The 144,179-nt window shown below is 43.2% G+C and overlaps 4 protein-coding genes and 1 pseudogene across 7 annotated transcripts in view; 3 read left to right on the top strand and 2 right to left on the bottom strand.

Moving 5' to 3' along the window:
• LOC311102143 (uncharacterized protein) overlaps nucleotides 1–11,654 on the top strand; it is a 25,879-nt gene extending 14,225 nt beyond the window's left edge. Inside the window, exon 4 of the mRNA XM_084143376.1 lies at nucleotides 8,674–11,654. Within this exon, the coding sequence (XP_083999502.1) occupies nucleotides 8,674–10,702 (2,029 nt within the window). The 3' untranslated portion in view covers nucleotides 10,703–11,654. The remainder of the gene's footprint in view (nucleotides 1–8,673) is intronic.
• A 69,460-nt stretch (nucleotides 11,655–81,114) lies between these two features.
• Nucleotides 81,115–111,474, top strand: LOC311101625 (transcription elongation factor SPT5-like). 2 transcript variants are annotated; one of them, XM_084142751.1, is made up of 30 exons: nucleotides 81,147–81,235; nucleotides 81,635–81,750; nucleotides 82,202–82,361; nucleotides 82,491–82,556; nucleotides 83,574–83,585; nucleotides 85,165–85,234; nucleotides 85,339–85,404; nucleotides 85,517–85,582; nucleotides 85,689–85,719; nucleotides 85,817–85,885; nucleotides 86,056–86,307; nucleotides 86,428–86,517; nucleotides 86,610–86,680; nucleotides 86,770–86,875; nucleotides 86,996–87,089; nucleotides 87,206–87,342; nucleotides 99,325–99,480; nucleotides 99,608–99,754; nucleotides 101,043–101,189; nucleotides 102,181–102,306; nucleotides 102,451–102,535; nucleotides 102,719–102,829; nucleotides 103,356–103,458; nucleotides 103,562–103,689; nucleotides 103,800–103,905; nucleotides 104,281–104,439; nucleotides 104,585–104,753; nucleotides 110,449–110,652; nucleotides 110,919–111,014; nucleotides 111,154–111,474. In XM_084142751.1, exons 2-30 carry the CDS (start codon nucleotides 81,664–81,666, stop codon nucleotides 111,292–111,294), a joined length of 3,255 nt encoding a protein of 1,084 aa, XP_083998877.1. In that variant the 5' UTR covers nucleotides 81,147–81,235; nucleotides 81,635–81,663; the 3' UTR covers nucleotides 111,295–111,474. The 2 variants fall into 2 exon arrangements, with proteins under 2 accessions (XP_083998878.1, XP_083998877.1); XM_084142752.1 differs by lacking the exon at nucleotides 83,574–83,585 and having other exon boundaries at nucleotides 81,115–81,235; nucleotides 82,491–82,561.
• Nucleotides 111,475–114,937: 3,463 nt separating this feature from the next.
• Nucleotides 114,938–116,074, bottom strand: LOC311101510 (ribonuclease T2-like; annotated as a pseudogene). The gene is made up of 4 exons: nucleotides 116,007–116,074; nucleotides 115,836–115,884; nucleotides 115,337–115,417; nucleotides 114,938–115,064 (listed from the first exon to the last, which is right to left on the bottom strand). The product of its transcript is annotated as a ribonuclease T2-like (transcript).
• Nucleotides 116,075–119,698: 3,624 nt separating this feature from the next.
• LOC311102246 (cytochrome c oxidase subunit 7A2, mitochondrial-like) lies at nucleotides 119,699–122,863 on the top strand. The gene is made up of 4 exons (XM_084143510.1): nucleotides 119,699–119,779; nucleotides 121,987–122,073; nucleotides 122,504–122,588; nucleotides 122,702–122,863. Exons 1-4 carry the CDS (start codon nucleotides 119,765–119,767, stop codon nucleotides 122,755–122,757), a joined length of 243 nt encoding a protein of 80 aa, XP_083999636.1. The 5' UTR covers nucleotides 119,699–119,764; the 3' UTR covers nucleotides 122,758–122,863.
• A 282-nt stretch (nucleotides 122,864–123,145) lies between these two features.
• LOC311102244 (calcineurin B homologous protein 2-like) lies at nucleotides 123,146–126,583 on the bottom strand. 2 transcript variants are annotated; one of them, XM_084143508.1, is made up of 7 exons: nucleotides 126,304–126,583; nucleotides 125,655–125,727; nucleotides 125,443–125,523; nucleotides 125,042–125,166; nucleotides 124,873–124,934; nucleotides 124,355–124,477; nucleotides 123,146–124,079 (listed from the first exon to the last, which is right to left on the bottom strand). In XM_084143508.1, exons 1-7 carry the CDS (start codon nucleotides 126,305–126,307, stop codon nucleotides 124,026–124,028), a joined length of 522 nt encoding a protein of 173 aa, XP_083999634.1. In that variant the 5' UTR covers nucleotides 126,308–126,583; the 3' UTR covers nucleotides 123,146–124,025. The 2 variants fall into 2 exon arrangements, with proteins under 2 accessions (XP_083999634.1, XP_083999633.1); XM_084143507.1 differs by having other exon boundaries at nucleotides 126,320–126,583.
• Nucleotides 126,584–144,179: the final 17,596 nt, after the last annotated feature.

Genomic DNA, 144,179 nt, shown 5'->3' with positions numbered 1-144,179 from the left:
GGTATTACACAGGATTTCTGCCTACCTAAGTGGCCCTCTAAACGATACACTTCCTCGACACGTTTAGAGTGGTATCTGTAGGGCTTTGACCAATTTATTATCTGATCGTTCAAACAGATGGACAGCCGCCTGTGCCAAAGCAACCCAGACAAAGCGATCAGCAGGATGAATCAAATGAATTGAACAGACAGTTCAGACGAACAACAGAGTGACATCGACATGTATTCTTAAATCCAAAAGCTCCCAGTCTCTAATTTTCTGGTTCTTAAATTTGGAGACCTACTTGGTATTCTGCGGCTGAGGCCGGGCCCCGGATCGACCACACAAACTTTATACTATATAAGTAAGAACTTGGCTTACCTTTTTTAAAAGCGGCCGCTTTGTTTGTATGGTCCGTCCAAGCCGTTTCACAGCCGCATATGTCCACCGTCTCTGGTCCCTGTTTCCAACTCCTGGCAACGCTCGCCATTTATGTCGTAGAAATATTTGACTCAAAAGTAGTCAACTCAAAAATATCTCTCAAGAAACTGGAGCTTGTGAATCCAAAAATTAGGCTTTATTATTGCATAACAAAGCAGAGCTTGCTCCATGGAACAACTGGCTCTCCTTGGCTCAAAGATCTTCTTTTATACAAATACAAGTGCACAATCATGCTTACATAGCATATACAGTTACTCCCCTTAGGGCAAATGATTAACTTATTTTAGTGCCGCTCTACCCTTATCTTTCAACGTCCAGATGTCACATGTGGTTTACTCCAAAAGGCCATGGGCGCTTTTCCATATGAGGCCTCTTTCCCTTATCTCATTATATTGGTAGCGTGGCTCAGACACTTTCTTAAAAAATAATATACATACATTCATTAAAGCACGGTTACACACTTTTTTATTTTTTTGTATTTTTTTTATTTCACCTTTATTTAACCAGGTAAACCAGTTGAGAACAAGTTCTCATTTACAACTGCGACTTGGCCAAGATAAAGCAAAGCAGTGCGATAAAAAACAACAACACAGAGTTACATATGGGGTAAAACAAAACAAAACAAGTCAAAAATACAACAGAAATACATATAATATACAGTGTGCAAATTTAGCAAGTTATGGAGGTAAGGCAATAAAATAGGCTATAGTGCAAAATAATTACAATTAGTATTAACACTGGAATAATAGATGTGCAAGAGATGATGTGCAAATAGAGATACTGGGGTACAAATGAGCAAAATAAATAACAATATAGGGATGAGGTAGTTGGGCGGGCTAATTTCAGATGGGCTGTGTACAGGTGCAGTGATCGGTAAGGTGCTCTGACAACTGATGCTTAAAGTTAGTGAGGGAGATAAGTGTCTCCAGCTTCAGAGATTTTTGCAATTTGTTCCAGTCATTGGCAGCAGAGAACTGGAAGGAATTGCGGCCAAAGGAGGTGTTGGCTTTGGGGATGACCAGTGAGATATACCCGCTGGAGCGCAGACTACGGGTGGGTGTTGCTATGGTGAGCTAAGATAAGGCGGGGATTTGCCTAGCAGTGATTTATAGATGGCCTGGAGCCAGTGGGTTTGGCGACGAATATGTAGTGAGGACCAGCCAACAAGAGCGTACAGGTCACAATGGTGGGTAGTATATGGGGCTTTGGTGACAAAACGGATGGCACTGTGATAGACTACATCCAATTTGCTGAGTAGAGTGTTGGAGGCTATTTTGTAAATGACATCGCCGAAGTCAAGGATCGGTAGGATAGTCAGTTTTACGAGGGCATGTTTGGCAGCATGAGTGAAGGAGGCTTTGTTGCAAAATAGGAAGCCGATTCTAGATTTAACTTTGGATTGGAGATTCTTAATGTGAGTCTGGAAGGAGAGTTTACAGTCTAACCAGACACCTAGATATTTGTAGTTGTCCACATACTCTAGGTCAGACCCGTCGAGAGTAGTGATTCTAGTCGGGTGGGTGGGTGCAAACAGCGTTCGGTTGAAGAGCATGCATTTAGTTTTACTAGTGTTTAAGAGCAGCTGGAGGCTACTGAAGGAGTGTTGTATGGAATTGAAGCTCGTTTGGAGGTTTGTTAACACAGTGTCCAATGAAGGGCCAGATGTATACAAAATGGTGTCGTCTGCGTAGAGGTGGATCTGAGAGTCACCAGCAGCAAGAGCGATGTCATTGATATACACAGAGAAAAGAGTCGGCCCAAGAATTGAACCCTGTGGCACCCCCATAGAGACTGCCATAGGTCCAGACAACAGGCCCTCCGATTTGACACATTCAACTCTATCTGAGAAGTAGTTGGTGAACCAGGCGAGGCAGTCATTTGAGAAACCAAGGCTATTTAGTCTGCCAATAAGAATGCAGTGGTTGACAGAGTCGAAAGCCTTGGCCAGGTCAATGAAAACGGCTGCACAGTACTGTCTATTATCGATCGCGGTTATAATATCGTTTAGGACCTTGAGCGTGGCTGAAGTGCACCCATGACCAGCTCGGAAACCGGATTGCATAGCGGAGAAGGTACGGTGGGATTCGAAATGGTCGGTGATCTGTTTGTTGACTTGGCTTTCAAAAACTTTTGAAAGGCAGGGCAGGATGGATATGGGCCTGTAACAGTTTGGATCTAGAGTGTCACCCCCTTTGAAGAGGGGGATGACCGCGGCAGCTTTCCAATCTCTGGGGATCTCAGACGTTACGAAAGAGAGGTTGAACAGGCTAGTAATAGGGGTTGCGACAATTTCGGCGGCTAGTTTTAGAAAGAAAGGGTCCAGATTGTCTAGCCCAGATGATTTGTAGGGGTCCAGATTTTGCAGCTCTTTTAGAACATCAGCTGTCTGGATTTGTGTGAAGGAGAAGCGGGGGGGGGCATGGGCAAGTTGCAGCGGAGGGTGCAGAGCTGGTGGCCGGGGTAGTGGTAGCCAGGTGGAAAGCATGGCCAGCCGTAGCAAATGGCTTGTTGAAATTCTCGATTATTGTAGATTTATCGGTGGTGATAGTGTTTCCTAGCCTCAGTGCAGTGGGCAGCTGGGAGGAAGTGCTCTTATTTTCCATGGACTTTACAGTGTCCCAAAACTTTTTGGAGTTAGTGCTACAGGCTGCAAATTTCTGTTTGAAAAAGTTAGCCTTTGCTTTCCTAACTGCTTGTGTATATTGGTTCCTAACTTCCCTGAAAAGTTGCATATCGCGGGGGCTATTTGATGCTAATGCAGTACGCCACAGGATGTTTTTGTGCTGGTCAAGGGCAGTCAAGTCTGAAGAGAACCAGGGGCTATATCTGTTCTTAGTTCTGTATTTTTTGAATGGGGCATGTCTATTTAAGATTGAGAGGAAATTACTTTTAAAGAACAACCAGGCATCCTCTACTGACGGAATGAGATCTATATCCATCCAGGATACCTGGGCCAGGTCAATTAGGAAGGCCTGCTCGCTGAAGTGTTTTTGGGAGCGTTTGACAGTGATGAGGGGTGGTCGTTTGACCGCGGACCCGTTACGGACGCAGGCAATAAGGCAGTGATCGCTGAGATCCTGGTTGAAGACAGCGGAGGTGTATTTAGAGGGTAAGTTAGTCAGGATGATATCTATGAGGGTACCCATGTTTACGGATTTAGGGTTGTACCTGGTAGGTTCGTTAATAATTTGTGTGAGATTGAGGGCATCTAGTTTAGATTGTAGGATGGCCGGGGTGTTAAGCATATCCCAATTTAGGTCACCAAGCAGTACGAACTCTGAGGATAGATGGGGGGCAATCAATTCACATATGGTGTCCAGGGCACAGCTGGGGGCTGAGGGGGGTCTGTAGCAAGCGGCAACAGTGAGAGATTTATTTCTGGAAAGGTGGATTTTTAGAAGTAGAAGCTCAAACTGTTTGGGCACAGACCTGGATAGTATGATGGAGCTCTGCAGGCTATCTCTACAGTAGATTGCAACTTCACCCCCTTTGGCAGTTCTATCTAGACGGAAAATGTTATAGTTGGGGATGGAAATTTCAGAATTTTTGGTGGCCTTCCTAAGCCAGGATTCAGACACTGCTAGAACATCAGGGTTGGCGGAGTGTGCTAACGCAGTGAATAACTCAAACTTAGGAAGGAGGCTTCTGATATTTATGTGCAGAAAACCAAGACTTTTACGGTTACAGAAGTCAACAAATGATAGCTCCTGGGGAGTAGGAGTGATACTGGGGGCTGCAGGGCCTGGGTTAGCCTCTACATCACCAGAGGAACAGAGGAGGACTAGAATAAGGATACGACTAAAGGCTTTAAGAACTGGTCTTCTAGTGCGTTGGGTACATAGAATAAAGGGGGCAGTTCTCCGGGCGTTGTAGAAAAGATTCAGGGCATTATGTACAGAAAAGGATATGGAAGGATATGAGTACAGTTCAGGTAACCCTAAGCGTTGGGTAACAATGAAAGAGATAGCGTCATTGGAGGCATCGATTGAGCCGGTCTCGGCGTGTATGGGGGGTGGAACAAAGGAACTATTTGAGGCAGTTTGAGAGGGATTAGGGGTTCTACAGTCAAATTGTATAATAAGAACTAACCCAAACAGCAATAGGCAAGGCATAATTGACATGGGAGAGAGGCATAAAGCAGTCACAGGTGTTATTAGAGAGAGCTAAGACACAACTGGAAATAGCGATAACGTTTGGGCTAAGACTAAACAGAATAAACAGGACAGGGTACCGTGTAAAGGAACAGTCCAGCAGGCATCAGCTGTGCAGCTGAGTGATCATAAGGTCCAGTGCATTGATGCATTGATTATATTCCTTATTTAGGCATGCATCTGGATTATAAAATATCAATCATGTTTACTATATTTTACATTTGACATTTCCCAACATTTTGCCTTAATGATACATAAAATATTTCTATTGAAATTCCACAAATTAACTTTTAACAAGGCACACCTGTTAATTGAAATGCATTCCAGGTGACTTCCTCGTTAATCTGTTTGAGAGAATGCCAATAGTGTGCAAAGCTGTCATCAAGGCAAACGGTGGCTACTTTGAAGAATCTCAAATATAAAATATATTTTGATTTGTTTAACACTTTTTTTGGTTACTACATGATTCCATGTGTGTTATTTCATAGTTTTGATGTCTTCACTACTATTGTACAATGTAGAAAATAGTAAAAATAAAGAAAAACCCTGGATTACAGCTGTGAGTCTTTCTGGGTAAGTCTCTAAGAGCTTTGCACACCTGTATTGTACAATATTCGCTAATTATTCTTTTTTAAATTCTTCAAGCTCTGTCAAGTTGGTTGTTGATCATTGCTAGACAGCCATTTTCAAGTCTTGCCATAGATTTTTAAGCCGATTTAAGTCAAAACTGTAACTAGGCCACTCAGAAACATTTAATGTCGTCTTGGTAAGCAACACCAGTGTATATTTGGCCTTGTGTTTTAGGTTATTGTCCTGCTGAAAGGTGAATTTGTCTCCCAGTGTCTTTTGGAAAGCAGACTGAACTAGGTTTTCCTCTAGGACTTTGCCCGTGCTTAGCTCTATTCTGTTTATTTTCATCCTAAAAAAAAACTCCCTAGTGCTTGCCGATGACAAGCCTACCCATACCATGATGCAGCCACCACCATGCTTGAAAATGTGAAGACTGGTACTCAGCCATGTGTTGTGTTGGATTTGCCCCAAACTGACGCTTCGTATTCAGGACGTAAAGTCAATGTCTTTACCACATTTTTTGCAGTTTTACTTTAGTGCCTTAATGCAAACAGGATGCATGTTTTGGAATATGTTTTATTCTGTACAGGCTTCCTTCTTTTCACTCTGTCATTTAGGTTAGTATTGTGGAGTAACTACAATGTTGTTGATCCATCCACAGTTTTCTCCTATCACAGACATTAAACTCTGTAACTGTTTTAGAATCACCATTGGCCTCATGGTGAAATCCATGAGCAGTTTCTTTCTTCTCCGGCAACTGAGTTAGGTAGGACGCCTGTATCTTTGTAGTGCCTGGGTGTATTGATATACCATTCAAAGTGTAATTAATAGCTTCACCATGCTCAAAGGCATATTCAATGTCTGCTTTTTAAAAATCCAATCTACCAATAGGTGCCCTTCTTTGCGAGGCATTGGAAAACCTCCCTGGTCTTTGTGGTTGAATCTGTGTTTGAAATTCACTGCTCGACTGAGAGACCTTACAGATACAGTTGAAGTCGGAAGTTTACATACACCTTAGCTAAATACATTTAAACTCAGTTTTCACAATTCCTGACATTTAATCCTGGTTAAACGGCCCTGTCTTAGGTCAGTTAGGATCACCACTTTATTTTAAGAATGTGAAATGTCAGAATAATAGTAGAGAGAATTATTTATTTCAGCTTTTATTTCTTTCATCACATTCCCAGTGGGTCAGAATTTACATACACTCAATTAGTATTTGGTAGCATTGCCTTTAAATTGTTTAACTTGGGTCAAACGTTTCAGGTAGCCTTCCACAAGATTCCCACAAAAAGTTGGGTTAATTTTGGCCCGTTCCTCCTGACAGAGCTGGTGTAACTGAGTCAGGTTTGTAGGCCTCCTTGCTCGCACACGCTTTTTCAGTTCTGCCCACAAATGTTCTAAAGGATTGAGGTCAGGGCTTTGTGATGGCCACTCCAATACCTTGACTTTGTTGTCCTTAAGCCATTTTGCCACAACTTTGGAAGTATGCTTGGGATCATTGTACATTTGGAAGACCCATTTGCGACCAAGCTTTAACTTCCTGACTGATGTCTTGAGATGTTGCTTCAATATATCCACATAATTTTCCTTCCTCATGATGCCATCTATTTTGTGAAGTGCACCAGTCCCTCCTGCAGCAAAGCACCCCCACAGCATGATGCTGCCACCCCCGTGCTTCACGGTTGGGATGGTGTTCTTCGGCTTGCAAGCAACCCCCTTTTTCTTCCAAACATAACGATGGTCATTATTGCCAAACAGTTCTATTTTCGTTTCATTAGACCAGAGGACATTTCTCCAAAAAGTACGATCTTTGTCCCCATGTGCAGTTGCAAACCGTAGTCTGGCTTTTTTATCGTGGTTTTGGAGCAGTGGCTTCTTCCTTGCTGAGCGGCCTTTCAGGTTATGTCAATATAGGACTCGTTTTACTGTGGATATAGATAATGCTGTACCTGTTTCCTCCAGCATCTTGTTGTTCTGGGATTTATTTGCACTTTTCACACCAAAGTATGTTCATCTCTAGGAGACAGAATGCATCTCCTTCCTGAGCGGTATGACGTCTGTGTGGTGTTTATACTTGCGTACTATTGTTTGTACAGATGAACGTGGTACCTTCAGGCATTTGGAAATTGCTCCCAAGGATGAACCAGACTACAGTCTACAATTTTCTTTCTGAGGTCTTGGCTGATTTTTTTTTATTTTCCCATGATGTCAAGCAAAGAGGCACTGGGTTTGAAGGTAGGCCTTGAAATACATCCACAGGTACACCTCCAATTGACTCAAATTATGTCAATTAGCCTATCAGAAGCTTCTAAAGCCATGAAATCATTTTCTGGAATTTTCCAAGCTGTTTAAAGGCACCGTCAACTTAGTGTATGTAAACTTCTGACCCACTAGAATTGTGATACTGTGAAATAATCTGTCTGTAAACAATTACTTGTGTCATGCACAAAGTAGATGTCCTGACCGACTTGCCAAAACTATAGTTTGTTAACAAGAAATTTGTGGAGTGGTTGAAAAACGAGTTTTAATGACTCCAACCTAAGTGTATGTAAACTTCCGACTTCAACTGTAATTGAATGTGTCAGGTACAGAGATGAGGTAGTCATTAAAAAAATCATGTTAAACACTATTATTGCACACAGAGTCCATACAACGTATTATGTGACTTGTTAAGCACATTTGTACTCCTGAACTTATTTAGGCTTGCCATAACAAAGGGGTTGAATACTTACTAACTCAAGTAATTTCAGCATTAACTTTTTTATTAATTTGTAAAAATTTCTAAAAACATATTTCCACTTTGACATTATGGGGTATTGTGTGTAGGCCAGTGACACAAACTCTCAATTTAATCAATTTAAAATTCAGGCTGTAACACAACAAAATGTGAAAACACACATAAATCACTATGTGTTGGCATGATTGTCCACTGCTTTAGAGGTCATATCGAGTGGTAAAATGTTCCATCGTTCCTATTTGGCTGTATAATAATAAATACAAAAATGGTTTAGTTTTATTTTGTATTCATCGCAGCTAAGAGCTGAATTGCATATTCAAAAGTACAAACGTACTGTCAAAGTAGCTTATTTTCACAAGACTGAGCCATCGCAGCCTGCAGTCCTCTCCTCTCAATTCTGCTTCTCCTCTAACCAGTGTTGTGGTTGTGGCATTAATTTGTCCCTCCAGGATTTCGCAGGGATTTTTTTTGTGATACTTTGCATGGCAATATGCAGTGATTTAGTCGAATTTGTAGCGAAAATGAAGGAAGAAAGTTGGCTTGATTGAACCGTATTATGCAGTGATTGGTTGAAATTCCGAGCCCTCTTTTTGTACTGCGGTGATGGGTCAGTTTTATGTGATAATATTGTGATGATTTGGCTGTTTTATGCAGAAATAGTGCAGTGATTGGTCAAATTTGCAAGCCCTGTGTGAAATTGTTGATTTTGCTCAAAATGTTGCCATCGCAGAATCCTGGAGGGACTGATTAAACAAGTCCATTCATTTCCTCTTCTCTTTCCTTTGGTTATAGGCTACCACCTGCTCCACTGAGGTCCAGAGAGCCAGGCCAGGATCCATCACTCCCATCCATCCATGCCTCAGGATTGTCCCCCGTCAGACGGCCTTCCTCCCAGCCCTCACTGGAGAGATCAGCCACCCTGCCTCCAGGTATTGGCCATCCCATGGATGCCAAGCCCCCCTCCGCCTTCAGCCCCAGCAAAAGTCTCTGCCATCGCTCTCCCTCCCCCATCAGGGGACTCCCCTGCTCCTCTCCCACCCCTTCTGCCTTGACCAAGTCCCTGGCTGCATCCTGCATCAGCCAGTCCATCAGCCAGAGTCTGGCCAAGAAGAACGCTCGCCTCCAGGGCCAGGCCACCCCTCCCCCAGACAGTCCAGCCTCTCTAGCCCCCGCTCCCACTGCATCCCCACTCAGGATGAGGTCTCCCTCCCCCAAACTCACCTCTGGCCCCGGCGGCCCCCCTCTGAGTCCTGGCCATGCCCATGCTTCCTACTCCAGAGATGGCAGCGAGTGTCCCCCTTTTCCTCTCCGGTCTACTTCACTCCGCTCCAGCCCATGCCCATCCCCATCCCCAGCCCTGTCCCCCCCACCATACCGCAGCCAGCGCTCAGTCTCCCCAGTCAGCTTGCATCACACCACCTCTTCCTCTGCCTCTCCACAGCCCAGGCCTGCTGCCCTAGACCAGCCACGTCATATTGGTTTGAATGGAAACAGCAACAACAATAACAACAACAACAATAACACCACTAACGGAGGATGGGCCATGAATCACCGGATGCCACCGTTAGTGTGTGCCAATAGTATACCACACCCCCATGATTCTCTTTGGAGTGGTTCTACTCACACTCCCAACAGGGTGGCAAGGCCCTTCTCTGCCTCGGAGCCCAGCTCACGAGTGCAGTCCCCCTCTCCCTCCCCATCTCCATTCAGCAGGATCTGCTCCCCTCCCCCAGTCCAGAATCATACAGGCCCTCTGATGAACAAGCCCCCCAACCCTAGAAGCACCCGGACAGGAGGGGCTAGCCCCTTCAACCACCTGGGCCTCTCCCTGGAGCTCCCCAGGGCCTCCTCAGCCTGCTCCTCAGGCATCAACTCCCCTCGTATTACCTCCCCTCCGCCCATTGGGGTTCCTGCCAATGTGTGGGGAGTCGCCGCTCCTCAGCCGCGGAATGCCAAATTGGCATTTCCTTCCTCCTCCATAGCCTCAGCCACATGGAGAGATGGCTTCTCACCCTCCATGCAGAGAAGCTCCAGCACCACCTCCTCTCCCCCATCTGGTTTCTCCCCATGCTCTCCAACCCCTTCTCAGAACCTGCAGAGGACCAAGGGGAGCAGCCTGCCCTTCCTCAGCCTGGCTGACCGACCACCCAGCCCAGTCAGGAATGGGAGGAGGTCATGGGGGGAGAGCGGAGGGTGCAGGGCTGTGGGTGCAGAGCAGGAGTCTGGGCTGATGAGCCCCCGAGGGGGATCCTACTTCTACAGCGGCTCCTACAGTGGCTCCCCATCATGCCTTAGCCCCGGGGCCTTGTCCCCTGTCAGACTGGCCCCTGGGAAGAGCACCCACGGCGGGCAACACTTCACCAGCATTGCCTGGCCCGACGTACGAGAACTCCTGACCAAGTATGACAGTGGAGACAGCCCTGACCGGAGCGCTCCGACCTCCCCTGTCTGGCCTCAGGATGAGTGGGGTGACCCAGACCTTGGGGAGGACAGTTGCCGGAGCCGCCTGATCTGTGCAAATGTGCCTCGGGCCTCCCCAGCCCCAGACATGGGCGCACCCATCCAGTACCCTCACAGGAGTGAGCCAAAGCCAGAGGACACCTCCTCAACGCAGGCAGCCAGAAGGACTCTAAAGACTAGCTATGCTACCACTGTGAACCTGCAGATTGCTGGTAGTGGACGTATCACTTCCTTCAGCAACACCCAGGTGAGCCTGAGCCAGACCTTAGCCCCTGTGGTAGACAACAAGGGCAGACGGAGGGTCAGCATCAATGCCTGCAACCTTACCCTTCCCGTTCCCCAGAACTGCAAGAGGCTGTGAGGGGCTGCGACTGGGGGACCTCCTCCAAGGTGCCTTATGCCTCAGTGAAGGTCTAAATAGGCACTTTGCCCTGAAAAAGGGGTGTTCATAGGGATCCTATGAGATATAACTCCAGGTCATATGATAATGAATTACATTAGACTTAATTGGACAGTAGAGTGAATCACCTGTTCTTCCAGATGACAATCTGACAATGTCAGGGATTCTGCAACCAACTCCACATACCACCGTCCGGCCACCTATATCACTGTCCAACAGGACACCGACTGAACCCACAGACAAATTAGTTAGCCTTGAGTTAGCCTTTTATCAGTCGTTTTGTTCTTGTAAGGTTCTTTCAAAATAAATTCTGTTTATTCTGTTAAACAAAAAACAATGTATTTTTTACCAAACACCTGTGTTTATGCTTGTGGCTGGCATGGTGAAAATTGTCAATTATTTTCTTCTATTTATGAAGTAGTCTTATTTTGTCTGCATTTCTGGCACTTAATTTTATGTCTTTATTTTGCACAATGTCCTCAGCTGTGTGTGTAGTTAAGACGTGTCTGTGAAGTTAGCTTTTATTTCAGACCAAATCATGATGTTGATGTTTTTATGTATTCTAACCTATGTTTCTGTTGTAGTTTTATCAGTGGTTCATGTTGAAAAATAAATAAAAATAAGGGAAGATAAGGGCAACACATTTCAGGGAAAATAAAGTGCAAGAAAATGAATGCTGTGAGTCATTCACATGCATTTTTATTGTTGCACAACACAGTGTCTTCAGGCTACAATGTCCCATTTTGATAGCATAGGCTTAGCTACTTTTTTAAGTACCCTATTTATATATCAGATTTGAAATTGTGTGAGCTCCTGTGGTCAAAAGACTCAAAAAAACAACCACTGTGTCTATTACTTATGTGCATTTCAGTTATTTGTACTCCAGTAATAATACAAAAATTAAAGACCCTTTGATGTTGTCTGTCTCCTTTATAAATCCTCCAATTATACCTTATGATATGAATTTGTCAATATCCTGGAAAACAGCTATTAACACTGAATGACAATGTTTCCATACTTACCTACTTTTCAGAAGGAAAATAGTTCCCTGGACCTGGTCGAAGTGCATGCGTCAAGGTCGATCGGAAGGGGGTGAATGATTAAGAAGAATAGTGATGGAAGTTCGGCTCTTTTTACTGACTCGGATCTTATTCGAGTCGTTTAGTCAAAATAACGAATCTTTCGACTCATTTCGTTCATTTGAGTCAGTAATGCCCAGAGCACGCAGGATCACCATCAGCACATATCTTTCGCGAACTGCAGCACCTAAATGATTCGTTTTCGAGTTTGTTAATTAGAGGCTGTGTTGGCCGATGTTTTGGTTCTACAAAGCTGTGTCGACCATAACTTTCAATATAATTGTATTCATTCTTGCACCATGAGATCATCAGTTCTAAACCTGTCTTTTTATTCTCTATGGATGATCTATTTTGCCTGCGCGCATATATGACAGACAGTTGTTGGTCGGAGCACGTCTCCGGAGTCACCGGAGATGCCCGTATTAATCCTACTGTATAATTATTTGCGTCCAGCAGGTCAAACGAACGACTAAAACGAACGAGTCAATAAGAAAAATGAATCATGACTCTCGAGTCAGTAAAAAGCGTCCTTCAAAAAGAACAAATCGTTCGCGAACTGCACATCACTTATAAAGTACTGGGGTTGGGGTTGGGGTGGACTCACTAGGCTATGCTCAGAGCATAACTGAGCATGTACAATTTCAGGATTTTGTTGCAGTACAAGTAGTATAGATTTTAACTACACAATTTGAACTTCAGCTGTGGATTTTAAAGTGTCCTAGGTCGAGTCATCTGCTTCTTGACGGAATTACTTTTGTTTTCACTTTGTACCCTTCCTACGGTGCAAACTTCAGTAGTCTCTCAAGCTGATTTACCATGCCACAGTAAGTTATTGCTATATGTATGAACCAGTAGCCTACTGTAATAGAGAATAATGTTGTATTTCTTGAGAGTACCTATCCCAAATGCCACTGAAAAAACGGAACTATCTTCTTTGCATAAATCGCTCTGTGACTCAATTTTACAGTAGGCTAGGCTGTATGAGATTCTTATCATTTCCCATAAAGTAGAATTCATGAATCATGTGGTGTTTATTTAGTCTAATGTCTGCTACCCGTTGCACACTGCTTTCAGGTGAATGTTAAACGTGCAATAATGACCAATAAATGGCACACATTGCTTACATATCTATCCTATTGCATTCTATGCTGCGGGAGGATCTCAGAAAATCGATGTTCTTCATTACTGCAATTTAGGGCAGGTTTTCTTGATTTTAGGCTCAAAAGAAGTGCATCTTCCTCGCACATGGGATTGTTCACTTTTTTTGTGTTTGGAATTGCATGGTTAGGGTATAAGGGAGTAACTAGCACCCCTGTAATTCACATTAAGACCACAAGATGTCACCAAATTATTTCCCCAACACTTTCACTGGCTGCCACTGCTCTTGCTCAACAAAAACTTCTGGAGATATTTCAACAAAACGATTTGTGGTGAATTGATCTAATTTTTAGAACATTTGAAAAATATGTAGATATATTCCAATGAAGTTAGATCTATAATTATATACAACTAGGAAAGCCTTAAGATAAATAATCGACTTGTTTCGAGAGAAACATTTAGATAATTTTTGAGTAAAGTAGTAATATGTTGGATGAGTGTGTTGGGGGCACAGTAATTCTGCGCTCTGGCACATTCAGACGAGACTACTCTGAAATCGGAGTAGATAGCCAGACTGAATTTATGAACGCACCCAACATAAAAGCACGGGTCCAGCTATGCTCAGACACTTCTCTCCCAGTCCACAGGAGGCATAGAGCCACTTGATCCGTGAGGTGCAAGGGGAGATTTGGCAGGAGGAAACCTTAGGTCCCTTACTAATCATCAGCTTAGGTAAGTATCCTTTGGGCTGCAAAGCTCATTGGGCAAAAGTGTTCTAAATAAAAAGGAGGGCTTTTAACTCTTTTTATTATTAGATGGTTATTTGTTTATTTATTAATTTTGCTATTTGATTTAGAAACATATACACTGCTCAAAAAAATTAAGGGAACACTAAAATAACACATCCTAGATCTGAATGAATGAAATCCTCTTATTAAATACTTTTTTCTTTACATAGTTGAATGTGCTGACAACAAAATCATTAAAAAAGTATCAATGGAAATTAAATGTATCAACCCATGGAGGTCTGGATTTGGAGTCACCCTCAAAATTAAAGTGGAAAACCACACTACAGGCTGATCCAACTTTGATGTAATGTCCTTAAAACAAGTCAAAATGAGGCTCAGTAGTGTGTGTGGCCTCCACGTGCCTGTATGACCTCCCTACAACGCCTGGGCATGCTCCTGATGAGGTGGCGGATGGTCTCCTGAGGGATCTCCTCCCAGACCTGGACTAAAGCATCCGCCAACTCCTGGACAGTCTGTGGTGCAACGTGGCGTTGGTGGATGGAGCGAGACATGATGTCCCAGATGTGCTCAATTGGATTCAGGTCTGGGGAACAGGCGGGCCAGTCCATAGCATCAATACCTTCCTCTTGCAGGAACTGCTGACACACTCCAGCCACATGAGGTCTAGCATTGTCTTGCATTAGGAGGAACCCAGGGCCAACCGCACCAGCATATGATCTCACAAGGGGTCTGAGGATCTCATCTCGGTACCTAATGGCAGTCAGGCTACCTCTGGCGAGCATATGGAGGGCTGTGCGGCCCCCCCAAAAAATGCCACCCCACACCATGACTGACCCACCGCCAAACCGGTCATGCTGGAGGATGTTGCAGGCAGCAGAACGTTGTCCACGGCGTCTCCAGACTCTGTCACGTCTGTCACGTGCTCAGTGTGAACCTGCTTTCATCTGTGAAGAGCACAGGGCGCCAGTGGCGAATTTGCCAATCTTGGTGTTCTCTGGCAAATGCCAAACGTCCTGCACGGTGTTGGGATGTAAGCACAACCCCCACCTGTGGACGTCGGGCCCTCATACCACCCTCATGGAGTCTGTTTCTGACCGTTTGAGCAGACACATGCACATTTGTGGCCTGCTGGAAGTCATTTTGCAGGGCTCTGGCAGTGCTCCTCCAGCTCCTCCTTGCACAAAGGCGGAGGTAGCAGTCCTGCTGCTGGGTTGTTGCCCTCCTACGGCCTCCTCCACATCTCCTGATGTACTGGCCTGTCTCCTGGTAGCGCCTCCATGCTCTGGACACTACGCTGACAGACACAGCAAACCTTCTTGCCACAGCTCGCATTGATGTGCCATCCTGGATGAGCTGCACTACCTGAGCCACTTGTGTGGGTTGTAGACTCCGTCTCATGCTACCACTAGAGTGAAAGCACCGCCAGCATTTAAAAGTGACCAAAACATCAGCCAGGAAGCATAGGAACTGGGAAGTGGTCTGTGGTCACCACCTGCAAAACCAGTCTTATTGGGGGTGTCTTGCTAATTGCCTATAATTTCCACCTGTTGTCTATTCCATTTGCACAACAGCATGTGAAATTTATTGTCAATCAGTGTTGCTTCCTAAGTGGACAGTTTGATTTCACAGAAGTGTGATTGACTTGGAGTTACATTGTGTTGTTTAAGTGTTCCCTTTATTTTTTTGAGCAGTGTATATTTTTCTTTGCAACTTTGCGTAGAAGGTCAGCATCCCGGAGTTTCTTGGCAATTTCTCGCATGGAATAGCCTCCATTTCTCAGAACAAGAATAGACTGAAGAGTTTCAGAAGAAAGTTCTTTGTTTCTGGCCATTTTGAGCCTGTAATCGAACCCACAATTGCTGATGCTCCAGATACTCAACTAGTCTCAAGAAGGCCAGTTTTATTGCTTCTTTAATCAGCACAACAGTTTTCAGCTGTGCTAACATAATTGCAAAAGGGTTTTCTAATGATCAATTAGCCTTTTAAAATGATAAACTTGGATTAGCAAACACAACATGCCATTGGAACACAGGACTGATGGTTGCTGATAATGGGCCTCTGTATGCCTATGTAGATATTCCATTAAAAATCAGTTGTTTCCAGCTACAATAGCCATTTACAACATTAACAATGTCTACACTGTATTTCTGATCTATTTGATGTTATTTTAATGGTCCCCAAACTTTTGAATGGTAGTGTGTGTATACAGTGGGGAAAAAAAGTCAGCCACCAATTGTGCAAGTTCTCCCACTTAAAAAGATGAGAGAGGCCTGTAATTTTCATCATAGGTACACATCAACTATGACAGACAAATTGAGATTTTTTTTTCCAGAAAATCACATTGTAGGATTTTTAATGAATTTATTTGCAAATGATGGTGGAAAATAAGTATTTGGTCACCTACAAACAAGCAAGATTTCTGGCTCTCACAGACCTGTAACTTCTTCTTTAAGAGGCTCCTCTGTCCTCCACTCGTTACCTGTATTAATGGCACCTGTTTGAACTTGTTATCAGTATAAAAGACACCTGTCCACAACCTCAAACAGTCACACTCCAAACTCCACTATGGCCAAGACCAAAGAGCTGTCAAAGGACACCAGAAACAAAATTGTAGACCTGCACCAGGCTGGGAAGACTGAATCTGCAATAGGTAAGCAGCTTGGTTTGAAGAAATCAACTGTGGGAGCAATTATTAGGAAATGGAAGACATACAAGACCACTGATAATCTCCCTCGATCTGGGGCTCCACGCAAGATCTCACCCCGTGGGGTCAAAATGATCACAAGAACGGTGAGCAAAAATCCCAGAACCACACGGGGGGACCTAGTGAATGACCTGCAGAGAGCTGGGACCAAAGTAACAAAGCCTACCATCAGTAACACACTACGCCGCCAGGGACTCAAATCCTGCAGTGCCAGACGTGTCCCCCTGCTTAAGCCAGTACATGTCCAGGCCCGTCTGAAGTTTGCTAGAGTGCATTTGGATGATCCAGAAGAGGATTGGGAGAATGTCATATGGTCAGATGAAACCAAAATATAACTTTTTGGTAAAAACTCAACTTGTCGTGTTTGGAGGACAAAGAATGCTGAGTTGCATCCAAAGAACACCATACCTACTGTGAAGCATGGGGGTGGAAACATCATGCTTTGGGGCTGTTTTTCTGCAAAGGGACCAGGACGACTGATCCGTGTAAAGGAAATAATGAATGGGGCCATGTATTGTGAGATTTTGAGTGAAAACCTCCTTCCATCAGCAAGGGCATTGAAGATGAAACGTGGCTGGGTCTTTCAGCATGACAATGATCCCAAACACACCGCCCGGGCAACGAAGGAGTGGCTTCGTAAGAAGCATTTCAAGGTCCTGGAGTGGCCTAGCCAGTCTCCAGATCTCAACCCCATAGAAAATCTTTGGAGGGAGTTGAAAGTCCGTGTTGCCCAGCGACAGCCCCAAAACATCACTGCTCTAGAGGAGATCTGCATGGAGGAATGGTCCAAAATACCAGCAACAGTGTGTGAAAACCTTGTGAAGACTTACAGAAAACATTTGACCTGTGTCATTGCCAACAAAGGGTATATAACAAAGTATTGAGAAACTTTTGTTATTGACCAAATACTTATTTTCCACCATAATTTGCAAATAAATTCTTAAAAAATCCTACAATGTGATTTTCTGGAGAGAAGAAAATTCTCATTTTGTCTGTCATAGTTGACGTGTACCTATGATGAAAATTACAGGCCTCTCTCATCTTTTTAAGTGGGAGAACTTGCACAATTGGTGGCTGACTAAATACTTTTTCCCCCCACTGTAACTAAAATAACACTAACCAAGGTCTGGAAGTGCGACAGCTTCAAACGGGGGAAAGATTAGAACTGGGGATTTTAGCTTTTGTGCATAATTAGGGGAATGGACGGGTGGGACCTGATCCAATCCGTTTCAGACAGACAGAGGCTGTCTAGGTACGGCAAGCTGGGGCAAGCCAGCATAACCCACTGCTCACTTTACACTGCTGTAGACACAGGCAGCGGGGAATAATTAAACATTCTCCATGCATTAGCACTTTGACATATAGGCAGCATATTTCAAAAAATGGAATGTGTGGTGCATGGATGATGTAAGCTACAGCGATAAGACTGATTAATGCCTTTTCAAATTCAGATTCAGTACCATAGCCAGCAAGGGAAGAGGAGAGGAATTGTTGTTGAATTCCTGCTGCTGTAGTTTCTCTGAGGCAGATCAGAGCTCTGATGAGCAGAGGAAGGTCACAAGAAGCTGTGGACCCGTTGGCCCCTCTCACTGTGTGACATCCATTTTCCAATCATGTTGTTGTGTAGAGGAGGGGAGGGAGGGCTAGGGGGATCCACATAGTAACCACTGAGTGATTTTTACTTCAGAGAGAGAGCTGTAATTTCCACATGGCACTGTTTACGCACACATACCGGTATACTGTATGGCAAAGTACACAGAAATGGGCAAAGACATGCATGCAGATTTGCACAGGCACGCCAGCCAGCCAGCACACGCACGCACCCCCCCAAGCACACAATAATAATGATAAAACACAAAATTTGGGCCAGGTGTTTTGGGACACTTTTGAGGCATTGTGCTTTTACTGGTATTTCCAGCATTGTCCACTAGTGTTGCTAGGAAATCCTAGAAAATGTTATGTAATGGTTAAGGTGTTGGCTTGACAGTTACTGGACCTGGGTTCGAGTCCCGGTTGGGATTAACCCCAGAATTTGCTCCAATATACTTCCATTGTTGGTTTCATTGACTCTCCCCTTTAACTGCCCCAAATTGACCTATTTTTTTTGCGACAACTTCTGAGTCCATTGGAGAGGATCAGCTTGAGCAAATTGAGAAGTAGAATCACTGACCTACAAATAGTATTCCCTGCAAAATAATAGGTTATGTGCAATCCCCACACTGAACACACACGCACAACCATACATTGATTAACTGATTGTGTCAATTACAGAACATTTCCTAGGATTTCTTACCTGCAGCAACACTAGTGGACAATGCTGGAAATACCGGTAAAAGCACAGTGCCTCAAAAGGTGCCCCAAAACTCCTGGCCCTAATTATGAGATGTCAAACATTGTGTTTTATCATTATTGTATGTGTGCATGACATAATAGATTGAGGCTACTTTATATTATTTTCCTGATAAATCATGATACAACCCACTGCCAAAGAGGAAAGGGTGATTCAATTACAATTTCAACTACACAGAAGGAGCACTGATGGCAAGACACCAGAGGTTGTAGGTTTACAGAGAACTGGACTATGATACACAGATTCCTCTCTGCCTGCTTTTATAAAACATGTCTCCATACAAAGTTCACCAGGGCTGATAACATTCCAAGAGAATGTATACAAAGATTGCCAAAGATACAACTCTCATTACATCTCATGTATATCCTGTGCACCAGTGGAGGCTCCTCAGAGGTGGAAGGTGGAAGGGTGTGTCCTCCTCACTGAATTTCATAAAAATAAAAATAGTTTCACATTGAAAAAGTTATCCTTTTTAGATAAAACTATACTTAATACATTCACATCACCAAATAATTGATTAAAACACACTGTTTTGCAATGAAGGTCTATAGTAGCCTCAACAGCACTCTGTAGGGTAGCACCATGGTATAGCCAGAGGACAGCTAGCTTCCGTCCTCCTCTTGGTACATTGACTTCAATACAAAACCTAGGAGGCTCTTGGTTCTCACCCCCTTCCATAGACTTACACAGTAATTATGACAACTTCCGGAGGACGTCCTCCAACCTATCAGAGCTCTTGCAGCATAAACTGACATGTTGTCCATCCAATCAAAGGATCAGATAATTAATCTAGTACTGAAAGCATAAGCTACAGCTAGCTAGCACGGCAGTGCATACAATGTGGTGAGTAGTTGACAAAGAGAGAGAAAGACAATAGTTGAACAGTTTTCAACAAATTAATTTATTCAAAAATGAAGGAGAAGGAAGAGCGAGAGAGAGAGAGAGAGAAACTACCTGAGCCACTTGTGTGGGTTGTAGACTCCGTCTCATGCTACCACTAGAGTGAAAGCACCGCCAGCATTCAAAAGTGACCAAAACATCAGCCAGGAAGCATAGGAACTGAGAAGTGGTCTGTGGTCACCACCTGCAAAACCAGTCCTTTATTGGGGGTGTCTTGCTAATTGCCTATAATTTCTACCTGTTGTCTATTCCATTTGCACAACAGCATGTTACATTTATTGTCAATCAGTGTTGCTTCCTAAGTGGACAGTTTGATTTCACAGAAGTGTGATTGACTTGGAGTTACATTGTGTTGTTTAAGTGTTCCCTTAATTTTTTTGAGCAGTGTATATTTTTCTTTGCAACTTTGCCTAGAAGGTCAGCATCCCGGAGTTTCTTGGCAATTTCTCGCATGGAATAGCCTCCATTTCTCAGAACAAGAATAGACTGAAGAGTTTCAGAAGAAAGTTCTTTGTTTCTGGCCATTTTGAGCCTGTAATCGAACCCACAATTGCTGATGCTCCAGATACTCAACTAGTCTCAAGAAGGCCAGTTTTATTGATTATTTAATCAGCACAACAGTTTTCAGCTGTGCTAACATAATTGCAAAAGGGTTTTCTAATGATCAATTAGCCTTTTAAAATGATAAACTTGGATTAGCAAACACAACATGCCATTGGAACACAGGACTGATGGTTGCTGATAATGGGCCTCTGTATGCCTATGTAGATATCGCATTAAAAATCAGTTGTTTCCAGCTACAATAGCCATTTACAACATTAACAATGTCTACACTGTATTTCTGATCAATTTGATGTTATTTTAATGGACAAAAAAATGGCTTTTCTTTTGAAAACAGGGACATTTCTAAGTGACTCCAAACTTTTGAATGGTAGTGTGTGTATACAGTGGGGGGAAAAAGTATTTAGTCAGCCACCAATTGTGCAAGGTCTCCCACTTAAAAAGATGAGAGAGGCCTGTAATTTTCTTCATAGGTACACGTCAACTATGACAGACAAATTGAGGGAAAAGATTCCAGAAAATCACATTGTAGGATTTTTAATGAATTTATTTGCAAATTATGGTGGAAAATAAGTATTTGGTCACCTACAAACAAGCAAGATTTCTGGCTCTCACAGACCTGTAACTTCTTCTTTAAGAGGCTCCTCTGTCCTCCACTCGTTACCTGTATTAATGGCACCTGTTTGAACTTGTTATCAGTATAAAAGACACCTGTCCACAACCTCAAACAGTCACACTCCAAACTCCACTATGGCCAAGACCAAAGAGCTGTCAAAGGACACCAGAAACAAAATTGTAGACCTGCACCAGGCTGGGAAGACTGAATCTGCAATAGGTAAGCAGCTTGGTTTGAAGAAATCAACTGTGGGAGCAATTATTAGGAAATGGAAGACATACAAGACCACTGATAATCTCCCTCGATCTGGGGCTCCACGCAAGATCTCACCCCGTGGGGTCAAAATGATCACAAGAACGGTGAGCAAAAATCCCAGAACCACACGGGGGGACCTAGTGAATGACCTGCAGAGAGCTGGGACCAAAGTAACAAAGCCTACCATCAGTAACACACTACGCCGCCAGGGACTCAAATCCTGCAGTGCCAGACGTGTCCCCCTGCTTAAGCCAGTACATGTCCAGGCCCGTCTGAAGTTTGCTAGAGTGCATTTTGATGATCCAGAAGAGGATTGGGAGAATGTCATATGGTCAGATGAAACCAAAATATAACTTTTTGGTAAAAACTCAACTTGTCGTGTTTGGAGGACAAAGAATGCTGAGTTGCATCTAAAGAACACCATACCTACTGTGAAGCATGGGGGTGGAAACATCATGCTTTGGGGCTGTGATTTTCTGGAATGTTTTTTCTCATTTTGTCTGTCATAGTTGACGTGTACCTATGATGAAAATTACAGGCCTCTCTCATCTTTTTAAGTGGGAGAACTTGCACAATTGGTGGCTGACTAAATACTTATATATATATACTACCAGTCAAAAGTTTGGACACACCAACTCAAGGGTTTTTCCTTTATTTTTACATTGTAGAATGATAGTGAAGACGTCAAAACTATGAAATAACACAAATGGAATCATGTAGTAACCAAAAAAGTGTTAAACAAATAAAAATATATTTGAGATTTGAGATTCTTCAAATAGCCACCCTTTTCCTTGATGACAGCTTTGCACAATCTTGGCATTCTCTCAACCAGCTTCATGAGGTAGTCACCTGGAATGCATTTCAATTAACAGGTGTGCCTTCTTAACAGTTAATTTGTGGAATTTATTTCCTTCTTAATGTGTTTTAGCCAATTAGTTGTGTTGTGACAAGGTGGTGGGGGGAGTATACAGAAGATAGCCCTATTTGGTAGAAGACAAGTCCATATTATGGCAAGAATAGCTAAAATAAGCAAAGAGAAATGACAGTCCATCATTAATTTAAAACATGAAGGTCAGTCAATCCGGAAAATTTCAAGAACTTTTAAAGTTTCTTCAAGTGCAGTCGCAAAAACCATCAAGCGCTATGATTAAACTGGCTCTCATGAGGACCGCCACCGGAATGGAAGACCCAGAGGTACCTCTGCTGCGGAGGATAAGTTCATTAGAGTTAACAGCCTCAGAAATTGCAGCCCAAATACAGTTGAAGTCGGAAGTCTACATACACCTTAGCCAAATACATTTAAACTCAGTTTTTCACAATTCCTGACATTTAATCCTAGTAAAAAATCCCTGTTTTAGGTCAGGTAGGATCACCAATTTATTTTAAGAATGTGAAATGGCAGAATAATAGCAGAGAAAATTATTTATTTCAGCTTTTATTTCTTTCATCACATTCCCAGTGGGTCAGAAGTTTATATACACTCAATTAGTATTTGGTAGCATTGCCTTTAAATTGTTTAACTTGGGTCAAATGTTTCGGGTAGCCTTCCACAAGCTTCCCACAATAAGTTGGGTGCATTTTGGCCCGTTCCTCCTGACAGAGCTGGTGTTACTGAATCAGGTTTGTAGGCCTCCTTGCTCGCACACGCTTTTTCAGTTCTGCCCACAAATGTTCTATAGGTTTGAGGTCAGGGCTTAGTGATGGCCACTCCAATACCTTGACTTTGTTGTCCTTAAGCCATTTTGCCACAACTTTGGAAGTATGCTTGGGGTGATTGTCCATTTGGAAGACCAATTTGCGACCAAGCTTTAACTTCCTGACTGATGTCTTGAGATGTTGCTTCAATATATCCACATAATTTTCCTTCCTCATGATGCCATCTATTTTGTGAAGTGCACCAGTCCCTCCTGCAGCAAAGCACTCTCACAGCATGATGCTGCCACCCCGTGCTTCACGGTTGGGATGGTGCTCTTCGGCTTGCAAGGACCCCCTTTTTCCTCCAAACATAACGATGGTCATTATGGCCAAACAGTTATATTTTTGTTTCATCATACCAGAGGACATTTCTCCAAAAAGTACGATCTTTGTCCCCATGTGCAGTTAGTTGCAAACCGTAGTCTGGCTTTTTTATGGCGGTTTTGGAGCAGTGTCTTCTTTCTTGCTAAGCGACCTTTCAGGTTATGTCGATATAGGACTCGTTTTACTGTGGATATAGTTACTTTTGTACCTGTTTCCTCCAGCTTCTTCACAAGGTCCTTTACTGTTCTGGGATTGATTTGCAATTTTCGCACCAAAGTATGTTCATCTCTAGGAGACAGAACGCGTTTCCTTCCTGAGCGGTATGACGGCTGCGTGGTCCCATGGTGTTTATACTTGCGTACTATTATTTTTACAGACGAACGTGGTACCTTCAGGCGTTTGTAAATTGCTCCATGAACCAGACTTGTGGAGGTCTACAATTTCTTTCAGAGGTCTTGGCTGATTTATTTTGATTTTCCCATGATGTCAAGCAAAGAGGGACTGAGTTTGATGGTAGGCCTTGAAATACATCCACAGGTACACCTCCAATTGACTCAAATGATGTCAATTAGCCTATCAGAAGCTTCTAAAGCCATGACATCATTTTCTGGAATTTTCCAAGCTGTTTAAAGGCAAGTCAACTTAGTGTATGTAAATGTCTGACCCACTGGAATTGTGATACAGTGAATTATAAGTGAAATAATCTGTCTGTAAACAATTGTTGGAAAACTTACTTGTGTCATGCACAAAGTAGATGTCCTAACCCACTTGCCAAACTATAGTTTGTTAGCAAGAAATGTGTGGAGTGGTTGAAAAACTAGTTTTAATGACTCCAACCTAAGTGTACGTAAACTTCCGACTTCAACTGTAAATGCTTCACAGAGTTCAAGTCGCAGACACATCTCAACATCAACTGTTCAGAAGGGACTGTGTGAATCAGGCCTTCATGGTCGAATTGCTGCAAAGAAACCACTACTAAAGGACACCAATAATAAGAAGAGACCTGGTTGGGCCAAGAAACACGAGCAATGGACATAAAACTGGTGGAAATCTGTCCTTTGGTCTAGAGTCCAAATCTGAGATTTTTGGTTCCAACCACAGTGTCTTTGTGAGACGCAGAGTAGGTGAACGGATGATCTCCGCATGTGTGGGTCCCACCGTGAAGCATGGAGGAGGAGGAGTAATGGTGTGGGGGTACTTTTCTGTTGACACTGTCTGTGATTTATTTAAAATGCAAGGCACACTTAAACAGCATGGCTACCACAGCATTCTGCAGCGATACGCCATCCCATCTGGTTTGCGCTTAGTGGGACTATCATTTGTTTTTCAACAGGACAATGACCCAAAACACACCTTCAGGCTGTGTAAGGGCTATTTGACCAAGAAGGAGAGTGATGGAGTGCTGCATCAGATGACATGGCCTCCACAATCCCCCGACCTCAACCCAATTGAGATGGTTTGGGATGAGTTGGACCGCAGAATGAAGGAAAAGCAGCCAACAAGTGCTCAGCATATGTGCGAACTCCTTCGAGACTGTTTGTCACGAATACCGCCGAGGCTGCTCCTCCTCCTTGTTCGGGCAGGCTTCGGCGTTCGTCGTCCCCGGAGTACTAGCTGCCACCGTTTGATGTTTGTCACGGTTTCGGCCGAGGCTGCTCCTCCTCCCGGTTCGGGCAGGCTTCGGCGTTCGCCGTCCCCGGAATACTAGCTGCCACCGTTGTATGTTTCGTGTGTTGATTGCTTTGGTCTGTCTGGTACACCTGTGTCTGTTTGTGTCCTAATTACGTGTCCTATAAGTTCCCTGTTTTGTGTTAGTTATATTGTGTGTTGTTGTCCGCGTGTCGTTTGAGCTGCGTGTTTTGCGCTCTACATGTTTTGTTTTACGCATGTTGCGTACTGTTATCGCCTCTGTATTTTCGAGGTCGTGTATTGATTATTGTTCACTTTACATTAGTAAAGTTTGTTGGACTAAACCTCTGTGTCCTGCGCCTGACTCCTCATCACATCCACATCGGTGCCAAACTGACAATGTTTCGATGTTTGTTTGGTCATGTCTAGTTTAGTGCACCTGTTTCGTATTCTGTCCTGATTATGTCACCTATAAGTTTCCCTGTGTTATGTTTTGGAGTTGTGTGTTATTGTCCGCATGTCGTTTGTCTTTGTTCGGTATATGTTGTGCTTTAGTGTATTTTACGCGTTGCGCGTATTCTTTGCCTCCTGTGTGTTCGAGGCCATTTATTTTGGATTGTCATTGAGTCTCAGTAAAGTCGTTTTGACTTATCCGCTGTGTCCTGCGCCTGACTTCACCACCACATCCACATATATACCGTGACACTGTTGGAAAAGCATTCCAGGTGACTACCTCATGAAGCTGATCGAGAGAATTCAAAAATGTCATCAAGTCAAAGGGTGGCTACTTTGAAGAATCTAAAACCTAAAAATATTTTGATTTGTTTAACACTTTTTTGGTTACTACATCTGATTCCATATGTGTTATTTCATAGTTTTGATGTCTTCGCTATTATTCTACAATGTAGAAAATGGTAAAAATAAAGAAAACCCCTTCACAGAGTAGGTGTAGGGCGGCAGGTAGCTTAGTGGTTAAGAGCGTTGTGCCAGTAACCGAATGGTCGCTGGTTCTAATCCCCGAGCCGACTAGGTGAAAAATCTGTCGATGTGCCCTTGAGCAAGGCACTTAACCCTAATTGCTCATGTAAGTCGCTCTGGATAAGAGCGTCTGCTAAATGACTAAAATGTAAAATGTAAATGTAAAATGTGTGTCCAAACTTTTGACTGGTACTGTATATATATTTTTTGCTATACAGGTGGGGCTCAAAACCGCCCTGAATGATTGGTCGCCACTGTGTAGAACTTACTGTGAAATGCTTACATACAAGCTCCTAAACAACAATGCAGTTTTAAGAAAAATAAGAGTTAAAAAAATATTTACTAAATTAACTAAAGTTTAAAAAAAAAAAAACAAGTAACAATAAAATAACAATAACGACGCTATATACAGGGGGTACCGGTACCGAGTCAATGTGCGAGGGTACAGGTTAGTCGAGGTAATGGAGGTAATATGTACAGTACTAGTCAAAAGTTTGGACACACTGTTGTGGAAAATAACCACCATACTTTATTACAAATAAGGTCTTACAGAGTTTTTGTTGCACCAAGAAATGACTTTATTAAAGTTTCCAACAAAGCCGATACTCGTCTGCAGAGGAGCACACATTCTTAAGGTCCCCCTCCAACTTATATAGTCCTCTTCAGTTTTCCCGCTCTTTTATTGCTCCGCCCACTTCCTTTGTCCCTGAGGACGGCTGAACTATTACTCCAACCAATCACCCACTCCCCTGTACCTCACCTCCTCAAGCTGTAATCATTCAAGAAGATACCAAAGAGACAAAGGTCTAGCCCAAACTCTATTCAACCCTGGTGCCGCTCCCTTCACTGTGTTTGAAGAGAGAGACAAAAGGCAGCCATGGATTCAAGTAAGAGCAAGCACTTTGACCCTAGGGCAGTTCCTCTCTACTCCCCCACACACACAGTGAAATGCCCCAATACAATTCCTAGCCCAGTAACAAACAATTCTAAATCAATGTTCGTGATTAACCCAGTTCTATCTTCTAATTTATTAAAGAATATACATCAACACCTACTCATTCAAGGGTTTTTCTTTATTCTTACTATTTTCTACATTGTAGAATAATAGTGAAGACATCAAAAATATGAAATGAAATAACACATATGGAATCATGTAGTAACCAAAAAAGTGTTAAACAAATCAAAATATATTTTATATTTGAGATTCTTCAAAGTAGCCACCCTTTGACTTGATGACAGCTTTGCGCACTCTTGGCATTCTCTCAACCAGCTTTAAACCCTGGAATGAGTAGGTGTGTCCACATTTTTGACTGGTACTGTATACTTAATTCATTTGTAAAAGGACGGGTTTATTGGTGTTAAAATACAGCAGTTATACTATTTTGGACCACAAGGCTGCTGATGTCATGCAGCCTGTTGTTTTTGTGTTTGTACTTTTTCATAACGACAACGATAAGTTTAATGTCGGACGACAATAGAATGTTCATGATGTCACTGCAACAACTGTCCACAGACATGTCGAAAGACAAACTGTAAACCAGCTTTAAGGTGAATGGCAGGCCAGTAACTTTTGCAACTAAATTATTTTACTGTGCACGGTCGCACAAATAATTTTATGGTCACACAAGGTGCAACCAGTGGATTCAAAATTAGTATCCTAACAGTTACACTACCGTTCAAAAGTTTGGGGTCACTTAGAAATGTCATTTTTTTCAAAAGAAAAGCATATTTGTTGTCCATTAAAATAACATAAAATTGATCATAACATCGTTAATGTTGTAGGCGCAGTGGTCTAAGGAACTGCATCGCAGTGCTAGCTGTGCCACTAGAGATCCTGGTTCGAATCCAGGCTCTGTCGTAGCCGGCCACGACCAGGAGACCCATGGGGCGGCGCACAATTGGGCCAGCGTCATCCAGGGAAGGGAAGGGGAGGGAATGGCCGGCAGGGATGTAGCTCAGTTGGTAAAGCGTGGCGTTTGCAACGCCAGGGTTGTGGGTTTGATTCCCACAGGGGGTATGAAAAATAATAATGTATGCACTCACTAACTGTAAGTCGCACTGGACAGAGGAAGATTTGAAAAAAGTGTTATGGACAGACAAATCGAAGTTTGAGGTGTTCGGATCAGAAAGAATAACATTTGTGAGACGCAGACCAAATGAAAAGATGCTGGAGGAGTGCTTGATGCCATCTGTCAAGCATGGTGGAGGCAATGTGATGGTCTGGGGGTGCTTTGGTGGTGGTAAAGTGGGAGATTTGTACAGGGTAAAAGGGATCTTGAAGAAGGAAGGCTATCACTCCATTTTGCAACGCCATGCCATACCCTGTGTATGGCGCTTGATTGGAGCCAATTTCCTCCTACAACAGGACAATGACCCAAAGCACAGCTCCAAACTATACAATAACTATTTAGGAAAGAAGCAGTCAGCTGGTATTCTGTCTATAATGGAGTGGCCAGCACAGTCACCGGATCTCAACCCTATTGAGCTGTTGTGGGAGCAGCTTGACCGTATGGTACGTAAGAAGTGCCCATCAAGCCAATCCAACTTGTGGGAGGTGCTTCAGGAATCACGGGGTGAAATCCTTTCAGATTACCTCAACAATTGACAACTAGAATGCCAAAGGTCTACAAGGCTGTAATTGCTGCAAATGGAGGATTCTTTGATGAAAGCAAAGTTTGAAGGACACAATTATTATTTATATTAAAAATCAATATTTCTAACCTTGTCAATGACTACATTTCCTATGCATTTTGCTATATTTCCTATTCAAACTCATTTCATGTATGTTTTCATGGAAAACAATGACATTTCTAAGTGACCCCAAACTTCTGAACAGTAGTGTATTTACATGGCCCCAGTTGCATTTGCAAACAAATAATTTATATGTACGAAATCAATAATATGTAAACATAGGGTGACAGTTCGCAATTGACAGTGAGCAGTGAGAAAATTAACCATAGACGGGAATTGACAATGGCTTATTAATAGGCATGAATAAATTGTATTTCTATGGTTACAGTCCTAAAATAATGAATTTCATTGAGTCAAAGTAATTAGATCCAATGATTTACCGCCCATAAGGCGTAGGTGGCGCTAGTCATGTACTATATATTAGGCCTATTCCTCATTATATAATTTAGATGCTCATTTGAGTCATGTCTCTGTCCAGTGTCCAATTAGTCATTTCCCCATTCCATGTCTCTAAATAGGCTATATTATAACCCTATTATTATAAATGTATTACACTTAGTGAAGAATGTTATCAATATAAAACAAATGTCATTTCTCAAGAACATTCCAATTTCCATGGCGGCCTTGTTCTCCTTTCACATTTTTATTTTTATTTTTTTAAGTAGGTTATATAGATGAACAAAATGTGAATTGCACAGAATTATATATATTTTTTACCCTTTATAATCAGCGCTGAATTATGCATGACATCTTTTACATAAATGTCAGCAATATTCTCTCCATAATCATTGTTCACTTAAACAGTTAATCTCTCTCTCAACAGTGAGGAGCCTAGACAAGAAAAAGGAGGCAGATGCTGAAGGCTTGCCTCATCTCTTCTGCTGCTTTCCAGGACACACGAGATAAATGCTGCATAATAAGTCACCATGAAGATAGAACATAGAACGTTTTACCCCTCTTCCAAAAGTGGGGAGCCTACTGACTAAGAAGGAGGCACATAGCTGGAGTCTTGCCTCATCTCTACTGCTGCTTCCCAGGACACACAGGAGATGTAATGTGTCAATAAGAAGGATGCAGGTGACATGGACAAGATGGAGGATTTTAAACTAGTTCTCCTCATTTTAAGCTACTTTCCCACTGACCTGAAGCTCCTGTGACAGAGTGGGCCCATGCCATGTTGAGGAGACAGAGAACTGACTCTTTTCTAACTGTTTTGCTGTGGCTTCTCTTCTTCATCGCCATGACAATGAAACAGGCTGATGGAGAATCCATTTGCAGTCAAGAAATTCCCAAAATCGTGCAAAAATGTATTGAGGAAGTTCACAAGATGGTATCAAGATGTTTTCCATTTTTTTTCCATTTTCTTTCATATTACCTCATGAAATATACACTGTGTACTAAACATTAGGAACACCTTATTGAGTTGCACCCCCTTTTGCCCTCAGAACAGCCTCAATTCGTCGGGGCATGGACTCTTACTTACTTACTTTATTGTCCCCATGGGGAAATTTTGTTGCAGTGTCATGTACACATTTAAAGTGGCGTTAAATACAAAACAAGATTGACAATACAACTTTCAATAACAGTCACGCACCAATAAAAGTAAGAAATAAGAAATAAAACATTTAAAACATTTAAAACAAAGACTAGCCTGCTGGCCTTACGGGGTCAATGGGAACATTTGCCCGAGCTATTTAAGAGGGATATCACACCTGGCACAAATTATTGTCTCGTTCTATTTTTCCTGCTGAGGGGTGCCCTATACCTACGCCCAGAGGGGAGTAATTCAAAGTCCAGGTACAGGGGGTGACTTGGGTCTAAAATGATTTTGTGAGCCTTACGGAGGGCCCTGACCTTAAAGATCTCATCCAGGCCTGTCTGTTTGACTCCAAGTACCTTACTTGCTGTGGTAATAATCCTTCTCAGCATGTTTCTCTGACTGACAGTGGCATTGCCAAACCAACAAACAATACAAAAAGTTAAAATACTCTCAATAAAGGATTTGTAAAACAGAGTCTATATAGTACAGTCTATATTAAAAGAACCCAACTTTTTTAGAAAGTACAGTCTCTGTTGGCTCTTTTTGTAGATCTGGTCTGTACATTTACTCCACTGAAGCTTACTGTCCAAAAAGACACCCAGATATTTATATTCCTCTACAATTTCTATATTCTGGCCTCTGATAGATGTTGCAGAGGTAGGTGTTGTACGCTTCCTGAAGTCTATGCACATCTCTTTGGTCTTGTTAGTATTGAGGACCAAGTGTGATTCCTCACACCACTCTACAAAGTCATCTAGGACCGGGCCATGATGTTCCTCGTCATCATGCAACAGGCTGATCAAGGCAGTGTCATCAGCGAACTTAACGAGGTGTCTGTCAGTATGGGAACTAGTACAACTATTAGTGTACAAGATGTACAGAAGTGGGGACAAAACACATCCCTGAGGAGAGCCTGTGTTGGTATTGCGTATATCCGACACATGGGGACCTATTTTGACTCGCTGTGAGCGTTGGCTCAGGAAGTCCAACAGCCACAAAACCAGCCCCCCATCTAAGGAAAAAAAAAACAGCCCCCCATCTACAAGGTGTCGAAAGCGTTTCACAGGGATGCTGGCCCATGTTGACTCCAATGCTTCCCACAGTTGTGCCAAGTTGGCTGGATGTCCTTTGGGTGGTGGCCCATTCTTGATACACATGGGAAACTGTTGAGCATGAAAAACTAAGTTTTGACACACTCAAACCGGTGCGCCTGACATCTACTACCATGATTGAAGCGGATTTAACAAGTGACATCAATAACGGATCATAGCTTTCACCTGGATTCACATGGTCAGTCTATGTCATGGAAAGAACAGGTGTTCCTAATGTTATGTACACTCAGTGTATGATGTAATACAATCAACATCCATCTGTTTCAGCACACAGTTTCAATACTTTTTGACTGTTTGTTTTTATGTTTACATTATCTGTGTTGTAGACTATATTATTTTCTCTCTTACCAGGAATCATTTGATTGCAGACTTTACACCCCAACTTTAGCTGATTATCAGGTATGTGGTTTCTTTTTGTTTTATTTCTGCAAACCTAATAAAGTCGCTAGTGAAAGTCTACATACCCCTTGCACAGTCTTCACATTATACTGCCTTAAAATTAAATCTAAAAATGTATTTTTCCTACCGATCTAAACAACCTACTATATATTTACAGGAAATGTTCCAAATTAATATGAAATTAATGAAAATGTATTGATTGCATATGTCTTCATATCCCAGAGTTAATAATTGGTGGAACACCTTTGTCAGCCATTACGGCTGTGAATAATTTTGAATAAGATTCTACCAACCTTGCACAACTCTTAGGGCAACATATATCCATTGTTTTTGTCAGAATTACTCAAGCAAATTTGGTTGGGAATTGTTGATGGACAGCAGTTTTCAAACCTTTTCACAAATTTTCATGAATATTTAAGTCAGGACTGAGACTAAACCATTCAGAAACAATCAACACCTACTGGAAAGTCATTCTGGTGTATCTTTGGCATACAAATGTGTGTAATTGTGTAATACTCCCCAGTCCCTGCTGGGATGCTGCCACCAAAATACTTGAAAATACAGAGGATCAACAATATTGCAGTCACTTAACATTACTGGCCTGTATGACAAAGTGAAAAGAAGGAAGCCTGTGTTAAAAAAATACACTCCAAATCATCCATTCTGTTTGCAACAAGGCCGTAAGGTAATACTGCAAGACAACACAGAAAATAACTTTGGCCTGAGTTAAAAACTACAGGTTTGGGTCAAATCCAATACAACACAACAAATTGTGAAACCTTAGTATTGTAAAGTATTGTGGTGGCAGCATCATGTTATTGGCAGGGAGAGTATGTCAGGATCAAAATAAATATGAAAGGAGCAAAGCCCAGGTAAAAAGTTACGGGAAAACCCGCCTCAGACTTCTGAATACCTAACCCTGGGATAGTTTTATTTTTCAGTGGGACAATTACACACCTTCTAATGCCAAAGACACACCAGAAGGGCTTTCCAAGAGGTGTTGAGTGTTCCTGAGTGGTCCAGTCTCAGTCCTGACTTAAATTTGCTTGAAAAAGGTTTGAATATTAAGAGTCCATCAATGATTCCCAACCAAATTTAGTGAGCTTGAGCAATTTTGTATTAAAAGAAAAAGCCATACCTCAGACTGGCCAATAAAAATAAAAGATTAAGATGTGCAGTCTGAGATATGGCTTTTTCTTTGCAACTCTGCCTAGAAGGTCAGCATCCCGGAGTCGCCTCTTCACTGTTGACGTTGAGACTGGTGTTTTGCGGGTACTATTTAATGAAGCTGCCAGTTGAGGACCTGTGAGGCACCTGTTTCTCGAACTAGACACTCTAATGTATTTGTCCTCTTGCTCAGTTGTGCACCGGGGCCTCCCACTCCTCTTTCTATTCTGGTTAGAGACAGTTTGCGTTGTTCTGTGAAGGGAATACTACACAGCGTTGTACGAGATCTTCAGTTTCTTGGCAATTTCTCGCACAGAATAGCCTTCATTTCTCAGAACAAGAATAGACTGACGAGTTTCAGAAGAAAGTTATTTGTTTCTGTATGAAAATAAAATAAAATAAAAAAATAAAATGTATGCACTCACTAACTGTAAGTCGCTCTGGATAAGAGCGTCTGCTAAATTACTAAAATGTAAAATGTTTCTGGACATTTTGAGCCTGTAATTGAACCCACAATTGCTGATGCTACAGATACTAAACTAGTCTCAAGAAGGCCGGTTTTATTGCTTCTTTAATCAGCACAACAGTTTTCATCTGCGCCAACATAATTGCAAAAGGGTTTTCTAATGATCAATTAGCCTTTTAAAATGATAAACTTGGATTAGCAAACACAACGTGCCATTGGAACACAGGACTGATGGTTGCTGATAATGGGCCTCTGTACGCCTATGTAGATATTCCATTAAAAATCAGCCGTTTCCAGCTACAATAGCCATTTACAACATGAACAATGTCTACACTGTATTTCTGATCAATTTGATGTTATTTTAATGGACAACATTTTTTATTTTATTTCGAAAACAATAACATTTAAGTGACCCCAAACTTTTGAACGGTAGTGTATAATAAATGACACTAATTGCGCTGAAGGTTAGACAGTTAGACACAATATTGAATTATAATTGTTGGAATTTATCATCCTAGTTTAGTTAACTGATCTGTTTTGAGGCTTCCATGCTCAGACCTGATTATTTATTATTTTCATTTACAGTGCATTCGGAAAGTATCCAGACATCTTCCCTTTTTCCACATTTTGTTACGTTACAGCCTTATTCTAAAATTTATTAAATTAAATGTTTTCCTCATCAATCTACACACAATACCCCATAATGACAAAGTGAAAACAGGTTTTTATAAATTTTTGCAAATTTATAAAACAGAAATACCTTTTTTACATAAGTATTCAGACCTTTTGCTATGAGAATTGAAATTGAGCTCAGGTGCATCCTGTTTCCATTGATCATCCTTGAGATGTTTATACAACTTGATTGGAGTCCATCTGTGGTAAATTCAAATGATTGGACATGATTTGGAAAGGCACACACCTGTCTATATAAGGTCCCACAGTTGACAGTGCATGTCAGAGCTAAAACCAAGCCATGAGGTTGAAGGAATTGTCCATAGAGCTCCAAGAAAGGATTGTTGTGTCAAGGCACAGATCTGGGGAAGGGTAACAAAAAATGTCTGCAGCATTGAAGGTCCCCAAGAACACAGTGGCCTCCATCATTCTTAAATGAAATAAGTTTGGAACCACCAAGACTCTTCTTAGAGCTGGCCGCCCAGCCAAACTGAGCAATGGAGTTTGCCAAAAGGCACCTAAAGGACTCTCAGACCATGAGAAACAAGATTCTCTGGTCTGATGAAACCAAGATTGAACTCTTTAGCCTGAATGCCAAACGTCACGTCTGGAGGAAACCTGGCACCATCCCTACGGTGACGCTTGGGGGTGGCAGCATCATGCTGTGAGGATGTTTTTCAGCAACAGGGACTGGGAGACTAGTCAGGATCGAGGGAAAGATGAACGGAGCAAAGTACAGAGAGATCCTTGATGAAAACCTGCTCCAGAGCGCTCAGGACCTGGGACGAAGGTTCACCTTCCTACAGGACAACGACCCTAAGCACACAGCCAAGACAACGCAGGAGAGGCTTCGGGACAAGTCTCTGAATGTCCTTGAGTGGCCCAGCCAGAGCCCGGACTTGATCTAACATCTCTGGAGAGACCAGAAAAAAGCTGTGCAGCGACGCTCCCCATCCAACATGACAGAGCTTGAGAGGACCTGCAGAGAAGAATGGGAGAAACTACCCAAATACAGGTGGGCTAAGCTTGTAGCGTCATACCCAAGAAGACTCGAGGCTGTAATCACTGCCAAAGGTGCTTCAAGTACTGAGTAAAGGGTCTGAATATTTATGTAAATGAGATATTTCAGTTTATTTTATTTGATAAATGTGCAAAAATGTCTTAAAACCTGTTTTTGCTTTGTCATTATGGGGTATTGTGTGTAGATTGATGAGGGGGGAAAAACTATTTAATCCAATTTAGAATAAGGCTGTAACTGTCACGCTCTGGCTCCGGGACTGTGTATTTGAGCCAGGGTGTGTTTATTTGGTTGTTTGGTTTTGGTTGTGTTATGTTCTAGGTTGTCTATGTCTGCTTGTATTGAGTGACTCCCAATCGGAGGTAACGAGTGTCAGCTGTCGGCTCATTATCTCTGATTGGGAGCCATATTTAAACTGTGTGTTTTCATCTTGTGGTTGTGGGTTTTTGTTCCATGTTCAGTCATTGTCACTGTGGACTTCACTATCGTCATTTGTTTTGTTGTTGTCGTGGTTGCTTTAATTAAATAAAGTCAACATGTTCGCTAAACACGCTGCGCCTTGGTCCGCTTCCTTAGACGATCGTGACAGAAAAACCCACCGTACCAGGACCAAGCAGCGTGTCCAGGAGCCAAGGGTCTGGACATGGGAGGTGATTTTGGATGGTAAAGGGTCTTGGACTTGGGAGGAGATCCTGGATGAGATGGATCGCTGGCCATGGAGTAAAACAGTGGAGAGGCGACTGAGAGAGGAGCAACGGCGTCAGCAGGGCCATCGTCGGAAGGACGAGAGGCAACCCCAAAAGGTTTTTTGGGGGGGGCACATGGCTTGGGCGGCTGGGCAGCAGGAGGCTGCCACAGGGAGACGTGGAGAGAAGGCTACCGGATTACGGGAGCCATTGGCGAGTAGAGGGAGGGAAGTAGTTGAGGCACGGCGTAAGAGACTGAGGTGTGTTACCAGTCCGGTCCGGCCCGTTCCTGATCCCCGGTTAAGGCCAGTGGTGTGTGTTCCCAGTACGGACCGGCCTGTTCCTACTCCACGCATCAAGCCCACGGTGTGCGTCGCCAGCCCAGCCCGGCCTGTTCCTGCTCCACGTACGAAGCCTACGGTGTGCGTCGCCAGCCCAGCCCGGCCTGTTCCTGTTCCACGCACCAAGCCTACGGGGTGCGTCGCCAGCCCAGCCCGGCCTGTTCCTGCTCCACGTACGAAGCCTACGGTGTGCGTCGCCAGCCCAGCCCGGCCTGTTCCTGCTCCACGCACCAAGCCTACGGGGTGCGTCGCCAGCCCAGCCCGGCCTGTTCCTGCTCCACGTACGAAGCCTACGGTGTGCGTCGTCAGCCCAGGCCGGCCTGTTCCTGCTCCACGTACTAAACCTACGGTGTGCGTCGCCAGCCCAGCCCGGCCTGTCCCTGCCACTCGCACCAAACCTACGGTGCGCGTCGCCAGCCCGGCCCGGCCTGTTCCTGCCACTCGCACCAAACCTACGGTGCGCGTCGCCAGCCCGGCCCGGCCTGTTCCCGCCACTCGCACCAAACCTACGGTGCGCGTCGCCAGCCCGGCCCGGCCTGTTCCCGCCACTCGCACCAAACCTACGGTGCGCGTCGCCAGCCCGGCCCGGCCTGTTCCTGCCACTCGCACCAAGCCAAGGGTGCGAGTCGTCAGCCTGGTCCAGCCCGTTCCTGCTACTCGCACCAAGCCAAGGGTGCGAGTCGTCAGCCTGGTCCAGCCCGTTCCTGCTACTCGCACCAAGCCAGGGGTACGAGTCGTCGGCCTGGTCCAGCCCGTTCCTGCTACTCGCACCAAGCCAAGGGTGCGAGTCGTCAGCCTGGTTCAGCCCGTTCCTGCTACTCGCACCAAGCCAAGGGTGCGAGCCGTCAGCCTGATCCAGCCCATTCCGGCTACTCGCACCAAGCCAGGGATGCGAGTCGTCAGCCTGGTGAGGCCCGTTCCGGCTCCACGCATCAAGCCTAGGGTGCGTATCGTCAGCCAGGTCCGGTCCGTTCCGGCCTCACGCGCCAAGCCAGGGGTGCGCGTCGTCGGAGGTCCTGATCCAGCAAGCTGGGTCAGATCGGACCGGGGGCACTACGGGGGGAGTGAAGTGGGGTGGTGGTCAAGCCCGGAGCCGGAGCCGCCTCCGAGGAGCAACACCCACCCAGCCCTCCCCTATTTTGGGGTGTAGGCGCGGTCGGAGTCCGCGCCTTTAGGGGGGGGTACTGTCACGCTCTGGCTCCGGTACTGTGTATTTGAGCCAGGGTGTGTTTATTTGGTTGTTTGGTTTTGGTTGTGTTATGTTCTAGGTTGTCTATGTCTATGCTTGTATTGAGTGACTCCCAATCGGAGGTAACGAGTGTCAGCTGTCGGCTCGTTATCTCTGATTGGGAGCCATATTTAAACTGTGTGTTTTCATCTTGTGGTTGTGGGTTTTTGTTCCATGTTCAGTCATTGTCACTGTGGACTTCACTATCGTCATTTGTTTTGTTGTTGTCGTGGTTGCTTTAATTAAATAAAGTCAACATGTTCGCTAAACACGCTGCGCCTTGGTCCGCTTCCTTAGACGATCGTGACAGTAACGTAACAAAATGTGGAAAAAGTGAAGGGGTCTGAATACTTTCCGAATGCATTGTATATAATGGGCTTATAACTCAAAGCATTTTACATTACATGAAGGTAACTCTCTTCTCTCACCACCAAAGAAAGATACATATTTGGATCTGTTAAATCTGGTCTGGAGTCTCTCATCGCTACAAAACCCTCTTGACCCCCACCGTGTTGTATGACTTTCTTCCAGATGTTTTACATCCATTGTTTGAGTTTCATATTATCCCCTCCTCTCTTCAGCAGAAATGCCCCATGTCCACACTCAAATGCTTTGAAGCAGAAGTGTATGTCCTGGTGTTAGAGTCTGGGAGTAAGTTCTTACGCAAGACACAACTAACCAAACGACTGAATGGCTTGAGATCCTTGATAAAACAGGTAAGCCAATCAGTGTGAGGGAGACACAGGCCAGCTGCATTTGAGGTGCATTGGGATGTTTTTGATTCTACCTTGTCCTTTGGCTGTCTGAGTATAGTTTAATTCCAGCTATAGAGCATATAGTTGTCTAGGTGAAAATGATGGCGAATAGTCGGAATAGCTGATTTGGACTCCCATGTTACTGTTTGCTTATACTATTGTTATTCTCAGACAGTTCTCACACATTTATTTAACATTTTCTATCTGTGTTTATAAGAGAAACGTAAGCCTCATGTCACCATTGACTAATAGCGTGTTTATTTTAAGATACAAACCATCTCAATGGAATAGTTTAAAAATTCCAGCGCTACTAAGGCTGCGGTTACACAGGCAGCCCAATTCTGATCTTTTGCCCATTATTGGCAAAAGAGCTGGTCTGATTGTTCAAAAGACCAATTAGCACTGGGATTCAAACTGGCAACCCTCTGGTTGCTGGCCCCCTTCTCTAATATATACAGTGTATTCAGAAAGTATTCAGACCCCTTCCCTTTTTCCGCATTCTTTTTACGTTACAGCCTTATTCTAAAATGGATTAAATAAATAAAAATCATCATCAATCTACACACAATACCCCATAATGACATAGTGAAAACAGGTTTGTAGAATTTTTGCAAATGTATTAAAAATAAAAACAGAAGTATTCCGACCCTTTGCTATGTGACTCAAAATTGAGCTCAGGTGCATCCTGTTTCCATTGAATATCCTTGAGATGTTTCTACAACTTGATTGGAGTCCATCTGGGGTAAATTCAATTGATTGGACATGATTTGGAAAGGCACACGCCTGTCTATATAAGCTCACATAGTTGACAGTGCATGTCAGAGCAAAAACCAAGCCATGAGGTTGAAGGAATTGTCCGTAGAGCTCTGAGACAGGATTGTGTCGAGGCACAGATCTGGGGAAGCGTACCAAAAAATGTCTGCAGCATTGAACATCCCCAAGAACACAGTGGCCTCCATCATTCTTAAATGGAAGAAGTTTACAACCACCAAGACTCTTCCTAGAGCTGGCCGCTCAGTCAAACTGAGCAATCGGAGGAGAAAGGCCTTGGTCAGGGAGGTGACCAAGAACCCAATGGTCACTCTGACAGAGCTCCAGAGTTCCTCTGTGGAGATGGGAGAACCTTCCAGAAGGACAGTCATCTCTGCAGCACTCTACCAATCAGGCCTTTATGGTAGAGTGGCCAGACGAAAGCCACTCCTCAGTAAAAGGCACATGACAGTCCGCTTGGAGTTTGCCAAAAGGCATCTAAAGGACTCTCAGACCATGAGAAACAAGATTCTCTGGTCTGATGAAACCAAGATTGAACTCTTTGGCCTAAATGCCAAGCGTCACGTCTGGAGGAAACCTGGCACCATCCCTACGGTAAAGCATGGTGGTGGCAGCATTATGCTGTGGCAATGTTTTTCAGCAGCAGGGACTAGGAGACTGATGGAAAGATGAACGGAGCAAAGTACAGAGAGATCCTTGTTGAAAACCTGCTCCAGAGCCCTCAGGACCTCAGACTGGGTCGAAGGTTCACCTTCCAACAGGATAGCAACAATAAGCACACAGCCAAGACAACGAAGGAGAGGCTTCGGGACAAGTCTCTGAATGTCCTTGAGTGGCCCAGCCAGAGCCCGGACTTGAACCCGATCGAACATCTCTGGTGAGACCTGAAAATAGGTGTGCAGCGACGCTCCCCATCCAATCTGACAGAGCTTGAGAGGATCTGCAGAGAAGAATGGGAGAAAGTCCCCAAATACAGGTGTGCCAAGCTTGTAGCATCATTAAAAAAAAATTTCTTATCTTTATTTAACTAGGCAAGTCAGTTAAGAACAAATTCTTATTTACAATGACGGCCTACACCGGCCAAACCCGGACGACGCTGGGCCAATTGTGCACCGCTTTATGGGACTCCCAATCACGGCCGGTTGTGATACAGCCTGGAATCGAACCAGGTGGTTTGTAGTGACGCCTCAAGCACTGAGATGCAGTGCCTTAGACCGCTGCGCTACTCGGGAGTCATACCCAAGAAGACTTGAGGCTGTAATCGCTGCCAAAGGTGCTTCAACAAAGTACTGAGTAAAAGGTCTGAATACTTATGTAAATGAGATATTTCAGTTTTTTATATTTCATAAATTTGCAAAAATGTCTTAAAACCTGTTTTTGCTTTGTCATTATGGAGTATTGTGTGTAGATTGATGAGGGGGAAAAAACAATTGAATCCATTTTAGAATAAGGCTGTAACGTAACAAAATGTTGAAAAAGTCAAGGGGTCTGAATACTTTCCGAATGCACTGTATACTAATCAACTGAAATTCCAAACTTTGAAAAAGCATATATCCTTCCCCGTTTTATCTACAGTCATTCGATTTTCAATGAGATTTTCCGCAAATTAGACTTTTTGTCCCCCACGATTGATTTTTTAAATAAAATGCTGCTACTCTTCCTTCCTATATGATTTGATGACACTACATAACCACCTGTTCTTTTGTCACAAAACTTTGTGCAATGATAGAAGGTCACTCCAAGGTCACTCCGATTGACAACATGGTGGCTTAAACGTGGCTATGGCGTGCTTGGCCCCCGGAATTGCTGCTTGTAGCTATATTTTTTGATAACTGATATTCAGATATAGACCAAACAAGTAAAGCATAACACAACTTCGCAAGTGCTTTGACGACCTATCTGCCTGTTCACTTATTTTCATTGTTGACTCAAGTATGAAATTGGAAACCTTGGTTAATGGTTAAAAAGACTGACAGAAAATGTAATGGCTGGCGTTAGGCAAATTAACATAAATGTGCCTGCATTAGATATTCTCAACATAGTTTTTTTTTGCGAGTAATTTAAGGTGAGTACTCAAACAGTGAAATAATTTTAAATGCCCTTACATGCCTACTGTAGAGACCATTTGCAAAGTGTAAATGATAGACACTGGTGGAGCGATGTGAATATTTAACTGTCAATTCATTGACATCGACCATTATGTTACTATCAGTATAGTCTAGCGAGACTACTATCAGTATAACTGTCCCTCGTCAGCCCATACAAATAAATCCTGTTTTATATCAATGCATCTTCCTATCAAGTAGTGGAGTCCGCTCTCTGACATCCCGTCCATTGTAAGCTATCAAGTTTAGATTTCCAGCGAAGGAAAAAAAGACTTGATTGTTTAAAAAAATAAAATTCCCCCCATGAATTCATGCAACTTAAATTTGAATAATTGTCACTAATTGGCCCAAGGGGGGTCGCTGCATCATTCGTGGGGGACGACTGTTGTTTACTGTTGCCTTGTTGACCTTGGAAAGAGAAAGACAACTAAAGGAATGTGAAAATAGATACCACCATACAAAGGATGATACACTATAAGGAATCAGTTACATTGGTTAGAACATGTCACATTTGCAGATATCGCGCTGTATATGTAAATGTCTGTTCATTTACATTATTATAATATTAAAATAATGATCTCACTGGCTCTTTCTCTTTCTGTGTGTTGTAACTAGTACTTAAAATATTATCATTATTACATTATTATAATATTTAAATAATGATCTCTCTGTCTCTCTTGCTTTCTCTCATTTGCTGTATCATAGAGCCTCTATTTTTTGACTATGTTATGCCTATGTTGTGAGTGTTTTCCTCTCTGTATTGCAGAAGGACGGTGCCAACTGTCCACACTGTGAGGTCCACAGAGAGCAGGCAGCAATCGATTTCTTAACAACATTTCTAGAAATTCTGGAGAATATCAACAATCAGGGGTGTCGGGAGCCAGCCAGCCACTGAGATGTACATTCACATCCATAGCCAGGAACATCCAAGGATTCACATAAGGGCAGAAGGCTACCTGAACAATTGCTAATGCAGCAAAATACTATACATATATTGTAATGTACCAGACCACCGCTATCTTTCTGAGAGGGAGTAGCTGAGGATCTGCCGGGGACAGAAGTTGCAGGACATCCTTGGAATTGGCAGAGTATTCCAAGGATGTCCTGCATCAGCTCCTTCACTTAGAATAACACATAATTTTGTACATTGATGCACAAGTGTTACGTGAATTATTTAACAAACTATTTCAGTGTCTCTGTGCGTCTCCCAAAAGGTTGTAAGTCTTTTGGGATTTAAGTAACGAACAGAGTCCCGGTCTGCATAGTCAGAGATGTATTCATTGAGAATTCTGCCATCACAATTTCAGAGTCCATCTTTTATACTCATACGTCATACAAACATCCCTCCTCTCTGTAGGCGGGCTGTAGTTTTCCACTTTAAAACTGCTCTCCTAACCATTATGTCACACACACATACACATACACACACACACACATACATACACACACCCACACATGCTTACACACATAGGCTGCCTCACAATATCCTGCACCATATTTCATACTCCTTAAAAAGCCTGACAGTTTCTCTCCTCCCGAAATTCCTCAGTTATCTCAGTTGCCTGTAGACAGTTCTCCTTGTCATTTGTTGTCTGGCCTAACTCTTACTCACATTGCTAAATAGTAGCTCAATGTCATAGTCTTTACTGGTCCTACACTCACACACTCTAACACATTTCACACAGTTTCAGGGTGTAATAATTAGTCATTAATAATGAATCTATCAATCCACCGTTTGACTAAATATTACACACATACTCACAATATATATGTTGTTATAGAAATGAATCGCACCCATTGAAGCATATAAGTTGGTTTGCATATAAAAACATAAAAAATTGTCTCATTCAATACAGGTTCATCAGGGTTACCCCATGATTAAAAGCGTAACGTTACTCTTTAGCAATGGTACCTAACCTGTTTACCCACTATCTGGAAACAACAGTCTAAGCCTATAGTGAAGAACGTTTGCTTCATCACATCCTGCAACATCGGTTAACTAGTACATCATACTTAAAACAAGACTTTAATACACAAAAGATCATTTCAATAACTTTTAAACTAGAGATTTATAGTTCTAGGTAAACATCCAGTCTCAAACTATCTGAATCGTTGTCGTCCTCCACCAAGCCTGGTGTGTCATATTCTTCATTCCTTAGGTCCGGGATTGGGCCGTATCTCACCATCTGCTGTGATACTGCTCCAACGCCTTGCTCACCAATCCTCGGACACAGGGAATAAGACAACATCCACAAAGAAAAGCATAACCATAGACGCGATTGCCGCGCCTAAAATAGTTACAACAATAGTTTTCCATTTACCAAACATGTTATCAAACCAACCAGTCATTGATGACTGTCACCCCCCAGTTCTCAGCCCATTCTTTACTTAATGCAGTGAGACCTGCCAGTGCTCTAGTTACTGTACCATCTGGGGCTCTATTGTTGGGGATAAACATACAACAATGACCTCCCACCATCTTGCAAATCCGCCATTCTCTGCTAAAAGCATTTCGAGAACCAAACTATTCTGCAGGTCATGAGTGAGGTGGCGGATAGTTGGCCTGAGATTCTCTTCACTGCATCCCTTGTCTAATTAACGAACCTTTGTAGATGTAATCCAGTCAACATTTGTATCAATTGTAACCCACCAGAAAAACGTTGTTGTAAACCCTTCTCCAATTTGATCTGTGATTCGCATTACTTTGTTGTCTATAACATTGATAATCTCTGGGGTTCATGGTGAATTGGGGTGCCTTATCCTTTTTAAGAGTGGTTATTTTAATATCAGAACAATTAGGTGAGGTTTGGTTTGATCCCAAATCTATCACACAAGAGAACATGGTCTGAGGCAGTGCTTCTCAATTATTTTCTGTTGCGCCCCCCCTAGGAAGAAGTAAACATTTCGCGCCCCCCAACTCTCCGCCGCAACTGGAAATAGTATCATTTGTCTATGAAATTGTTCTAAGTACACCTCTGCATAACATTGTATCCTTATTAACATTAAAGAAAATAAAAATAAAATAAAGAAATATAGATCAACTTACAACAAAGAATAACTTTATTAACATTGTTTTTTAGTCTGTAACAGAAAAGACTTAAAGTGCATCAATTTGCCTGAAATTTGCCTTATTTAAACTGTAAAATTGTTTTGACCATTTGATACTGAAAAATAAAATAAAATATAATCAATAAATAATAATACATTCAAATTGATCAGCAACATGAACTCAGGAGCCCAATATATGAAACACTGACCTATAAAACAAAAATGAATAAAACCATTTGTGCTGATTTTTTTTTAGCAAAATGAGGAAGTCAGGATTAATGGCAAAAGGCACGTTTGTCTTTGAGTTTATCTACCAGCTGTTCTTTAAGATCGTTAGCAATGTCATTTATACGTCTGGCGACAGTGTCATTGGACAGAGGGATAGTTTTTATTTTTGCAGCACTTGCGTCATCCAGCATGACAGAGACCATGTCTAATGCTGCAGGCAGTATCAGCTCCTCTGCTATGGACAGTTTTTTTGTTGCACTGAGCAATTTGGTACGCCACCTTATATGATGCTAACAGTGCTCGCTGGTTTCCTGAAGTAGCATTCACAAAGCGGGACGATTGTTGGCAATATTCGGCACGTTTTCGCTGAAAAAACTCAAGCGGCTTATCAGCGTGATTGGGGTGTAATGTATTTAAGTGACGCCTTAATTTATTTGGCTTCATGCTGTCCGCTGCCAACATTTTTAGACACAGTAAACATACCAGTCTTTCCTCTTCTCCCACCGTAGTCACAGTGAAGCCAAGCGCTACATACGCTTCGTCATATTTCCTCGTCTTAGCTTTCGGGAGACTTACTGTCAAGGTCGAGGTAAGGAGTAGACCAAGGCGCAGCGTGATGAACAAACATACTTTAATTAGTTAAAGCATCAAAATACAAAACAAAACACGACTCGTGACGTCCACGGTATCAATGACCGAACACGGAACAAAAACCCACAACCACAAAGGGAAAACATACAGTTTAAATATGGCTCCCAATCAGAGACAACCAGCCAACAGCTGACACTCGTTGCCTCTGATTGGGAGTCACTCAGGCAAACATAGAATACAACAAACTAGAATGAACACCAACATAGAAATACACACATAGAAATGAACACACCCTGGCTCAACATAATGAGTCCCAGAGCCAGGGTGTGACAGTACCCCCCCCCCTAAAGGCGCGGACTGCGACCGCGCCTCAACTAAACAAACCAGGGGAGGGCTGGGCGGGCATACCTCCTCGGCGGCGGTTCTGGCTCCGGCCTTGACCACCACCCTCCAATACACCCCCCATAGTGCCCCTGGTCCAGTCTGGCCCCGCCGGCTGGAGCAGGACTGGACTTAACAGGAGCGATCCTTACCAGGCTGTCGACTCGCACCCCTGGCTTGGTGCGTGGAGGAGGAACGGGCCTTACCAGGCTGACGACTCGCACCCCTGGCTTGGTGCGTGGAGAAGGAACGGGCCTTACCAGGCTGACTTCTCGCACCCCTGGCTTAGTGCGAGTGGCAGGAACAGGCCGGACCGGGCTGGCGACGCGCACCGTAGGTTTGGTGCGAGTGGCAGGAACAGGCCGGGTCGGGCTGGCGACGCGCACCATAGGTTTGGTGCGAGTGGCAGGAACAGGCCGGGTCGGGCTGGCGACGCGCACCGTAGGTTTGGTGCGAGTGGCAGGAACAGGCCGGGTCGGGCTGGCGACGCGCACCGTAGACTTGGTGCGGGTGGCAGGAACAGGCCGGACCGGGCTGGCGACGCGCACCGTAGGTTTGGTGCGTGGAGCAGGGACAGGCCGGGCTGGGCTGTCGACGCACACCGTAGGCTTGGTGCGTGGAGCAGGGACAGGCCGGGCTGGGCTGTCGACGCACACCGTAGGCTTGGTGCGTGGAGCAGGGACAGGCCGGACTGGGCTGGCGACGCACACCGTAGGCTTGGTGCGTGGAGCAGGGACAGGCCGAACCGGGCTGTGGAGACGGATAGGAGGCCTGGAGTGAAGAGCGGCCACGACCCGTCCTGGCTGAATGCCTACCCTCACACACTCTATGTGAGGCATCCGCACAGGACGTACAGGGCGGTGTACCCCTGGCCTGGTGGCCTTCTGGATCCGCCCCCTTTTCTCCTCCGTCAGCCCCGTCGTCCATGCCGTGTGCCCCCCCCCAAAAAAATATTCTGGGGTTGCCTCACGACCGTCCGACGACGACCCTGATCACGCCGTAGCTCCTCTCTACGGCGCGCCTCCACCGTCTCTTCTCCCGGCGCTTCCTCCCATGTCCAGCCCAAGAGCTGCCCCTGGACACGCTGCTTGGTCATTGGCGGGTGGGTTTTTCTGTCAAGGTCGAGGTAAGGAGTAGACCAAGGCGCAGCGTCATGAACAAACATACTTTAATTAGTTAAAGCATCAAAATACAAAACAAAACACGACTCGTGACGTCCACGGTATCAATGACCGAACACGGAACAAAAACCCACAACCACAAAGGGAAAACATACAGTTTAAATATGGCTCCCAATCAGAGACAACCAGCCAACAGCTGACACTCGTTGCCTCTGATTGGGAGTCACTCAGGCAAACATAGAATACAACAAACTAGAATGAACACCAACATAGAAATACACACATAGAAATGAACACACCCTGGCTCAACATAATGAGTCCCAGAGCCAGGGTGTGACACTTACGTTTGTCTCATTATCTCCGTCTCTCTCCGCCTTTCTTTTCATCCCTGTTAGATATGTTTCCATGGCGTCTCTTAAGGGTTTGTTATCTGCACTTCATATCTCCTACTCTGTGCTTTTGTTCGGTGCAAAAAAAAACTACTCCCTGCGGCAAAAAAAAGCATGTTCCCCGGGGTCACACGCGCCCCCCCGGCATCGCTCCGAGCCCCCCCAGGGGGGCGCGCCCCACTATTTGAGAAGGACTGGTCTGAGGCATAGGTGCAGTTACAAGGGTTGGCCTACCTGTTGAACAGGCATAACAATTAGTTTGACCCAACGCCCTAGCTGTGTAGTTCATCCACCTTACCCAGAAGTTCTCATTTGAAATTCCTTCTACTTCTCCTTGGTTCATTTCCTGCAAAAGGAAATATTCTACCCTTGGTTGTTTAGTGCTATTTAGGATTCCTTCTGAGCGCCTTCCAAGGGGTATTAGACTAGTTTTTTGGTACCTCTGGTGATAACAATGGATCTACCTGCTGATCTGTCTCGGAGGTGGAAGATTCATTTTTCTCCTGAAAAATGAATCTCAAACATATATCTGCCCCGAAATCATCAACACAGGCCCAATAGTTCCTTGCTATGTCATCTTGCATAATTGACTTTACCGTTATCACCAGTTCCGTTTTACATTTATCATGGGTTTGTTTAATTCCCCATCGGTGTACTGCGTCCATCCATTCTCATAGTATGTTCCCCAGGTATGTTTAAACACCCTTGCCCAAGGACATGAGCGTTCCCCAGTGCAAATGTATTTACCATACCTTCTAGGACCTAACTTTCATGTACACGCCCCCTTCTTACCAAAGCCCCCAAAACCTTCTATCTCTTCATGGGAGAAGTCGAATGGTATATTGAATCCCCCATCTTGTCCTAAACTGACTTTAACTATTAAAATAATCATTCCCCCAATAGCGTTTCTTGGTTTCAGTATTTCTACGAGATCGAATCAGTGCATCATTTCCCTGTTTAGGTTGACCTGGATTAATCCATAATATGGTTAACATGATGATGCAGCTCAGAGTCCCCCAAAATCCCCAAAACCGCCATCCCAATCCTGTCCCTGACCCACCTGCCTGGTACTTCTCCATACCCACACCTCTATAAACACCCCACAGTGATGAAAGGTTGGGGTAGGGTTTCTTCGTTAACAGAGTTTACCCCCGAACTCTAGTGGGTCAGTTCTTCTCTTTAACTCTGTGTGTGTTCAACGGTGTTGGTATGTGGGCCTACCTTTTTGCAGTGGGTAACGTGGACCCAAGTGGCTCTCTCAGCTATTCTTATAGCGAAGGCAGTTACCAATAGGACTTGGTATGGTCCCTCCCAGCGTGACTGCTTTCGATCCTTTTTCCTCAATGATTGGATTCACACCCAGTCTCCAGGTTATATACTATGAATCACCTTCTCCTTTAATTCTCCTGTAGGACACAAATTCTTAGACATACGGGTATGGTTAACGAAAAATGTTCTCATGTGTTCTGCTAGTGTATTCTCTAGTTCTATGTCTGCCTGTTCTGGTCCTGCCAACTGTGGCATTCTGTAAGGTCTTCCAAACACTTTCTCAAAGGGGGATAACCCATCTTTATCTGGGGTTACTTTACATTTCTTCCCTTCACTCCGTGATAACTCTATAAAATCTATTTCCAATTGCTGGAAGGGGTACTTAGCCGGAGGATACTCACCCTGAGGTGCCCTTTGTCTGCCCTGGTGATTATTTTGAGCACAGATAACACATCTTAAACAAAAGTTTTTTTAAAAAATAATTAGTAATCCCATATGCAACCAAGTGTTGTCTAATCTGCTCTACCATCCATCCCTCCTCTTGACACGTCACTGCCCATGTGTCAATATTACCACCTACCTAAACAATCACTTAGGTAATATTGGTAATTTATCATCCAATTGCCATCCCTTATTTATTTTTGAGACTGTCCCTTGATCCTTTATTGCTCCTATCTTCCTGATCTCATTACTAAATAAATTATCTAGGTAATAGCTGTTTCGCATTAGATTGTGCCTTCCTCTGATTACTGCAGCTCATTGCATTAATTTAGTTTCAAATACCAACTTGTTGTTTATTAAAGCATAATAAAAATGAAATTTAAATGACAACATTTGATAATACCTCAACGTACTTCTATCCCGTAAAAGTAATCCAAGATTAGTACAATTGACTAGCAACAGGTATCCCTCATTCAGGGAAAGCTCTCTCTCTCTTCTGTTATTTTATGGTTCAAATCATATATATTATTACCAAATTATAATCTTCACACTTTTCACAGTACTATAAATTACCCTCAACTTGGTAAAATAAACTATCTTAAAGTCCTCCTCTCGTGCCTTTAGAATTACCAGTGTGGATGATTAATTAACACCAGAAAGTCAAAACAGAGTTCAGAGGCAATTGAAATCATTCAACAAACTGTTCCATCCCATAGTATACTAAACATGACCATTATTCTAAATATTTCATAAATGTTACTTATCCCAAGTGTTCATTAAGTCCTCATGACATTTATTCTCATAAGAAATCATGTATACCCTAAACTCAGTCAAAACAGAAAAACTCCATAAAATTCACTGTGTGTGCTCCTTTAAGACTTATCACCTTTGACCTATTGAAAACCCCCTCAAATCAAAATAACAAGGCTTTATAAACATCATACTAGGTGTGTTGTTTTTTATTTAAAAACCCCAATTAAAAAACAACAAACCAAAATAGCCAGGTCATGAGGACTCCTGATTTCTCTCTTCCCCTTCTCTAGTCATTCCTCCTCTTCTTCCTCTGATTCTGGCTTTCTCCCCCTGTCTCTTCCTCCTCTGCCTGGATTATACTTTCCTCCTTTTCCTCTCTTCCCCTTCTGCCTACAGTTTCTTAACTGGTGCCCTTTCCTTCCACAGTAACTGCACGGTTCCTCACATTCTCTAGCAACATGTCCCGTTTTGTCACAATTGTAACACTTCCACTCACTCCTGTCTCCACTATTACCGTTTCCTTCTTGTCTGTCTTTGCTATCGTAACCTCTCTTCTCTCCTAGGTCCTTCCAGTCTCTCCTACAGTGACGGAAAAAAGTATTTGATCCCCTGCTGATTTTGTACGTTTGCCCACTGACAAAGACATGATCAGTCTATAATTTTAATGGTAGGTTTATTTGAACAGTGAGAGACAGAATAACAACAAAAAAATCCAGAAAAGCGCATGTCAAAAATGTTATAAATTGATTTGCATTTTAATGAGGGAAATATGTATTTGACCCCTCTGCAAAACATGACTTACTACTTGGTGGCAAAACCTTTGTTGGCAATCACAGAGGTCAGACGTTTCTTGTAGTTGGCCACCAGGTTTGCACACATCTCAGGAGGGATTTTGTTCCACTCCTCTTTGCAGATCTTCTCCAAATCATTAAGGTTTCGAGGCTGACGTTTGGCAACTCAAACTTTCAGCTCCCTCCACAGATTTTCTATGGGATTAAGGTCTGGAGACTGGCTAGGCCACTCCAGGACCTTAATGTGCTCCTTCTTGAGCCACTCCTTTGTTGCCTTGGCCGTGTGTTTTTGGGTCATTGCCATGCTGGAATAACCATCCACAACCCATTTTCAATGCCCTGGCTGAGGGAAGGAGGTTCTCACCCAAGATGGCCTAGCCAGTCTCCAGACCTTAATCCCATAGAAAATCTGTGGAGGGAGCTGAAGGTTCGAGTTGCCAAACGTCAGCCTCGAAACCTTAATGACTTGGAGAAGATCTGCAAAGAGGAGTGGAACAAAATCCCTCCTGAGATGTGTGCAAACTTGATGGCCAACTACAAGAAACGTCTGACCTCTGTGATTGCCAACAAGAGTTTTGCCACCAAGTACTAAGTCATGTTTTGCAGAGGGGTCAAATACTTATTTCCCTCATTAAAATGCAAATTAATTTATAACATTTTTGAAATGCGTTTTTCTGGATTTTTTTGTTGTTATTCTGTCTCTCACCGTTCAAATAAACCTACCATTAAAATTATAGACTGATCATTTACATTTACATTTACATTTTAGTCATTTAGCAGACGCTCTTATCCAGAGCGACTTACAGGAGCAATTAGGGTTAAGTGCCTTGCTCAAGGGCACATTAACGTCATTTAGCAGACGCTCTTAGCCAGAGCGACTCGCAAATTGGTGCGTTCACCCTATAGCCAGTGGGATAGCCACTTTACAATTTGGGGGGGGGGGGGGGGGGGGTTAGAAGGAACACTTTATCCTATCCCAGGTATTCCTTAAAGAGGTGGGGTTTCAAATGTCTCCGGAAGGTGGTGAGTGACTCCGCTGTCCTGGCGTCGTGAGGGAGCTTGTTCCACCATTGGGGTGCCAGAGCAGCGAACAGTTTTGACTGGGCTGAGCGGGAGCTATGCTTCCGCAGAGGAAGGGGAGCCAGCAGGCCAGAGGTGGATGAACGCAATGCCCTCGTTTGGGTGTAGGGACTGATCAGAGCCTGAAGGCCACTGACAAAGACATCATGTCTTTGTCAGTGGCCAAACGTACAAAATCAGCAGGGGATCAAATACTTTTTTTCCCTCACTGTACATCTAAGGTTGCTGGGGCCCCTTCATTCCCTGCCAATAGATTAGGTAAGGCTATCAGTGGGTACTGCCCCCCCCCCTACTCTCTCATCTCCTGACTCATACTGACTCCCTCCTGAGCTTAGCTCTGAATCCTCCTGTTCCTCTTCTATATAACAAGTTATTCAAAACAGTTTCACACAACAATTGGAATCACTCCTTCCTGTATAGGTACTAGTCCCCCAGAGTTATCTCATACTCTACGGAGGAATTCATCCCCACAATGTAATCTTTATCATTCCTGACAGTCTCATACAACAGGAATGGGTTCTCCCTCCTCTATACAACCACCTGGAATTATTCATAGATGTGACTTTTGAGCAAATATTAGGTCTCACACGTATACAACCTTACATGACTATTGGTTAACACCATCGGTAACCCAGAGTTTGTAAGGCTCCAGTTTCATGAAACGGATAGAGTTACGTCAAAATCTACAGTTGTTTGTGACTTTTGACTTTACTAATATTCTATTTCTCACACATGCTATTTTAATTCCTTCTGGTGTACACCCCTCCCTGTATTTCTTTATCCCGGATTATTTGTTGAACATTACTGTTCTATAATCTACTACAGGTTTTCTGAATACAGGGTAGTTTATTTTGGTAATGGCCTATTACCGTGAATCGTTACGGACCCACCCTGAGCAATCCCAGACTGCCCCAATTAATGAATAAAGACTACTGACCTTATCCTTGCAGCCGAGATTCAATGTAGGTTTGGATTCCGTCACCGTCTCTGTCATTAATCAGGTGTCCTCTGGCCTGTCTTAACCCTTAATGTCAAAGGGCAGGAGTTTCTATTTACGAATGTATCATTCGCCCGTCGACGGTTTTCAGAGTTACCTGGAATGACAGAGGCAGGTATTGGATTCCGAGCTCGAAGGACCAAGCTGTTACATGAATTATTTGAATTATTTAACAAACTATTTCAGTGTCTCTGTGCGTCTCCCAAAAGGTTGTAAGTCTTTTGGGATTTAAGTAACGGACAGAGTCCCGGTCTGCATAGTCAGAGATTTATTCATTGAGAATTCTGCATCACAATTTCAGAGTCCATCTTTTATACTCATACGTCATACAAACATCCCTCCTCTCTGTAGGCGGGCTGTAGTTTTCCACTTTAAAACTGCTCTCCTAACCATTAGGTCACACACATACACATACACACACACACATACATACACACACCCACACATGCTTACACACATAGGCTGCCTCACAATATCCTGCACCATATTTCATACTCCATAAAAAGCCTAACAGTTTCTCTCCTCCCTAAATTCCTCAGTTATCTCAGTTGCCTGTAGACAGTTCTCCTTGTCCTTTGTTGTCTGGCCTAACTCTTACTCACATTGCTAAATAGTAGCTCAATGTCATAGTCTTTACTGGTCCTACACCCACACATTCTAACACATTTCACACAGTTTCAGGGTGTAATAATTAGTCATTAATAATTAATCTATCAACAAGGTACACACCAGTGTTTAAATATCATACTGTATGTTGTGTATATTGTTGTGTAAGCTCTTTATTTTTTTAGGTATCAAAGAATATATCATTTTGGGGGGGATAAAATATTGAATTTGACCTTTACTATTATAGCCCATAGAAACGCATTGAATAACACGTTCTTAAATGGAAGAAAATACAGTAAAAAAATTAATCATAAAGAATAAGGTTTTGAAGTGTCTGTCCTATATCTAGGAGATATAAGAAAGCTCAGGAAATATTTGAGATATAAAAATAAAAAAAATTAACCCCTTATTTTTGTTGGCAGAAAACTACCGCCATACTTTCATTTGTTTGTATGGGTTACCTTCAGACGAGTCCTGTGACACTTGTGGGGAGAGCCCCATCGTGTTCGTGAGAGTCTCCCCTTTCCATAGAGTGGTCATAGTATGTAGGCCAAACTGTTCGGACGCTACAGGCATTTTCATGAGAAGACCAATTTTCAGGATGTCTCATGGTCTGACAAACACAGCTGAAGCTCGGCTACCTTCCACCGCTGATGCGGAAGGCCAACATAGGCGGATGTGGTGGATTGAGACTCAGCCCACGCTATACTGAGCTGTCATCAAGGCAAAGGGTGGCTATTTGAAGAATCTCAAATATAAAATATATTTTGATTTGTTTAACACTTTTTTGCTTACTGCATGATTCCATATGTGTTATTTCATAGTTTTGATGTCTTCACTATTATTATACAATGTAGAAAATAGTAAAAAAAAATAAGAAAAACCCTTGAATGAGTAGGTGTGTCCAAACTTTTGACTGATCCTGTATATATAAAATAGAAAATAAAATTAAACATTTACATATGTGTATTCAGACCCTTTACTCAGTACTTTGTTGAAGCACCTTTGGCAGCGATTACAGCCTTGAGTCTTCTTGGGTATGACGCTACAAGCTTGGCCCACCTGTATATGGGGAGTTTCTCCCATTCTTCTCTGCAGATCCTCTCAAGCTCTGTCAGGTTGGATGGGGAGCGTCGCTGCACAGCTATTTTCAGGTCTCTCCAGAGATGTTCTATCGGGTTCAAGTCCGGGCTCTGGCTGGCCCACTCAAGGACATTCAGAGACTTGTCCCGAAGCCACTCATGCGTTGTCTTGGCTGTGTGCTTAGGGTTGTTGTCCTGTTGGAAGGTGAATCTTCGCTCCAGTCTGAGGTCCTGAGCGCTCTGGATCAGGTTTTCATCAAAGATCTCTCTGTACTTTGCTCCGTTCATCTTTCCCTCGATCCTGACTAGTCTCCCAGTCCCTGCCGCTAAAAAACATCCCCACAGCATGATGCTGCCACTAAGCTATATGTATTTGTTTTAAGAAGCTCATACCAAGGATCATTTGGCTATTTGATTTTGAATTTTAAGACCCCTTTAAGTAAAAAAAAAGATATACAAAAAGTATTTGCTGCAAAATTATTTTGGGCCTTACTACTATTAGCCCATACAAACGCATTGAATAACATATTCACTACATTGAACAAAAGATAGTCCCAGAAATACATAAATGTCACGATCGTCTAATGAGGGAGTGGACCAAAGCGCAGCGCGTTGAGCGAACATGACTTTATTTAATTAAAGTGCAACACGAAAACCACAAAACAAATGACGATACGAGAAGTCCACAGTGACAATGACTGTACAGGAACAAAAACCCACAAACACAAGGTGAAAACACACAGTTTAAATATGGCTCCCAATCAGAGATAACGAGCCGACAGCTGACACTCGTTACCACTGATTGGGAGTCACACGACCAAACAAGGAAACAACCACATAGACAACCCAACCAAACAGAACACAACGAAACGAACACACCCTGGCTCAACATACAAAGTCCCGGAGCCAGAGCGTGACAGTACCCCCCCCTAAAGGCGCGGACTGCGACCGCGCCTCAAAAACCCCAAACAGGGGAGGGCTGGGTGGGCATTACTCCTCGGAGGCGGCTCCGGCTCCGGGCTTGACCACCACCCTTCTTCAATCCCCCCGTAGCGCCCCCGGTCCGATCTGACCCAGCTGGTAGGATCTGGACTGACGACGCGCACCCTTGGCTTGGCGCGTGAGGCAGGAACGGACCGGACCTGGCTGCCGATACGCACCCTAGGCTTGATGCGTGGAGCCGGAACGGGCCTCACCAGGCTGACGACTCGCATCCCTGGCTTGGTGCGAGTAGCAGGAGTGGGCTGGATCAGGCTGACGGCTCGCACCCTTGGCTTGGTGCGAGTAGCAGGGACGAGCTGAACCAGGCTGACGACTCGCACCCTTGGCTTGGTGCGAGTAGCAGGAACGGGCTGGACCAGGCCGACGACTCGTACCCCTGGCTTGGTGCGAGTAGCAGGAACGGACTGGACCAGGCTGACGACTCGCACCCTTGGCCTGGTGCGAGTAGTAGGAACGGGCTGGACCAGGCTGACGACTCGCACCCTAGGCTTGGTGCGAGTAGCAGGAACAGGCTGGACCAGGCTGACGACTCGCACCCTTGGCTTGGTGCGAGTAGCAGGAACAGGCCGGGCTGGGCTGGTGACGCACACCGTAGGCTTTGTGCGTGGAGCAGGAACAGGCCGGGCTGGGCTGGCGACGCACACCGTAGGCTTTGTGCGTGGAGCAGGAACAGGCCGGGCTGGGCTGGCGACGCACACCGTAGGCTTTGTGCGTGGAGCAGGAACAGGCCGGGTCGGGCTGGCGACGCACACCGTAGGCTTTGTGCGTGGAGCAGGAACAGGCCGGGCTGGGCTGGCGACGCACACCGTAGGCTTTGTGCGTAGAGCAGGGACAGGCCGGGCTGGGCTGGCAACGCACCCCGTAGGCTTTGTGCGTGGAGCAGGGACAGGCCGGGCTGGGCTGGCAACGCACCCCGTAGGCTTTGTGCGTGGAGCAGGAACAGGCCGGGCTGGGCTGGCGACGCACCCCGTAGGCTTTGTGCGTGGAGCAGGAACAGGCCGGGCTGGGCTGGCGACGCACCCCGTAGGCTTTGTGCGAGAGGCAGGAACAGGCCGGACCGGGCTGGAGACGCGCACCGTCCATTTGGTGCGAGGGGCCGTAACAGGTCGGACCGTACTGGGGACACACACCACTGGCTCTACTCCGGGAACTGGAACGGGCCGGACCGGACTGGTAACACACCCCAGTACCTCTCGCCGTGCCTCTAAACCTCCTTTCCCTACTTTGACCAGTGGCCCCCGTAACCTGGTGGCCTTTTGAATTCGCCCCTTCTCTGCCTCCGTCAGCCCCGTCGTCCATGCCCTGTGCCCCCCCCTAAAAAATTATTGGGGGTGCCTCTCGTCCCTCCGACGCTGCTCCCACATCCAGGCTGCCGATTCCTGGACACGCTGCTTGGTCCTTTGATGGTGGGTTTTTCTGTCACGATCGTCTAATGAGGGAGTGGACCAAAGCGCAGCGCGTTGAGCGAACATGACTTTATTTAATTAAAGTGCAACACGAAAACCACAAAACAAATGACGATACGAGAAGTCCACAGTGACAATGACTGTACAGGAACAAAAACCCACAAACACAAGGTGAAAACACACAGTTTAAATATGGCTCCCAATCAGAGATAACGAGCCGACAGCTGACACTCGTTACCACTGATTGGGAGTCACACGACCAAACAAGGAAACAACCACATAGACAACCCAACCAAACAGAACACAACGAAACGAACACACCCTGGCTCAACATACAAAGTCCCGGAGCCAGAGCGTGACAATAAAAAGTAAGTTTGTTCTGAAGTGTCTCTCCTATATCTGAGAGATATAAGAAAGATCAGGAAACATTATAATACTTTTTTGTACATGTATTTAACTGCATATTTTTGGCATTAAGCAGTCTGTAATGGAAAATTGTAATTTATGAGTCCACATAACTGAGTATGTGACTAATCTTGTGAAACTGTCCTATTATAATCTCCTGTTCTTGGGAGTATCATCCTGTGTTGCAAACCAGCTTGCTTTTGTGTCCTTGTTTAGATAAAAAGGGAACTGAGTGTCCCGCCCAAGAACAGGAACTATAAAGATATGTGCTTATCTCCCAATGCTTGGGAATTCAGGCTGTCTACACTGCACTGTGTAACTCTCTTATTCTCTCTGAGCTCAGAAATAAAGAATCTTGGTTTGACTTAGACTCCAGCAGATCCTTATTTTATATATCCACCACAAGTCTTCTGAAGTGTCTCTCCTATATCTGAGAGATATAAGAAAGGTCAGGAAACATTATAATACTTTTTTGTACATGTATTTAACTTGCATATTTTTGGCACTAAACAGTCTATGCCCTGTCTAAGCCGGGGGACGGTTCTACTAAGTTATATGTATTGATTTTAAGAAGGACATACCAACAATCATTTAGCTATTTGATTTTGAATTTTAAGACCCCTTGAAGTATAAAAACATATCTATAAAAAAATGATTTGATGAAAAATGATTTTGGTTCCATACTGCTATTAGCCCATACAAACACACTGAATAACAGATTCACTACATGGAATAGCATATAGTGGAAATTTGTTCTGAAATGTCTCTCCTATATCTGAGAGATATAAGAAAGATCAGGAAACATAACAAATAAAATAAAATAAAAATACATGTATTTAACCCCATATTTTTGGCATTAAACATTCTCCACAATACTTCCATTCATTCTTTTCAACTGGTACTATATTAGTGTGTAGCCCAAAAAGTTGGCAGATCGGCTCTCCCACGCCGCTTGTGGGTGTTGTACAGACGATTTTGTTAGAAGACTGATTTTTGGGATGTCTCATGGTCTGAGAAACACCGCTCTAGCTCTGTCACCCTTCACCGCAGATAAGGAAGTGCGACATAGGCGGATGCGGTGAATTGAGACAAGCATCCAATGCTGTATCTCTAGCTTAACATGCACACACTAAGAAAAGAGTGTTCCTCAATGTTTCTTTGGGAAGAGTGATTCCATAATGACACAAATAATCCATTGAGCCCTTCAAAGAACCCATTTGCCGACGACACAACAGTGGTAGGCCTGATCACCGACAACGATGAGACAGCCTATAGGGAGGAGGTCAGAAACCTGGCCGTGTGGTGCCAAGATAACAACCTCTCCCTCAACGTGATCAAGACAAAGGAGATGATTGTGGACTACAGGAAAAATAAAGAGGACTGAGCACGCCCCCATTCTCATCGACGGGGCTGTAGTGGAACAGGTTGAGAGCTTCAAGTTTCTTGGTGTCCACATCACCAACAAACTATCATGGTCCAAACACACCAAGACAGTCGTGAAGAGGGCACGACAAAGCCTATTCCCCCTCAGGAGACTGAAAAGATTTGGCATGGGTCCTCAGATCCTCAAAAAGTTATACAGCTGCACCATCGAGAGCATCCTGACTGGTTGCATCACCGCCGGGTATGGCAACTGCTCGGCCTCCGACCGCAAGGCACTACAGAGGGTAGTGCGTACGGCCCAGTACATCACTGGGGCCAAGCTTCCTGCCATCCAGGACCTCTATACCAGGTGGTGTCAGAGGAAGGCCCTAAAAAGTCACTAACTGTTCTCTCTGCTACCGCACGGCAAGCGGTACCGGAGCACCAAGTCTAGGTCCAAAAGGCTTCTTAACAGCTTCTACCCCCAAGCCATAAGACTCCTGAACAGCTAATCATGGCTACCCGGACTATTTGCATTGTCTCCCCCCACCCTACCCCCTCGTTTACGCTGCTGCTACTCTGTTTATTATCACTTTAACTCTACCCACATGTACATATTACGTAAATTACCTCGACTAACTGGTGCCCCCGCACATTGACTCTGTACCGGTATCCCCTGTATATAGCCTCCGTACTGTTATTTTATTTTACTGCTGCTCTTTATTTATTTGCTATTTTTATTTTTTACTTATCTATTTTTTACTTAACACTTTTTTTTTATTTTCTTAAAACTGCATTGTTCGTTAAGGGCTTGTAAGTAAGCATTTCACTGTAAGGTCTACATGTCACAACTTCCTCCGAAGCTGCCTCCCCTCCTTGTTCAGGCAGGTATTTTGTTGACGCTATCCAGCGTAACTGTGTCCTACGGAATAAACTCTGTATTCGGTGATTTACCCTCCTGCGCCTGACTCCTTCAAATCACACTCACAGAATCACCCACCCTAACTATGGAGTCAGCGGGAGAGGAGCGCATGCCTGGAGTCATGGCACGGGTCCAGGAGCATTCCACGATGCTGGCCAGCTTGGGGGAAGCGATGGATCGGGTTCTTCAGGTCGTCCAACGCCTGGAGAGGAGCGGACCCGATCTGTCAAGACCAGCTGGTCAACCGGATCCAGCCACCCACACCCCAACACCGGATGGATCCAGATATCCCGACCACGGGAGTTCGACGGGACGGCGGCGCTCCGCCAAGGATTCCTCCTCCAACTGGAGCCCTATTTCTCCAGCATCAGGCCGGCCCCATCGGAGCAGGAGAAGGTGTCTGCCCTCCTCTCCTGCCTCTCGGGGAAAGCCCTGGAGTGGGCCAACGCGGTGTGGAACGAAGGAGGAGCCGCATTGGAGAACTACAGGGAGTTCGCTTGCCTCTTTCGGGCGGTCTTCGATCACCCGCCCGATGGTCGAGAGGCGGGCGAGTGGCTGGTCCACCTGAGGCAGGGGACGAGGACCGCGCAGGACTTCGCTTTGGAGTTTCGGACTCTGGCAGCGGGGTCCGGGTGCAACAAGCGGGCCCTTATCGACCATTTCCGGTGCCATCTGCGGGAGGACGTCCGATGGGAGCTAGCTTGCCGGGACACCATGTTGTCTTTCACGCAACTGGTGAACATGGCCATCCGTTTGGACAACCTGCTGGAAGCCAGAGGACGTCCACCATGCGCATTCCCCCCGAATACCTCGATTTGGCGCACGCGTTTTCAAAGATGCAGGCTACCAAGTTACCACCTCATCGGGCGGGGGATTGCGCGATAAACCTCCGGGTAGACGCTGTATCTCCCAGGAGTCATGTATACCCCCTGTGGCAGGCTGAAACGGCGGCTATGAAAACATACGTCACAGAGTCCCTGCGCCAGGGGTATATACGTCCCTCCACTTCACCCGCCTCCTCGAGTTTCTTCTTTGTGAAGAAGAAAGACGGCGGTCTGCGCCCTTGAATTGATTATCGACCACTGAACAAGGAGACGATCAGGTTTAGTTATCCTCTCCCCCTCATTCCGTCAGTGATCGAGTCAATGCATGGGGCGCGCTTCTTCACCAAATTGGATCTCAGGAGTGCGTACAACCTGGTGCGTGTTCGGGAGGGGGATGAGTGGAAGACAGCATTAAAAAATAAGAAGTGATGCAGTCAGTCTCTCCTCAATGCTTAGCCAAGACAGACTGGCATGCATAGTATTTATATCAGCCCTCTGATTACAATGAAGAGCAAGACGTGCCGCTCTGTTCTGGGCCAGCTGCAGCTTAACTAGGTCTTTCCTTGCAGCACTCAACCACACAACTGGACAATAATCAAGATAAGACATAAATAGAGCCTGCAGAACTAGATTTTTGGAGTGTGGTGTCAAAAAAGCAGAGCATCTATTTATTACGGACAGACCTCGCCCCAACTTTACAACCATTGAATCTATATGTTTTGACCATGACAGTTTACAATCTAAGGTAACGCCAAGCAATTTAGTCTCCTCAGCTTGTTCAACAGCCACACCATTCATTACCAGATTCAGCTGAGGTCTAGAACTTATGGAATGATTTGTACCAAATACAATGCTCTTAGTTTTATAGATGTTCAGGACCAGTTTATTACTGGCCACCCATTCCAAAACAGACTGTAACCCTTTGTTAAGGGTTTCAGTAATTTCATTAGCTGTGGTTGCTGATGCGGATTGGTTGAATCATCAGCATACATGACCACACATGCTTTGTTTAATGCCAGTGGCAGGTCATTGGTAAAAAATAGAAAAGAGTAGAGGGCCTAGAGAGCTGCCCTGCAGTACACCACACTTTACATGTTTGACATTAGAGAAGCTTCCATTAAAGAAAACCCTTTGAGTTATCTTAGATAGATAGCTCTGAATCCACGATATGGCAGAGGTTGAAGGTTATTTATAGAACAATTCTCAATAAATGTTATATAAAGAACCATTAAAAAGGTTTCTATATAGCACCAAAAAGTATTGTAACTATAGCAGAACCCTTTTTTGGTGCTATATAGAACCTTTTTTTTTTTTTTTTTATAGAACCTTTGGAAATGGTTCTTTATAGCACCATACAGGTTCCATTTTTAACCATATGAGCATAGTTCTTTATTGAATCTTCAAAAAAGGGTTCTATATAGCACCAAATAGGGTTCCACTATGGTTACAAGACAAATAACTCACTATATGTCTGCTGAAAAGAGACGAGAGAGCATTAGAAAAAGCTTTTTTTTTTTTTTGCAACCAGGTTTCCATCCAACCTTTTTATGGGAGTAAAGTACATACAAAATGTCATGACAGGCCTGATGGAAACAGCAAATTTGTAGGTAAACTTTCCAAATGTTGACAAAACAAAAGACCGGGAATGGTTGTAACACTTTTAGCATTTTAGTCCATTTCTCAGAGATTTTTTGAGCTACTACATTCAAAATGTAATAGAAACAAACAGACAAGTTGTGGCTTTGTCTGAAATACAAGGAGTGAAATGTTACAATTTACCCCACCTCCCGGGTCTGTTGTAACAGGACTTGAGGTGAAATGTAACAGTTTGAAAAAAAAAAAAAATCATGACATGCAAAGTAATATTGAAAACGTTTATTGAGAACATGAGAACTACATTGCCATGTTTAACATTTTGTGCAGCAGAAATAATAAAATAATACAAATCATCAAATGTTTATTTTTACGTTCCATTAACTGGCCCTTCTCAACTAAACAACAACATCTGAAAACTAAACAACAACATCTGGACATAACATTTGAGTGTTTGTGGTGTCCCTTATGGAAAAAAAACTAATGAATTCCACAAATGAACATGGGAACACATGTGGTCTTGTGTGATCACGTGATTTTATGTGAAGTTAATGTGTTAACGTGACAACATGTGAAGCAAAGTGATAACATGAAACTACACATGACAACATGTGAGCACGTGAGAACATGATCTCATGTTAAATAAATCTGACATGGGGAAGCAAAATGTCAACATGTGATACCATGAAACTATACGTGACATTTCACATGTGCAATCATGTATTTTTGGAACACTTCACGTGACATTTCACATGTGAAAACATGTTTTTGGAACACAAATTTAATGTGTAAATGTGAAATTATGTGTAAATGTGTTTTTGGAAAACTTCACATGAGCCATTGAAGGGATTTGATTATATGGCACAGGTTGCCCCGGCGGAAGGAGTTTGCCCCAGGTAAAAAGTGATTGCATTTTTTTGGGAACCAGGCTGCCTCCCGGCGTGAGCCAGGTGCCCCGTTCAAAGCTCACGGCAAAGTCGGCTCAAAACAAAAGTGATGTAGATTAAGCATGTGGATATTCTGAATACATTTGTTTTACCAGTCGTCAGGACGTCACGTGATGGCCCCAGATGGTCCCAAACCATCGCAAATCATCATAAGTAAAGTAATGGTATGGTGGTTTTAAAGTAAGTCGTACGATGTTCATCTAAAATATAACCCCACCTGGGATTGTAACTCACAACCTCTGGATTTGAGGTGTGCTGATCTTTCTGCTGAGCAATTATGTCTGTAGCATTCCCCTACACATTCATTGCCTATAATACATCTATGCACTTAGCAAAATAGTCCATCTGCACTGCTATTTTAGTTATCAGTTAATCTGACTATTCGCTCATCATTGATTTAATTTACTTATTTCAGCAATTTGAGGGTTTTCTGTACAGTTGTCTAATGTTGGTGGGGCATATTATTCTGTTTCAATGTTACCCCTGAATCACTATGATATACTGTATACAGTATCATAGTTTTCTTGAGTGTATATTTAACATAGCTGAGATTTACATTGAAGTCCAAAGTGCAGGAATACATTTATGGTGGTGTAGCAGAAACATCATAATGCCGTGAACCAAGAGGTTGTGAGTTCAAATCCCAGATGATGACACATAATAATTACTATATAAATAAACATACACGCAGTCAAGTGATATAAATCACTGTATGTTAAAAGCACTGTGTGTGTATCATAGTGTGGGAAATTATTTTCTTATATTTTAGATGTGCTGTTAGCTTAATAAGAAAGCATTAATGATTAAACATAATAGGTTTGTACTGTACTGATATAGATTGTTTAATATAACAAGCTGTGATTAATGTGGGGAACCGTTATGGGGGTAGGCTGAGACAGGTTTGTGACTCACACAAACACTGCCTCTTTGTTAAACCGCTCAAGGACATGTGTTCTGCTACAAAGATGTCTGAGGTTGCTGACTTTGTAAAGATAACAACTAATGCCTGGCAACAGTGAAGCGCCAAGGGGCTGGGACCAGCATGAGCGCCAACGATAGGCTGGGTAAGTTTAAACCACGCCCAGCCTCTACTCTGATAGGCCTGCCTGGAGCGGGAACTATCTCTGTCAGAGTATTTAAAGAAGAACTTATAACAATGGCTCAGTTCTCTGACTGCCCTGCGTGGTTTTTCAGTGGACCCGTATATACGAACATCATATTTACCATTGAAGTGTTTTGCATTAATTAAAATACTAGTAAATCTTAGAAGACGTGTGTTCACCTCTTTTTGTTCCTATACCAGATTTGAATTGACGCAACTTAACAATAGACACATGTTTTGTTGTTGAAATGTCACGTGAAGTGTTCTACAAACACATGAATTCACATGTGAAATGTCACCCAAAGAAATGGGGTAAAAAAATTACTTTCTTACCTCAAAATCAGATTTTTGTCAATAGACTCTGCAGTCTATCACAGGGTCTTGCTTCTTCACATGAGGGTTGAGGACTAAACTGACCACCTGCACAGTGAGTCACATGAATCTAGCTTGTTCCTGATCAGAGATATTGAGAGTGTTACAACTATCCTGTGTTACAACTGTGGTGAAAAGACAAACGTTGCTGATAATGCCGTGATGATAAGAAGTCCGCTGACACTGTACTTTGTTTATAAAGGTTTATTATAACAAAGAGTTTCAGCGTCAGATTTACAGATACCTGCAGATATCTGAAGAACAGCCGGACCCAATTCTGTAATTTGCTATTCTTATCTCCTCTGTTCAAGACATGGTATTTATATCCTATATGACATAGTATGGCGTGATTTTAATAAACCAATCCCCGGCTTTCACATATCTCCAAATGTCCTCTATTCCAAGAAACCTATGTAGCAATGCTTTTCCAAATGCTTCAGCAAAGCAGAGTAAAGTTCATCTATTACATCATTTGCAAACATCAGCAAAATCAATAGACCTTCAGACACTACATATTTCCCCCCTTCGAGACTAATTAAGTCTCGAAAACAAAAAGAATAGGATTATGACAAATAACAATTTTTGTTCTTGAGTAACTTCAGCAATAAACCATAATTTATGGAGAGTAAACACATGTTTATATAGACACATTTTTGTATGGGGTGTAAATAAATTGTTATGGAGTGTAAGAGCGAAAAACCTGTCTGGCAGCTTTCATTCCAAATATCCATCAGTCAATCAAGACAGGAAAATTCTCTCACGGCCCCTCTGCCCTAGGCGACCACCTAAGTACTCCAGATCAATTTATAAATCTTGATCAATGCATTTTAAGCTATGATGCAATTGAATACACATGAAAACCTCAGCAAACAAAATACAATCAAAAATGTCCACATTCAGGCTGGTCGACCCATCGGACCCTCCTGTGGAGTCTCTCTGTCCCTGCCTAGACCCAATATCCCTAAGCTTCAACGAAATAAACAAAAACATCTGAGGTCCCCACATGTACCCAACAACAAAAAACATAATTATTCAAAAATTAATACAGAAAGAATATAACACTGGAATGTAGTCCACTACACTGCAGCTCCTCCACAGTGTCGACTTTCAATGCGACGTCGATGATGGAATCTGAACATTTCCACACCTTCCTTGTTCCACTTCCTCCAGTCCATTCATATTGTCCATGTTTGAGTATTTGAGTCCCTCTACATATTCCCCCATATGCTTCTGGAAGAAAAGAAAAGACCAAACAGTATCTTTTGCAAAACAACACATTCAAATTAAAACATAAATATCAACTAAAAATGATATATAAAATGATATATAAAATGAATCACATTCCATTTCCCCCCTTTGATTCATAACAAAACACTAAATATCACAATAATATAATTATCCCACAATCAGATATTCCAAATTTCCTAGAGTTATTTCAACCCTAGTTTTCATAACATTTTAGTCTGACTTTTTCCATTTTTTTCTTTTTACAAATTTTTTCTTTTTTTTCTCAAAAACCATTTCACTGATTTATTCACAAAACTCTTTCCCATTTTCTGAGGATATTAAATTGGGAAATTCCCACCTGCTTATGACTTCTTTACACAAAAACTTTGCAACCGACTGAGCATCTTTTAGCTTAGTTGGACATCTTATGCACATTTACATTTTACATTTACGTAATTTAGCAGACGCTCTTATCCAGAGCGACTTACAAATTGGTGCATTCTCCCTATAGCCAGTGGGATAACCACTTTACAATATGTTTTTTTATTTTTTTTAATTTTTTAGGGGGGGGGGTAGAAGGATTACTTTATCCTATCCCAGGTGTTCCTTAAAGAGGTGGGGTTTCAAATGTCTCCGGAAGGTGGTGAGTGACTCCGCTGTCCTGGCGTCATGAGGGAGCTTGTTCCACCATTGGGGTGCCAGAGCAGCGAACAGTTTTGACTGGGCTGAGCGGGAACTATGCTTCCGCAGAGGAAGGGGAGCCAGCAGGCCAGAGGTGGATGAACGCAATGCCCTCGTTTGGGTGTAGGGACTGATCAGAGCCTGAAGGTACAGAGGTGCCGATCCCCTCACAGCTCCATAGGCAAGCACCATGGTCTTGTAACAGATGCGAGCTTCAACTGGAAGCCAGTGGAGTGTGCGAAGGAGCGGGGTGACGTGAGAGAACTTGGGAAGGTTGAACACCAGACGGGCTGCGGCATTCTGGATGAGTTGTAGGGGTTTAATGGCACAGGCAGGGAGCCCAGCCAACAGCGAGTTGCAGTAATCCAGACGGGAGATGACAAGTGCCTGGATTAGGACCTGTGCCGCTTCCTGTGTAAGGCAGGGTGGTACTCTCCGAATGTTGTAGAGCATGAACCTGCAGGATCGGGTCACCGCCTTGATGTTAGCGGAGAACGACAGGGTGTTGTCCAGGGTCACGCCAAGGCTCTTCGCACTCTGGGAGGAGGACACAACGGAGTTGTCAACCGTGATGGCGAGATCATGGAACGGGCAGTCCTTCCCCGGGAGGAAGAGCAGCTCCGTCTTGCCAAGGTTCAGCTTGAGGTGGTGATCCGTCATCCATACTGATATGTCTGCCAGACATGCAGAGATGCGATTCGCCACCTGGTTATCAGAAGGGGGAAAGGAGAAGATTAGTTGTGTATCGTCAGCGTAGCAATGATAGGAGAGGCCATGTGAGGATATGACAGAGCCAAGTGACTAGCTGCACCTCTTGGTATATGAATGTAACCAAGAATAACAGTCACACATTATTTTTTAGACAGATTATGCACCTACCTATGACATAGTCAACCTATTCAAGAAAATATGGTTCCCAAAAATCCTACTCCTTTGTGATCTTTATCCTAATCTCCCCTCTTGCAACATTAGCTAACCCATAGCTTCCTAAATCATCATGGTTTCTCCAAAACAATAATTGATTGCTACTCTAAGGATATATTTTTTTTTTTTCAAAACACCTGCTTTTGAAAGTCCTTCAATTCCTGGTTCAATCCCTTGGATTGCTTCATCTTTCAATGGATACTGATTCTTCCAAGGAGGTCTGGCTCCTGGTCGAAGTTCAACTTTCACCAGTTGGGCTGATTTCACAAGTCCAATATCGGTACTACTTTGATATCTCAAACATTCTTGAACTTTTTGCAACATCTTCTCTTTAATAGGGTCTGAATCCATCTTCACACTTCAAATAGATTCATCTGTCATCCATACAGCTTATGACTCTCCTTCATTTTCAGAAATTGCTGATCTTCACTCCTCCAAATCCTTCTCCTAATTAGTTGATTTGATATAGTGAGATGTGTAACCTCTTCAGGCTGAACACAGATAAAAGCCGTTCCGCTATCCATCATCACTTCCCATAGTCCATTGTTTATTTTCACTTCAATTGTTGGATCTTTTTCCCTAACTGGTGCTACCAGCTGAAACCCCCCTTTCGGATCTTCTGGGCACCTCTAGAATCCTTGCTCCTATAAGGGTTCACCTGTCTTCCAGATGATCTTCACTTGCTCCCGTATCTTCCTCTGAAATTCTTTCTTTCCAGAAACTATCTATGGATATGAAACAACTTGTGCCACTAGTTGTGGCTGGTACAGTTGCATTTGACCTTGTTCAGTTGAAGCTGTAGCAGTGATTGTTGATTTGGTTCACACTGATTCTTCATAACCAAAGCTTTTCTTCTCCTTCTTATTCTCTACCAGTTGTATTTGATTGAGTTTTCTAAGAGTTTCTTGGTCCTGTTCTTTCTGGTTGTGTTCCTTTTTCCGGTACAGATCCACTTGATGGGCTATATGATCTGTATAGACACCTTTTGTCATGCTCCCAAGTCCAACCACCTCTGCCAGTTTGCTCCTTACCGGTAAGGGCAGTCCCATCTGTAGTTTAGCTCTCAAAATTGACTGCTCAATTTGACTCACATCTGGATCATTTCCGGTAATATTTCTCCACACTTGATGAACTCTTGACACGTAGGCTCTCGGATTTTCTTGTTGTCCTAGTGGGTCAATCAGAATGTTGTCAGGATGCACATTTGTTGGAAACGTATCTCTCAGTGCTCTCCACAGCCGATTTCTACTTGCAGCCAACAATTCAGGGTCGTTCACTGCAGTCCCCACATATCTATGAAGTCCAGCTCTCTGAAAAATTTCTTCCATGCCTGGAATCCCAAGGAGATTAGCCAAAAGTCTCTTAATGTCTCCTATGGCAGACTGTGTTCCCACCGTAATTTCTTCCAACTTTGAAATCCAAGGATATGCTCCATCTTGAAGAGTAGGCAGCTTCTCAAGTATATCTGACATATCGGTATTCTGCAAAGGCTTATATTCTAGGTTTTGTCCTCGAATGATCACCGGCATAATTTTCTTACTAGTGCCCTCTTTCCTTGGCCTCAATGTATATTTCTTCTCAGATTCTTGGGATTATTTTCTCAGCAGCTTCTTTTTCTTTATCTTCAGCCTCTTGAGTTGTTCCTCCAGTTCTTTTACTTCTTCTAAATTATTGGCCTTATACAGGTATGATACGCATCGGTCTATATCTCTTTCTATTTCTTCTGTGCTAGTCATTGTAGGATAAAATCCTCTTGAATATGAAGCACCTTTAATCTCCAAATCTTCATCGTTGTCTCCATCTTCATTTTCATCAGAACTCGAATCACTTGTATTCTTCTTCTTCCAACTTCCATCACCCCTTCTTTCCGCTCTGGCCAACCTCTGTCTGATGACAGGGTCATATCCACCCATGATCTCTTCTGAATCACTCTGATCATCATCATCATCATCAAGTTCCATCCTCCTGAACCTCACTCTACCCTTAGTTTCCAGACATCTCGTTTTCTTCCTACTTTTGGAGTTTGGATTCATCTTTATGGTCGTTTCTGCTTGTCCTCTCTCTATTATTCGTTCATCTTCATCTCTGATGCAATAGTCACCCTCCTGAATGATCACTGGAAGCTGAGGATAAACGTCCTTAAACTTGGCTTCTTTCTCATAAGGTGGGGGTGTTTTTGCTGAATCCATATGTGAGAAAGGTGTATTGACTTCTGCCATTAGTTTTTCTGTCACCTTCACCTCTTTTGCCATTTTCTCTGTACCTCTGTCTCTCTTATCTTTTGTATCTTTTATCAGTTTTTGTCCTTCATTTTCAAACAGCTTAAGAACACCCAGCTCTCTTTGTCTCTTTTCTTTACGTTGTTGTCCTTTTTTCCCCTTCTTTTGATCTGCCTTATACGTGGATACAAGCACTTGCATTATCTTGATGACGTCTGGGTTAAGAGTCCCTTCCACTGGCCATGGTTGTTCAATGTCAGGTCAACGTTTATTCCATTTTTCGGATAATCTTGCTATACCGTTAACTAGAGGATTACTATTCTGTACTACATCAAGAGGAGTAATTGCTTTTGTAGTTTTGATGTCCCTTTTCCCCATTGTAACGACTCTGTTATATGTTTCCCTCTTTTTTATTTTTTATTTTTTTTATTAAAAATAATTAATTAATCAATTAATCAATTAATTAATCAATATATCAATTTATTTTATGAATTTTATTTTACCAAATTATTGATTAGTGGCAGTCTTACCACATCCGATCAGGAAAAGTAAAGGAAAGTAGTCAACTTCAGAGCAATCCAAAAAGAAAAGACCTGTAATCCAGCAACACTACAGCACTCACAACCCAATTGCTTAATAAGCACCCAATTACCTTAATTTTACAGAATAATGTCAATGCTGGATTTCCAACACAACTCTAATCAAAACAAGTCATTCACAAAAACTTTAATGTGCAATTATCAATTACATCAATTCATCAGTCTGTTGCCAAGTTCCTGCGAAATGGTCACAACATGAAATATTCTATGTATACACAATGTATGTATTATATCCTGTAAGGGAAAGTAGGTTTTGTGGATAAGAACAGTACTGGCCTTGATTGGACTGGGTTGTTGTCGCTGATGTACTGGTCAGCACCTCCTCTCTCTCTCGCTCTCTCTCTGTCTCCTCCTTCTCGTCTCTCATATGACAGAAAAACAAAAGGAACAGACAACAATTTAGTATTTTATGCATACTTATATTCACATTCACGCTAAGAAATAAGCAAACAGCTTAACTCAGGAATATTAAAAATAGCTCAATAACATTTTATTTTATTTATTTATTTTATTATTATTATTTTTAATCCGTCAATATATCTCTCATTCACCAACTCAACCTCTATCAACCAAACAGTTTCACAGTCAAGCAACAGTTAATTCAACAAGCAGAACATTCCACTTATGTACAAGTCTCCCCCTCCCTCTTGGTCTGCTCTAAGACTGCCTCCCCCAGCAGTTCAGTGCAGGGGAGTGGCACATCTGTTCTACGTAACTCTAAACTCATAAAATCCCACACGTGCGCAGTTCAGTCACCAATGTGATTTTAGAGTGAACAGAGCCCTCCTAAAAAGCTCTCTCTCCAAGCCAAACAACAGAGTAGGCAGACCCGCTGTCGCTCCGTTCTCTCCCCCTTTTGACAAACAATAACACTTAACAGAGCTCACAAACGAACACAGAACACAGAACATAGAACACAAATCCTACTTCAAAGTTTTTTATCTTCACTTATCCTAATCTGCAGATTTATAGTTATGTTGTTATCAATTACAAAACATCTCTATACACTCTTTTAAAAAAAGTCCTCCCTGTAGGCTCATGATTAGTTAGTAAACGTTCTCTTTTTATAGAGACTCATAAGATTTTTAAACTTAGTGTCCTTCCAGGGGGCTCATATATAGTTAACAATTATTAACATTCTCACAAACGGAGACTCATAAGATTTTTAACCTTAACTTCATTCTAGGGGCTTAACTTCATTCTAGGGGACTTATATTTCCTTATGAAAACAAAAATCCCTGTTCTCAACCAAAACATATATATGTATAAACCTCTAACATAGATCTTATTCTAACATGAGTCGACACACAGCTGGCATACATCAGATATACTGACATGCAGCGGCTCACTCTGTCTCACACACACACACGCAGGCTCCGTTTTCTCATACACACACGAAAAGAATGGATCCGTTTATACAAAGCATGCTTACCGCCGTTCCTATTTTCCTTTATATTCCATTCTAAATTTCTGCTACCTCAGGTTGTAGACATTCAAAAGAGAGGATTACTTCAGACAAATACTTCGTCAAATAGATTCTGAGCAGTAACATACAATTGAATATATATTCTACAACCTGCAGTTCCCAGAACTGACTTGAGAGTTAATCTAATAACTATCAAGATTCATGGCCCATCATATTGATCGCCTTGTTTTCAAGGGCTTCCTTAAATTAACGGCGTTCTAAAAGTATACTTTTTCCTTATTTTCTAGCCTTATTCCTTCATGCCTTTCCTTGGACACTCCTTTTACTTTTATTCAAGCCAAATATCGGTGTGCCCTATTGGTGTGCCCTATAGACACTCCCCCCTTTTTGCGTTGTACCCAACGCAAACGAATTTAGAAAATTTAGAACGGAATTCTCATCACACAGCAAATACTAGCAAAGTGCACACACAGATTCTTTGACGGTACATCTGAACGCACACACCCTGGACTCACAAAATGACCAGCGCCCAATGTTTGTGATTAAGCTCACCTTATCTGCCGGCTTCTTGAGCGGGAGTCACTTTGTAGCCCAGGAATGGAATGCAGAGAAAAGACGTATCACGTCCCAAAAAAAAAACCTTGTCGCCATTAATGTGGTGAAAAGACAAACGTTGCTGATAATGCCGTAATGATAAGAAGTCCGCTGACACTGTACTTTGTTTATAAAGGTTTATTATAACAAAGAGTTTCAGCGTCAGATTTACAGATACCTGCAGATATCTGAAGAACAGCCGGACCCAATTCTGTAATTTGCTATTCTTATCTCCTCTGTTCAAGACATGGTATTTATATCCTATGTGACATAGTATGGCGTGATTTTAATAAACCAATCCCCGGCTTTCACATATCTCCAAATGTCCTCTATTCCAAGAAACCTATGTAGCAATGCTTTTCCAAATGCTTCAGCAAAGCAGAGTAAAGTTCATCTATTACACCATTTGCAAACATCAGCAAAATCAATAGACCTTCAGACACTACACAACCATCCCTGGTCTCCCCTACGCTAGATAAGGTGGTCCTCTGTAGCTCAGCTGGTAGAGCACGGCACTTGTAATGCCAAGGTAGTGGGTTCGATCCCCGGGACCACCCATACACAAAAAAAAAAACATATGCACGCATGACTGTAAGTCGCTTCGGATAAAAGCGTCTGCTAAATGGCTTATTATTATTATATTTTTATTATGTGAGAAATGGTGGTGGATCCGGAAATGCCTTCATGCACAATATTGCTATAATAACCATCATATTGAAGTAAACTTGGAGTCACAGATGATATGTTGTGTTGTCCTTCCACTATGACTTGGGAAAGCATGCAGTTTATTAGGCTACAGATGAAATAGGCCCTATGTTATGATGAACAGTAGTAGGCCTGATTACCAACAATGACGAGACAGCCTACAGGGAGGAGGTGAGGGCCCTGGCGGAGTGGTGCCAGGAAAATAACCTCTCCCTCAACGTCAACAAAATGAAGGATCTGATTGTGTACTTCAGGAGACAACAGAAAGAGCACGCCCCTATTCACATCGACCGGACCGCAGTGGAGAAGGTGAAAAGCTTCAAGTTCCTCAGTATACACATCACTGATAATCTGAAATGGTCCACCCACACAGACAGTGTGGTGAAGAAGGTGCAACAACGCCTTTTCAACCTCAGGAGGCTGAAGAAATTTGGCTTGGCACCTAAGATCCTCACAAACTTTGACAGATGTACAATTGAGAGCATCCTGTCGGGCTGAATCACCGCCTGGTATGGCAACTGCACCACCCGCAACCACAGGGCTCTCCAGAGGGTGGTCCGGTCTGCCCAACGCATCACTGGGGGCACACTGCCTGCCCTCCAGGACACCTACAGCACCCGAAGTCACAGGAAGGCCAGACAGATAATTAAGGACATCAACCACCCCGGCCTGTTCACCCTGCTATCATCCAGAAGGCGAGGTCAGTACAGGTGTATCAAAGCTGGGACAGAGAGACTGAAAAACAGCTTCTATCTGATAGATTAATTTGTGTATTAAAAATAATGACTAAAGGATTTCACCCCAAATACAGTAGAAATGTGTATACGATATTCGAATTATCATGTAGTGTCAACCCACTAACAGAGGGGGTACTAAACATTCAAGGGTAAAGGAGAAGGCGGGAACTGTTTAAAAATGCCACCTAAAGGTGGGAGGAGCATAGTGCCTTTGTTTGTCAAGAGGTATAAAAACAGTATGTATGAATAAAAATACAGATAAGACTTGTGGGTTGTGGACCTTGAATCGTTGATTATTAAAACCAGAGCCTTACAACCTCTGGTAATGATTCAAGCGTAGGTTGAATTAAAGATAGAAATTCACATGACACTATCTCAAGGCCATCAGACTGTTAAATAGCAGGCTACCACCCAGTTACTCAACCCTGCACCTTAGAGGCTGCTGCCCTATGTACATAGACATGGAATCACTCTCACTTTAAATGGAACACTAGCCACTTTAATAATGTTTACATACTGTTTTACTCATTTCATATGTATATACTGTATTCTACTGTATTTTAGCCACTCAGACATTGCTCGTCCTAATATTTACAGTTGAAGTCGGAAGTTTACATACACCTTAGCCAAATACATTTAAACTCAGTTTTTCACAATTCCTGACATTTAATCTTAGTAAAATTCCCTGTCTTAGGTCAGTTAGGATCACCACTTTATTTTAAGAATGTGAAATGTCAGAATAATAGTAGAGAGAATGATTTATTTCAGCTTTTATTTCTTTCATCACATTCCCAGTGGGTCAGAAGTTTACATACACTCAATTAGTATTCGGTAGTGTTGCATAGCACACTGTATTACTTATACAACTAATATAAGGACATAACATGAGACGGGAGTAGAAATTAACGTGGGCATTGTTTTAATGCGTTTCACAGGACGAACATTCCAAGCATTTCAACATAGGTAAGCAAGGGGGGGGTTACAGGTGCCCTAAAGGGTCAAAACTAGAATATCAATACACAACATATTCCTCCCCCTTTACCTTTGATGACTCATAAGGAAAAAGTAAATATTCACTGTATTGCCTATTGTTTTCTTAATGTAAATAAATGAATTTTTCAGAATAACCTTTTCTAAACTAGGGATAGAGGGTAGACTGCCTCAGTCCCCAGACTTAACCATGGGGTGTATTCTGCCCCAATGTCGGAGGTTAGTCTGAACTAAATAGTCAACCTGTCAGGGGGTCGTCTTTCTCTTGCAGGGTAATGACGACGTACAGGTGAGTCTACAGTCACATTATCTCTGAGTCTGAGTGGTGATGGTGTATGCTCAGACTGGGGTGCAACAGTACCCTGAGTAGGCAGTCTGGCTGGTTCAGGTGAGTCTGGAGCACTTTCCACATTGGTAGGTTGCTGCAGTGGATGTTCAGGTGATAGCTCGTAGTCATAGTAGGTCTCCAGTTGCTGAACTTGGTTTGTCACTTGACAGGAGTCATCTCTGAGGTTGGTTCCTGGCAACAGTTGATCCACGTGTCTCCTCCAGATGATGTTTTCCAGTGTGTGAACTGTGTAGGACACAGGCCCTGTTTGTGCAACCACTGTGGCTGGTATCCACTTTGGACCTTTGCAGTAGTTTCGAGCAAGAACTCTCTCTCCAGCTATGAAGCTTCTGTCTTTTGCTTTGCTCCGTCTCTCCACCTGTGCTCTCTGTTGCGTCTGTACAACCTGTCTCGTCTTTGGAGGTCTCAGGAGGTCGAGTCGCGTGCGAAGCTGTCTTTTCATCATGGCTGACGCGGGTGCCACTTTGGTTGTAGCGTGGGGAGTGTTTCTGTAGGTTAACAGGAAGGTGTTTAGACGCCTATTGAGACTCTTGGTCCACATGCATCTGTAGATAGGCCTGACATACAGTGGGGAGAACAAGTATTTGATACACTGCCGATTTTGCAGGTTTTCCTACTTACAAAGCATGTAGAGGTCTGTAATTTTTATCATAGGTACACTTCAACTGTGAGAGACGGAATCTAAAACAAAAATCGAGAAAATCACATTGTATGATTTTAAAGTAATTTTATGTACTTTCTTTTTGTACTTCCTGAAGTCGCTTTTCCTTTGGGATGGTGTTCTTCGGCTTACAAGCATCCCCCTTTTTCCTCCAAACATAACGATGGTCATTATGGCCAAACAGTTCTATTTTTGTTTCATCAGACCAGAGGACATTTCTTGCAGTTGCAAACCGTAGTCTAGCTTTTTTATGGCTGTTTTGGAGCAGTAGCTTCTTCCTTGCTGAGCGGCCTTTCAGGTTATGTCGATATAGGACTTGTTTTACTGTGGATATAGATACTTTTGTACCTGTTTCCTCCAGCATCTTCACAAGGTCCTTTGCTGTTGTTCTGGGATTGATTTGCACTTTTCGCACCAAAGTACGTTCATCTCTAGGAGACAGAACGCATCTCCTTCCTGAACGGTATGACGGCTGCGTGGTCCCATGGTCTTTATACTTGCGTACTATTGTTTGTACAGATGAACGTGGTACCTTCAGGCATTTGGAAATTGTGGACAGAAAATCAAGACAGCTGTGATGGAAAAAAAAGTTAAGGTACAATTTTATAAATGCCTTTGTTCGTTTGAAATGGTGGGATATTTTTGTGTCAGTAAAATGTATTATGCAAAAGATGCTGGTGGAAAAGCCTTTATGCTCAAATATGTACAGTATATAATAACCATCATATCGAATTAAACTTGGTGTGTGGTCCTCCCACTTGGTGTGGTCCGCCCCTGTGCTTTCATTTCGAAGAAGCTCAGCCCGGTGGAGCGAAACTATGATGTGGGGGACCGGGAGCTGTTAGCTGTTGTCAAGGCTCTGAAGGCGTGGAGACATTGGCTTGAGGGGGCTAAACACCCTTTCCTCATTTGGACTGACCACCGCAATCTGGTGTACCTCCGGGCGGCGAAGAGACTGAACCCTCGCCAGGCAAGGTGGGCCATGTTTTTCACCCGTTTTGTTTTCACTCTATCATACAGACCAGGTTCCCAGAAGGCTAAGGCAGACGCTCTGTCCCGGATGTATGACACAGAGGAGCGGTCCACGGATCCCACTCCCATACTTCTGGCTTCTTGCCTGGTGGCACCGGTGGTATGGGAGGTTGACGCGGACATCAAGCCGGCATTACGTACGGAGCCCACTCCCACCCAGTGTCCAGTTGGGTGTCTGTATGTTCCGTTTGATGTCCGCAATCGATTGATCTGTTGGGCCCACACGTCACCCTCCTCTGGTCATCCTGGCATCAGTCGGACAGTGCGCTGTCTTAGTGGGAAGTACTGGTGGCCCACTTTAGCCAAGGACGTGAGGGTTTATGTTTCCTCCTGCTCGGTGTGCGCCCAGTGCAAGGCACCTAGACACCTGCCCAGAGGGAAATTACAACCCCTACCCATTCCACAACGGCCGTGGTCACACCTATCGGTGGACTTCGTGACGGATCTTCCTCCGTCACAAGGTAACACCACGATCCTGGTCGTTGTGGATCGGTTTTCTAAGTCCTGCTGTCTCCTTCCTTTGCCCGGTCTCCCTACGGCCCTACAGACTGCAGAGGCTCTGTTTACCCACGTCTTCCGGCACTACGGGGTGCCTGAGGATATAGTGTCTGATCGGGGCCCCCAGTTCACATCGAGGGTCTGGAGGGCGTTCATGGAACGTCTGGGGGTCTCGGTCAGCCTGACCTCAGGTTTTCACCCAGAGAGTAATGGGCAGGTGGAGAGAGTTAACCAGGATGTGGGTAGGTTTCTGCGGTCCTATTGCCAGGACTGGCCGGGGGAGTGGGCGGCTTTCATCCACTGGGCAGAGATGGCCCAAAACTTCCTCCGCCACTCCTCCACTAACCTGTCTCCGTTTCAGTGTGTACTAGGGTATCAGCCGGTCCTGGCACCTTGGCATCAGAGCCAGATCGAGGCCCCTGCGGTGGATGAATGGTTTCGGCGCTCGGAGGAAACCTGGGATGCTGCCCATGTGTGCCTGCAACGGGCTATCAGGCGACAGAAGGCGAGCGCTGACCGCCACCGCAGTGAGGCCCCGGTGTATGCACCGGGGGACCGGGTCTGGCTCTCGACCCAAAACCTGCCCCTTCACCTGCCCTGCCGAAAGCTGGGTCCACAGTTTGTGGGGCCATTTAAAGTCCTGAGGAGACTGAACAAGGTATGTTATAGGTTACAGCTCCCCCCGATTACCGTATTAACCCCTCGTTCCATGTGTCTCTCCTCAGGCTTGTGGTGGCTGGTCCGCTCCAGCAGTCTGAGGTACGGGAGGTTCCTCCGCCCCCGCTGGACATCGAGGGGGCCCTGGCATATACTGTGTGAGCCATCATGGACTCAAGGCGTCGGGCGAGGGGCCTTCAGTACCTCGTGGTGTGGGAGGGGTACGGTCCGGAGGAGAGATGCTGGGTGCCGGTGGAGGCCATCCTGGACCCTTCCTTACTGCAGGAATTTCACCGTCTCCACCCGGATCGTCCTGCGCCTCATCCTCCGGGTCGTCGCCGGTGTCGGCGCGCTGCTGGAGACGCGCGTCAAGGGGGAGGTACTGTCATGACTTCCGCCGAAGTTGGTGCCTCTCCTTGTGTGGGTGGCTATCGACGGTCGTCGTCACCGGCCTTCTAGCTGCCACTGATCTACGTTTCTGTTTTCCATTTGTTTTGTCTTTATTGTACACACCTGGTTCCCATCACGTTATGATTATTTCCCTATTTAACCCTCTGGTTCCCTCATGGTTTTGTGCGTGATTGTTCTTTGTTTGGTGTTATGTACTGCTGTGAGCATTTGTATTTCCCTGCGTGGAGATTAGATGTATTGCTTTTCCGAGTAAAGTTTGTTATTTACTCAGTTCTGTGTCCTGCGCCTGACTCCGTCCTACCGCTGCACACTGACACCTGACAGAGGGTCTTATTCTGGTGACATGATGATCGATGCTTGACTGCCGTTTGACAAATACAACTTATCTATAATAATCTCATCATGTAACAAATATAAATACTTTTGCTCTTATCCATAATAATCTCATCATGTAGATGTATATAGCCTACCAGCACAGCCTACCCACACTGTATCTAAGAGTTGTTGCTAGAGTGCATGTGCCAAGACCAGAGTAGGCACATTTGCTATTTAATGCAACAGATTTTGTGACAAAACTATCAGTGGAGTTGAAAATGCGATGGAAACACATTGAACTTTAGATTTTTATTTGGTTGAGTACTAGGGGGTATCTAGCACCCCCCTAAGAACAATGTCTAATTGCTGACACAAAGAATCTATGTTTGGAAATAAAATTGGTATGTGGATGAAGGTCATGCTTAGGCGAATAAACTATAAAGGGAAATAAATGGCTACAGTTTACACTTTTTAGTTATTTCATTAAATGTTGTTTTTAGAAAAATGACTTTTTTTTTTAAGTACCGTGGTAACTGCCCCCCTTCTGGTCTTGGCATGTGCTCTCTAGCAAACAGCTTGCAGATACAGCGTGGGTGCTAGCCAAAATGACGAGAATACTATGAATAAAACTAGATAGGTTTCCATCCAATTGTGGACAGATTCAATGTCAAAATCATGTCAAAATCTGTGCATGACGATGTAGTGCACACAAAATGTAATTTTTTGCTTAAGTTTTCATGTAGGGTAGTAGGGGGTAACTAGCCCCCTGGGATAACTGCCCCTCGTAATTCACATTAAGACCACAAGATGTCACCAAATTATTTCCCCAACACTTTTCCTAGCTGTCACTGTTCTTGCTGATCAAAAAATGTCCTCTGTGTCATCACAACTTTTGGAGATATTTCAACAACTCTTAGCACCTGAAACCCTCAAACCTTTACAGATGCACAATTGAGAGCATCCTGTCGGGCTGTAACACCGCCTGGTACGGTAACTGCACCGCCCGCAACCACAGGGCTCTCCAGAGGGTGGTGCGGTCTGCCCAACGCATCACTGGGGGCACACTGCCTGCCCTCCAGGACACCTACAGCACCCGAAGTCACAGGAAGGCCAGAAAGATAATTAAGGACATCAACCACCACGGCCTGTTCACCCTGCTATCATCCAGAAGGCGAGGTCAGTACAGGTGCATTAAAGCTGGGACCGAGAGACTGAAAAACAGCTTCTATCTCAAGGCCATCAGACTGTTAAATAGCAGGCTACCACCCAGTTACTCAACCCTGCACCTTAGAGGCTGCTGCCCTATGTACATAGACATGGACTCACTCTCACTTTAAATGGAACACTAGCCACTTTAATAATGTTTACATACTGTTTTACTCATTTCATATGTATATACTGTATTCTACTGTATTTTAGCCACTCAGACATTGCTCGTCCTAATATTTACAGTTGAAGTCGGATGTTTACATACACCTAAGCCAAATACATTTAATCTCAGTTTTTCACAATTCCTGACATTTAATCTTAGTAACAATTCCCTGTCTTAGGTCAGTTAGGATCACCACTTTATTTTAAGAATGTGAAATGTCAGAATAATAGTAGAGAGAATGATTTATTTCAGCTTTTATTTCTTTCATCATATTCCCAGTGGGTCAGAAGTTTACATACACTCAATTAGTATTCGGTAGTGTTGTATAGCACACTGTATTACTTATACAACTAATATAAGGACATAACATGAGACGGGAGTAGAAATTAACATGGGCATTGTTTTAATGCGTTTCACAGGAAGAACATTCCAAGCAAGGGGGGGTTACAGGTGCCGCAGGGCTCTCCAGAGGGTGGTGCGTTCTTCCGAACGCATTACCGGAGCAAACTACCCGCCCTCCAAGACACCTACAGCACCCGATGTCACAGGAAGGCCAAAAAGATCATCAAGGACATCAACCACCCTAGCCACTGTCTGTTCACCCCGCTATCATCCAGAAGGCGAGGTCAGTACAGGTGCATCAAAGCTGGGACCGAGAGAATTAAAAACAGCTTCTATCTCAAGGCCATCAGACTGTTAAATAGCCATCACTAGCACATTAGAGGCTGCTGCTGCCTATTGAAATCACTGGCCACTTTAAGAAATGGAACACTAGTCACTTTAATAATGTTTACATATCTTGCACTACTCATCTCATATGTATATACTGCATTCTATTCTATAACATTCTACTGTATCTTAGTCCATGCAGCTCTGTCATTGCTTGTCCATATATGTATATATTCTTAAATCCCATTCCTTACTAGTTTTGTGTGGTTTGGGATTATGTTGTGAAATTGTTGGATATTACTTGTTAGATATTACTGCATTGTCAGAGCTAGAAGCACAAGCATTTTGCTACACCCGCTATAACATCTGCTAGTGTAACCGGTGTGAAATGGCTAGCTAGTTAGCGGTGCGCACTAGTAGCGTTTCAATCGGTGACGTCACTCGCTCTGAGACCTTGAAGTAGTTGTTTCCCTTGCTCTGCAAGGACCTCGGCTTTTGTGGCTTCGAGCGTGACTGTTGTCGATGTGTGCAGAGGGTCCCTGGTTCGAGCCCGGGTAGGGGCGAGGAGAGGGATGGAAGCAACACTGTTACACTAAACACATGTATGTGTCAAATACAATTTTATTGTATTTGATTTGGGTAGGCTGTGCACATTTGCTATTTAAAGCAACAGTTTTTGTGACAAAACTATCGGTAGAGTTGAAAATGCAAATTTAACTATATAATTTTATTCAGTACATAAAAACTTAAGGGAAAAAGTACCTTTTATTTGCACTGAGGCATTACACACTGCTTTTTTCCCACAACAAGTCAATTTGGTGGAAACAGCACTGGTGGGAAAATGCACATATTTTCTTTATGAGGATTTTAGAGTAATCCAGTGAAAATATGTTCACAATTGGATGGAAACTAGCTAGTTATGGAAATAAAAGTTCTGAAATCATGTTGGCGCACTATTTAAAAAGAAGATGGAGAACAAGCTATAGGACTAAAAATACCAGAGGTACAGCTGACTAGTGCTAGCTAATGCTACCTAGCAAAAACATTTCAATAAATAAAACATAGTAATATAGCAATATTTAACTGTATCGATTTCCCCCCACCCAATCACTAGTAGTAGGCCTAGGCAAGCTAATGTTTGGTGTACCTATTTTTTACATAGTAGCTACATTGTGGAAAAAAAAGAAAACAACAACATAATGATACCACAAACACGTTATTTTTTAAAAACAGTTGGTAAGCTAGAGTCAGATACTAGTACAGTATCTCAAATCGTTATGGTGCATAAAAGTGGAGGAATTCAGATTTTATGTCTTCCTTTGAGCACTATCTATCTATCCACATACTTTTTTAACTATGGCATGCTCAATGTGCCTATAAATCAGCGCAATCTACTGGTTGTTTTTTTATTGCTGCAATCTTGGAGCTAGAATTGGGATCATGTGTAAACTGTGCTAATGCCAATACAAAAAAAGTAAAGGAGAGCATTTTACAATATGGGGAATTTAGCAAATGAGGCGTTTGTGGTAAGTACATGGGGGCCGCCATCTTTATGCATCTTCGCCATTATTTTTACAGACAGAAATCAGGTGTGCTGTTATGGACATGAGACCCAAAATCACAGATATATGAATATTTGATTAGACTGCACCACTTTAACCACTGCTTTACCCAGTATTCAAACCCTCGCGAGAATTTAGTTCGTACCCTTCCAAATCTCGTGATTCTGTGAATCGAAGGAAGACGTGAAGTGCTAAAGAAATATCTATGTAATAGCATATTTTTTTGTTTTAGTTAAGTCCAACCCAAGAGCCGTGTTTTAGAAAGGTAAGACATAGCTATGCCTGGAATGTATTTATCAAGATATACTTGCAGATGTGGGTTGTTTGCTAGCTTAACGTTAAGTTAGCTTGCTAGTAGCGTGATCCGGAGGCTACTACTAGCTAGGCCTTGCCTTTAGCTATCAACATTGTACATTCTCTGTATGTTTTGGTGGTTACATTATCTTAATAAGCTAGCTAACTAAGTAATTCTAATATGAATTGTTGGAGGAAACGTAGCTAAGTTTGTTATCCTGAAACATCTTTATTCCAACTTTTTGGCTAGCTAGTTAGTACAGTGGCAGTATTAGTTAGCAGCTAGTAATTCGTTTTTAGTCTCATCCAAGCAAGGATTGTCTGAACTAAGTTATCTAGCTAACTAAAATCATTGTGCTTTTCAACTCAGTCTCTTTACAGGAGACCTCTGCTCCAAGAATGTCGGACAGTGAGGACAGCGACTTCTCTGACAACCAGAGTGAACAAAGCAGCGAAGCCGAGGAGGTGGACAAAAATGAGGCCGAGGTAAACTAGATAGCTAACAAGGCTCTAGCTAACACTGCATGCTAGCTAACAACATTAAGCCTGCTAATCTAACTAGGTAGTTAGGTAGATAGCTGTTAGCAGCTCGGTCACATGGCAGCGTTGTAATTCGTGTAAGATAGGGTTTCCAGCACTGTGATTACACACATAATAAATAAAGACCATAGTCATGTAACTAGCTAGTAGCTACCAATCTAACAACACAGCGCTAACGTCAGGCTATGCAAAGTAAATAGCTGGCTGTGCATGGATATAACTTGCACAGTGTGAATGGGTGGGTGGAACAGACGCACCTGTGCATGGATGGCCCTCAATTTGCTACTGTATCAGAATTGATGCTAACAAAACACCTCGATTGGCTCCAAATGGACATTGCAAGTTTCACTGCATTTGACATAACTTGTGAGTGGTTTGAATGTGTACCCCTATATAGGAAGATGGGCAGGCAAGTTTATCTGGCAGTGATAAGGCAGCAGAAGAGGAAGGGGAAGACTTGGCAGAAGAGGATGAGTATGACGAAGAGGAGGAAGAGGATGATGATGACCGTCCCAGAAAGAAACCCAGGCATGGAGGTTTCATCTTGGATGAAGCCGGTAAGACAAATCTTCACTCTAATAATACCATCGCGGTGTAGAATAGCTGTACACATGTTCTTGCTCACCAGCACCTTTTAATTTAATGTATCTGAAAGAAACTCTCATTTTCCCTCTCGTTTTGTTTAGATGTGGATGATGAGTATGAAGATGAAGACCCATGGGAGGAAGGCGCTGAGGATATTTTGGAGAAAGGTGAGGTCACACATGCGGTCATGTTTGAGGATATCTATCACCTGAGAGGGAATTATATATGAACAATGTTGGGGCAGTTGTCTGTTGATGAGGACTCAGTCCATGAACTTTGTTGCATGTAAAATATTATAAAATGACTTTCCAACGGGTGGTTTGCAGATGCTTTGGCATGACAGATTTATCTGTAGTATTGTTTGGATTCAGGAAGGGACGGGAAGCATTACAAATACAATCAAAAAAATCGACGCCAAAATTATTTTCTGTGAGAGTATTGACTGTGTTCTTCCTGTGCTAATAATTCCTTTTCTTGTGCATGCCTCCTTCAGTTAACGGTAAATCAATTCCAGATTTTCTGCTGTCTGTTTTCCTTGTATCTAATTCAATGGATTAGTTATATCTCATTCAACAAGTCACATTCTGTTATAACTCCACCCACATTTCAGCACTACTGCACATCTAATCAAAAGGAGCACAGACGGCAAATACATTATTGGGTTCTCCTATAATAACTGAGGCTACCTGTATGAAGTAGTACATTAATATATTGTATTTGACAGCTGTGACCTATTTACTAGTCAGGAAAATATTGTAGAAATGTTGTTGGATGGTATGTTAACCTGACACCAGCAGAGTTATGATTTATCAATAGTCAATAATTTGACCATGGTGTTCTAGGCACTTACGTGATCAAAGAGGGAACCAAGTGTGACCATTTGCCTGAAATGCTACCTGTTAGAAGAAAGCTAATATGTGTGAATTAGCTAACTGATATTGTTTAAGCTTTTTATGGCACATCAATCAGCCATATCACAAAGACTCATAAGCATCCACACTACAATCATCCATATTACAATTGTCCATTGTCTCATGTGCCATTCGGTGTAGTCTTTAACCATGACTAATGTTTATTTTTTCCTTTCATTTGGTCCTGCCTGTGCCCATATCACTCTTTGCTGTGTGCACATGACACTTAATGTGTGTTCCTCCCTCTACCTAAACCTGCCTGGCCCGGAGCAGAGGAAGCTGAGGGTAAGTGTTATCTTACTTCCTCCAATATGAAAAAGACCCACCTACCACTTGGGGCTAGACATACAGTGCATTCAGAAAGTATTCAGACCCCTTGACTTTTTCCACATTTTGTTACATTACAGCCTTATTCTAAAATGGATTAAATAGTTTCCCCTCAATCTACACACAATACCCCATAATGACAAAGCAAAAACAGGTTTTTAGAATTTTTTGCACATGTATTAAAAATGAATAAAATAAATATCACATTTACATAAGTATTCAGACCCTTTACTCAGTACTTTGTTGAAGCACCCTTGTCAGCGATTACAGCCTCGAGTCTTCTTGAGTATGACGCTACCATCTTGGCACACCTGTATTTGGGGAGTTTCTTCCATTCTTCTCTGCAGATCCTCTCAAGCTCTGTCAGGTTGGATGGGGAGCATCGCTGCACAACTATGTTCAGGTCTCTCCAGAGATGTTCGATCAGGTTCAAGTCTGGGCTCTGGCTGGGACACTCAAGGACATTCAGAGACTTGTCCCGAAGCCACTCCTACGTTGTCATCGCTGTGTGCTTAGGGTCGTTGTCCTGTTGGAAGGTGAACCTTCGCCCCAGTCTGAGGTCCTGAGCGCTCTGGAGCAGGTTTTCATCAAGGATCTCTCAGTAATTTACTCTGTTCATCTTTCCCTCGATCCTGACTAGTGTCCCAGTCCCTGCCGCTGAAAAACATCCCCACAGCATGATGCTGCCACAATGCTTCACCGTAGGTATGGTGCCAGGTTTCCTTCAGACGTGACACTTGGCATTCAGGCCAAATAGTTCAATCTTGGTTTAACAGACCAGATAATCTTGTTTCTCATGGTGTGAGAGTCTTTTAGGTGCTTTTTGGCAAACTCCAAGAATGGCTTCCGTCTGGCCACTCTACCATAAAGGCCTGATTTGTGGAGTCCTTCTGGAAGGTTCTCCCATCTCCACAGAGGAACTCTGGAGCTCTGTCAGACCTCCTTGACCAAGGCCCTTCTCCCCCGATTGCGCAGTTTGGCCGGGCGGCCAGCTCTAGGAAGAGTCTTGGTGGTTCTAAACTTCTTCCATTTAAGAATTATGGAGGCCACCGTGTTCTTGGGGACCTTCAATGCTGCAGACATTTTTTGGTGCCCTTCCCCAGGTCTGTGCCTCGACACAATCCTGTCTTGGAGCAATTCCTTCAACCTCATGGCTTGGTTTTTGCTCTGACAATGCGCTGTCAACTGTGGGACCTTACTGTATATAGACAAGTGTGTGCCTTTCCAAATCATGTCAGATCAATTGAATTTACCACAGGTGGACTCCAATCAAGTTGTAGAAACATCTTAAGTATGATAAATAGAAACAGGATGCACCTCAGCTCAATTTCAAGTCTCATAGCAAAGGGTCTGAATACTTATGTAAATAAGGTATTTCTGTATGAATACTTTACGAATGCGCTGTAGGTGTACACAGATAGGTTCTTAAAATACCATTTGTTTGAGCTGAAGGGAACTTTTACATTCAATCTTATATGTTCAATCGTTTTTTTTGTGTGATTTGTAATGTCTTCACCGAGTCTGCTTTACTCTTCAGTGTCCAACATTGACCATGTGGTCCTGGATGAGGACAACTCTGGCTCCCGCAGGCTGCAGAACCTCTGGAGGTAATGTGTTCTTAGTGGCTAGGCTTCTTTCCATTGATATTTCAGTTGTGTCTATGCAGAGCTGTGTTGTTGAAGTCTGACATTTGAATGCTTCGATATTTCAGAGATTCCAGAGAGGAGGCCTTGGGTGAATATTACATGAGGAAATATGCCAAGCAATCAGGAAATGAGTGAGTATTTTCAGAGTAGTAATCTGTCAAAATAGTTGGGCCAAATTTCCATTTCAACATACATTTTACCGGTTATCCCCTTGGCTGAAATATCGGTTTTGATTCCCTCTAGTTTTCCTGGGGGTTCTGAGGAACTGTCTGATGACATCACCCAGCAGCAGCTGCTCCCTGGCGTCAAGTATGTACCCCCTTTACCAAAATGGGGAATAGATTTTTTGTGTACTACAACGATCCAATATATTAGTTTTCTCAATGTTCTTGGTATTATGTTTTCTTTTTCAAAGGGATCCTAATCTTTGGACGGTCAAGTGTAAGGTATGGAGCTTATATTTTTGTGTAGACATCCTAAAGTTCAGCACACAATTTAAAAAAAGTTATTTTGCCTATGTCATGCATTATTTTGTCATTACAGATTGGAGAAGAGAGAGCAACTGCCATCGCCTTGATGAGGAAATTCATTGCCTATCAATTCACAGACACGGTATGTCCCCGCCCTCATTCTCTGCATGGAAATGTTCCATGTATTAAGATGCTAATGTTTGCATTTAGTGTGTTATATGATTGATCTTTTGATAGCCTGTACTCCTCTTGTAGATACAAAAAAAATGGGAGCTTTGACAACCTGTGAAACAGTTTTAATTTCCTACACAGCCCCTCCAAATCAAGTCGGTAGTGGCTCCCGAACATGTCAAAGGTTACATCTATGTGGAGTCGTACAAGCAGACTCACGTCAAAGCTGCAATTGACGGAATAGGCAACCTGAGGATGGGCTTCTGGAACCAGCAGATGGTTCCCATCAAGGAGATGACCGACGTCCTCAAGGTGGTCAAAGAGGTGACCAACCTCAAGCCCAAGTCCTGGGTCCGACTCAAGAGAGGCCTCTACAAAGATGACATCGCCCAGGTATGCTTAAAACACATCGTGGAAGTCAACACTTGTGAAGACTGATGAAAATTGATTTTGAAGACAAATGGAAATGTCCTTACCATATTCTTGAAACATACATGTATTCTACTTCTTTAGGTGGACTATGTGGAGCCCAGTCAGAACACGATATCACTGAAGATGATTCCCAGGATAGATTTAGACAGAATCAAGGCCCGGATGAGCATGGTAAGCAACAGCAGCACTGTTGTCACGACCTGTCTCCTCACCACCCTCCACTTTGATATCCCCTGACACTCTTCTTTTTGTCTGTCTCCCAGAAAGACTGGTTTGCAAAGCGGAAGAAGTTCAAGAGACCAACCCAGAGACTCTTCGATGCAGAAAAGATCAGGTACAAAGACTATAATTTTTGGGGATTTCATTACACTATCCTAAATGGGTAAGATCACCGCCTCGGTTATTCATGGTGTTTTCTTCCAGGTCACTTGGTGGGGATGTCAGCCATGATGGGGACTTCATGATATTTGAAGCTAACCGCTACAGCCGCAAAGGGTTCCTCTTCAAGAGCTTTGCCATGTCTGCTGTGGTAAGACGACCATGTTGCCTCAATACCACTGTTTTATTAACCATTTGTTGACAGTCCTATAGGGGAGAAACGGGGCAGAAAAGTGGTCTTGGTTATCTGTCTCATTATCGTCTTCTACAGATCACTGAAGGAGTGAAACCCACTCTGTCGGAGCTGGAGAAGTTTGAGGACCAGCCAGAAGGCATTGATCTGGAGGTGGTGACTGAAACTGCAGGTAACAGCCACCTCTAAAGCATACACAGGATATGAGATTTGATATTTACTTGCTGGTTTTCATTTACGTGTGTGTATTTGCTTTTGTAAGAGACATGTCTTGTTGTGTGATCACAGGTAAAGAGCGTGAGCACAACCTCCAGGCTGGGGACAACGTGGAGGTGTGTGAAGGGGAGCTGATCAACTTGCAGGGCAAGATCCTGAGTGTGGATGGCAACAAGATCACCATCATGCCCAAGCATGAGGACCTCAAGGTAATGTCAAGCGCCAAACAGACAATGACTTTGGAAGAACATTTCAGATGTGTCCTACTAGAGTTGGGCCTAAAGTCAAATTCACCTTGGTTAGAATTGTCAAAACGGTACATAATGTTCTGCAGGTTTTTGACAGAATTTTGTGCAGATATTCTCAGGCCCTAAAGTAAGATATTCAGTCTACATGTTGTTGAAAACAACCCAAAGACAAGGACCCTGGGTCAAGCCGTTACAAACCAGATTCTTGTTTTTCATAGGAATGACGTGTTGTTTATTATTTTAGTCACATAAATTGGAATTTAATGAGAACTACAAGTAAACCAGGGGTGGGCAATCAACAGAGGGACGATTCTTTTTTGTTGTTGTTTCGATGCATCAATTTGTGGCCAGAAAAGGGATGTTTATTTCCATTGTTTCCAATGTTCATTATAATTACTGCATACTTTCTATCTGGTTTTAGACGTTCAAGTGTAGCCTGGATTTGTTTTTCAACCCACAACAATCATTTATAGAGAGGCACCAATGTGGATTTATTTTTCTTTTCTTTTCCATTTTAAGGCCTATTTAACCATTCTTGCACAGATTACAAACTGCAACCAAGATACATTTATTAAACATAAGAATGAGTGAGTTTTTGTCACAACCCGACTCATGGGAAGTGACATAGAGGTCTTATAGGACCAGGGCACAAATAATATAATAATAATAATAATAATCATCATCAATAGTTTTGCTCTTTATTTAGCCATCTTACATATAAAACCTTATTTGTACATCAAAAATTGTGAATAACTCACCACAGGTTAATGAGAAGGGTGTGCTTGAAAGGATGCACATAACTCTGCAATGTTGGGTTGTATTAGAGAGAGTGTCTTAAATCATTTTCCACACACAGTCTGTGCCTGTATTTAGTTTTCATGCTAGTGAGGGCCGAGAATCCGCTCTCACATAGGCACGTGGTTGCAAAGGGCATCAGTGTCTTAACAGCGCAATTTGTGAAGGCAGGATACTCTCTGAGCGCAGCCCTATCCAGAAATCTGGCAGTGGCTTCTGATTTAAATTACATTTTCACAGAACAGCTTGTTGCAATTTTGATCAGGCTCTCTTGTTCAGATATTGGTAAGTGGACTGAAGGCAGGGCATGAAAGGGATAACGAATCCAGTTGTTTGTGTCGTCCGTTTCGGGAAAGTACCTGTGTAATTGCGCACCCAGCTCACTCCGGTGCTTCGCTATATCACATTTGACATTGTCCGTAAGCTTGAGTTCATTTCCACACAAAAAATCATACAATGATGGAAAGACCTGTGTTTTGTCCTTTTTAATGCAGACAGAGAAGAGCTCCAACTTCTTAATCATAGCCTCAATTTTGTCCTGCACATTGAATATAGTTGCGGAGAGTCCCTGTAATCCTAGATTCAGATCATTCAGGCGAGAAAAAAACATCACCCAGATAGGCCAGTCGTGTGAGAAACTCGTCATCATGCAAGCAGTCGGACAAGTGAAAATTATGGTCAGTAAAGAACTTTAAGCTCATCTCTCAATTCAATAAAACGTGTCAATACTTTTTCCCTTGAATACCAGCGCACTTCTGTATGTTGTAAAAGCGTTACATGGTTGCTGCCCATATCATTGCATAATGCAGAAAATACACGAGAGTTCAGGGGGCTTGCTTTAACAAAGTTAACCATTTTCACTGTAGTGTCCAAAACATCTTTCAAGCTGTCAGGCATTCCCTTGGCAGTAAGAGCCTCTCGGTGGATGCTGCAGTGTACCCAAGTGGCGTCAGGAGCAACTGCTTGCATGCACGTTACCACTCCACTATGTCTCCCTGTCATGGCTTTTGCGCCATTAGTACAGATACCAACACATCTTGACCGCCAAAGTCCATTTGATGTCACAAAGCTGTCCAGTACTTTAAAAATATCCTTTCCTGTTGTCCTGGTTTGCAGAAGAGGATGTCTTCCTTAATTGACCCCCCATAAACGTAACGGACATATATCAGGAGCTGTGCCAGGCCCGCCACGTCTGTTGACTCATCCAGCTGTAACGCATAGAATTCACTGGCTTGTATGCGAAGCAGTAATTGTTTCAAAACATCTCCTGCCATGTCACTGATGCGTCATGAAACAGTGTTGTTTGATGAAGGCATTGTCTGTATAGTTTTTTGGCCCTTTTCCCCCAGCATTGTCCCAGCCATATCTGCGGCAGCAGGAAGAATTAAGTTCTCCACAATAGTATGGGGCTTGCCTGTCCTAGCCACTTGATAGCTCACCCATATAAGACGCTTCTAGCCCCTTCTTATTAATGGTATCTGTTGCTTTTATACATGTTACTACTCGAAAGTTGTCTTAATTCTCGCTCAAACTCCCGTGGCTTATTTTTCAAATTGGCATGTTTCTAAATGTCTGCGCAAGAGTTTGTTTTTATTTGTTTTTAGTCATTTAGCAGACGCTCTTATCCAGAGCGACTTACAGTCAGTGAGTGCATACATTCTTTTTTTCATACTGGCCCCCCGTGGGAATCGAACCCACAACCCTGGCGTTGCAAACGCCATGCTCTACCAACAGAGCTACATCCCTGCCGGCCATTCCCTCCCCTACCCTGGACAATGCTGGGCCAATTGTGCGCCGCCCCATGGGTCTCCCGGTCGCGGCCGGCTACGACAGAGCCTGGATTCGAACCAGGATCTCTAGTGGCACAGCTAGCACTGCGATGCAATGCCTTTGACCACTGTGCCACTCGGGAATAGAGTGAAGGTTTCATAGAGTTGTGAGTACATTTGCACATATAACACACAGTGGCTGAGGAAAGGCAGTACTCCCAATATACAGTGGGGAAAAAAAGTATTTAGTCAGCCACCAATTGTGCAAGTTCTCCCACTTAAAAAGATGAGAGAGGCCTGTAATTTTCATCATAGGTACACGTCAACTATGACAGACAAATTGAGAAAAGAAATTCCAGAAAATCACATTGTAGGATTTTTAATGAATTTATTTGCAAATTATGGTGGAAAATAAGTATTTGGTCACCTACAAACAAGCAAGATTTCTGGCTCTCACAGACCTGTAACTTCTTCTTTAAGAGGCTCCTCTGTCCTCCACTCGTTACCTGTATTAATGGCACCTGTTTGAACTTGTTATCCGTATAAAAGACACCTGTCCACAACCTCAAACAGTCACACTCCAAACTCCACTATGGCCAAGACCAAAGAGCTGTCAAAGGACACCAGAAACAAAATTGTAGACCTGCACCAGGCTGGGAAGACTGAATCTGCAATAGGTAAGCAGCTTGGTTTGAAGAAATCAACTGTGGGAGCAATTATTAGGAAATGGAAGACATACAAGACCACTGATAATCTCCCTCGATCTGCGGCTCCACGCAAGAGCTCACCCCGTGGGGTCAAAATGATCACAAGAACGGTGAGCAAAAATCCCAGAACCACATGGGGGGACCTAGTGAATGACCTGCAGAGAGCTGGGACCAAAGTAACAAAGCCTACCATCAGTAACACACTACGCCGCCAGGGACTCAAATCCTGCAGTCCCCCTGCTTAAGCCAGTACATGTCCAGGCCCGTCTGAAGTTTGCTAGAGTGCCTTTGGATGATCCAGAAGAGGATTGGGAGAATGTCATATGGTCAGATGAAACCAAAATATAACTTTTTGGTAAAAACTCAACTCGTCGTGTTTGGAGGACAAAGAATGCTGAGTTGCATCCAAAGAACACCATACCTACTGTGAAGCATGGGGGTGGAAACATCATGCTTTGGTGCTGTTTTTCTGCAAAGGGACCAGGACGACTGATCCGTGTAAAGGAAAGAATGAATGGGGCCATGTATCGTGAGATTTTGAGTGAAAACCTCCTTCCATCAGCAAGGGCATTGAAGATGAAACGTGGCTGGGTCTTTCAGTATGACAATGATCCCAAACACACCGCCCGGGCAACGAAGGAGTGGCTTCGTAAGAAGTATTTCAAGGTCCTGGAGTGGCCTAGCCAGTCTCCAGGTCTCAACCCCATAGAAAATCTTTGGAGGGAGTTGAAAGTCTGTGTTGCCCAGCGACAGCCCCAAAACATCACTGCTCTAGAGGAGATCTGCATGGAGGAATGGGCCAAAATACCAGCAACAGTGTGTGAAAACCTTGTGAAGACTTACAGAAAACGTTTGACCTGTGTCATTGCCAACAAAGGGTATATAACAAAGTATTGAGAAACTTTTGTTATTGACCAAATACTTATTTTCCACCATAATTTGCAAATAAATTCATTAAAAATCCTACAATGTGATTTTCTGGATTTTTTTCCCTCATTTTGTCTGTCATAGTTGACGTGTACCTATGATGAAAATTACAGGCCTCTCTCATCTTTTTAAGTGGGAGAACTTGCACAATTGGTGGCTGACTAAATACTTTTTTTCCCCACTGTAAGTGAACCCCAAATCAATGTAGTTCTCATCATATTTGCGCCTCTTCGATGGTCCAACGTCCCTGTCTGTTGTTCGGCGCTTTCCCAGGTAAGGGGGCAGTAGCTCTTCCCTGCATCAGATTCACAACTGTCAGTGTCCATGCTAGCTGGGCTTGCAACAAATGAAGAATTACTAGCGTTGGATGTGCTCGTGGAAGCACAACAACTTGTGTATCGTCGACAGGTGGAGGTGTAGTACTGCTGGTAGTAGCAGTACTACCAGTAGAGCTGGTATGTGTCTCTATGGACACAGGCCTTACTTTTAAAAAAAAACTATTCATCCATTTTCGAGCAAACGGACTGAGCAGCAGCTACGTTTGGCTACATACGGACCGTTAGTGGAATTCCCGCGAGAGAGTAACGGTTAATGTGATTGGATGTTAATTATTTGACTAGGCTACCTGTATTTGACATTGTGTTGTTATTTAGCTGAACACTAGATGGTTTAATTTTATTTCGGGCAGTGAAACGAGGCTACTCAAGCGAGAAAAAAACATCACCCAAATGTATAGCCCCATTGGAAAAAATAAATAAATGGACTGTTTGAACATTTGAATCACATTTTTATTTGGCGTACCCCCGACGGCATTGCGCGTACCCCAGTTTGGGAATAGCCGGTTTACAGTATACTAAAATGAACAAATATTGTATAGTATATACCAGGGGTGGGCAAACCTTTTGGCTCAAGGGCCACATTGAGTTTTTGAAACCAAGTGAAGGGCCACATACTATATGCGTGACAAAACATGTGAAGCCTTTATTCATTTTCACATTGACACGCAACTACTAGTGTACTGTAGGTGTACATACAGTGGGGAGAACAAGTATTTGATACACTGCCGATTTTGCAGGTTTTCCTACTTACAAAGCATGTAGAGGTCTGTAATTTTTATCATAGGTACACTTCAACTGTGAGAGACGGAATCTAAAACAAAAATCCAGAAAATCACATTTGTATGATTTTTAAGTAATTAATTTGCATTTTATTGCATGACATAAGTATTTGATACATCAGAAAAGCAGAACTTAATATTTGGTACAGAAACCTTTGTTTGCAATTACAGAGATCCTACGTTTCCTGTAGGTCTTGACCAGGTTTGCACACACTGCAGCAGGGATTTTGGCCCACTCCTCCATACAGACCTTCTCCAGATCCTTCAGGTTTCGGGGCTGTCGCTGGGCAATACGGACTTTCAGCTCCCTCCAAAGATTTTCTATTGGGTTCAGGTCTGGAGACTGGCTAGGCCACTCCAGGACCTTGAGATGCTTCTTACGGAGCCACTCCTTAGTTGCCCTGGCTGGGTGTTTCGGGTCGTTGTCATGCTGGAAGACCCAGCCACGACCCATCTTCAATGTTCTTACTGAGGGAAGGATGTTGTTGGCCAAGATCTCGCGATACATGGCCCCATCCATCCTCCCCTCAATACGGTGCAGTCGTCCTGTCCCCTTTGCAGAAAAGCATCACCAAAGAATGATGTTTCCACCTCCATGCTTCACGGTTACTCATCCTTCTTCTTCCTCCAAACACGGCTTGTGGAGTTTAAACCAAAAAGCTATATTTTTGTCTCATCAGACCACATGACCTTCTCACATTCCTCCTCTGGATCATCCAGATGGTCATTGGCAAACTTCAGACGGGCCTGGACATGCGCTGGCTTGAGCAGGGGGACCTTGCGTGCGCTGCAGGATTTTAATCCATGGCGGCGTAGTGTGTTACTAATGGTTTTCTTTGAGACTGTGGTCCCAGCTCTCTTCAGGTCATTGACCAGGTCCTTCCGTGTAGTTCTTGGCTGATCCCTCACCTTCCTCATGATCGTTGATGCCCCACGAGGTGAGCTCTTGCATGGAGCCCCAGACCGAGGGTGATTGACCGTCATCTTGAACTTCTTCCATTTTCTAATAATTGCGCCAACAGTTGTTGCCTTCTCACCAAGCTGCTTGCCTGTTGTCCTGTAGCCCATCCCAGCCTTGTGCAGGTCTACAATTTTATCCCTGATGTCCTTACACAGCTCTCTGGTCTTGGCCATTGTGGAGAGGTTGGAGTCTGTTTGATTGAGTGTGTGGACAGGTGTCTTTTATACAGGTAATGAGTTCAAACAGGTGCAGTTAATACAGGTAATGAGTGGAGAACAGGAGGGCTTCTTAAAGAAAAACTAACAGGTCTGTGAGAGCCGGAATTCTTACTGGTTGGTAGGTGATCAAATACTTATGTCATGCAATAAAATGCAAATGAATTACTTAAAAATCATACAATGTGATTTTCTGGATTTTTGTTTTAGATTCCGTCTCTCACAGTTGAAGTGTACATATGATAAAAATTACAGACCTCTACATGCTTTGTAAGTAGGTGTTACGTGAATTATTTAACAAACTATTTTAGTGTCTCTGTGCGTCTCCCAAAAGGTTGTAAGTCTTTTGGGATTTAAGTAACGGCCAGAGTCCCGGTCTGCATAGTCAGAGATATTTATTCATTGAGAATTCTGCCATCACAATTTGAGTCCATCTTTTATACTCATACGTCATACAAAAAGAAATCCCTTCCCTCTGTAGGCGGCCTGTAGTTTTCCACTCTAAAACTGCTCTACTGACCTTCAGTTCACACACACACATGCATACACACATACATACACGCACACACACACACACACACACACATATCCTACTCCCTGCTTTACTCAGTTATTGCCGTTCTCACAATATTCTGCACCATGTTTTCATAACAGTTTCTCCCCTCCCTAAATTGGGAGGCCTCTTTATCTTAGTTTCTCAGTTGTCTTTGTTGTCTGGCCTAACTCTTACTCACATTGCTAAATAGTGGCTCAATGCCATAGCCTTTACTGGTCCTACACTCACACATTTCTAACACATTATACACAGTTTCAGGGTGTAATAATTAGTCAATCAAACTTAGTCACAATATGCACATTTAAAAATAGATATATATTACAGTGAGGGGAAAAAAGTATTTGATCCCCTGCTGATTTTGTACGTTTGCCCACTGACAAAGACATGATCAGTCTATCATTTTAATGGTAGGTTTATTTGAACAGTGAGAGACAGAATAACAACAACAAAAACACATGTCAATTTTTAAAAACTGATTTTCATTTAAATGAGGGAAATAAGTATTTGACCCCTCTGCAAAACATGATTTAGTACTTGGTGGCAAAACCCTTGTTGGCAATCACAGAGGTCAGACGTTTCTTGTAGTTGGCCACCAGGTTTGCACACATCTCAGGAGGGATTTTGTTCCACTCCTCTTTGGAGATCTTCTCCAAGTCATTAAGGTTTTGAGGCTGACGTTTGGCAACTCGAACCTTCAGCTCCCTCCACAGATTTTCTATGGGATTAAGGTCTGGAGACTGGCTAGGCCACTCCAGGACCTTAATGTGCTTCTTCTTGAGCCACTCCTTTGTTGCCTTGGCCGTGTGTTTTGGGTCATTGTCATGCTGGAATACCCATCCACAACCCATTTTCAATGCCCTGGCTGAGGGAAGGAGGTTCTCACCCAAGATTTGACGGTACATGGCCCCGTCCATCGTCCCTTTGATGCAGTGAAGTTGTCCTGTCCCCTTAGCAGAAAAACACCCCCAAAGCATAATGTTTCCACCTCCATGTTTGACGTGGGGATGGTGTTCTTGGGGTCATAGGCAGCATTCCTCCTCCTCCAAACACGGCGAGTTGAGTTGATGCCAAAGAGCTCGATTTTGGTCTCATCTGACCACAACACTTTCACCCAGTTCTCCTCTGAATCATTCAGATGTTCATTGGCAAACTTCAGACGGGCCTATATATGTGCTTTCTTGAGCAGGGGGACCTTGCGGGCGCCGCAGGATTTCAGTCTTTCACGGCGTAGTGTGTTACCAATTGTTTTCTTGGTGACTATGGCCCAGCTGCCTTGAGATCATTGACAAGATCCTCCCGTGTAGTTCTGGGCTGACTCCTCACCGTTCTCATGATCATTGCAACTCCACGAGGTGAGATCTTGCATGGAGCCCCAGGCTGAGGGAGATTTGACAGTTCTTTTGTGTTTCTTCCATTTGCGAATAATCGCACCAACTGTTGTCACCTTCTCACCAAGCTGCTTGGCGATGGTCTTGTAGCCCATTCCAGCCTTGTGTAGGTCTACAATCTTGTCCCTGACATTCATGGAGAGCTCTTTAGTCTTGGCCATGGTGGAGAGTTTGGAATCTGATTGATTGATTGCTTCTGTGGACAGGTGTCTTTTATACAGGTAACAAACTGAGATTAGGAGCACTCCCTTTAAGAGTGTGCTCCTAATCTCAGTTCGTTACCTGTATAAAAGACACATGGGAGACCGAAATCTTTCTGATTGAGAGGGGGTCAAATACTTATTTCCCTCATTAAAATGCAAATAAATTCATAATGTTTTTAACATGCGTTTTTTTCTGGATTTTTTTGTTGTTATTCTGTCTCTCACTGTTCAAATAAACCTACCATTTAAAATTATAGACTAATCATGTCTTTGTCAGTGGACAAACATACAAAATCAGCAGGGGATCAAATACTTTTTTCCCTCACTGTATATGACTGGAGACATGCAAAATGTAACAGCAGATGTGTAAAAAAAAAAAAAAAAAAAAACAGATTCTAAAATTAGGGTAAAACATGGTAAGAGCATCCATTTCATTTGGAATGGTATGTTTTTGAAAGGATATTAAGGAACAATTATCATCTCCTTTGTGAGCCATATTTACAGTTATCCAATCACCTCAGCCCAAATCTGACTGATTAGTTATTACCTGTATCCAAGTGCATTGCTGGATAATTCTCACTGCATAACCATCACCATGAAAAGCATAATCCTTGCCTACCCCAGTCACGGTTATTCGGGTCTTAATGTGAACAATGGGTCTGGTCACCTCTCTTGGCGAGGGCATCAAAGTCTGGTGTCATCTTTGATGTAGAGTTTCTCAGAACAGCTGACAAGTGGTCATTTGTTAAATTTGACCTGTGACGGGATTTGTTGTAATTCATGACTGAGAACATTTGTTCACACATGTGGACCCGACTAAAACAAGGATTCTTTGGGCGTGCTTTTTAATGTTTGGAAACTTTGTTTCATTCAGTGAGCCGTAGAACTGTTCTATTGTTTCTGTTTTGTACTTCTCCTTCAAATCACTGTCACATTGGATGTCGCTGAGCTCCAATTGTGTGTCTGGTGGTGCTTTCTCACTGTCGAAAGATATAAGTTCCAGCTCAGTCTCAATCTTGGTGAAGTCTGAGAAGCGGCGGGAAAACTCAGCATGCAGGTCGATCAAAGTGCTACTGTATGTCTCAGTGCGGCACTGCGATGTGGGCGCGTTCAGTGCGGATAGTGTCGGAAAATGAGCGAGAGACCGGCTGCTCATTTGTCTGGAGAACAGCAAGTTTGGCCTTGAATGCTTTCACGTTGGAATACAGTTCATGAACAAAGACAATTTCCCTGCAGTTTCACATTTAGATCGTTCAGATGCCCCAATATGTCCACACCGAAAGCAAAGTCAGTCTGTCAGTCTGTCTTTCAAACACATCTAATGAATGACCCGGGTCAATCGGTTACAAACCAGGGCCCAGATTCACAAAACCTTCAGAAGAAAATTATTCTTAACTGCCGTTTTTTCGTTAACTAGACTTATGAAGAAAGTTAAGCAAAGTTGCTATCACTCAATAAAGTTATTGGAAATGTTCTTACGTTCTTCAGTTAAGAAGAAATGGGATTCTACCACCATCTCTCCTATCATGGACAACACCTTATCCTCCAGCTGGTCCACATAAATGGTCGATACCCCCCCTCTAGTCTTCCACTCCCTGCTTCTCTCAGCTCCCTTCTTAGCAGCCAACTTGATGCCGGACCACTCGTTCACGGCGTCACTGTCCCTTGCCATATCCCCGACGGCAGAGACAGACCGGCCACTTTCACCCATCCTCTCTTTTTGGTGTCTGCAGTGACCCTGCAGTTATCGAGTCTCCCCAACAGCAACCTTTTCCTGGCTGCTATTTCCTCCACCATCACTTCAAGCTCTTGTTTGCTGAAGTTTTTTATTGCGCTTTCCTTGGTTAATCCATTTTTGTTTTTGATATAGCTGGTCTGATGGCTACAATGTGTGTGAAATAACGTTTTTGTTTATAAAGGGTTCGTGAGCCAACAACAACAACTGTATATATTTATGTATTTTTGAAGTCAGAAGTTTACATACACTTAGGTTGGAGTCATTAACTTGTTTTTCAACCACACCACAAATGTCTTGTTAACAAACTATCGTTTTGGCAAGTCGGTTAGGACATCTACTTTGTGCATAACACAAGTAATTTTTCCAACAATTGTTTACAGACAGATTAATTCACTGTATCACAATTACAGTGGGTCAGAAGTTTACATACACTAAGTTGACTGTGCCTTTTTAAACAGCTTGGAAAATTCCAGAAGATGATGTCATGGCTTTAGAAGCTTCTGATAGGCTAATTGACATTGTTTGAGACAATTGGAGGTGTATCTGTGGATGTATTTCAAGGCCTACCTTCAAACTCAGTGCCTCTTTGCTTGACATCATGGGAAAATCAAAAGAAATCTGCCAAGACCTCAGAAAATAAATTGTAGACCTCCACATTTCTGGTTCATCCTTGGGAGCAATTTCCAAACACCTGAATGTACCACGTTCATCTGTACAAACAATAGTACGCAAATATAAACACCATGGGACCACGCAGCCGTCATACCGCGCAGGAAGGAGACGTGTTCTGTCTCCTAGAGATTAATGAACTTTGGTGCGAAAAGTGCAAATCAATCCCAGAACAACAGCAAAGGACCTTGTGAAGATGCTGGAGGAACAGGTACAAAAGTATCTATATCCACAGTAAAACAAGTCCTATATCGACATAAGCTGAAAGGCCTCTCAGCAAGGAAGAAGACACTGCTCCAAAACCGCCATTAAAAAGCACCTCACTAATGTCAATGCCACGTAAGAAGATATTAACGAAGTTCATAGGAAAGATATTCCTGAGGATACTATGAATTCCTAAGAACATTTTGAGGAATTACACTTACGAACTATCTCATGAACTTCTTATTTTTTTCCTTAAACTTCTTATGTTTTTTCGTAAGTAGTGTAAGTAGAATTCAGCCCCAGATTCTTGTTTGCATAGGTGTTATTTATTAGTGAAACCACAAACTGGAATTTAGAGAGCACAAACTCTAATCACAGCATGATGAAGACATTAAGCTTCCCAGAAATGTGGGAGGTATAGAATTACGGGAATAATAATAATGCCATTTAGCAGACACTTTTTATCCAAAGCGACTTAGTCATGCGTGCATACATTTTTGTGTATGGGTGGTCCTGGGGATCGAACCCACTACCCTGGCGTTACAAGCGCCGTGCTCTACCAGCTGAGCTACAGAGGAATCAAGATGTTCACATGAGTTAAGGCAGCCAGACATTCCCACTGTGTTCTGTTCATTCTTATTGGCACTGATACAAAATAATAATGGTTTGTCATTGATGCCTGGTCTGTGTGCAGGATCCTCTGGAGTTCCCGGCCCACGAGTTGAGGAAGTACTTCCGTATGGGTGACCACGTCAAGGTGATAGCAGGCCGCTACGAGGGCGACACAGGTCTCATCGTACGCGTGGAGGAGAACTTTGTCATCCTCTTCTCTGACCTCACCATGCACGAGGTAAGCAATGTCACATTATTGGACTGGGACATCGACTTTTTAGTTTTAATGGTATTTTTGCATAATTTCTATGTGACTTCTGTGAAACATTATCCATGTTACGGGTGTGTGTGTGTGTGCTCTACAGTTGAAGGTCCTGCCCCGAGACTTGCAGCTGTGCTCTGAGACGGCGTCAGGGGTAGATGCCGGGGGCCAGCATGAGTGGGGGGAGCTGGTCCAACTGGACCCCCAGACCGTGGGGGTTATTGTCAGGCTGGAGAGGGAGACATTCCAGGTTGGTACTCTTAATCTTCCACAAAAAACATTTCCGCTTTAGAAATGATCAGGTTCAGATCAGGACAAAATACATTAAATTTTATTAGAGCTTGGATGTGGGCTTGGAGTCGTGCCTGCTGGACAGATGTTTTGTCCACTATCTGGAAACTTGAGTGATGTTGCGTAATTTAAAATTGGCACGTAGTGTAATGTGTGTTTCATTGTGACAGTCAAGCCAAAATTGTGCACACGCACAGTGTATTCAGACCCCTTGACTTTTTCCACATTTTGTTACAGCCTTAATCTAAAATGGATTAAATTAATAAAACATTTAATCAATCTACACACAATACCCCATAATGACAAAGCGAAAACTGGTTTTTAGAAATACAGAAATTTACATAAGTATTCACACACCCCACCAAGGGAATACCTCTATGGACCTCCATCAGAATATATATCTATGACCTGCAATAGGCACCTAAAGGACTCTCAGACCGTGAGAAACAAGATTCTCTGGTCTGATGAAACCAAGATTGAACTCTTTGGCCTGAATGCCAAGTGTCACGTCTGGAGGAAACCTGGCACCATCCCTACGGTGAAGCATGGTGGTGGTAGCATCATGCTGTGGGGTTGTTTTTCAGCAGCAGGGACTGGGAGACTAGTCAGGATCGAGGGAAAGGTGAACGGAGCAAAGTACAGAGAGAGCCTTGATGAAAACCTGTTCCAGAGCGCTCAGGACCTCAGACTGGACTGACGGTTCACCTTCCAACAGGACTACGACCCTAAGCACACAGCAAAGACAACGCAGGAGTGGATTCTCTGAAAGTCCTTGAGTGGCCCAGCCAGAGCCCGGACTTGAACCCGATCAAACATCTCTGGAGAGACCTGAAAATAGCTGTAAAGTGACGCTCCCCATCTAACCTGACAGCGCTTGAGAGGATCTGCAGAGAAGAATGGGAAAAACTCCCCAAATACAGTATGAAAATGTATTCACTCACTAACTGTAAGTCGCTCTGGATAAGAGCGTCTGCTAAATGACGTAGACGTAAACGTACAGGTGTGCCAAGCTTGTAGACTGAATACTTATGTAAATGTGATATTTCTGTTTTTTTAAACTTTTGTATAAATTTGCAAACATTTATTAAAACTTATTTTTGCTTTGTCATTATGGGGTAGTGTGTGTAGATTTATGAAAAAATCAAATATGTAATTCATTTTAGAATAAGGCTGTAACGTAACAAAATGTGGAAAAAGTCAAGGGGTCTGAATACTTTCCGAATGCACTGTATTCCTCTTCTCCCCAGGTCCTCAACATGCACGGCAAGGTGCTGACGGTGCGTCACCAGGCAGTGAATCGGCGGAAAGACAACCGCTTTGCCGTGGCGCTGGACTCTGAGCAGAACAACATCCACGTCAAAGACATTGTCAAGGTCATCGACGGGCCACACTCGGTAAGATTCATGACCACAGTTCTGCTTTCTATAGGTCTAAACTCATAGAAAATGTATTTCTCAATTTCCCTATAAAATCTGCCATGCGGAGAACGCAGACGGAATCATGGAATCCAGACATAAAAACGGAATTCAACAATATTCAAAAATGTTTTGAAGTTAGTAGGAAATCAACTCAATGTATTGAACTTATTAGAACATTTGATTAATTTGCCTAAAATTATCATAATATATGAACAAAATGCGTCAGTGATTCTTAGTTTCCTTCAACTTTCTGAAGAGGCAATGCGGAATTGCCTCTGTCTGTGTGCGTGTTTGTCTACCACTGTGTAGCCGTTAGCGATGATGCTAATGATAACCGTATTCTGGTAGATGGAAAGGCTTTCCAAAAAAACCTTCTCAATTAAACGTTAACTACAAAGTAGTCTATGCCTACCTGGCAGAATAATCATCATTATTTACATTACTCTGCAGTCCCATGTGCGCTATAGAAACACTGCCAATCCAAACAAGTCTGTTGCTGGTTTACACTTGAATTAAAGGGCACCCAAAAACGAAAATTCCTTTGATTTTTCCCAGACCTTAAACGTGGTCTCCTGATGTAATTTAAGCCTTGTTGTGGACTTAGAACATGCAGTGTTGTTTTTCTATTAGTGATTTTGAGAGGGTAAACCTGGAAAAACATAGTCAAATCTGGCAAAACAAAACGGAGAAAATTGAATTTGGGGCGGGGCGGGGAAACTAAATGGAATTGGGCCAAAAAATTTAATAATATATAGGGGTCTACTATAGGCCTCCATCTAGGTTTGGTTACTGTACTTTCCTCGAGCCCTCATTGAAGAGCTTTGATGTATTTTCATGCACAAAATGGGACTGTATGTTGAGTTTTAGGCCCTATCGCCCATCTCTAGCTGTTTTTCTATTTGCCAGAGGTACGATTAGCATAAATAGATTGCTAGCATATAAGTGGTGTGTGTGGTTTGTTTGCCAGGGGCGTGAGGGAGAGATCCGCCACATTTTCCGAGGCTTTGCCTTTCTGCACTGTAAGAAGCTGGTGGAGAACGGGGGCATGTTCGTCTGCAAGACACGCCACGTGGTGCTGGCCGGGGGCTCCAAGGTCAGTCTCCCATTGGCTCTCACCGCATCACCACTTTTTTTTACATCATCACATTCAAGTCTTCCGTCTATGCCATCACCTCTTAACCTTCTCCAGTGGGACCCAATGTTGTTGACATTTGATTGTTCCATTCTTTGGCTATAGCCCCGAGACGTCACCAACTTCACCGTGGGAGGCTTCGCTCCTATGAGTCCACGCATCAGCAGCCCCATGCATCCTGGAGGTGGTGGTGAGTAGAGGACAGCTCAGCTACTAGAGAACATGAGGTCATAGTCCCACTCACCATAAACTGTTTATTACACTGCTTTTGTTGATTTATAGACATTAGGGAATAGTCACTAAGTGCAGGATACAACACTATATAACAACTATCAGACCAGAGGTCTTAAACAACTCCTGTCCTCTCCTTCAGGCCAGCAACAGAGGGGCGGTGGAGGAGGTGGACAGATGGGGCGTGGCCGGGGCAGGAGGGACAACGACCTGATTGGACAGACCGTCCGCATCTCCCAGGGACCATACAAGGGTAATGCTATATTCATAACATCTCGTAAATTAGTAAATACCAGCATACAACTAGGAAAAATCCACTTGAACGCCCCCTACTGGTAATTACTAGTGGGACTTCTCCCACATGCTGAAATCTGACATCACATACTATTGAAATGATCTCAGTAACAGCGTTTTCGGCGGTGAATGCAACAGAAAAACATTATTTTATAAAAAACTATAAATTGTTTGCGAGCCTGATACCTGTACTTTCAGTTTATGGTTGACACAGCTTGTTTGCCGTTAGCCAATCTGAGTTCTCAACGAGTTCAAAGCATGTGACTGCACACAACTAGTTTCTCACAGTTTACAAGTACTATTTTCCGAGTTTCCCACGCAGCAAAAGGGCCGAACCAGCTCACATGGGAACCAGACAGGGTTGTCCTCTGCCATAGAATGAACAATAGGCACGTTTTGCATAAGATGCTGTTGCACCATGGGTGTTGATCCTTCTTGTTCTCAATGAGGTATTTTTTGGCCTAACCCTTGCCATTATTTCCAAGGGTACATTGGAGTGGTGAAGGACGCCACAGAGTCGACAGCCAGAGTGGAGCTGCACTCGACATGCCAGACCATCTCTGTGGACCGACAGCGTCTCACCACAATGTTCGTTCACATCATCAGAGATATATTGTGAATGCAGTTATATTAATGCAATATTTCACCTTTTTAGTGTTATTGAGTGTTGACTTGTTTTTGTTACGTTCAGGGGAGCCAAGAGGCATGGAGGAATGACTTCCACCCACGGACGCACCCCTATGTACGGTTCCCAGACCCCCATGTACGGGACAGGCTCCCGTACCCCAATGTATGGCTCCCAGACCCCCTTACACGATGGTGAGACACACACCCCACCAAGGGAATACCTCTATGGACCTCCATCAGAATATATATCTATGACCTGCAATAGAACTTGTTCTCATTGTGGGAATCCTTGTTCCCCAAAGGGAGCCGTACGCCCCACTACGGCTCGCAGACCCCGCTGCATGATGGGAGCAGGACGCCGGGGCAGAGCGGAGCGTGGGACCCCAACAACCCCAACACACCATCCAGGTAGGCTACATGTCCTGGCAGCCTGGAGGCCCAGCTTGTGTTGTATAGGGCTCTCTCTGTCATGTCAAATCAGTGTCTTTGTAATATGCAAACGATACGGGTAGTGTACATAGTACAATGAAAATAGCGTACTTGCCAGCTCCTCTCAACAATGTTTCGCTACTAATAGTCTATGAAAGATTAGTAGAAAAACTAAATGAGGGAAAGTGCCTCAGCAGTCTATGGTTGATAAGGGTTTGTTGGTCTTGGTCTTTGTTGTCAAAGTTGAATACAGCTATTGTCTGTACTTACTACGGATCCTGAAAAGATGTTTCCCTAATAGGGGAACTTTTTGGAAACAGCCTTTAACCTGGTCCTCTGTTCCTCTTGTTTCAGGACGGATGATGACTATGAGTTTGGTTATGATGACGAGCCCTCCCCGTCCCCTCAGGGCTACGGGGGCACGCCTAACCCCCAGACCCCCGGCTACCCAGAGGTGCCCTCACCCCAAGTCAACCCTCAGTACAACCCCCAGACCCCAGGCACCCCAGCCATGTGAGACACACACGCACACAATATTTTGTCTGTTTCCTGTATTTTTCAATGTCTCTAGGCCCCTTTTACAGTGGCGACCAACTGCTCAAGGTGGGTTTGATTCTCTCCGTCCTAGCCAAGTCCACTGACTGTGTGTGTTCCTCAGGTACAACACAGAGCAGTACTCGCCGTACACTGCCCCCTCCCCACAGGGGTCGTACCAGCCCAGCCCCAGTCCCCAGAGCTACAATCAGGTGGCACCCAGCCCAGTGGGCTACCAGAACACACACTCACCAGCCAGCTACCACCCCACCCCCTCACCCATGGCATACCAGGTAAGACCCACCACGGTTGACATTAACTTTTTTAGCTACTTAGTAGGATTCTTTTAAAATTGTTTTACTTGTCCAAAAATAAAAAATGGTCTAACACAATTTTTACATCACTGTATGATGCAAGGAACCATTTTACAAAATAAAATCAATTTCTATCTTTTTTACCATAGAGAATCAGACAAATGTATTCAAGCCTGTCTCAAAATACAACACTGCCCCTTTAAGGCATCCTGGAGGATGGTGGGCCACCCTTTGTAGCCTATGAAAATATTGGAACATTACAATCACAACCAAATACTTTTTATGTCTTTTATAAAATAATTCCCTCTAGTGCTCGAAATTGAAGGATGTCCCGTCGTCCCTGGGACAATAAAACATATGTCTAGGACAGTTCTAGGTTGACAGATCCAAAATTCATACAACCACTGCACATATACAGTGGGGAGAACAAGTATTTGATACATTGCTGATTTTGCAGGTTTTCCTACTTACAAAGCATGTAGAGGTCTGTAATTTTTATCATAGGTACACTTCAACTGTGAGAGACGGAATCTAAAACAAAAATCCAGAAAATCACATTGTATGATTTTTAAGTAATTAATTTGCATTTTGTTGCATGACATAAGTATTTGATCACCTACCAACCAGTAAGAATTCCGGCTCTCACAGACCTGTTAGTTTTTCTTTAAGAAGCCCTCCTGTTCTCCACTCATTACCTGTATTAACTGCACCTGTTTGAACTCGTTACCTGTATAAAAGACACCTGTCCACACACTCAATCAAACAGACTCCAACCTCTCCACAATGGCCAAGACCAGAGAGCTGGACATCAGGGATAAAATTGTAGACCTGCACAAGGCTGGGATGGGCTACAGGACAATAGGCAAGCAGCTTGGTGAGAAGGCAACAACTGTTGGCGCAGTTATTAGAAAATGGAAGAAGTTCAAGATGACGGTCAATCACCCTCGGTCTGGGGCTCCATGCAAGAGCTCACCTCGTGGGGCATCAATGATCATGAGGAAGGTGAGGGATCAGCCCAAAACTACACGGCAGGACCTGGTCAATGACCTGAAGAGAGCTGGGACCACAGTCTCAAAGAAAACCATTAGTAAAACACTACGCCGTCATGGATTAAAATCCTGCAGCGCACGCAAGGTCCCCCTGCTCAAGCCAGCGCATGTCCAGGCCCGTCTGAAGTTTGCCAATGACCATCTGGATGATCCAGAGGAGGAGTGGGAGAAGGTCATGTGGTCTGATGAGACAAAAATAGAGCTTTTTGGTCTAAACTCCACTCACGTGTTTGGAGGAAGAAGAAGGATGAGTACAACCCCAAGAACACCATCCCAACCGTGAAGCATGGAGGTGGAAACATCATTCTTTGGGGATGCTTTTCTGCAAAGGGGACAGGACGACTGCACCGTATTGAGGGGAGGATGGATGGGGCCATGTATCGCGAGCTCTTGGCCAACAACCTCCTTCCCTCAGTAAGAGCATTGAAGATGGGTCGTGGCTGGGTCTTCCAGCATGACAACGACCCGAAACACACAGCCAGGGCAACTAAGGAGTGGCTCCGTAAGAAGCATCTCAAGGTCCTGGAGTGGCCTAGCCAGTCTCCAGACCTGAACCCAATAGAAAATCTTTGGAGGGAGCTGAAAGTCCGTATTGCCCAGCGACAGCCCCGAAACCTGAAGGATCTGGAGAAGGTCTGTATGGAGGAGTGGGCCAAAATCCCTGCTGCAGTGTGTGCAAACCTGGCCAAGACCTACAGGAAACGTAGGATCTCTGTAATTGCAAACAAAGGTTTCTGTACCAAATATTAAGTTCTGCTTTTCTGATGTATCAAATACTTATGTCATGCAATAAAATGCAAATTAATTACTTAAAAATCATACAATGTGATTTTCTGGATTTCCGTCTCTCACAGTTGAAGTGTACCTATGATAAAAATTACAGACCTCTACATGCTTTGTAAGTAGGAAAACCTGCAAAATCGGCAGTGTATCAAATACTTGTTCTCCCCACTGTATATGTTTTTTAAGCAATGAGGCTGATGCAACTGATCAAACCGTTAAGCTTAAAATGTTGATAGAAATGTTGATGTGCATATGGCTGTAGGCTACACATTAATATTCCAAAATGCAATTAGTGGGAAAACACTTCTCAAAAGCACACCGCACTTGTGAGCGTTTTCATGTGACAGAGAATATGTGTTAGAAATTAAGAGGGGAGATGTAAAGATGCAGCAACTAGCATGTGTTACTAATATGACCAGGATTGTGCCTTTGGCTGCTAGACAATAAAATAAGAGAAATGCTGGTGTCAATGGCATGTGAATAGTTTTCTAAAATAACTCCCTCAACATTTCTATGGTCGTGTTTTGGCTAGGCGAAGCTTCTTTGAAACAAGGTAAGACATGCTTCATAAAATGACATAAAAGGTCCTGGTTTTAAACAATTTAAGTTTATGGTTAAATAGTTTCAAAATGCTGACCGCATCTTCTCAGATTCAAGGTGGGTGATGTACGGCGCGCAAAAAGCACTGTCCTTCACTCTGGTCTTGTGATGATTTGATCTGAACAAGCCATGCCTGTCGATAGAATCAAGCCTTTAGACCTTCATTTTAATTATCTTCATTATATTTATCGAACATGACTGGCGTTTAGCTATATTTATGTAATTAAAAGTGTCATTAAAGTTTGGCTAAATTTCTTGCCGCCTCATGTCAGCTTTGGTTTGGACAGGAGGCTGTAGCCAATATGCATATCACCTACACTTTTGACATGTAGGCTTTTTTTATGTACATGAAAAATAGATTTGAATATTATTCCAATGTTGGCTTCTCTGATCAAATTCTGATCGGAGTAATTGTTTGATATGTTTTTGTTTTTTTACTTGTCCATTCAGACAACTTCAATCTACACTAAGTTTATAAAACATTAAGAACACCTGCTCTTTCCCTGACAGACTGACCAGGTGAAAGCAATGATCCCTTATTGATGTCACTTGTTACGCTTTCGACACCTTGTAGAGTCCATGCCCTGGTGAATTGATGCTAAAGGGGCGGTGCAACTCAATATTAGGAAGGTGTTCCTAATGTTTGGTATACTCTGTGTATATTCTTCTTGTCCAACGTTTTGTATTTTTATTTATTTTGTCCTGGACAAGCGTTAATGTCGAGCCCTGCCACACACGTCATATTATTTCCCGGACATCTGTCTCTAGTATTTCTCTTAAAGGGTTTTGCAATACGCTATTGTAGCTTTTAGTGTGTTGACGTCTTTCCCACTAAGTAGACTTGGTTTATAGAAGTCTTGCCAGGGGGAATAAAATGATTACGATCAAACACATGTTTGGATGCGGATCTGTATCCAATTTCCCACATTTGTTTCCCATTTGTTCATCTCCGAGCTGTTTCCCAAAATACTTGTTATTGAAGTTGCTCTTAAAAATGCTAGTTATTTACTGACTGCTTCCTATTCTAGTGGTCCAGATGATTTGTTGCCCTTCTGCATGACCTTATACTCAGTTCTCTGCTAATCATAAAATCAAGATGTTTCTGTCTCTTTGACAGCTGATAACTTCAGAACAAAGTTGACTACAAAAACAAAGTTGCCAATGTCTTTGCAATTGTTTCAAACAAGTTAAAAAGATGCTTAAAATGCAAACTGGGATGACTCCATTAAAAGATGAATACAGTAGGCTACATAGGCCTATATATTGAAATCAATTTAATGTTCAATCAATTGAGTTATGTTGCTAATTTTAGACTACTGTAGCCTAGGCTATGTCATTCTTGCCTTAATATTAAACTCAGCAAGAAAAGAAACGTCTTCTCACTGTTATATTCAGCAAACTTAACATGTGTAAATATTTGTATGAACATAAGATTCAACAACTGTTCCACAGACATGTGACTAACAGAAATTGAATAATGTGTCCCTGAACAAAGGGGGGGTCAAAATCAAATGTAACAGTCATTATCTGGTGTGGCCACCAGCTGCATTAAGTACTGCAGTGCATCTCCTCCTCATGGACTGCACCAAATTTGCCAGTTCTTGCTGTGAGATGTTACCCCACTCTTCCACCAAGGCACCTGCAAGTTGCCGGACATTTCTGAGGTGAATGGCTCTAGCCCTCACCCTCCGATCCAACAGGTCCCAGACGTGCTCAATGGGATTGAGATCCGGGCTTTTCGCTGGCCATGGCAGAACACTGACATTCCTGTCTTGCAGGAAATCACACACAGAACGAGCAGTATGGCTGGTGGCATTGTGATGCTGGAGGGTCATGTCAGGATGAGCCTGCAGGAAGGGTACCACATGAGGGAGGAGGATGTCTTCCCTGTAACGCACAGCATTGAGATTGCCAGCAATGACAACAAGCTCAGTCCGATGATGCTGTGACGCACCACCCCAGACCATGACGGACCCTCCACCTCCAAATCGATCCCGCTCCAGAGTACAGGCCTCGGTGTAACGCTCAGAACTTCAATGATAAACGCGAATCCGATCATCACCCCTGGTGAGACAAAACCGCGACTCGTCAGTGAAGAGCACTTTTTGCCAGTCCTGTCTGGTCCAGCGACGGTGGGTTTGTGCCCATGGGCGACGTTGTTGCCAGTGATGTCTGGTGAGGACCTGCCTTACAACAGGCCTACAAGCCCTCAGTCCAGCCTCTCTCAGCCTATTGCGGACAGTCTGAGCACTGATGGAGGGATTGTGCGTTCCTGGTGTAACTCGGGCAGTTGTTGTTGCCATCCTGTACCTGTCCCGCAGGTGTGATGTTCGGATGTACCGATCCTGTGCAGGTGTTGTTACACGTGGTCTGCAACTGCGAGGACGTTCAGCTGTCCGCCCTGTCTCCCTGTAGCGCTGTCTTATGCGTCTCACAGTACGGACATTGCAATTTATTGCCCTGGCCACAGCTGCAGTCCTCATGCCTCCTTGCAGCATGCCTAAGGCACGTTCACGCAGATGAGCAGGGACCCTGGGCATCTTTTTTTGGTGTTTTTCAGAGTTAGTAGGAAGGCCTCTTTAGTGTTCATAACTGTGACCTTAATTGCCTACCGTCTGTAAGCTGTTAGTGTCTTAACGACCGTTCCACATCTTGTTGTTCATGGTTCATTTGAACAAGCATGGGAAAGTGTTTAAACCCTTTACAATGAAGATCTGTTAAGTTATTTGGATTTTTATGATGTGTATATGATGTGTAACAATGTGCACAATGACATACCAAATGTGATTTTGTGCTTTATTATAGAAAAAGCTGCCTCAATAGGCCTTTTAGCAGCCATAGGTGATCATATAATTCTGTTAGATTAAAAGGAAAAATCTACACTCTTAAGAGTGTGTTTTAACGATGCATCGTTCCTACAACAGCCGAAGATGTAACGAGTGTTTCTAAAAACACCACGCAGAGAGAACGTGCATATGCATGCATTTTGCATCATCATGATGATGTGACAATTTTGCTTCTTGAAAGTCCAATATCTTGAAAATTTGACTGCTGGCATGCAAAACATTTTTGGACTGTATTAACAGTGGACTAATGGAGAGAAAAAAAATATATGAGAAACGCGCATTACATCTTTGGCTGTTGTAGGAACGATGCATCGGTAAAACACTCTTAAGCCTAAGTTCCATCGCTATCCAGGAACCCGGCTCTGATCTTTGTCTCCTCCTGTCTTCCCACCCCAGGCCAGTCCGAGCCCCAGCCCGGTAGGCTACAGCCCCATGACCCCCGGCGCCCCCTCCCCAGGCGGTTACAACCCCCACACTCCTGGCTCCAACATCGACCAGACCTCCTGCGACTGGGTCACCACTGATATCCTGGTGCGCGTTAAGGACACCTTCCTGGACAGCCAGGTGGTTAACCAGACAGGTGTCATCCGCAGTGTCACGGTGAGTAGCAAAGACCACACCACCTCTCCATGTTATTATTATATTGTTGTTATTATTATACTATAAACAAATAGGAGAATGGTTAAATTAGAGCCCCCCCCCCCCCTTTATTTAGGGGAGCTCATGTCTCATTTGAGGGGGCTGAGCCCCCCCCCTTACCCGTCTTACGCATGTGTTACGTTGACGAGTATGTTCTATCAAACACAACATGAATGCGCTGAACCAAGTACTCCATCATTGACCTGATGCGTCTTCTCCTTCCTCAGGGTGGCATGTGCTCCGTCTTCCTCCAGGACACAGAGAAGGTGGTGAGCATCTCCAGTGAACACCTGGAGCCTGTCACCCCAACTAAGAACAACAAGGTAAGGCTGCTTCTCACCACAACACCCTTTTTACTGGGCTCACAGAGATCTGGGTCTGGGGAAACTGGACAGTGGACAGATGCATGGTTCATAAGGCCCTGGCAGCTCATGGTGTGTTGTCTGTGGTGCCTCTCTCCAGGTGAAGGTGATTCTAGGGGAGGACCGTGAGGCCACGGGGATCCTACTGAGTATCGACGGGGATGACGGCATCGTCAGGATGGAGCTGGATGACCAGCTGAAGATTCTCAACCTCCGCTTCCTGGGCAAGCTGGAGCTCTGAGCCATCACACCCCAACCTCATGCTCACAACAACACCACTCAAAACAAGAATAATATGTTTTTTCAGTTAGTCAAATAGTTTTTAGTGCTCTGTGATTGTAATTTTTGTCTGCTTTACTTTTTGGGTTTAGAAACTACCTTTTGGGTAAGAGTATACCATGTCAATAAAATGTGAACTGTTTCACTGTGTGGTGTCTTTAAAAACATTGCGTTTTGTATATACAGTACTAGTCAAAAGTTTGGACACACCTACTCATTCAAGGGTTTTTCTTTATTTTTACTATTTTTGACATTGTAGAATAATAGTGAAGACATCAAAACTATGAAATAACACATGGAATCATGTTGTAACCAAAAACGTGTTAAACAAATCAAAATTTATTTGAGATTTGAGATTCTTCAAAGTAGCCACCCTTTGCCTTGATGACAGCTTTGCACACTCTTGGCATTCTCTCAACCAGCTTCACCTGGAATGCTTTTCCAACAGTCTTGAAGGAGTTCCCACATATGCTAAGCTTTTCCTTCACTCTGCCGTCCAACTCATCCCAAACCATCTCAATTGGGTTGAGGTCGGGGGATTGTGGAGGACAGGTCATCTGATGCAGCACTCCATCACTCTCCTTTTTTTAATTTATTTTTTTAGATAGAAGATACAATCAATGTAATTACTTTTTAGTCATTTAGCAGACACTCTTATCCAGAGCAACTTACAGTTGGAGTGCATACATTATTTTAATATTTTTTACATTTTTTCATACTGGCCCCCCGTGGGAAACGAACCCACAACCCTGGCGTTGCAAACGCCATGCTCTACCAACTGAGCTACATAATTGTCTGCATCACTTCCAATCCCCCATGTTTTTTTTATATATATACTCCCCTTTATTACTTTTCAACCCCGCCATCCTTTCCCTACTTGGAGTAAATTAGTGAACAACAATGCCCAGGCCTCTACTTCCGGTCTATACTTACTATCTACACCTTATGGACAAAGTTAATTTTACAATAATTCTATTATATATATATATATATACACATTATTTTTTTTGCTCGTGAACTACTACGATCATTTTCATGATGTCCATCCGGTTTGCTTCTATATGCCATATCTTTCTAACTGTGCTCTTTCCCAAAAGCTCCCATCATACAACCTATATACTTATTATGGACACAGTATGCTTACATTATTAGCTATCTTTGTTATTATTTGTTATTAGTCCCATCCTTCAACTCTATTCAATACCTCCCATCTATCTCTTAACACCATCCATATAGGATTTCTATTTGCCATATATATTTCAACCGTACTGTGATGTTTTACAAAAGTTCTGAACCTTTCTATTCTCATTGCTTCTACAGATTGTGAATTAAAAATAAACATTTTTGCTAAAAATATTATTATATTATTGATTGATTGACTGTCTTTTCAGATCACCCAGTAATGCTATCTGCAAGGTTAGCTCCAGGTAAATATTGCAATCCTTTTGCCATTCCTGGACCTGTGTCCAAAAACAAGCTACAAATGGACAGAACCAAAACAAATGATCTAATGATTCTGTCTCTTCACAGCAAAATCTGCAGAGCTGGGAAGATTGTATCCCCCATATAAATAACATTCTATTGGTAGCAAGAATTTTATATAATAATTTAAATTGAAAGATTCAAATTTTTGAATCCGGTGTCGTTTTGCGTGTCAGTTCATAAACACTATGCCATGGGATCAGTACGTCAAAGATCTCTTCCCAACTATTTTGCAATCTATATGGGACGGCTGTCAATCCTTTGGTCCTTAAGTGAAACTGATATACTTTTTTATTTATCACAGTTTTCCTTAACCAATTATGTTCTTTAATGCAAGGCCGACAGACAAGTTCCTTACTTTCTCCCCCTTCCACTTTCCTCTTCCACTTTTGCGGTAAGGCTGCAATTATTTGGTTGTAATTTTGGGTAGAGCAGACATTTCCATATGTTTTTGTTAGCTGCATGTGCGACATAACTCCACCAGTCCTACCGATGATATCATTTACGAAGATTATACCTTTTTTAAACATTCTGTCAAAAAATAAAGGTTTTTTGTCAATTAGTATATTTGAATTTAACCACAATATTTGTTACATTATTTGTTCTGTCGTTTCTGGAGGATTAAATTGAAATTGCAACCAACTTTCTATGGCTTGTTTTAGAAATAGTGATATTTGGGAGATGATTTCCTTTTCAAATAACTGCAAATGAGTTGTTGTAATCAAATAGCCCTTACACAGCCTGGAGGTGTGTTGGGTCATTGTCCTGTTGAAAAACAAATGATAGTCCCACTAAGCCCAAACCGGATGGGATGGCATATCGCTGCAGAATCCTGTGGTAGCCATGCTGGTTAAGTGTGCCTTGAATTCTAAATAAGTCAGTGTCACCAGCAAAGCACCCCCAAACCATAACACCACCTCCTCCATGCTTTACGGTGGGAACTACACATGCAGAGATCATCCGTTCACCCACACTGCGTCTCACAAAGACACGGCAGTTGGAACCAAAAATCTCCAATTTGAACTCCAGACCAAAGGACAAATTTCCGCCGGTCTAATGTCCATTGCTCCTGTTTCTTGGCCCAAGCAGGTCTCTTCTTTTTATTGGTGTCCTTTAGTAGTGGTTTCTTTGCAGCAATTCAACCATGAAGGCCTGATTCACACAGTCCCCTCTGAACAATTGATGTTGAGATGTGTCTGTGACTTGAACTCTGTGAAGCATTTATTTGGGCTGCAATTTCTGAGGCTGGTAACTCTAATGAACTTATCCTCTGCAGCAGAGGTAACTCTGGGTCTTCCATTCCTGTGGTGGTCTTCATGAGAGCCAGTTTCATCATAGCGCTGGATGGTTTTTGCAACTGCATTTGAAGAAACTTCAAAAGTTCTTGACATTTTCCGTATTGACTGACCTTCATGTCTTAAAGTAATGATGGACTGTCATTTCTCTTTGCTTATTTGAGCTGTTCTTGCCATAATATGGACTTGGTATTTTACCAACTAGGGTTATCTTCTGTATACCCCCCCTACCTTGTCACAACACAACTGATTGACTCAAACGCATTAAGAAGGAAAGAAATTCCACAAATTAACTTTTAAGAAGGCACAGCTGTTAATTGAAATGCATTCCAGGTGACTACCTCATGAAGCTGGTTGAGAGAATGCCAAGAGTGTGCAAAGCTGTCAAGGCAAAGGGTGGAATCTCAAATATAAAATATATTTTGATTTGTTTAACACTTTTCTGGTTACTACATGATTCCATATGTGTTATTTCATAGTTTTGATGTCTTCACTATTATTCTACCATGTAGAAAATAAAGAAAAACCCTTGAATAAGTAGGTGTGTCCAAACGTTTGATTAGTAGTGTAGGTAACAATAAGGTGCTTTAAAATACTCTTTAAATGTTTAGCATTTTTTTATTTAAAAAAGATATATGTTCTTTAATCACCAAAAGCATGTTTTGTGGAACAAAAATACTTAAAGAACATAAAGTGCCTGTATACTATATGACTGCCTTAAATGTAATCTACCTCAAAGATGTGAGCCCTGCAATTCAAGAACTTGCTTATCATTAGGTTAAGCCAGCAGGCATGGCAACCCAGTCTGTGGTGAGGGCAGACGTAACGCTAGTCACAGGGCTGGTGTGGGCGGTCGTAGTTTATAGGGAAGTAGAAGACGGGAGTCCTGTGGACAGGGGTGCCCAGGAAAAGTGTGCGACAGAGGGATCTTCACCTGGACCAACACTTCTTGTCCCTGAGGGAAGTGATGGGGGATTCCATTTACACACCCACAAATAAACAATGTTTCTCTACAACTGCAATATATTTGAAGCATCAACGCTATTGCCAAATTACACCAAAGGCAAACGGTGAACACTCAAGTGGTGTTAATGTGTGGTTTGGTACAGTACTACAGTGATGCTTTAGCTTGTTCGTGCTCTTGCTTATTCCATTGCTGACCTTGTCAAGCCAAATAGTTTGGATGATAGCACAGAAGAGACTGGCACTCAGGCTAGGGATGCTTACCTTGTCATCATTTATACACTGAATCTGGACACCAGGGTCATCTCCAATGACTGGGGCCAGAGCATGGTTGACTTCATCGTACTGAACAGATGGCAGAACAATGCAGTAAGAGACTTATTCAGCTGGAATTCCTCAAGTTTCATCCTACTTCCCCATGTCAACTTTTTATGTTCAAAGGTAATTGCCTTTTTGTCATAAATAGGAATTATTTGTCATGTTCTCAGGGTTTCTCTTTTGTTTCTGATCTCAACCAAACAAGTTCACTTAAGTGGTTCTATTTTATAAGACCCCTACTAAAACCCATGCTGTAAAAAGGCAAAATTATTGAATTACAATGTTTATAGCCTTCATATCCTTATTTGGATGCAGTGTCTCAGTCTGTACATCCAAATAAGGGTACAGGAAAAGCATTGTAATTCTATTTAGTTTCTGTAAACCCCACAATGCAATGCCTATAGCTGTCTCTTAACCCTTCCCCAAGGTGATGGGGATTACCTACCTGATAAGACTGGTTACAGGAGGGCTTGACGTCTGCATCCTCCAAGGCTCTGAATAACGGGTGGAGAACAGGTAACTTAGCCAGGATAAAAATGCAAGCTGTCAGAGGTTTGACGATGTGTAATGGTGAAACAGGCAGGTTAGATGTGTGAATGTGAGCAGTGGGGCTGACCGGTCAATATCGAAGCGGCCACGTAGTTTCAGACATATCTGGAAGTAACGCAAGGGAGAGTGAAGCATGGTGGAGGTAGTGTTATGGCGTGGGCATGTATGGCTGCCAATGGAACTGGCTCCCTTGTATTTATTGATGATGTGACTGCTGAGAAAAGCAGCAGGATGAATTCTGAAGTGTTTAGGGCTATATTATCTGCTCAGATTGGAAAGAAGTGGAATGTTCTGCAATGGCCAAGTCAATCACCTGACCTGAATCCAATTGAGCATGTATTCACTTGCTGAAGGCAAAACTGAAGGCAAAACACCCCAAGAACAAGCAGGAACTGAAGACAGCTGCAGTAAAGGCCTGGCAGAGCATCAACAGGGAAGAAACCCAGCATCTGGCTTCAGGCAGTCATTGACTGCAAAAGATTTGCAACCTGTCACGATCGTCTACCAAAGATGAGGACCAAGGCGCAGCGTTGAATGCGTACATATTTATTAATAGAATGATCACACGATCAAAACAACGGACGATAACGTGATGTCTACGGTTTAACACAAACCAAACAAGAACAAGAAACCACAAACACAAAGTGAAAGACAGACAGTTAAATATGGCTCCCAATCAGAGACAACCAGCTGACACTCGTTGCCTCTGATTGGGAGTCACTCAGGCCAACATAGATAGACAACGACTAGAACCTAAACAAAATAAACACCCTGGCTCAACATACGAGAGTCCCCAGAGCCAGGGCGTGACAGTACCCCCCCCCCCAAAGGCGCGGACTCCGACCGCGCCAACCAACCACAACAGGGGAGGGACCGGGTGGGTACTCCGCCTCGGCGGCGGATCCGGCTCCGGACATGACCCAGGCACGGGTTGTGCTGGACTGACGACGCGCACCCCTGGCTTGGTGCGTGGAGGAGGAACGGGCCTTACCAGGCTGACGATGCACACCGTAGGCTTGGTGCGTGGAGCAGGGACAGGCCGGACTGGGCTGACGAAGCACACCACTGACTTGGTGCGGGGAGCAGGAACGGGCCGGACCGGGCTGACGAAGCGCACCCCTGACTTGGTGCGGGGAGCAGGAATGGGCCGGACCGGGCTGACGACGCGCACCACTGACTTGGTGCGGGGAGCAGGAATGGGCCGGACCGGGCTGACGACGCGCACCACTGACTTGGTGCGGGGAGCAGGAATGGGCCGGACCGGGCTGACGACGCGCACCACTGACTTGGTGCGGGGAGCAGGAACGGGCCGCGCCGGGCTGACGAAACGCACCACTGACTTGGTGGGAGTGGCAGGAACAGGCCGGACCGTACTGGGAACACACACCACTGGCCCTACGTGGGGATCAGGAACAGGCCGGACCGGACTGGCAACACACGCCAGTACCTCTCGCCGTGCCTCTACACCAGGGGTGTCAAACTCATTCCATGGAGGGCCTAGTGTCTGCAGGTTTTTGGTTTTTCCTTTCAATTAAGCCCTAGACAACCATGTGTGGGGAGTTCCTTACTAATTAGTGACCTTAATTCACCAATCAAGGACAAGGGAGGAGTGAAAACCCGCAGCCACTAGGCCCTCCGTGGAATGAGTTTGACACATGTGCTCTACACCTTCCATCCCCTCTTCTACCAGTGGCCCCCGTAACCTGGCGGCCTCCTCTGCCAACCCGCTGGACCGCTCTACCGCGGCCTCCTGCTGCCCCGACGTCGTGAGCCCCCCCCTAAAATTTTTCTGGGGGTCTCTCCTCCCCGTGGGCCAGGCCTCTATCGTTCTCGCCCAACTCTCACTCCTCTGCCCCCAATTCCAGCCATTCTGCTCTTCATTAGGCTTGACCCAGTCGAAACTCTTCCTCCACTGTTCCCAAGTCCATCCACTCTGCTCTTTACAAGGCTGGACCCAGTCCAGGTTGCCACGGAGATCTGTAAGCGATTCCCCAGGCGATGGCTCCTGGACACGCTGCTTGGTCCAGTTTTGGTGGTTTCTTCTGTCACGATCGTCTACCAAAGATGAGGACCAAGGTGCAGCGTTGAATGCGTACATATTTATTAATAGAATGATCACACGATCAAAACAACGGACGATAACGTGATGTCTACGGTTTAACACAAACCGAACAAGAAACCACAAACACAAAGTGAAAGACAGACAGTTAAATATGGCTCCCAATCAGAGACAACCAGCTGACACTCGTTGCCTCTGATTGGGAGTCACTCAGGCCAACATAGATAGACAACGACTAGAACCTAAACAAAATAAACACCCTGGCTCAACATACGAGAGTCCCCAGAGCCAGGGCGTGACACAACCAAGTATTAAAACTCACAATTTAATGTATGATTATGTTAGTTAGTCCAATTACTTTTGAGCCCCTAAAATTGGGGGCTATGTATAAAAATGGTTGTAATTCCTACACGGTTCATACAATAATTTTGACAAAATCCTTAAATTAAAGATGAAAGTCTACACTTAAAGCACATCTTAATTGTTTCCTTTCAAATCCATTGTGGTGGCATACAGAGCCAAAATGATGCAAATTGTGTCACTGTCAAAAATACTTATGGACCTGACTGTATAATTAATTTAAAAGTCCAAACATGGATGTACCAATCACACATTTCCCCTTTAAGAATTAAAATAAAATAAAATGACCACAGTCCATGGATAGTCCAGTTCTGGATGTTTGGAGGTATTCTGCATTGAGATGAATACTTTAGACCCTGTGCAGAGTTAGATTGAATTAGAATAACAAGAATGGGTGATTGACGACGATGAGGATGGTGAAGTGCTATGGAGAAGTGGTTGAACTCACCAAACAGAAGCTCCAAGGCCACTGCAGAGTAAACTTCAAACACTGCCATGTACAGAACCTGGGAGAGATAGAATGATTCTGTATCCTAATGCCCAAGACTATTTCATATTTCAACATAATAATACATCACACTCAAGTATGCTTGTCCAAAAAGATATATTATAGTCAAAAATAGACATGTATTATAGAAGTTGAAAAATAACTAGTCTTAAATTGAAAAGTCTACTTTGATCTACATTACACCTTTGGATTGGAGTATTTACAATGCAAGATCCTGATCTTGCTTTTCCTGCTGGTCTGCTGTCCAGGGGTCGGACTCCAGGGTGAGGGTAAGGACAGTAAGCAAGGCCTCCATGGGCAGCACTAACATATTTATGCTAGTCTAGGAGTGTGACATAAATAATATGTTGGCTACAATTGTATGTGAAAAAGTCTGAAGTATGTTGTTCTCATAAACATGAAAGAAACCGCAAACTTGTCGATTCATAGGCATGTCATAGCAAATGATGTGCTAATATCTTGTGTTAGACACCAGTTGAAGAGGCTTTGAGACTCTTTTATAATATTATTCACACAACTGGAAGATGGACAGTGTGCCCTGAAAGCAAGTGAATAAATTAGAATGATGCAAATACAGGAATGAGAGTACCTAAGTATAAACTGTCAATGAGAAGCATACATTTTCCATATAAAGAATTTCACTTCAATTCAAAATAAACATATTTATATTTAATGATGTGTGAGGACAGAAATCATTGTGGACAACGGCAACCAAAGAAGCAATTTTAGACCTTGGGAGTGAAGGCTTGAGCACTTCCATAGTTCCGGGAGAGTTTGGTCTCTCCTGGTTACCATACTTTGGCTCCTATTCAGAATTGCTGCAATATGTGACTGTGCCCTTGTACGGGCCACGGCTAGACAAGCAGAAAGAGGCTTCACACTGAGTACAACCTCCACCATGAATCACTTCCTGGTAAAAACTAACTATTCTTCCTAATATTTATGTTCTCTCTGCTGCCAATGGTAATCTGAATCATATAAATAATTATAATTGTATTAGTAGAATCTTGGATCTTATTTGGAAAGGGAAGTACAGTTGGACTGACCTTTGTACCAACTTTTATTATTGTGGAGAGTAGATGGCAAAATGAGATGTGCTGTCTTCCTGATTACTTGTTGTTACTGTGGTCGATTGATAGCGAGGCCAGCAAAATGGTTGGTCCCAGGAGATGTCATTCTAGTTCAATGTAATTACAGAGATATATTTCTATCTGTCTAGATGATCTCTCTGTAAGGTCCTTTTGGACTCATGTTGTTATTTACATTTTAGCAGACGCTCTTATCCAGAGCGACTTACAGTTAGTGAGTGCATACATTTTCATACTGGCCCCCCATGGGAAACGAACCCACACCCCTGGCGTTGGAAGCACCATGCTCTACCAACTGAGCTACAGGGGACTACGTTATTCAGATGAAATTTAATAAAAAACTGGGTCTTATTGTTCTTTTAAAATATCTAGTTTACAAGCTCCTACTGAGAGGTCATATCATTTTAATTATATCTCTCTCACTTCTTGGTGAGGTGGAAAAATGCCATTGTATATTAGTCTTATATATTTTCATTGGTTCACATTTCCTCTATCTTTCCTTTATGATTTCTCTAGGCAAACTGTGCCATATCCACATATAGCTTACACATACGTACACATGTACACACACACACACACACACACACACACACACACACACACACACACACACACACACACACACACACAGGGAATCCAGTCCAAGGGGAAGGGTTTAATGTTCCTCTCTCCCTCCAAAATATATAATTTAATTGGTTGAGGTCACAGGTTGTGTGGCAGTCATTGGCTGGCAGCAATGCCAGTTCTCGCCCTGCTGGTTCAGGCACCCAATTTGACCTTGGTAGATATTATTCGGTGGTACAGTTCTCTTAAAGGGACAGAGCCCAAGTCAACAGAAGTATACAAAATTGCCTTTAATGAAATGAAAAGGTTTTGCCTGTGACAGTAAAAAGTAGTAAGAGATTCACCTCACAGAAAATGTTAACGTGATACAAAGACCAATAGATTAAAAACTTGAAAAGAGATGACTTTCTTTCAGAACACAAGTCCCCAGTGCTGAAATAGTGCTGTTATAATGAATGAACATAATGGGTCAGAACAAGTTGTATGGGTTAGATGGTATGGTTTCACCCTGATTTTCAACAGATTATCTAATTGACAATAATGGTTATATACCGGTATGCACTTGACAATGTCATTTTACAGAATATCGATACGTGGTCTGATTTCATATTTCATTAGGAGTGACATAATCTCTGTAAAAGGAAATTGAATCTCTGCCTTGTTTACAGAGAAGCCTTTTGGTTTTGTTCTTTTGGTATCTTGGAGGATGTTGATTTAATCAAGCATATTTGATGTGACAACCCAGCTGTCTTTGAAACTAGCATCACTTTGGATGGAAAGCATGTATAAGATGCCAAAATGGTATATTCACTCAAAAAGTCTAAAACATACTAAAGAAGGTGATACACACCTACAAGTCATGTGAAATTCCCCCCTGCATGCTGTTAAAATAACATAAAAAGGAACATTTGGAGTTCTGTAAAAAAGAATTGTGTATGCGAACCACTCAAAAGGTTAGAAGTGGATATTTCCTCTCATAACCAAGACTGTATACAATAGCAGATGTTGTCATGACTAACACTACTTCAACAGAAAGGGAAGTAAGAGTAACCCAAAGAGTTTTCCATAGCTCTTTCCTCTTATAGAAAAAAACAAGCACTCTCTCAAAGGCTAGTATCACATCCCTCTAAAAGTGAAAATAGAAAAACAGGTGTTGAAACCCAAAGGTAAATGCCACGCTAATATTACCATCTAATCCTGATCATCCATTCTCTAAATAACTTACTATACTATTGTTATGTTATTATCAAATGATGTATTCTACTAGAAACACTATGAAAACAGCACCTAGCCTCAGCTGCTCAGTCAGCATGTCCCATTAAGAATCCAACCGATTTGTTTTGGACATTTGGCAGAAAGGGCTACAAAGGAATGTTTTGGCGTAAACCCTATATTTTCAATCTAGCTTTCACATCCTATGCTGGCACAGGATAACATGGCTGATTTTGTGACTGTGGGATCCTTTCAGAAGCTGCCTAGGTTGGCTATCAGAGCCTTCAGCACAACAACCAAACAGATGAAGAACAAGGTGCCAGATCATCAGAAGCTATTCCAGGTGAGCATGACATCATTAGGACGCCTGGGAGATAAACAATCCCAAACTAAGAAAACAAGTGAATTTAGATATTTATTGGCAAACAATGGGCCAACAATGTCAACAAGATGTGATTTTGGCAGCAAACAAAGACATTCATCAATGTCTGCAGAACATGTTCAATGAAGTACTGTAGAGCAACATTGACCTGATTGTGATCTACCGGATGTGTCATGTTGCAAGATTGGTGAATTGCCTGAGGTCCTCCAAGACTTGTCACAGTATTGAACATAGAAAAGGAGCATTAAGGGTTTTAAAGGGGCCTGAGGGGATAGTTGTTCCGTTCTGGTCCGGAATGCAATTCAGTCTGATTTTATCATCACATATCACAAAGTAATTTTTGGCTTAAAATAAATGCCTCCAGTGATTTGACCCCTAACTTTGGTTACAGGCGGACAACGACTTGCCAGTCCACATCAAGGGCGGGACCACTGATGTCCTTCTCTACCGTCTAACAATGACCATCACCCTCGCAGGTCCCTGTTACATTCTTCCATCAACGCACTCTGTACATTTGGAGTATTGTGCTGAGGGTTTTCTATGCTGCATCATATATGTTCTAATCATTGTGTCTTTCTGTTCTTTTAAGGCACTGGATACTCCTTATTCTGGATTCTATGTGCTTGTCAGCCTAAGGGCAAATGAGGAAGCCCTGCTAATGCATGTGTTTATTGTTTAAATCAATTCCACTTTATGACCTTCTTCTATTGTCGTGGCACACTTTATGTACAGAATAAATCTCTCCATTATGCCTCTGTTTCAAGGCAAGCCTGAATGTCAGTGTGTGTGAATGTCAACCACTTAAGAAATACTTTATTTTCCTCTATCGCCCATGTGTTATTTCACTTAACCTCAGTGAAAAGATCTATTCCTGCCACCCAATTTTAAGGAACATTTCACACAGAACAAACTTTGAAAATAACCCCATGTTATATGGCCGTAGATAGCAACAGGAGGTGTGACTATTTGAATCAGTAACATCAAAAAGCAAAATGTACTGATGCTTGAAATACGCAAAGATACTCCACCCAAATACCAATAGGGTTATTTAATAAAGATTCCATGTATCTGACCAAAAAATGCATAGATTTGAGAAATACATTTTGGCACACATTAGGTCAATGTCATCCAGTCAGTCACAAACAGACCCTTTCGTTACCCTGGGTGAAAATGTAGACATTCATTTTGTGTGACTGTCATTCTCTCTAAATCAAATATATTGAAACACAATAATAGCCAAGCTTAACTTTTTCATGGCCTTTCTCCTCATATGCAACTCAGTAAATCAATGGTATCATTTAGAAAAATACTTATTTGTAGAAATATTCTATCACTTTCATACTCGTATGTATAGTTCCCATGTTCAGTGTAATTGGACACCGACTGCTACATCTAGAGACTTATTACAGTCAAGTCTTACTTTTAAAAAATGTACAAGGAAGAGTGAACTTCAAGTATCTGTTTCCCTTCATAAAAGCTTATGTTTGCCCTTGTCAAAACTAACATAGATTAAAATGTAGATTATTCACACATTTTTTAAATATTTGTTTTGTACAATTGTAAAGCGATATTGGGTCATTGATTAGCGCTATATAAGTCCCATGTATAATTATTATTATTAAATGGCATTTTACAGTATTATATAAAAGCAGTTAGTTACTATGTAGTGATACAGTAGGCCTATAGTGCAGTTAGACTTTGGAACATGACGCCCATATTCCAGTATGCTGTAAACAACATATTAAGATACAGCATATTTGTCAGTCATTTAAGGTATTTAGTGTTAGTCATCCAGTTAAAGGAATCAGTCATATTTCCCTGCAGAAGCCTTGTTTTTACCATGGAGGGATGAGTACACACAAAGTGGGCTACATCTCTGTGAACGATCAGTTGACCCAATGTAACCACTCTAACTAGCGCAGGAAGCGAATGCTCATCTTGTGGTCGATGTTCACCTTCTCCAGGGACTGTAAGAAAAAGGAAAGCCAAAGTTAGACCGAGTGGAATGGTGGAATTGGTATATATATTACATCACAATCAAATACAACACATGCAGCCACTGAATATGAGACAGGATAGGCAAAATACTGTCATCGTACAATGTACAGTATGCTGTTTGACTACAGCAATGGCCAACATTATTTTCTATGGACATGAACTTTGTATGTCTTAGAATTCTGGGTGCACTGTGCTGCAATGCATCATGTTGATATGTCAGTGTTAGAGTTCCTCCCGGTGGTACCTTGCGGAACTCCTCAAAGGAGATGGCGTCATCCTTGTCCAGGTCAGCCTCCTGGATGGTGCGGTCCGCAATGCTCTCTAGCTGCTCCTCCGTCACCTGCATCTCCAGCATGGACCGCAGCACCTGTCAATCACCCTCAGCTGTCAATCACATCCCAAACCCATTGGAGAATGGCTTCATTCTATTGTATAGGGCCCTCAAATTCAAATCCCGACCTTGAAGACAGTCCACTGCTTTTTTAATTATTCCCCTCTAATCAGGGACTGATTTAGACCTGAGACAACAGGTGGGTGCAATTAATTATCTGGTAGAACAGAAAACCAGCAGGCTCCGGACCTCATAGTGTAAGATTTGAATACCTCTGGTATAGGGTGTAGGCATTTTAGCCATCAATTGTAGGGTCATACCAGACCTGGTTTACAACAGAGAAACAATTTGCATCACTAACTATTGGTGGTATATTGTGTTGCTCACCATACAGAGTATTATTGTCAGTAAAGCAAACAGTTATGACGGACCTGTAGAAGCTCAGCTCTGGAGATTTTACCATCTTTGTCCTGGTCATATAGTTGGAAGGCAACTGAAAGGAAGGAGAAAACCAGGGAGGACCTGATTGAGTTGAATTTGAGTGCTAAAATCAATTTTGTGAGTCAACCACAAAAAAAAGAAATCAGCCAGAGGACTCACACTTGAGTTTACTGGTCCTATTGTTGACAGGTTCAGGCATACTGGGATCTTTCGGACGGTTTTTGTCCGCAGGCCGGAAGTGGGCCAGGATCCTCACAAAGGAGTGGAAGTCCACTGTTTCCTGTCTGAGAGAGATATTATTTTAAGACCAGAACCTGCTTACATTCTGAACGTACAGGATACATGGATATTTTATTTTTTATTGTTGCACAGAATCGACTGAAGTTAAATCAATATTTAGTCTTGTTGGTTGTGCTCTCTGTTTCTTTAAGGAGACATACAAAAAGCCTGGACTTTTATATTACAGCGAAAATGGACATTAACCTTCACCTTAACATTTCATTGGTGAGGTTATCAAGTCAGTAATTTTACTCAAACCTGTAAGAAATGTTGTTCTATACCCTGGAGAGAAGAAAGCCCCAATGATCCGATCCCCAATGGGGTTCATCGCCAACCTATTAATGGCTCCGAAATCCTGTGGGCTTCACAGTAATGGGGATAAAACAAAGACAGGACATTCAGACATTATTATTATTATTCTGACATGCACTGTTTTAGTCAAAACTGCTTCAACAAACAAACTCCATAAAGCTGACATGGTCCCACCACTTACCGGAGATGGCCTGTCTTCTCCTTGTCCAATGCTTCGAAACGATCATAAAGTCGAACAATGTGTGCAGGGGTGACTATGATAATGAGAAAACAAGAGAACCATCGATTCATGCTATTAGTAATGGGGCAGGACAGTGGCACACGAAATAAGTTAAGCAATATTTGCAATAACCATATAGAGGCCAGTTCATTGCTCTGGATTCCATTCAAGCAAACACGCCATGAATTATTCAAGCATTTATAAAAGTAGCCTAAAGGCCAAGTTATTCATTTGCCTACAACTTCTCAAAGCCACATGTATATTTCAATTTAAGTCTCTGTTCAAAGCTTAGATATTCAATACTGTAGTTGGTTGGGTAGGACGCATGCGTATTTTTGTCAGCCAAAGTTGTGCACGCGATTAAGGTTGCGAAAGCGATGAATAATTTGCACACATTTCAACATATCTGCGCTGTAAAACTTTGAGGAAAAAATGCAATAGAAGGAATAGAACAACTGGGCTCCATACAGCTGTCACAATAACATCCATAATGAAATCCCGTTATACGCCCACTCTCAAAGATTTGTCCTCGAAGCATAAACTATGACGTTATTGTACAATCATGACAATCTCAATACAGTTTTTCTTGTAGCATAAATTACAGTCCTACCCATTGGAGAACTTACAACCCGTTTCTTGCATTAATTCTTCGACGTTTGGAATTTTTGACAGGGTGGAGTTTGTCGAGCCCATTTCTACAGAAAGACAAAACAATAACATCTGCTTCACTCGATAAAAAACGCCAGGTCCCAGAACTTCTGATTTTCCTGTTAACTTCCCATTGCCTGTAGTTTAGAAATTATACACGAGGGTAGCTATTAAATAAACGTCAGTGTCCTCGACTAGAGCAAGGGTGTATTGAACGTCAATTCAGTCAGTTCAGCGCTAATGATAGGCATCATATCTACCCAATGGCTGTTAAACCAACGGGACCAAATGACCAATGGGGTCGTGACTTATATGTTTTCAAGAACACAAATTCAACCACAGACCTCCATGAATTATATAGAATTTTAGCAACAGCCTGGATTTACTATCCAGCATGGATAGCATTATGTATAGCAAAGTGGATCTTTGATTAATATATTTGCATTATAGCTATATCATCACTAATAGCCTACTACAAACACTAATCCATTACATCATGGAATATTTAACCCAATGATTATAATAGGCTACTAGCCTGTATGCTCCGGAATAGCCTGTCCATCACTATACTGTCCAACACAATGTATTACATGCAAATCAAACATGCTTTGTAGACGTTGTTACAGTGGTCCCTTTACACTAGATGGCACCATCCCTTTCAGATATCAAGGAACCATAGACTACAGCATAGTAGGACAATGTGTGCATCGTGAGTAGTCTTGTTTTAGTATGGGGGCAGCTCTGAGAGTTATCAGCTATCAGTTGGAAAGCTGGTTTGTGTGTCATGAGTCAATGAACTGCTCTTTTTTTTCCGCACACTGCTTTTCCCAAACCATTATTAGATAATAGTCCATGGGACTCAAATCCAGATCTTCAATGATGTTTAAAAATATTAATATTTCTATAAGTTCTAGGCAACAGATTTCCAGATCAACAAAATGGTGTGTTTTTCTCTTCATCAACAAAAACATACAATTTGTGCATCCTGGATGACACACATTTATGCTAATAATTTGATAGCAACGGTTTCAATTTGTTTACATTACCGGAGCTGCCTTGCTCATGTATTTATATAGTTCTAGACTGTTTGAATCACTCTCTTTGCTGACCTTCACATTTGAACCATTAAAAAGCATTTGTGGGCTAGAAAGATTGCTTCCAACAACAAGGACATTTTAGTAGGCCCACTCACACCCAATTTCAACACTAATAACAAAACAAACAAATCAATGCCCCTTTTCGGTCCACAAATGTCTAACGTAAACAAGCATGTCTCCCTTGTAGCTGATTAATGTTTTTTCGAGAAAAGGAAGGTGTTTATTGGGCTGGATATGTCTCACAGTCTCTTACATGAAATAGACATCAAATCTGTCCACTCCGCTACTGCTGTCATGGCCCAAAAATAGTTTGATATATTAATTCAGGCCACCTTCATTCAACCAAACAGTAGTGTAATAACACAAGTAAATATGAGCGATGTAACCAGGATGAGTGACTAGATGTGCTTGTCAAGCCCAGGGCTCCATGCCAAAGAAGCCAGCCAGCAAAGACCTCTCAGCCCTCATGATCACACTCCGAAGTGCCCAAGAGAGACATTAGCAAGCTGCTCCCCATGTCTTGTTCTATTCTTAGTTGTTAACATACACCGTACAGTGAGGGAAAAAAGGTTTTGATCCCCTGCTGATTTTGTACGTTTGCCCACTGACAAATAAATGATCAGTCTATAATTTTAATGGTAGGTTTATTTGACTTAGTACTTGGTGGCAAAACCCTTGTTGGCAATTACAGAGGTCAGACGTTTCTTGTAGTTGGCCACCAGGTTTGCACACATCTCAGGAGGGATTTTGTCCCACTCCTCTTTGCAGATCTTCTCCAAGTCATTAAGGTTTCGAGGCTGACATTTGGCAACTCGAACCTTCAGCTCCCTCCACAGATCTTCTATGGGATTAAGGTCTGGAGACTGGCTAGGCCACTCCAGGACCTTAATGTGCTTCTTCTTGAGCCACTCCTTTGTTGCCTTGGCCGTGTGTTTTGGGTCATTGTCATGCTGGAATACCCATCCACGACCCATTTTCAATGCCCTGGCTGAGGGAAGGAGGTTCTCACCCAAGATTTGACGGTACATGGCCCCGTCCATCGTCCCTTTGATGCGGTGAAGTTGTCCTGTCCCCTTAGCAGAAAAACCTTGCGGGCGCGTAGTGTGTTACCAATTGTTTTCTTGGTGACTATGGTCCCAGCTGCCTTGAGATCATTGACAAGATCCTCCCGTGTAGTTCTGGGCTGATTCCTCACCGTTCTCATGATCATTGCAACTCCACGAGGTGAGCTCTTGCATGGAGCCCCAGGCCGAGGGAGATTGACAGTTCTTTTGTGTTTCTTCCATTTGCGAATAATCGCACCAACTGTTGTCACCTTCTCACCAAGCTGCTTGGCGATGGTCTTGTAGCCCATTCCAGCCTTGTGTAGGTCTACAATCTTGTCCCTGACATCCTTGGAGAGCTCGTTGGTCTTGGTCATGGTGGAGAGTTTGGAATCTGATTGATTGATTGCTTCTGTGGACAGGTGTCTTTTATACAGGTAACAAGCTGAGATTAGGAGCACTCCCTTTAAGAGTGTGCTCCTAATCTCAGCTCGTTACCTGTATAAAAGACACCTGGGAGCCAGAAACATTTCAGATTGAGAGGGGGTCAAATACTTATTTCCCTCATTAAAATGCAAATCAATTTATAACATTTTTGACATGCGTTTTTCTGGATTTTTCTGTTGTTATTCTGTCTCTCACTGTTCAAATAAACCTACCATTAAAATTATAGACTGATCATTTGTTTGTCAGTGGGAAAACGTACAAAATCAGCAGGGGATCAAATACTTTTTTCCCTCACTGTATGTGGTGAGTCACACACTCAGGAGCCACAGCACTAACACACATTGGATGCAGCTGGACATTCCTTCCATATTGGAATGTACAGAGAGTTAGGAAGTAAGACTGTCAGAGTGGTCCAATCTGTGCTCTCCACTCAACAACAGCTAGGGTTTTTCTTCTCCTGTCTTGTTAAATTCCTCATTGGTGGCAGAGATGAACATGCAGGGTGGTTCACTAGATGTTAGCACGTCCGCCTCCTCCAGACTAGACACACACACACACACAGAGACACACACAGACGCACACAGACACACACAGACACACACACACACACACACACACACACAGACACACACAGACACACACAGACGCACACAGACACACACAGACACACACACAGACACACACACACACACACACACACACACACACACACACACACACACACAGACACACACAGACGCACACAGACACACACAGACACACACACAGACACACACACACACACACAGACGCACACTGACGCACACAGACACACACACACACACACACAGACACACACATAGCACAAAGAAGAAGTCAGACTCAAATTTAGCACATTGTCAGCTGTCCAGTGTGCTGCTGTATAACATGCCTTGGATTGAATCCTGGCCTTGCTTATTATTATTGTTACACAAGTAAACAGCCTCTACATTTGGCAGGCTATTCATTTTTGAGAGCTGGCATTTCCCGCGCATAACATCTCCTTTTTCACCACTTACAGATTGTGTATCTTAATGGACACCAGCAGCTCAGAGCCCCCATTACTTTTTTCTCCCTATGAGAAGTTGACCCATGTACAATAATAAATCAGGAGTATTTCAAATGGCCAAAGGAGTGAGTTGCCTTCAGTACAACTTTGCAGAATCAAGAAAAGTTATGTAGACCTGGCAGTGGTACAGTAAACTGAGCAGTCTGGACTCTTGACAGGCATGCATTGTTCTGTGCCAATAGTCTTTCAGCACCAAAGATAAAGTATTTATAGATTCTTTCATGTTTATTCTATGATAAGAGATTATTCCATGTTTATCTTTAATTTCTGTTCTATAGTTCTTGTTTCCTATAATCCACACCTTTTCAATTTCCAGCCAGCAAAGTGAAACTATCTCAGCTCCTAGGTTCCATTTCATGACATGTGACACGGGTTACTGACAAGGTGTGACACATAACACAAAGATTGAAATTCCATTCCAGCTTTCTAGTAGTCGCTCATGGGGAATTTTGTTTGGACATTTTTTGCATTTAAACTTCAAATGCATTAAGACGAATGGCTCTTTAATGCCCCTGACAACAGAAGGCAAGGAATAACCAACAAGGCAGGCTTTGATTGGAACCTGTCTCCCCAAAGCAACTACTAACTGCAGAGAACAGATTAACAGAACAAGAGTTCATGACCATGCAAAAAAAAGAAAAATATAAAAACGGACTGAGGAAAGCCCGCCTCCCTCGTTTTGAGTAATTTGCACAAACTTTCTCTCGGGCGGTTTTGTCCTTGGTGCCACAAGCAATGAAAGTGAAAGCATGTCAGATGCTGGGTTGGGCAGTGTGCCAATTGGGGAAGAATGAAGCCTTCCTGGCTATTTGAACTTTGACCCCGCTCTGCCATGGCTGATAAAAGACTTGTAAACACTGTCCCCAGCCTGAGTGAATGGGAAGGTAAGGTCAGCTCTGGTTCGTCTTACATTCATCTCAAACTAAAGGGCTCACAGGCAGAGAGCCCTCTCAGTCTGTCTGAACTGGAAAACTAGAACATTTTCAATTGTGTTATATGTCATTGCAGGTTAAGCATAGAAATTATGTTATGTAACTTTAAAAAACAGGAAGAGCAGTTCAACGTTTAGTGTCATACCAGGTTGTCAGCCAGTTGTCTTCATTAACATTTTTTTTTTTTTTTTTGTTCATTACACCCCCTGCATTTCCTGAGAATTTAATAACAACGAGAAAAATACCTCATAGTTACTATGATGATTTAAAACAAATCTATATGTCTAATTGATAGGCTACCCTTTGATTAATAACAATGGCCAATATTAATATGGGTAAATAATAATGTATCATGCAAGAGGATGGCGCTCCACAAGGGTGCTCCACATCCTTTCCCTCTGTTGGTGGTCCTTGCTGGCACCCACACACATTTAGGCGCCATCCTTGGTCAACTCCCGCCATCCGCCATGCGACCTGAACAGGCGACACCCGCAATGTCTCAGCTGCAAACTGGGTCAATTAACCTTGGCTAGAGAGAGGGAGTGTGTTGGCCTGTCTGTCTCCCCCCTTGTCTGTGGAGCTGGGACTGGGACTGGGGCTGGGTGGGGGAGTGACGTGGAGCTGAGGAAGGGGTGTCCTGCAGGGCTGGGGCAGGCTGATAATGAAGGGAGAACATTCCGGGCCAGTGGAGTGCATGAGAGACCAGACTCAATGCGACAGGCACAGGAAATAACAGTGAGCGGGGGCCGCTCTGCTACAACTACCTATCTCCAAAACCTCACTTCAGACTCATCAGTGCCCTGTCTAAACAAGATCCCCTTTTACTTTCTTTACTTGAGGCCACACTCCAAGGCCACCAGGATACAGACCACACTCCAAAACCACAACCATTACACACCTTAACTATCCACTAGCTTGTTTTGGCATAGCATATCTAAACTACAATTTACAAGAACCAAAATCCAGATGAAGCACCCTATCCCAAAACCTCATCCACCATCCTGAGGCCCATTAGACCATGATGCACCACCCTGTCTCCACAATGCACTGAGTAGTTCTGGCTAATGAAGATGCCATCCAGATGAAAGGGCAGCCATGGGGGGCACGAGTTGAGGCCAGGGGGTTCCTGGGGCTTGTAAGCCCTCCCCTACCTCCCTCAGCTAATGATGAAGTTTCGATCTAACACAAGGGAGCTGGGGCCACCAGGTGGCTCTCCGGGACCCAGGACTGGGACTGTGGGTGTTGAATGCTGTGGAAGCCCTTTTAATCAAGTAATGCCCTGGAGCAGGGCCCATCTGTGACATCTGTGAGGTGCTGCTAGGTAGGGGCTTGGGCATGGTAGCATGTTTGTTGCTTGTTTACACTAGTTTCCCAGTTTAAGAAGTTTCTTTCCCCTGTGCCAAACGATGGATTATAAAACGACTCCTTCCTTCCTCAACACAAACGCACCTCAAAGTCAAAGTGCTTAACATAACTATGTGACGGGTCCAACCCCAGCTACCCCCTCTCTGAGGGGACGGTTCAGTGCCAGGCTGAGATTTCTCTTCTCATTTGGAAGTTGGCGCTTAAAAAGTTCAAAAGAAGAAATAATGCACAATAGAGATGAGTGAACAATAGGGCTTGGGCTCCTTGCTTGCCTTGCTGACAGATGGCGGGGGAGGAGAAAGTTTATTGGAAGAGGACCAGCTCTTAATTACTGAGCGTCTGAATGGAAGGCGCTCGGCTCATTAGCAAGGAGCAGGCTGACATGGACTCTCCCCGCACCGCGCAGCGCTGCGCTGGGGGCTGACAGCCCTGCCCTGGGACCCTAATTGCGCAAATTGCTGGAGCACCGTCACTGCCAACCCGCCTCCACACCGGCCTACTGCAGAATGGGAGGTGTGTGTTGGAAGATGGAGGGGGTGATGGTGGTGGAGATTGGGGTGGGGGTTGGAGTTACGCCCTTGTTGCCCCACAGGTCTCAAGCCCAAAAGAAAAAGAGGCATTAAGGAAAGTGAGCGACCCTCCACTTATGTAACTTTAGGCCTTGAGTGTGGGACACTACTGGACCAAAGAAAATACAATATTGGATACATTAGTTACGTTTGGAACCCAATGGGAGCGACAGCAAAAGCTGTGGTGCTCCAATAGTTTGTGTTCATTCTGTTTAAACCAATGATTTACACACATAATTGGTTTAAAAACTAGCTAGCTTTCTGTGGCATGGGGTGGTCTCCACTAAAGGGGGTGTATTGAAAGGAAACAAGCTAGCGTGCGAAGCCTGTTTCCTCCTGCTTGTCTAATCACTTTATTATTGTTATGTGAATAATGTATTAGGCAGGAATGAAACTACCCAATAAGAAGAAAGGCCACTTATCAGCACTGCATCTTGTTTAATGTCACTGTAAAACGGCCTCAGGCTTCCAGTGATTTATTTCATTCCAGTCTGAGTAGGTAGGTCCTTTTCCACGTTAGCCCTCCTCCATGGGTCAGATTGAATTTCCAAGCTAATGCATCCTACTTATCCATAGCAACTATATATATGAGTAAACAGCAACTGTGCATCATCCAATACACTGGTATTATTTGCACTCCAGATAATATCTCATGTCTGGGTTGCACCAAGTCAGCACAGTACTGATATTCATGTTTGTTGCTCTCATTTGGAGGTCTCAAGGTTTCTGTAAATGTTTCAATACATTCTCAAAGACAGGTCCTCAATGTGGCTGAAGAAGCACCTACAATCCCGTCCGCATCATTGGGTATTTGTAGTAGCACCTAGCATGTGGCAGATCCGGGTTTAGAGCTGATGTGGGGCAAGTGTATTTGTCCCTTGATCATGGTACTGGGAAACCACAGTGTTCCGTTGTAATGAGTCACACTGTGTAACTATTGTAAACTACACTGGTTTTTCCTGCTTGGGGCTTTTGGACACATCGCCCACTGGGCACACAATAGTTGAATTAACATTGTTTCCACGTCATTTCAATGAAATTATGTTGAACCAACGTGGAACAGACGTTGAATTGAAGTCTGTACCCAGTGGGTGGTCACTGTATGTCAAAGACTTGGTCATACATGTCGCTTTTTCTATTTTTCTATGTGAAAAATGCTTTTACAGTCACAACTTTTACCATCAAGGCCAAGTCTGGAAAAACCTATACTTGCATTTTCAGCAAATATGTAAGCATCTAACAAGTAAACAGCAGAGTTAATGGTTTACATATGGATGACAAAGGGGAAGTGTAGGTAGGCCTACATGTACTAAGGTCTTGTTTCAATCCGTAGCGCTGAAGAGCTGCTCTACAGGGTGATCGAAATGTAAAGGCAATGTTAGCGGAGACTGCATTCATGGTAAACGCTGAACAGTTTGGCTCAAATCTAAATGACCTTTACATTTCAATCGTACGAGAGCGCTGAACATCAGCGATATGGATTGAATGCAGCCCTAGGTCTTGATATTTTCTTGAGTTAGTGTATGTGAGTTTCTTATGATTAGGCATCTGACTTTTCTATTGTGTTATTGACTGTACGTTTTGTTTATTCCATATGTAACTCTGTGTTGTTGTTGTTTTTACCGCACTACTTTGCTTTATCTTGACCAGGTCGCAGTTGTAAATGAGAACTTGTTCTCAACTGGCTTACCTGGTTAAATAAAGGTGAAATAAAATAAAATAAAAAACTTGAAGAGGTATAAGGTCAACCATATCTAACAGTGGGAGGCTACCAAAGGCATAGACATATAGAGGCATGCAAACATCTCTTCCTTTATCATCTACACGTCAACCTGTCTAAAAACAACAACCCGCCTTACGAGAGGGATTTCCCAAGTCCCTTCAGTTGAAACAGTTCTTTACTTAATGAACTCCAGTCAGACCTGTGATTTACAATAAGCAGTAAATACGGGATACGGTTGGGACTCAGTAAACACACGTGTGCCCCATGTCTCAGAAAATTAAACAGTAACATCCGGTTTAACTTTTTGACTACGTCAGCATTGACTCACCGGACTCTCTGTCCAATCTAATAGTGGATGGGGAAAAGGGGGAAAGCCTAGGGTACCGGTTGTTAAAACGTTGGTAAAGGGGTGTTGTTGAGGGATATTCTAAGGAACACGGTTATCCTGAAGGAACATGTCAGGACTGAAACTGAGACCCTCAGACTTCCTACTAAGACTTCCTCCTCCAAGGAGAACTTAGATTCTTAAGATAACAAGCTGCTGAAGGCAATGTACTTAGCCTAGACCTAGTGAATACATTTGGCCACATTAGTAAGTAATGTTGTTCCACGTCTGTTTAGTTATTCCACACTATCATTACCTTTGCCACTGTGAAACTATTCAAGCATATCATAGGGATTTCATCTGACATTTAGTCCTACTAAAACAGGTATATGTAAGACAGATTTTATCCCAAGCTATAATCCTCCGCATCTCAGTTTCACTATGATGCTGAACATTTGGTATTTAACCTCATCACTATGCTATGTTTATGTCATGTCATGTTTAATGGACAAGCACAAGGCAGCAGTGTCTTTGTCGCACATAAACTAGTGTTGGCTGTTGCCCATGTTATGAGTCAGCAACACATTACTTCCTGTTTACTACAATGAGTTACAAATTGGCATTATGATAAGATACCCCCTTCCCTTTTCTGGGAAGACCCTTACAAGTATTGGATTTTCCAGCCACAATGTCAGTGTAAATGCCCTGCAAGCCTTCACAGTCATAACAACACTATTAAAGCTATGTGGTGAACCAGACATTTGAGGAATACACCGTTGCTACAGTATGTAATAATCACCTATTACACATCTATTAATGATGTTTAAGCATTAATAATGTTAAAAAACAGTTTTCGCAACCTTTATGCAGTTTATTGACACTAGATATAATCAACCTTTCCCGATGCAGAAAATAAATGTGGGTGTGCACAAATTCTTGCGTGTGCATACCTTTATGCATACCTTAGTATCTACCTGTATAGAAAAAGAGAGCAGCGCTTTGGTGTGATTTCTTCACACTGACCTGCATGGTAAAGACAGAATAGGGGAAAGTGGGTAGTACAGTCAGAGAGAAAACTGAGATATCAAGGAGCTCGGTGACAAGACTTCGCCTGTGGGCGATGTCTTTCCAAGGAACAATCTCAATGATGGATGCATTATAACCTCTATCTCTCCATCTCTGACTGGTTGCATATCGCAGAGGTGTGCTTCTAAGACTCAGGGCTATGTGTGAGCTAGCTGAGAACAGGTGAGGAGAGGTGAGGAGATGAAGAATAATGTTTTGAATAGTCATTGGAACATAAAGGATATTAGGATGATCATACTGGGTTACATATCAGAACATGCAAGAGGCCATTAATGTATGTGGTTTGGTTTGGTATGGCCCTCAGTTTTGAAACGCACTCCGAACACTTAAATAGAGCATACCCCTCAGTGGCCATCTCTTTCATGCAAGCATTTCGTGGGAGAAAATCACCAAAGTGTTTGTTTATGCCAAGCCTATCTGGAATTTCTGGATTTTGAAAGAAGAGGAAAGGCGTAGAATAATCAGGGTAATTACAAGGAACGCTGCTTGATATCAACTCTTAGTGCTTCACTGTTTTCAAAGACCAAAGGGTGAACCAAACAACGTATCATGTCACATTTGACTGTAGCCTATTTAGTCTTATCTGAATATATGTTGTTGTTGTTGTTTTGATAAGAATCACTAATTGCAAGAACTGTGGAATTTAGATGATTCCCACAGAGTCAGAGTCAGAGGTATACTGGTATTTAGTTCGTTTTTAAATGCTTGTAATGCCCTATATGCAAAAGTTAAAGAGCATTTCATTGCATTAGGCTACTTATATGAATTATCTGGTTTATGTTAGATCAATCTTCAATATCCAATTTATACCGTTTTTATGAACTCAAGAGTTGTTTATTTACTGCTTGCATACTGTAGGCCTAATTGGCAGAGTAGGTTATATGCCCAAGTAGACGGCCATGGTTATGCCATAAAGAACTATTGAGACCAAGGCCATGGGAAAACCCAGTCCCAAGATCTAGAACGTGGAAAGTTTTTGAAATATATTTCACAACGCTTTGTCAAGTCATATGTTTACGCAGATTTTTGACACGTGTTATCTTCCTTGTCTATGTGAATCACCTCTGGCACGTGCGGTACGAAGATCTCCTTCAACAGAAGTGGTAAATCCGCCTTGGCAGCTCCAACGCAGTTACACCTCCAAAACATCAGCTATGCGCATTCTTCTTACTGAACCACAATACTTTTGTTTTGGAGGTGTTCAGAACAAAGTTAAGGGCAGAGAAAGCTTGTTGGAGACTAAGAAAGCTTTTTTGTAGAGCTTTTAACACAACATCCGGGGAGGAGCCAGCTGGGTATAAGACTGTATCATCTGCATATAAATGGATGAGAGAGCTTGTTGTTGATGTAAATTGAGAAGAGTGTGGGGCATAGGATTGAGCTTTGGGGTACTCCTTTGGTGACAGGCAGTGGCTGAGACAGCAGATGTTCTGACTTTACACACTGCAGTCTTTGGGAGATGCCATGCCAAAGACCCCCCAGAGACACCAATACTCCTTACCCGACCCACAAGAATGGAATGGTCTACCGTATCAAAAGCTTTGGAATGTCAATAAAAATAGCAGCACAACATTGCTTAGAATCAAGGGCAATGGTGACATCATTAAGGACCTTTAATGTTGCAGTGACACATCCATAACCTGAGCGGAAACCAGATTGCATACCAGAGATTACTATAGACATCAAGAAAGCCATTCAATTTATTATTGTTAAGTTTTTCCAACACTTTTGATAAACAGGGCAAGATAGAAATTGGTCTGTAACAGTTAGGATCAGCTTGATCTCCCCCTTTAAATAAAGGACGCACCGTCCAGGTAGTCCATCTACAGATGGACTATCAGGACTATCCAAATAAAGTGTGACCATGCGTAGGTGTCACGCCCTGGCTCTGGGACTCTGTTATGTTGAGCCAGGGTGTGTTGTTTCTATGTGTTTTGTGTTCTAGGTTGATTATCTAGCTCATGTGTTTCTGTGTTGGCCGGGGTGGTTCTCAATCAGAGGCAACGAGTATCAGCTGTTGCTTGTTGTCTCTGATTGGGAACCATACTTAGGCAGCCTGTTTTCCACAGTGTTTTGTGGGATCTTGTTCCGTGTAAGGTTTGTGTTTGTTAACCTTGGACTTCACGTATCGTTTATTGTTTTTGTTCGTGGTGTACTTAATAAATAAGAATGTACGCATATCACGCTGCGCCTTGGTCCGCTCCTTTCGACGATCGTGATAGTAGGGCTGTGGCGGTCATGACATTTTGTCAGCTGGTGATTGTCAAGTAAATAACTGCCGGTCTCACGGTAATTGACTGTTAATTAACATAAACACATTATCATCTCCTGGCTTCCACGCATATCCTACAAGCCACTGATGCAGACCTTTGGAACATCTACATTTAAAAAAGTCTAATACATCCATGTAATATAGCCTATGCCATCACAATAAATCCATTATTTATTTTAGACAGGTCTAAAGAAACATGATATGTAGAAAATGTAGTCTATTTCAGAAGAACAGAATAGTATACTCTGAGATGTCCTTATGTTAGGTCCTGATCTGGCTATGCCAAATGGCTGTGGGCTACACTAGTTCATTTAGCAGACAAGATTTTCTTGGAATTCCGTGGTATTATTTTATATTATTTTATAGTATAAAGAATACAATTGAACATAGCTGAATAAAATAGAAAGGATATTTTCTCCAAACGATTTGAGGGAGTGAGCACATGTGGCTATTCTGTGTTGAGCGGTTAACAAAGAAATAGCTACTCCTATATGCTTAATTTAGAGTTATTAACTTTAGTTGTTCTACCAACGTTGGGCTATATGTTTAGATTTTTAATACATTGTAAGGCTGCATTATGCGACTCTAATGGTGATTTGAATAAAGTCGCATGTGAGGCATGAGCTCTGCTTTGTTTTTTGCGCAGGCTGTACACACTTCATCAGTCTCTCATTCACAATTTGACAAGCACTTGATAATGCCTAGAATTTCCTGGCTGCATCCCCTTTGTGTGGCCATAATGCCCCCTAAAAATCTCCATGCCTTTTGCGGCCAGTGGCCGTTGTGCCTTTGGGCTGAATATAATAACTATAATTCCCGCCTAGCACCTACTACCATACCCCGTTCAAAGGCACTTCAATCTTTTGTCCTGCCCACTCACCTTCTCAATGGCACACATACACAATCCATGTCTCAATTGTCCCAAGGCTTAAAAATCCTTCTTTAACATGTCTCCTCTCCATCTACCATGATTGAAGTGGATTTAACAAGTGACATCAATAAGAGATCATAGCTTTCACCTGGATTCACCTGGTCAGTCTATGTCATGGGAAGAGCAGCATCAGTATGTGGCTCAACAGACTCCTGTGAGAACGGAGGTTATCCTTAGCTGGGTTGATAAGAGGGATCCTACTAAAGCTATGGACACATGGCCACTGTCACAAATTCCTTGTGTTCAATTAGCACAATCAGATTAGGGACCCTGCGGCGAGAGTGGGAGTTCTCCCTCTGTCCACTGTCACTCATCCTGTTCACTGGTTCCCAGGCTTAGGGCACATGGAAATATGGAGATGTCACATTGGTGCCAACTGAGGAGCGGTGGAGCATTAATCCACTTACTGAACATATCCACCCTGCAAGCTACGAGGGAATGATTTACTGTATATAGCGGTTACTATACCTGCTTGTGATTTCATTTGTTCTCAAGGACCAGTATATTAAATTAGCTGTATGGTAAATATATTGTTAACAGATGGAAGCCGGGAGCAACAACACGTTGACAAAAGGTTAATAATTGTTCATCTTTTGGTAGTACATGCCCTTATTCAGAAGAACCACTTTCACTTTGACACTTTACTCATTTGGACTGTAACCAAGGACATGGGGCCAAAGTACGACGGAAATATGCAAGGCTAGGATTTTCAGCAAAGGTATCTGTATTATGGCAATTATGGTTCATGTCATAAGATGATCACACAAAAGAGGACATGGGGGATGTAAGGATATCGTGTGATGTCATAGGCCCAACACTGATGTCATAGGATGTTGTACTAGGTCACAGGATGGTCCAGGATCATCTACCATGTCTATGGGTCTATAGGGCCAGAGTAGATGGCTGGGCCGGTGTAGGGTACAGAGTTGCCCTCACAGACAATAGGATGTGCTCTATTGCTGACAGGAAACGAGTCAACAGGAAGACACCGCTTCCCAGTCTGTCTTCCAGTCCTATTTTAGGCCCCCTCTGCAGTGACAGGATAGAGACAGGTACAAACTCTGTTAACCCTCTTTCCAGCAGTCCCCCTCCTAGAGAGAGCAAGAGAGAGAGAGAGAGAGAGAGAGAGAGAGAGAGAGAGAGAGAGAGAGAGAGAGAGAGAGAGAGAGAGAGAGAGAGAGAGAGAGAGAGAGAGAGAGAGAGAGAGAGAGAGAGAGAGAGAGAGAGAGAGAGAGCGAAAGAGAGAGTCTCCGGTTTCCTTTATCTGACTGTTAGCGGGTTGTTTCAGCAGAGATGGAAAGCAAAGTGAACCCCCCCCCCCAAAAAAACACTTAACAGCAGCATCATTAACTCCTCTCCATTAGTACAGACCACTTCCCACCAATTCTGTCCACCAGCCTCCACTGCCTCTTGTTATTTTTCAATATGCATCCTGTTTTGCCTGTGTGCGCCGAGGCTACACACGTTAATGCAGGAAGCTGTAGGATTGGGGCTCTTTACTCACTGAAGGTTACTTTCTCCTCTCTTGCTTGTGGTCTTCAGTCGCATCTGGGGAGATGGCCAGTGGCCAACACAGCAGCCGCCGGGGCCTTTGCTCCAGGAGCACATTCTCTGAATTCCTGCCTTATTTGTGCTGAAATGACTGAAGGTCAAGGCCAAATGGGGCTGCTACTACAGTACAGGAGGGGCCAGGGACCGTTACTATAACAATAGCAAGAGCATGATGATGAGGATGATCGTGAGGCTTCAACAGCTTCGTAATAGTCAGCTTTCAATAATACTATGCAGTGTGTCCTACCTTATACGTTTTGGAAGAGGGAGGCTACTTAACCTTTCACTGCAGTGGGCTGAATCAGGATCACACAGAGTGTTTCTTGGTAGTCTTAAACAAATCTACTTTGAAATAAAAGTCTACACCTCACACGCATGGTTATGGGCTTAAAAAATAGAAGACACCTCTACCAGATATAGAGTTGAAATGTATTGAATTTGGAGTTTGCGTCCCAATATAATACTTTATATACATCACAGAAGACTGAAATATAACAAAACTGTTTGACATAGAAACACCGTATTTTCTGCGTTTGTTTTAAATAATGTTGATTCATTCTCAAATTATGAAAAATATGAATTACATTCCACCCATGAGGCCACTTGGTCATTTGACTGCAGGAAATGGCTACTATGTCATACATTCTGTGTGTATTCAAGGTAATCTGGCACCATAAATGGCAAAAATATCCAAAACTTGGAGAACTCTCTGTCTGCTTTCCCAACACGTATTTCTCAAGTAGTGAAACTCTGATTGCTGGTAGATCTCCACTTGCAATTTATTTTCAAAGAGAAATACGTGTTGCCTAATCCGCTGTGGAGAGGCTCTTGAGATAAACAGGATGTTTTGTCTAAGATCACGAAGACGCTGGGACAGTAATGGCGGTGTGTGTGTGCACGTGCGTGCGCGTACTGTATGTTTCTGTGTATGCTCTGGACAAGCTGAGAAACGCACTCTGAGAGGATTTTAATCAGAGTTGGTATCTCTGCAAGCCGGCGGAATTTTATGTGCTATCCCAAGGAAAATGTGTGACACTCATATCAGACGTGACGAACAATGGCTTCCTGTGTTCTGATGACCATGCACCTGACAAGAGAGGAGGGGGATTGCCAGCAGCCAACCCAGTTTAAAAGAGGTCATAATCAAAGGCAGGCAAAGTTACTCTAGGATATATGTCTAAATGCCATTTCAATTCTAATCGAGGTAGAGGGCAGGTGTGGTTCCTTCAGTGTGTCACCACATAAGCCCAACCATATGGAATCTGAATTCCCACTTCAACCCTCATGGGACCTCCCAAAGTCACCCTCTTACACCTACACCCATTCACTTCAAACCTGTTGATCGTGAACTCACTTTTGTTTTGACATTGATGCTTATAATGTGCTTGTATGACCATTTCCTGTTGACTTCCTTTTTAAATAAGTTCATTGTCCTATCCTGTTAGTTTCGTATTGAGTCTAAAGAATAATGGCTTTACATAATGGGTGTCGTAACGCCCCAAAACAAGCCCATTATATTGATATCCCCCTTTATTTTATGTTTACTCTGGACACTGAAGATGGAGTTCCTTTTCTCTCCTTTCTCTTCTAGCTGCTGTGTGTGCAGGATCCTCAACCCCGGGAGGATAAATTGCTTCCTCTGACTCCTGATGACAGTTGGCAGCTTAGCACCCTGGAGAGAGGTCAGAGGTCACAGGGCTCTCTGTATGGCCCTGGACTGGCCAATCACAGCGCGGGGAGTGAGAAACAGCTGTCAGGACTCCCGTCAGGACTCCCGGCCTGTTTCGGGCCTGGACCCCCCAGCAGTGGTGGAACTGACCCCTGCTTGTCCTGTTATTAATCTCACAGAGAAGAGACTGCCTGGTTCTGTACTGGAGAGAGAGAGGCCATCGCCTACTCAAACCCTGTTACTGCACTAACACTATGAGCCATCCAACTGGCCTGACTTATCATAACTTAGCCATGTCCTGAGCATCATAGACTGTAAACAATGATCTGGCCAAGCGCTGTTACTAAAGACATGGCCATACGGCAAATCAAGTGTCATGACTGACATCTCATCCCCTCTCACTGTAATGGTGAAAATGGAGTGAACACTGTATTTCATATTGAATTACTGTAATATAATTACGTTTCTTATACTTTAACATCTTCTTGGGTAATTTGCATGATGTCAAATAGCTGTCCACGTGATTTCCTCTTCCAGATTTACAAGCAGCTAGAGACTGAATCCACCTGGGATTTGAACCAGACAGTCTACCAGACAGTCTACCAGCCTGTTTCCCAAACGTCTCATCATGCTGCTGCTGGAGGAGATGATGTCCTCACTGCCTCCTGTGAGGTACAGGAAGGGTTCAGAGGAGTGGATTATGGGAGGAGGCTCCACTGCACCTGGTCAGTGTCTGCACCCTCTAATGGCTTGGACAGAAACTGGGGAAATAGGAGCCTTTCCGTTTCTTACAAGCCCTAAATACAAAGGATAACTTACGTTTTATAGGTTAGAGACCACAGGATTTGATTTCTGTGGTCTAGGCGGCAGGTAGCCTAGCAGATAAGAGTAGGTTGCTGGTTCGAATCCTTGAGTCGACTAGGTGAAAAATATGTTGATGTGCCCTTGAGCAAAGCACTTAACCTTAATTGCTCCTGTAAGTCGCTCAGGATAAGAGCATCTGCTAAATCAGTGGTTCCCAAACTGTGGGGCACACCCCCTAACGAGGGGTCGGCGGGGGGGTATGGTTTTTTGGGGGGGTAAAAAATATATATATATATGGGGTGGGGATGAGAAGGAGAATTCTGAAGCATGATTTTACATAAAAACATTTTAATTTCATTTACATTTTAGCAGATGCTCTTATTCTGAGTGACTTACAGGAGAAATTAGGGTTAAGTGCCTTGCTCATGGCACATCGACAGATTTTTTACGTTGTCGGTTCGGGGATTCGAACCAGCAAACTTTCGCTCTGAACTGTCATGATTAGTGGCACCAGAGATCAGACAAGTTTTTCAAGTACGTTGAGAGGAACACAATCGAAGCCGTGAGCATTGGGATTCTTTAACATTGTGGACTTGCCCTGTAATAATATTGTACGGTACAGATGCAAGACGACACGGCACTTCAGGGCAGTGTTTCAGGGGTTCATAGCTGAAGTGCTTGGCTTTGCTTTCCTCCCATGAACAATGACCATAGCAGGATATCCTCTGGGGGCCCTGAACTTTCCCTGGCAACAGCTTGTTAAAAGGTTTGAGGAGCCATAGCAACAAAAAAATATCTCTCTTTTTCTCTCTCTTTTCTCTCTCTGTCTTCTCTCTCTCTCTTTCTCTCTCTTTGTTTCTTTCTCTCTCTTATGGTGTAATATGTGTTGGAAATGTAGAACTGACAACCTCGATAATCCCTCTCTCTCTTCTTTCTC

This window comes from Coregonus lavaretus, assembly GCF_964263955.1.
Source record: "Coregonus lavaretus genome assembly, chromosome: 26".
Lineage (NCBI taxonomy): Eukaryota > Metazoa > Chordata > Actinopteri > Salmoniformes > Salmonidae > Coregonus > Coregonus lavaretus.
Note: the sequence above shows the minus strand (reverse complement) of the source record. Positions and strands in the feature narration are given on the sequence as shown.

Bases quoted from the DNA above. Each gene is read 5' to 3' on its own strand.
- LOC311102246 (XM_084143510.1), top strand. The intron at 122,074-122,503 runs GTGAGCATGACA...CTTTGGTTACAG, and splicing joins ATCATCAGAAGCTATTCCAG to GCGGACAACGACTTGCCAGT. The intron at 122,589-122,701 runs GTCCCTGTTACA...TGTTCTTTTAAG, and splicing joins AATGACCATCACCCTCGCAG to GCACTGGATACTCCTTATTC.
- LOC311102244 (XM_084143507.1), bottom strand. From the start codon at position 126,413: ATGTTATTGTTTTGTCTTTCTGTAGAAATGGGCTCGACAAACTCCACC. The intron at 125,167-125,442 runs GTATAGAACAAC...TATCTCTCTCAG, and splicing joins GGGGCTTTCTTCTCTCCAGG to ACAGGAAACAGTGGACTTCC. The intron at 124,080-124,354 runs GTACCACCGGGA...TTTTTCTTACAG, and splicing joins CCTTTGAGGAGTTCCGCAAG to TCCCTGGAGAAGGTGAACAT.
- LOC311101625 (XM_084142751.1), top strand. From the start codon at position 81,664: ATGTCGGACAGTGAGGACAGCGACTTCTCTGACAACCAGAGTGAACAA. The intron at 86,518-86,609 runs GTAAGCAACAGC...TCTGTCTCCCAG, and splicing joins TCAAGGCCCGGATGAGCATG to AAAGACTGGTTTGCAAAGCG. The intron at 102,536-102,718 runs GTGAGTAGAGGA...CCTCTCCTTCAG, and splicing joins CATGCATCCTGGAGGTGGTG to GCCAGCAACAGAGGGGCGGT.